General features: G+C 29.1%; 1 protein-coding gene and 1 long non-coding RNA gene across 3 annotated transcripts; both read left to right on the forward strand.

Annotated features, from left to right (window-relative positions):
• Nucleotides 1–3,784: 3,784 nt before the first annotated feature.
• Nucleotides 3,785–30,817, forward strand: LOC129960949 (UPF0462 protein C4orf33 homolog). 2 transcript variants are annotated; one of them, XM_056074712.1, is made up of 9 exons: nucleotides 3,785–3,942; nucleotides 12,498–12,554; nucleotides 16,455–16,639; nucleotides 18,565–18,622; nucleotides 23,280–23,331; nucleotides 28,182–28,372; nucleotides 28,471–28,568; nucleotides 28,713–28,772; nucleotides 30,664–30,817. In XM_056074712.1, the coding sequence occupies exons 2-8, from the start codon at nucleotides 12,538–12,540 to the stop codon at nucleotides 28,739–28,741; spliced, it is 630 nt and encodes a 209-aa protein (XP_055930687.1). In that variant the 5' UTR covers nucleotides 3,785–3,942; nucleotides 12,498–12,537; the 3' UTR covers nucleotides 28,742–28,772; nucleotides 30,664–30,817. The 2 variants fall into 2 exon arrangements, with proteins under 2 accessions (XP_055930687.1, XP_055930686.1); XM_056074711.1 differs by lacking the exon at nucleotides 3,785–3,942 and adding an exon at nucleotides 8,988–9,138.
• A 14,003-nt stretch (nucleotides 30,818–44,820) lies between these two features.
• Nucleotides 44,821–57,006, forward strand: LOC129960956 (uncharacterized). The gene is made up of 3 exons (XR_008783729.1): nucleotides 44,821–44,902; nucleotides 46,309–46,391; nucleotides 56,696–57,006. It is a non-coding gene; the product is annotated as an uncharacterized LOC129960956 (long non-coding RNA).
• The last annotated feature ends 87,173 nt before the right edge of the window (nucleotides 57,007–144,179 follow it).

A 144,179-nucleotide genomic window follows, 5' to 3' on the forward strand; every position in this document is an offset into this window, starting at 1 on the left:
AAAAAAAATCCTCAAATAATTACACATTTCTGTTTGGTCGGTTCACAAATCTCTATCCTGTTAGGAATTGAGCGAATTTCCACAGATGATGTTCTGAATGATTTCTCTTCAAATATCAATTAATTAGGGTAAAATAGAAAATGTTCTATTATAGCTGACATTTGAAAAATCACAAAAAGTAAGATGGCAAAAAAAAAAAAAAAAAACCCAGCAAAATTAGGACATTAATATTTTCACAGAATTTTCATTTATTCTATAAAAAAAAAGAATTGTTGATATATCAATAAAGGGAAAGAAAAAAAAAAGGAATATTTATTTTTGCAAAATATTCTGCTATATATCAACAAACTTATATATACTTTGTTTTAAGATAAAAAGAAAACGATATACAACCAACAAGATTGATTATCTAGATTCAGTAAATTCTCATTACAATGAATTTATGCAGACAAAACAGTTATTTTTTTTAAAAATATGGTTACTTTTTTATAGATCGCTGTTTTGTAAACAATCAACAAGATTGATTATCTAGACTTAATAAATCCGCATTAAAATAAAACTATAGACAAAACAGTTATCTTTCTTTTATTAAATATGGTTATTTTTTTACAGATAGCTGTTTTTGTAAACAGCCAACAAGATTAATTATCCAGATTTAGTAAATTCGCATTAAAATAAATCTATAGACAAACATTTATCTTTTTTTTTATTTTTTAATATGGCTTTTCTACAGATCGTTGTTTTGTAAACAACCAACAAGATTGATTATCCAGACTTAATAAATCGGCATTAAAATAAATATAGACAAAAAGGTCATTTAAAAATAAATATGATTATTTTTTTACAGAGCGGTTTGCAAAAGCTATACTCCAATCCATGAAAAGCGTCACGTTCCAACCTAAGGCCTTCTCTTTCTATTCGGTAAATTTCAGAACGTGTACATAATATATATTTTTAAAGTAATTTGAATATTACTAACTACTCTTTGCTATTTTTGGAACTGTCTCTCTAAATATATCATTCTGTTGTTTATAGTTCCAATCATATAGAAAAACTGAAATGGAATCTTGGTCGGTTAAAATAAAAAAAGTTTAAAAAAAGTTAACTAAAAATTAACAATGGCATTCATTATAGAACATATCTAGTCAACATGTGGTCTCCGGCAGCAGTAATTCTATGACCACCAGGTTATCATTGCGATCTCACGTTGAATGCCCCATAAATTGGGCGAAAGTAGAAGCTACCCTACGATAGCGACTGCTACAGAATACTCTTTTCGACTTTAAATTTCTAATTATTTCAAAACGGATGTCATATAAAAAGGAATATCAGATAACGAAACTCTATTTACAAGCCTAAAGTTTACTTTTTCATTGGAACGATAGTATGTGCTTGATGGGTAGATAGTCTGGGAATATTAAAAATGATTTACTACGGATTAAATATGACTCTTTCTTTTCCTTTTTCTATTTTATGATCTGAAAACATATAGTGAGAAAAATAGTTAAGTAGTATAATTAATGGAAGAAAAATATAAAATTATTATTATTAGATGTATTAATAAAAAATTATATAATATTTTATCCCTATTTAAGGCTGTTATTCAAATGTGAAATTGTGCAATTAGTATAAAAGTTTCTGCTTCTTTTGGGTCGCAGTGGCCTGGTGGGAAGGTTTCTCCTTCGCAACCGGAAAGTTCACATTCGATTTCACCGAAGAACTGCAGTGTAAGTGGAGCAGGAGTGTGTTAAATTTGTCCGTGCTAAATGTCCTCTCTTTGCTGTAGTGCAGAAGTTTAAGGAAGGGGATGCCAGCTCAGGTCTTTTCCTCGTCATCTGACCGTGGTTCAAAATTACGAGGTCCATCTCAAAACAGCCCTAGTGTTGCTTTAAAATGGGGTATAAATACATATAAGAAAATTAAATTTTGCTTCTTTTAGATTCATGCTTGTAAAACAATACCCATAAGAAAGAATTGCAATAAATTACAATTCCAAATATATATACATATATCTTTTTAATACCAGCGAATCTGGAATCAAAAATTAAACATTCTTCTCGTCTATTAAGAGATGGTTTTTCTCCAATGTTCTTATTTATTTAGAAAATATATTTCATGAACTGTTGTTAATGCCATTATATTCTTGAAGTAATAATACATTTCCAGTAGTTTTGTTCTTCAGAAATTTTATGCGAAGTGTATAAAGAGTAATAAACTGTTTTCTCTGTTAGTAAAAGTTTGTGCTGATGAAGGATTCAAGTCTTCTTTTATATGCTATTCTTTCTTTTGTTTTGAAAATTTTGAAGGCTGAAATGTTTTTCTCAATTAACAATAAATAACAAATCTCTCTAGATTGCTACAGGAATTTTTGGAATAAATTTATCGCTATGAAAATTATCCCTTTTAGTAAGTATAATATATATTGCAAAATTCTCATAGGCACATTAACAAGTTGATGAGGAATGGAACACAAATAATTTCTCACAGATACACAGATAAATAGCATAATTTTCAGATATTTCCCTAGATTGCTACAAGAATTTTTGAAATAAATTTATTTCTATGATAATTGTCATGTTTAGTATGTACAGTACATATTAAAAAATTCTCATAGACTCGTTAACAAGTAGATTAGGAATAGTACGAAAATAATGTACTTCACAAGTAGCAACCCACTAAAAGGAAGGAATGGGAAGAACCGATTCCCATGTAAAATTGACAATATTTTAGAACTAAATTTATATCATAAAATTGAAAGTCAATTTGTTACTTTCTTAAGACATCATTAGAATCTTACAATTAATAAGATAATTATAATCTGCTATTAAAGTTAAGTCTAGGCTTCAGTATGTTGGCAAGGATGCTATGAGAATATAGATGCCATGGGTGCCAGTCTTGGAAAAAGGGGGATATAATAGTTCAGATGAATTTATTTCTGTTTTTAAAGTTAAATATGGCAAAGGATTAAAGAAAAAATAGCACTCTCCTTCTAGTGCCATTTATCGATATTATGCCACTGATAACCTTTTCATAATTATTTTTTCATCACATTTTTCAGAGAAAACTAAATTATTCGACAAGCAAGACGATTCAAAACAATTCTAGCCTATTCCGCCTCAAGTTTTACTACTACTTTAGACATAGACAGAGACATAAAAAAAAAAAAAATATTGGAGATGTACATTATAAGTAAAGAAGTTGATAATTGAAGGCAAAGAAAGTTTAATTTAATTTCATGAATTTCAAAATTATCTCATTTAATATAAGCAAAGCTCATGTGATACTTTTATAAGGTTTTTTAATTTTATTTTAAATCGTAAATGTTATCTGTGAAAAAAAAAAAAAACTAAAACTATCTTGACAACAAATGTTTCTGTAAAATTTAATCATATACTATTTGGTTTCATTATAAAAAAACAATTATAGTTTGAGAAGAAAAAAAAAAAAAAAAAAAAAAAGAAATACATGGTCTTCAAAACATATAAAACTTTTTTTAAAAAATCTTGTGAATTTCCATTTAACAATTTCAATTCCTTCATTAAATAATTTGAAATTCCAAAAATAAATTTATTAAACTTTTTTTGTTTGGAAATTTTTTTGAGTGTAGGGATACAATAACTAATCCATTATCCGTTTAGAAAGCAGTCATCGTTAAACTTCCATATATGCTATTATCTGAGTATAATCTAAAAATTACAATATTTTAACACATCGATCTGTTGATAGATGGCGCCACGAATAAAGTACAAATTTGCAAATCTTTTCATCTAGAAACGTTTCGATTGAGTCTGTAGTATCCAAATTCCAAGGCGTGATTTCATAAACTTTCATTTCAACATATACGCATTCATTTAATATATTATGTCATCTACTGGTGGTATTAAGAAATTATATCTTTGATAACCATTTGATCTGGAAATAGTGGTTTATTAACTATATCTGGTTAGTAGTTTTTCATTATTTATGTAGTAAACTAAAATATCAATTTTATGTAAACTATTTTGAGCTAAACTTTCAAACTTTCTTTTGAACTCTTTATTTAGGTAGTTAGTAGTTATTAAAGTTGTTAATTTTACTGCGATTTAAAATTTTATGTATAAGTGTGCATATATTTTTGAAAATATGGAGTTGGGAGAAATAGAAAAAGGCGTGAACATAAACACAGGAAGGAGGGGAACTAATTCTTTTTGTACACTGCCATCTATCGGGTATTTCTAAAACGATCTTATAAAATATATTTACTCAAACAGAAATTTTGTGCAAATAAAGTTTCAAGAAATTTTAAACATTTTCTCTTCATTTAAAATTGTAATTAATTCATTGTATTTTTCTTATGTGATGAAACTGCATTTATCATGTATTTTTATCTAAATTTGCTGAACTTTATTTCAGTGATCTTTTTGAATATATATTTTTTTGAAGCGTATTGGTTGTGTTATACTTTAGACATACAGTTTAAACAGTTGCGTTGGATTAATTTTCATTAAACTATAATGGTTCTTGTATGTCAGTGAGAATTTTCAATGTAATCTTAGAGATATCTTTTTCACTATTATTTTTCAACAATATATATTAAAAAGTACTGCGTATTAAATTGTCCTGGGAAGATTTTAAAAAGTTGCGATTATTTTCATCAATTCAATCTGTTTTGAAATCGATAATTGGAATCTATAGATCCCATTAAATGAAATTCAATTTATTATCTTATTTTTAAAGTGATTTAAATAGAAAAGTGTTTGATTTATAAATTTTTAACAAAATCATACAGGTAATTAAAGCAGTAGTAAATATTTTTTTATTTACTGCAAAAAACAGAATAAAATATAGTTCACCAGGATTTTCACTATTTATCTGGATAAAAAAAAAGTATTTTTCTAATATTTAGATATGTCATTTATTTTTGGATTCATTCCTCTAAATTCTTTACCATTTGATATTTAAAATTATCAAAATTCATGACATATATTTTTTTTTCTAATAATGCTATTCAGCATACTTTGGTTATTCATAATCTTAAAATGTTTGAAAATGTTTTTGAATATCTGAAAATGTTTTAGAAAAAAATATAACATCTAAAATAATTTTGCCTAGTAATAAAATACTAGCTTCTGTAAACCGTACTGAGTAATAGAATACTATAATAAGCTACAAATGCTCCGGTTTTTCCCTTTTCTTACTTACAGATTTTAAAAAGTTGTTTTAAATATGGTAAACTAAACATAACTTTGAAAAGAATTAGTATTTCTTTATAATTTTCAGATTGTTATAAAGAATTATTATTTGCAGAATCACAAAATTTTTCTTTTGCAGAATTAAAAAAAATAAAAAATATATATATACACATTATGTATAGGACCCCTGATGGTTAGAGTTCTTGATAACATTCTTAAAAATTTTAGTCTTTGAAAGCAATTTATTCTGGTAATTTATTCTACTTATTTTATCTCTTTATTTTATTATCATAATCACCCTTTTCAAAATAAAAAAAAATAAAAATAATAAACGTTCGGTATTGAATAGAAGATTTTTATTGAAAACCTGTTATTTTTTAATCATGTGCATAATTTTAAAATTAGGAAAATTTGTAATAGACAACGTTTTGAAATCCTCTGAGTTACATTGTACTGGAAATAGAAAGTATATATATATATATTAATTTCTAAATTTTATCTTAAATTAGCCCATATTACTTTACTCCAAAAAATTCTCTTATTTCTTGATCCTAAATAAATTTGAATAATAATATATCTTTCGCTTTGTGAGATATTTCAAGTATTTTATGGTCTTTGGCATTTTTGTGTCGTTTCTTTTGACTTTGTATATGAATTAGATTTATCAATCTCATCCTGGAATAATTAAAAACTAACTGCAATGAAGTTTTGCACGTCTGATGAATAAGCATTGTTGTGAGAAAATAACTGTATGGCATGTTCAAGGTGGAAAATAACGACATTTCATTAAATCGCTTTCTTTTCCTAACATAGAGTATGAGTCTTTATATCCCTTGTTAAAATTTCAGAGCAAATAATTATAACAATTATTTCCTTTAATAGTCACAGCTAAAGGAAAAACCCATTCTAATCGTAAATATACTTGTAACTTCTACTGATTTATTTTAACTCAATTTTTTTTAAGCATGGATAATTTCGAAAACAACATAATCTTTTATATTTGAAGTAAAATTGAAACCATTCTAAAGATGATGAATACAACGTTTCATGTAAGTGCAATTTTGATATTGTTCATTTATTCAATAAAATACTAATGAAATGTTAATTAACCTTAAAAATGACAGGTAAGCAGAATAACAATTAAAAAGAAATCCTGCAAAGAGAATCTTAGAATAGAACTTGGAGAGTTCCTTGTCAATGGAACAGAAGATCTATGTCATCCATAGACAGCGAGGCTGTCATTTTTTCATTCTGTCACTATCAGTAGACCAATCCATTCTGTATGTCACAATACAATGTAAAAAGTAAATAATGCTTTTTTTAGTGACACTTGTGGCCTAACGTGTCAAGGCATACTATGATGGGCAGTATGAATCTGAGTAAGAAAGTTATGAGTGCTGCTTTCTAGCTTTTTTAATAACCAACTTTATTGAAATGCTGATACATCGATGTGTGGTTTAGAAACGAACGGCAACCTACTGGGTATTTTTCTTAAAAATTCAGACAAAAGATAAGCCCCCATATTTTAGAATTAAGTCAGTATTATTCCTCAGATGCAGACTAGGTGGTGCAAGGATTCATTGAGTAATAGAAGATACTGCACTTTCTATTTACCATCAATAACTGACTCATGAATTTTGCTCATCTAGACCAAATCGTATTAGGGCCACCATTTTCTACAGAGTGGCTAGAAATTACTTAGGCTATCTCCATCAGAAGAGGGATATCTTAATAATACAATTGTAGGGCATTTGTACAACCCCATAAGCAGGATTGAAAAATCTTCTGATACAATTTGTACTCAACATGCAAGTATCGGGCTAAATGTCGAGATAATGTTATATAATTATATTCGAAATGGAATTATAAGAATTTGAGTTTATAAAAGTCATTTTCCGTCAACTAAATATTATATTTAATGCAAATGTATTTCGAAATAAGGTATTTTTATTTTCCTGATTTGTATTTTTTCTGCAATAAATGAATTATATATAAAACATATATTAGAGATTACAATAAAGTTGAACAAAACTTATTATATTTAACCATACACAGTGCTGTAGTAATTTTAATATCACATAAATCGTATTCTATTTAATCCTATGCAACATCATAATACATTTCAAAATCATTAATACTTTGATTTATGAAATTTATTTTCGATAATTTAAGGGATATTTATTAAAATAAGTTATTAATGAAATCTGATTTATAGCATGGCAAAAATCTTTAATAAAGAAATTTTAATCAAATGATCCTTTACTTTAATTTTTTTTAATCAACGTTTAAAAACAAAATTATTTTACATTATTTCTCCTTTTCCTTATATTTTCTTTCTGCAGATTTGCACAAAGTCTGAAAAATAATTTATATTTTTTTTTGCAACGTAACATTCAAATCAATTGTGCAGCCTTGCAGTAATCTTTAATAGAGAAATTTTAATTAATAAATGATCGCTTAGTTTAATTTAATTTAGTCAAAGTTTAAAAACCAAATAATTTTATATTATTTTTCTTGTATTCTTTATGTTTTCTTTCTGTAGATTTATACAAAGGTTAAAAAATAATTAATCGTTCTTTGTAAGGTTACATTCAAATCAATTGGCAGCCTTGCAGTAATCTTTAATAGAGAAATTTTAATTAATAAACGATCGTTTAGTTTAATTTAATTTAGTCAAAGTTTAAAAACCAAATTATTTTATATTAATTTTCTTGTATTCTTTATGTTTTCTTTCTGTAGATTTTATACAAAGGCAAAAAAATAATTAATCATTCTTTGTAAGGTTAGATTCAAATCAATTGTGCAGCCTTGCAGTAATCTTTAATAGAGAAATTTTAATTAATAAACGATCGTTTAGTTTAATTTAATTTAGTCAAAGTTTAAAAACCAAATTATTTTATATTATTTTTCTTGTATTCTTTATGTTTTCTTTCTGTAGATTTTATACAAAGGCAAAAAAATAATTAATCATTCTTTGTAAGGTTACATTCAAATCAATTGTGCAGCCTTGCAGTAATCTTTAATAGAGAAATTTTAATTAATAAACGATCGTTTAGTTTAATTTAATTTAGTCAAAGTTTAAAAACCAAATTATTTTATATTATTTTTCTTGTATTCTTTATGTTTTCTTTCTGTAGATTTATACAAAGGCTAAAAAATAATTAATCGTTCTTTGTAAGGTTACATTCAAATCAATTGTGTAGCCTTGCAGTAATCGCTAATAGAGGAATTTTAATTAAACGATCATTTAGTTTAATTTAATTCAGTCAACGTTTAAAAACCAAATTATTTTATATTATTTTTCTTGTATTCTTTATGTTTTCTTTCTGTAGATTTATACAAAGGCTAAAAAATAATTAATCGTTCTTTGTAAGGTTACATTCAAATCAATTGTGTAGCCTTGCAGTAATCGCTAATAGAGGAATTTTAATTAAACGATCATTTAGTTTAATTTAATTCAGTCAACGTTTAAAAACCAAATTATTTTATATTATTTTTCTTGTATTCTTTATGTTTTCTTTCTGTAGATTTATACAAAGGCTGAGAAATAATTAATCATTTTTGGTAAGATTACATTCAAATCAATTGTGCAGCAATGTAAATACTGCAATTCTAGTAATCAAACCATTTGTTATTATAATAATTTATAAATACGCAAGTCCACATACAATAATAAAAATCTGCTTATCATTTCTTATCCATAACGCCCACCATTCGTAATCCTTATTAAATATAACAATTCGTGTTTAAATAAACAAACAGCATCTGAAAAGGATGTCAAAGGGTCGAAATTTATAAGTATTCGGTATTCCCACGATAAGAACCTGTCTGACTCGATCGCCAAGTCTTCCGCTTTGTGTACACACTCTTCAGACTCTTGCTCCCAGAGATAAAGTTTGATCCTCTCGGGGCAGGTCGAAGTTGTGACGTTCAATTGAAAATTTTGTGAAGCAATGCTTAGAAAGATGTGAGTATATTTTCATCATTCATTTATGCAGTTAAAGATTTTGAAATGTAGCATTTTTGGTAAACCAAATTCGATTAATTTTTATTTTGTGAACAGTTTTTGTGTTTTAAATTCACTGATATCTTTACACGTCTTGTGCGATTAATTTTTATCTGATACAAACCAGTACTTCGAACTTGAAATGTAACATCTTTATTTCATTTCTACATTGATTTAAATGTATTTATGATATTGCAATGTTTGTTTTTCCTTGTGCCCGTTTTTTATTTATAAAAATATGAGAATAATATTATAAAACAGAATAAATATATAGTGTAATCAAAATTAAATTATATTTCAAATGAAATTACATTTCTAGATTAAAATAAACTGTATTTTTTTATTTTCAAACAATTTCAGATGCGTTTTATTGTTTTTATTTAGAATAATTTCGATTTTTTATATTTAAAAAACATTCATCTGTTACTAATGATAAATATGTTTATTTATATTTTAATTATTTATAATAATAGGAAGCTATTCTTTGATTTATTTTGTATAGAAGAAAGCTAAATTTCTTCAATTTTCTTTAAAACCTTAAAAAATATGTTTAATCACAAAATTACTACAGATTAATATCATGCTTTGGAAATATTTTGGGATTAATAATTCTTCATAAATGATTAAAAATGTAATAATTTTCAATTCTTAAAAATCAAAACAAGAAAATTTTCGAATTTTATGAATAAAAGGAAATTTCAACAATCTTGAAAATATAATTTGTAGATAAAATGATATTTAACATCTTATAAGTAAAAATGAGTAATGAGTTATAAATAAATTATTATATTTGACATTATAACAGTTAATATGAAATTTTATAAAAAGTAGGTAAAAATTGAGACAATTATTCATTTGGAAATGATCCGAAAAGGTAATGTTCCCTATCAAGTTTTCTGTAATGTAATCAATTCACGTGCCACTTATTCGACAAACATAACAAAAAATATTATTTAACATTTAATTACATGTTGTCTAACATTATGATATGGAGTAGGTCTTTTTCCTTCTGCAATGGATTCCAAAATAAAATTGGTGAACCGTTTGTGGAGTGTATCGTTCGAGAATTAATTTACTTCATTCCAAACAGAATGAGCAATATATTTTTTTTTAAATAAGTCTTTTAATCGAATTTTTAAAAAAGGGCACAAGCAAAAGAAATTTCATGAATGTTATTTATGAATTCTTACTATATGTAAAACAGATATTTCGCCTCAGCAGTTTAAATAATTTTATAGAGAATATGTTGGAAAAATATGTAAGTAGTAACAAAAAATAACAAATATTCTGTGATTCCAGGACTAAAATTAAAATTTAATTTACTGGCAGTAAAATGTGGGCCACGGTGGCCTGGTGGCAAGGTCTCGGTTTCGGAACCGGAGGGTTTCAAATTCGTGACCCTGTTCCCCCTCAATACCACCGTGTAAGCGGGTCTGGTGTACGTTAAATCTGTCGGGGACAAACGTCCTCCCGCTTGTGTGGTGTGGAAGTTTAGGGAGAGGGGTGTCAGCTCAGGTGTCATCCTCGTCATCTAACCACGGTTCAAAATTAATAGGTTTGAAAACGGGACGTTAATAAAACAAAACAAACGAGGAGTAAAATAATTTAAATGATATCTCCTTTCACCAAAAAGTGAAAGAGTAATCAAAGGATAATAGGTAGAATATAAATATTCAGAAAATAAGCGTTGAAAGTAGCATCATTATCCTGATTTCTGTTTCATTTAAAATAAAATCTTTAACAAAACGGATCTGATTTTTTTTTTTCATTTTTTTTCTTTCTTTGTGCATTTTCAAAGGTTTGGGAAGAATATAATATAAATTTTGAAAATCAATAAAAAATGCGCCTTTTTTTTATTACATTTGCAACTTTGCATGCTACTTATTTCTTTTTATTCTTGTAATAATTGATACACCTGGCATTGCTCGTATTTAACCCTTTAAAGGGCCATTTTTTTCTAGTCATATTATGTTAAAATGTTCTTAGGCTTAAAATTAGAATAAGAAATGGGATTCATTTAACTTATTAGATAAATTTAATTTGATTAATTAATTGATTTGGTTAATTAATAATTAAGTAACAAATCAAGACACATCATTTTGTGTAAGATAAAGAACTGAAGCATCTAAGTTTATGTCTTTGTAAAAAAAATTATCAGAACTTATGCCAACCTACATAATTTCATACAAATATTGATAAATTTGATGGGAAGCATACTTCCCGCGGCCCTAGAAAGGGTTAAATACCTTAAAGTACAATGATTTTGATGTAATAAAATAATTTTTCATGAGCTGTTAAAATACACACAATCCTTTTATTATATCGTACCACTTGATTGACTCTCATAGGTCACTTGTAACTATTAGAAAATAAAGCGTATATGAGTTTTTTTTTATTCAATTCTGATAGGCATCATTAAATAATGAGTTTCAATTAATAAAAAATATCCAAGGATATGAAGCAGAAATTTCAAAAAATAGTAGTAGAGTAGATCAAATTCTCACCGTATTTCAAGACCGTTTAAGCTAAATATTAAATAAAAAATTAAAATTTCACAGAAAGGAATTTGATATCACTGAAAACTTAAAAATGTAAGTTTTAAGACGATATTAAAATATCTTTTGTAAATCAATTTGCTCCTATGTTACTACAGAAAAACGGAACGTTTCATTTCATTTTTAATTAATTAAATACTTAATTAACTTTTGCATTTTGGAAAATTGACGATATTCGTTTTTTTAGCTTAAAGAAAACATATGCAAAGTTTGGTGAAAATTTGATTAATCGTTTCAGAGGAGATGTGAAACACACACACACACACACACACACACACACACACACACACACACACACACACACACACACACACACACACACACACACACACACAAACACACACACACACACACACAGTCACAATGATTTTTATTTATAATAAATTCAAATTTATGACATAACTTCGTTATATAATTCATAACATACTAAGCTGATAATGATTAAATGCGCTTAAGCTACAACAATTGCAATGTGTTACCAATAAGTTAAGTTACAATAATTTCAAATTACGAATTGTTGTTCATTGTTATCTATTTTCAATATTTTAAAGCATTATTTTTCCTTTCATTTCAAATGCACTTTATCTACATTAGATGAATAGCAATTCTAGAATTTGTCTTTATATATTTAACCTGAGACAAAATATCATGGCTCTTTTTTAACTTTTCTTTTTAATTTATGAGTTATGTAGAACATTTTAAAAATATGAATAAAAGTTCAAAAATATTTTTTCTTTTATTAATTTATATTTCAAATTCTTTTAGGTTGACAAAGGTGATTTTGCTTGCTCTTTCCTGTTCTGCTATGTCCGCAGAAGCAAAGTAAGTCATTTTTTATTGATCACGAAAAAAAAAAGTACTTTATTAGTGTACTTATCACGATGGAGAATCTCCCGTGTTTGAAGAACATGTTGGATAAGAGGGAAGAGGGGAATCGGAAACTTAGATTATTAAAAAAATTCAAGAGCAAAAGAATGAAAGATAAAACAGAATGGGACGAAAGAGTGCATTAATATTAGCATATTTATTAATTTAAAATTTTTGAGTAAATGGACATTTAAGAATTTGTGAATTCCCCATCACACTTTGAAGTCACCATTTTTATAGCATATAATATTTGAGATAATTTTAAAAACCTTAAGGAAATTTTAATGTAAATTTAAAATGGTCGTTGTTTCTTTTATTGTCAATGAAAATGTGAATTTCACGGATAGTATGTTGAAATTATAGTCTAAAACTTTCTCTAGAAATTTCATTATAACACTTTCATGCACTCATTTGATTTAACGGTTCATCTGGAAATTATAAAAAAAATATCCTTAAAAGTTCTGATTTAAACATTTTCGAGAAACTTGATATAAATATCTTAATTGAATATTTTAAAATGATATTCCATTAAAAAACTACTTGACATTTAGATACAACTTTGTCCTAGAAGCAATTGGAGACATTATAAAAGGCATATTTTTGATCACTTGATAGATGTTATATCAGTGTACCGAATTTTATCCATCTAGTTCTCTTCATTCTGTAATTAGAGCGAACTTATATTCAAACAGCCGGACAGACAGACTTGCTGTAGATAGATTTTGCTCAAAATGTGATGGAAATCTATAATATTTTTGTAAATACCATATATCAAATTTCCCTTGTCGAACTCAAAGCACTTTTAAGTTATTTTTGTTACAGACAGACATTTTCCGAAAATTCATTTTTCCAACTCAGAGATGTCTAAAACATGGAAATTCATTAAAATCTCGAATTTTTTATGATTAAAATCATTTTTTTTATTTTGTATACGGAAAATTAATAAAAATATACTATTAATTTTCCTTGAAAGAAATGATTATGTTAAGTGAAAATATAATTTCTCGCTGAAAAATAAAGAAAAAATATATCTTAGATACAATAAATATTTTTTTCATTTCGGTTAAAACGGAATGATTTCTATCCAAATTGCGTTTCTGGAATAAAAAATGAAAGCTTTCGAAAATATTTTAATTGGCTTTAACTTGTTTCATTTTTTTCCTCTACTTTTTATTTATTAATTTTTTTATTGTACTTGGTTCAAATATATGCACTTCTTACATTTTATTTTGATATTTGCTCTGATTAATAAAGCGATGTACAGGTGAAATGTGTCTTTTAAAGTATTGTAAACAAAATTTATTATTTTAATTTTCTATGTTTTTCAGATCTATACTTAAGCCTTTCAAATAAAGGCATTCCAGATGGAATCAGAATTGAAAAGATATGTTTTTTCATAGTAGTTTGAAGTTGTCTGAAAAATAAGATTACTGATTCACCACTAAATCAATTAGTACCAAATGGAATAGTTCTATTCTTAGATAAAAGTTTGTCTGAAGCAGCACTAAAAATAGGAAGGAATTCTGAAATTTCCACTTTGTATATCATATCATTTTACAGAAAATGAGAAAAACAACATTGAAATTGTGTTCTGATATCTGCTTGAATTAAGCCAAAATAAGCAAAATGCTTTTCACTGAGCATTGTGATTCGTTTTTTATCGTTTCTTAATATCAACTGAAATTGTAGTTTCAAAATATTTATATTTTTGCAGTATGACAGGACTTTTTGTACCATATAGAAATATTGTTTGATTTGTTGGATTAACATTCAGTTATAACGCTATTAACGGTGCGTTTGGAAATTTAAATATTTAATTAAATATTAATTTATTAATTAAATATTAATAATATCTCTTTGTCTATGGACCCAATAATATAAACCAACTTAAATCTGAAATTTTGTATTGGTATCTGTGGTATATGTAGGTATTTATCGAAATTTGTGCAAAATTCATCAGCGGGAAATTTATCCGTCCATCCGCGTTAAAAATAAACATAACATTCAAGATGATTAAATTTTAGTATAAGAAAACATAAAAATTGTACATTTGCATCTAATTTTGGTCAAGATCAAAGGATGAACTGTTTATTTATCAGTGTCCGTGCTTAAGTGACAACTCAAAAACACAAAGAGAATAAATTAATTTTGGTATGTGGTTTTAACAACAAAATTTAGGATGAAAACTTTTAGATATTTAAAAGTTTGGACACAATCAGTCACGAGGAAGTGATTCAAAATGTACAGTCTATTTTCTTTCAAAGACTCTAAAGTTAATTATAAAAGGGACAATTTTTTCTACACATATCAGGAAGTCGAGAGAAATCTTCCACTGCGTTTATTTTAATGTTTTTCTACAATAAAGGACAACCATATTTTGATCAGCTAAAGTTAAGATAAAGAGAATTCTGAGCATAAAAGTATTAATAAACTATCGGCAGCGGAATCAACATATCATTTTCAGAACATGGTGACATTAAAATTTTTTATAGCATTATAGTATTTTATTGGTTTTAAAAATTGCATAAAGAATATATTTACTTTGTAATCCTTTTTCGTATTATTTCAAAAAGAAAAAAGTTATCGAAGCATTTTTTTAATCTGGAAGCTCCAGCTGCTTGTCATCATTCAAATCATACTGCGCAGGTGTTCCGCTCTCATGAGTTTCGAGTTGATATATTGACTTTCATATTTAACTTTTTCCGAATTAAAATAGATAAAAAAATTATCAGATGATTGCTATTGTTAGTATATCTTTTCTATAACTGTGCTTCAAAAGAACATCTGAAAGATAGGAATACTTTAACAATTTTTTCTCTGATGACTTTTATTTTTTAATTTCAAAGCCATTTACTACCTTGTTGAAACAATTTCTCGATATATTTTAGAATGAAAATATCTAGATTACTCCGATACCATTTTTATAGGTTCAAGGACAATATTCTTCTTAAATACGTCAATAGGACCGATTTAAAGGAGAATATTGTCCTGTTGTTTTCAAGTACATTCATTTTTATTCGTCTTCACTAAAAACTGGAATTGATATATAACTTTTTAAATATGCGTTAGTTTCAGAATTTGCGACTGATATTTTATTTTTGCTACCAAAATGTAATACTGTAGAACAATTCGTCCGTCATTTTGAAATAGCTTTTCTGAAATAAAGGATTAAAAATTTTTAATTGATTTTGAAATTAAGAAAATTTACTTTATTATTAAAATATTATAAAGGAATAATGTATGATTCTAGCTGTAGTTTTCCTAATATATAAATATTTCAATAGATTTTAAGAAAATAGCGCCATGTTATTTAATTGTAAAGTAAGTTTTACAAATTAACATTTTCTAAAATTTACAAAGAGGAAAATGATAAATTGTTACAAAGGCTTATTTAAAATATTAAGTTTTTTTAAGTAATATTATCAATGTTTGAACTGTGGAATCCAAGTGTCTTTCCAATTTTACTGCTTTTAATTAAATTATTAAACAGGTAATTAATCTTATTTTTTATTTTATTTGAGTGGTTTATTTCTTAAAGTTTGGGAATTAATCTTGTATAATTTCAGAATTGATCAATAAAATTACCAGTTTACTAATTTTTGACATAAAGTAAGAAAAGCTTCTAATTTTAGTTTAATAAAAACATAATTACAAATAGGTGTGTTTAATTCAAAATTTAATTTCAAAATTAAATTACTGTAATTATTTGTCCTTATTATTTATACTTTTTTATAAGTTTTATTCAACCATATTTGAAAAAAAGAAATATCTATGCACTGATCAAAGGATATGCAAAACTGTTTTTTATGTCTATATAAGTTTGAAACAAATTAAACTTTTTGTGATATTTTCCAGCCAAATGACTTTCTCTATATCCAAAACGTGGGATAGCAGACCTTCTGACCATGACCCCATTGTTATCAAATTATATCCTGAGGGAGAATTTCTTGTTATGGAAATGGATGCACCTTTCTTCAACGATCCACCGGCTCCAGATGGTGAAGCAGGAAAACCATTCCCAAAACTTTGGGATTACGAAGGTCAGTTGTAAAATAAGAGCATTTTGTAAAATAAGAGCATCAGTTGTAAAATAAGAGCATCAGTTGTAAAATAAGAGCATTTTGTAAAATAAGAGCATCAGTTGTAAAATAAGAGCATTTTGTAAAATAAGAGCATCAGTTGTAAAATAAGAGCATCAGTTGTAAAATAAGAGCATTTTGTAAAATAAGAGCATCAGTTGTAAAATAAGAGCATTTTGTAAAATAAGAGCATCAGTTGTAAAATAAGAGCATCAGTTGTAAAATAAGAGCATTTTGTAAAATAAGAGCATTTTGTAAAATAAGAGCATCAATTGTAAAATAAGAGCATCAGTTGTAAAATAAGAGTATCAGTTGTAAAATAAGAGCATTTTGTAAAATAAGAGCATCAGTTGTAAAATAAGAGAAACAAAAAATTACATACATAACCCACAATCTAATCTTGAAATTTAACCCTTAACATATGCGCAGGAACTTTTTGACTCCATCCTTTCTCTTTCGCTTAAAAATTCTAGAAATTTACAAGAAGTTAACAGCAGTAACCAGCGAAACAGGGTGTCTCATTCCTTATTGGGGTCGAGAGGAGGGGTCAAATTGACCCATGTGTGTATCAGCATTTCGGATTCATTTAAAATAATGGCTATGACAATGAATGAATCTGAGCAATGGAGACTCAGAGATCTTTTCATAAGTGTTTCTGCTGATACCGATAATGATGATGGCTCAGATACGTCTGATTTTGATGAAATTTCGGAAAGTGATCACGATATAGAATTGGAACAAAACTCTGATTTGGAAAAAATCTGAATGACTAAGAAGAAATTACCGAAAGCCTTTCTTATCTTATGGAAAATGTAATAAATCTATATATAAAGTGCATGGGCTTATAACACGCAAAACCTGTCTTGAAATTTATTATGAAAATTCATCCAATTCTGAATGAAGAATGATAAAAGTGTTTTTGAGTTCGTATAGAAAAATTAAAGACTAAAGTTATAAATTTTCAACGTTCAAACTCCTTTTTCTAAGAAATTTTCTGATGGAAAATATGTGTAAAGTATATATTTTCTTATGATTTCAATATATTTATATAGAAAAAAAAATACTTATTTAAAAAATAATAAGTTTATTATGAATGGAATGGAGAATAAAGAAAGGGATACAGAAGAGATATGGGAAAAGGGAAATTTGTTCAATTCCCATTTCTTTTATTGCAAATTGCAATTGTGTCTTAAATAGAACATATAGAGAGCAAAATAATTATGATCATATTATTTTTTGTACAAATAACCAATAAAATTAAGAGTAAGTATCTAATGTATTTCTATTGATAGTAAACATGTAATTATTTGTGGTCAGAATGACCCCCTACGTGCGCTGATGTTCCAAAATTGGATGCATGAATGAAAATTTGAGTAAGAACTATGACTTTTTTTTTTGAAACGGTGATTCAATGTCAAATAGGCCGGCGTCTTGGCCTAGGGGGAGCGCGTCTTCCCCGTGATCTAGGCGTTCCGGGTTCGAGTCCTGGTTCGGGCATGGTTGTTCTTTTCTTTGTGTTCTCCCTGTGAGGTGCGTGAATGAGACCCCCTGTAAAAAGGGGTTGTGTAAGCGAGTGTGTGTGTGCTATCTTCATTTGAGCTAGAAGTCAGACTTCTGCCCTCGGGTGCTCAGGGGTCTTTACCCTGAGAAGCGACTGCGCAAAAACTTGGCTTAAAATAGTCACACGACAAAAAAAAAATACCAAATAGCTTTGTGAAGTATAAAATAGGATTTAACAAAAAAGAAAAAATATTGATGTCAAATATTCTCGGATATAGATTTGAAATATGCCATCTGACATTTGATACTGAATGAAATGATGTCTTAAAAATATGATAAATTGTTGTCTCGTATATTTTGTTTCGTAATAAACAATCTATTTTCAGTCGTTGAAGCATTTTTCCTGGGAGCTGATGAGAGATATTTAGAAGTAGAATTCTCTCCGTAAGTATTTTACATCATTTTTCAGAATGATAATTCTATTGTTTACCTTTTAATTTGAACATGAATAGACACATTTGTTTATTTGTTTAATTTCTAAATAATAGATTTTATTTTCATGAGTTCACCATACATATACATTAATACACTATTTATTCCTATTAGGTGAGTCATCTGCTTTTTCTACTTTATACATATGGATTTCTTCAGGATAAGAGAATGGATAAATGAAAAGATGTATAAATGTATTTTTCAGTAGGGGCCATTAAAAGCTAATTTACATATACATTAATACATTAAAAGTTAATTTAGATATACATTAATTTATTAAAAGTTCATTTACATATACATTAATACACTATTTATTCATATTAGGTGAGTCATCTGCTTTTTCTGCTTTATACATATGGATTTCTTCAGGATAAGAGAATGGATAAATGAAAAGACGTATAAATGTATTTTTCAGTAGGGGCCATTAAAAGTTAATTTACATATACATTAATACATTAAAAGTTAATTTACATATACATTAATACATTAAAAGTTCATTTACATATACATTAATTTATTAAAAGTTCATTTACATATACATTAATTTATTAAAAGTTCATTTACATATACATTAATACACTATTTATTCATATTAGGTGGGTCATGAGCTTTTTCTGTCTTATACATATGGATTTCTTGAGGATAAAAGAATGGCTAAATGAAAAGACGTATAAATATATTTTTCAGTAGGGTCCATTAAAAGTTTATTTACTTCTCACATTCTTCTTCTTCATCGTTTAAATTAACACCAATCAATTTATCTACTAATAAATAATCAATTGTGAACAATTCTGAAATCATAAAATCTATATCACAATGCATATGTTTTAGAAAGTATACGCATTGTGATACCGATAGGAGCTTTCAGTTTCTTCAACTTAGATTAATAGTTTCATCATCTCTGCCATCGATATTTTTTTCATTAATGTCATATTCATCTATTTTTGAATCTAAAAACCTTCTTTGAATGAAATAATTCTTTTTTAATTGAGATTTGATTTAATTCCATGTTAAGGTTATGAGAAGGAGATAATGCCGTTTGAATTTCATTTGTCTTTTCGTGAGTGTTTCTTATATCAATGCTTTGAAGTATTTGTTGAAGTAAAAGTTTTTCGTTTAATTTCCCTTCATATTTTTACAAGGGTTGTAGTTTGCCCGTACTGTTCTGCGGAAAGAAAATTTATTTCACAGTTTTCAAGAAATCAGTTCCTTAAAGATGGACAATAAACTGATTCATATACAACAAAATATTACATTTCCGCTGCTTGATATCGTTATCAATATTATGAATTATTCGATAAAATTGTGAGCGCCCATCTGTGCTCATTTACTTTATACGTTTTTGAAATATATTAGCTCCCATTGTTTTTCAATGGTTAGAGGTGTTCACTTATCTCTTTCTTTAATGTTGCCACAAAGTAATGAGGATATCTTTAAAATTCGACCTTCCATATCAGCTGTTACCTTTAAATGTGATACTTCTTGCTGGCGTAAGATGATGAAAGGAGACATTACCCTCAAAGTTGCAAATGTCCTTCAGCGGGAATCCATTAAGTTTCGCTTCGCAACTTTTCAGTAAATAAACTATATTTTCATTGATACTTCTTTAGACTGATATGAAATGTGAAATGTTGAGATCACTTGACTTGAAATTTCATATTTTTTAAAATTTCTGAAGACATTCTGTCGAAAAATGAATCTTTTTTTTTATTTCATTGCTACTCTTTTTTCAATGAATGTAGAACCGTAAAAAAATATTTAATAGTATTTATGTGTGTGTGTGTGTGTTGGCGCTCTACAGAAAAGACTATTTGACCTACAGCTACCAAATTTGGTACATGTATACCTTAGAGGTCCGGAATGTGTACCTGGGTACCCTTTTTTTTGAATTTTTATTATTAATTAAAAACTAACTTTCCCGCCAAAAAATCTTTTTATTTTCCGCAACGCCAAATGAGTAAGGCTTCAGTTTTTTTTTCCCAACAGTAATGAGGCTAGGGTTAACATTTTTCACCCTATTATTTCAAACCCTTTTGTTTATTTTTTTAATGTTTTATGCATTTAAAATTAAACATTGTTATTTGATCGATCTTTCAGATTCATTCTGAAGTACTTTTGAATTAAAATAACACCGAATAAAGGAAATTAAAAATGTCTAATCTGCACAGCGTTACCCCAACTGGCATAGAAAAATTCACGCATTTGCTTTACCGTAACTGGCGTTGAAAATTCACGCATGCGCATTGTATTCTGATTATTTACATTTAATTTCAACGAAAGCGGACTTGATTTAAATTATTTTTAGATTAGTTGTATGCTTTTGTAATTAAATTGTATTTATGTTAGTTAAAGTTCATCGTTTTTTAAGTAATTTTTTTTTACCTGTTTTCGACCGATTATTTTAAACGATTCTGTTTATTTTTTTAGTGTCTCATGCATTTAAAATTAAACATTGTTAATTAATAGACCTGCTCGAGATGAATCTGAAAAAATTTTGTTGACAAATTCTTGAGATACTACATAAATTAAGAAAGATATTCTTTAGTGCCCATAAGGTTTAAATGCTCAGTGACTCTGTTTTCAGTAATCATATTACAAAAAAAAAATGCTTTGTTTCAGTAAAAAATATTATGATATTAATTGCAGATTAATCATTTCCACTTTAATTTAAAGCATAAATTCTACGGGAGCTAACAGAAATTTGGAGAGATACAGATTACGTTATGACTGAAGGCCTTTATAATATTATGCGTGAATTGAAATTTGAAGCTTTAAAATATTTTAATGAAGAAGCTATTAAAGTAGGAATTACATAAAATAGTTAATTATTAAAATTTTAACGAGCATTAAGATTTGCGAACCAGCTGGTCGCCAAAGGCGGCTAGTATACAATATAAAGAAAAATAATAAGACAAATAATATAAAGAAATTTAATAATATAAAAAGACAAATAATATAAAGAAATATAATAATATAATAAAACAAATAATATAAAGAAAAAAAAGTTCAAGAATGAAAATTCAAGAATGACGTGTTTATCATGTACACCAAGTCAGTAAAATGGCTCTGTACATAGTGAAGATGCCTAAAATTTTAAAAAATTAGACCCAATGGTGACAGAAAAATTCAATAGGGCAAAAGTTTTACCTCGCTATTTAAAGGTAACAAGAATGCAGCCAGTCAAGTCCCATAAATCAAGTCACCCAGTCTACTCTCTACAAATCACGCTAAAACCCACTCTGTATAAACTGACTCAACAATTAACTAAGAAGACATCAGCAGAGTTAAAGATATATTGTCACTCCTTAGTGAAAACAACGTTAAAAATATCTCCGAACTCGCAGTTGTGCTAATAGCAGTTAATGACTCAAATGATAAACTATCCTCATCACTCGTAATCAATCGTTGGATTTTCTTCTCCTGGTCTCGTAAGTCACGCCCACTTTTACAACTCTCGCTCTGATTGGTTTTTATTCGATGTTCTCTAACAATCTTTTGAGCATTTCTTTGAAAGCTGTTCTCTTTTTGAATCCTTTCAGAATCCTAGTATTCAGATTGGTTTTTCCCTTATTCCTTTGCAGCTAGCTGCCAGGCATGGTATCTTCCCTTTGACTGATATTGTCGATAATTATTTTAGATATGTATATTTCCTTTCCTTATTTTACTTTTTACTCTCTTTTTTTTAACTTTATTTTTCCCCAGAATTCAAAATTCTCCTCATTTCTGTTTTTTAAATCTACGTCCTATTATGACTGGAAATATCATTCATTATATAATTGAAGTCATGTATTTTTCTTTTTAGTATAGCTATGCTTGGAGGTTGAAAACCCCCGAGTTGAAGAACTCCGTCCACATTCCTGCGTATCGACTCTGAACTGTTCCTCTCATTGTCCCTTCCTCACCCTCCAAGTGTTACAAGTTTCAGATGTTCTATTATTCCCGCTTTCTGAATTTTGAAATGACTGGGAGGAATTGTTCTACCCTCTGTCAGGGAAAGAATCTCCTTATAAGAAATAATGATTGATATATGATGATAAAGAAATAATGATTCAGATACGACGATGAAGAAATAATGATTGAGATACGATGATGAAAAAATAATGATTGAGATATGAGGATGAAAAAATAATGATTGAGATATGATGATAATAATGATGATTGAGATATGATGATAATAATGATGACTGAGATTAAATAATAATGAAATGAATGAAAAAAAAAATTTTCCCATATACGTAGAGATAATGATTAAAATGGAAAAATTGTGAATTTCAAAAAGGGTGGAATTGACATATAACTGCTTATTTTTATGACATATAAATGCAATATTTAATTACAGACGCTAGGTACTAGTTAAGACTGTGGTGGGACGACGTAAAATATAAAAAGTATTAATGATACTTTATTTTGCATTTAATTTACAGATTAAGCAAAGTTAGAATTTTTTAATATTTATTTAAAATATGGTAAATCGATTATAAGTTTTTTGGAATATTATACATTGTAAAAATTTGTCACCAATACTTTATATTATTATTAATAAATAGCTAAAATGTTACAATTTTTTTTATTTCTATTGCTTATTTATATTTTTTCCAAAATATTTCAGTCATGGACAGCATTTACTTCTTTTGCTATCTGGAAGAAAAAATGCCATAAAGGTAATATGTTGTTTACTTTAAAAATTAAAACGTCATATCAAAAATACTAAAAACATTCAGTGCAAAGTGCTGTGTTCAGTGCAAAGTATTTTCAAAGAATATGCAAATAAATTTCCCACTGTGCCTTCTTAGTATTCTGATAAATCATTTATTTCCGGAATATATTTCCTTCTGATAGCATTTCAGGAACTATTGTATTTCATTACCTTCTTTGAAGGATAGCATTTATAATGATTGTTCACATTTTTTTATTAAGTTTTAAAGTAAATTTCATTAGTTTCTTTAATAGTGAAAGGATATGAAATATATCCTTTGCTTTCCATTTAAAATCTACTTGCAGTATTTCAGATATACGAAAAGAGTTTGAATGACAGTATTCTATTAGTCGCAGTTTTGGAATAAAATCAGGAGAAGTTTTCTTTAATTCTTAAAAAAAAATAAGTTGTATTGCCAGGTGTATGTGTGTAATAAATTATTTCAATAACCTTTACTGTTTAATGATACAATTATTCTGTAAGCTATTTCTATTTCCTCATCGCTTAAAATAAACATAATGTGTGCGAATTTTCAACTAACTTACAAAAAAAAAAAAAAAAAAAAAAAAAAACTTTTCATTTTCCTGAATTTCTTTCCCCCCTCCCCGGCAGTCAATAGAGCTAATAAATCTCATAGATCCCTATTTTAACTTATTAGAAAGAGCACTTGTTAATCTCTCTTTTGTCTTTTGTTGGAATCGGATGCGATTTTTTTCTGTGATATATCATAGTCGTAGTTTATTATGAATGTACGGTATTTGTTAATTCTCGACTTTTTTTGCTTTTGTATTTTGCTGGCGAAGAATAAGATTCCTTTCCTTATTAAATTCTCAGATTGCGCGCATGACATTTGTTAATTCTCACCTTTTCTCGCTTCGACTTTTGGTCGGAACAGGATATAACTCCTAGTTTGCAGCACATCCATGGTTTGAATTTAGCTCTTGAATATATGGACCTAATTTGTGAAAAAATGTCTATTATTTTATGAAAACATTCTGCTGTCTAACTAAAGTTTCTTCATTTATTAGTTATGGCATGAAGGATGTATGGTGACCTTGTGATAAGATGTTAAATTCGAGGGCTCTAGGTTCGAAACCCGATTCCACTAAACACCCAACATATTTCTAATCCGGATATAGGATATATCTCGCAATCATTTGTTTCGTTCCTTCCTTACTTCTGCTTTTGTTCCGCTCTGTTGTGGACGTGTTCTGTCAGCGCCTGCTTGTAAATAAATTACCTTCCTGAGATGGATTAAAATGAATGTAAAAATGCAAAATGTCTCTTCTATGTCTTTAAACCTGCCTTATGCTTTTAGAATTATATGCTTACATATATATATGTAATGATATTTTAAACTCTTAATTTCAATTTAATTAATTTCCAAGATTTTATCTTAATTTAGCCCATAGTAAGTTCATTCTCTTATTTCTTGATCCAATTCCACTTTCTCTACTTAATTAATTCAAGAGAAGCTTTATAAAATTGCTGAATCGGCTAAACGCCGACACTTTCACACGCTCGGCGTGAAGGGATAGAAAACTGTCCAGTAAGCACATTCTTTTTAAAAGATCCCTATGTTTCCCTTACTTGTGATTGACATGCGTCAGAAATCCCTATCAGAATCTTAATAATATATTAGCACTGTAAAGAAATATTTTCCCTATCAAAATCTCAGTTATATAAGACGAGGGATCATTTATTTCTCTCTTCTTCCCCACTTCTGCTTTTGTGCTCATCGCTTGTACATATGCCTGATTCTTCAAAATGAAATAAAACGAAATCAAAAGTATCTTCACTGTCTTCAAACTACATTCTGCTTCACATAAAATAATGCTTATATATATATATATATATATATGTTATTTTAATGCATGATATATAATTTAATATATAGTAACAATTATTATTACATTTAATACAGAAATATAATAGAAAGAAATAGAATTGCATAACATATAAAAGAGAAGAATATATTGAAAACATACTATTTGTAAGATACAGAAGTGTAAAACATTCACCATCCATGAACACACAACTGATTGGCTACGGAATCTGGTCTTGATCTCACACCTCACCAGTTTCGAAAATAGGACTATACCAACATGTTATGGCGTTTCGCTGCAAAACTAGATCATTATTTCTATAAAATTCGAAAACTGTTTTAGAATTTCATTTTACATTTTTGATTTTGCTATAAAGAAAAACATAAATGTCTTGAATTTTCATCAGAATTCTGGAAAAAATTCCACAAGCTTTATTCTATTTTTAATAAAAGGATGGAAAATGTCTAGAGATTTTTTTAAACAGACAATAGAAACGCATGTTCGCAATTTACAATTACTTGATCTTATGTACAGATTACCTGAAGTGAATAGATAACGAATAATAGTTAAAATATGTACACAGTAGTATTATGAAGAGGATAAATCAATTTGAAATGCAATGAATTAAGTGGCAGCGCCATCATTGCGGATCATTAAGGTGAATTCAGCAATGACACATTAGTGAGGTGTGAATTCGTATTGGAAACCATTAAGTTGCTGGCTATAATGAGGGCACTAATTCTCCTAAGAATGCTTTACACTAAATTCAGAGTCTTAGCTAAAGGTTAGGTGTTCAGGGAATTCGGTCTTGTGGCAATCGATAGATTTTAGTTTAGTCTGAGATTTAGATTTTCGTCTTTTGAAGACAATGCATTTTACCCTCGGGTCAGATGTAAAAATGATTTTTCTTCTTGAGATTAATTTTAAAGTGTTATTCTGTATTTGGGAAATCTTCATTTCAAATCATCATTTTCTTTGAATAAGCGTTTTTTTAAAGTAAACACAGATTTTAAGTTGTGTAATTTGTAATCTTATAACCGTTTAATTGAACTATGTAATTTAGTATTTTACAGTAATATTAGCCAAATTATTTCTTCAAATATATTTAGTATATATAGGTTTAAATAATAATTTAACCTTAAGTTGCAATATAGACTCAAAATAAATTTCCTTTCGCATTTAAAGCATGACTACAATTTACTGTCCTTTTAACCCAGTAGGTTACATATAGCCAGGTAACGTGCAATCGAAAATTCGCCATATTCGCACGATATTTTTTTCCTTCGTTAAACTGGATAAGTTTAATTAGTAGTTTAATTTAATACTATTTTTTAGAGCGAATTACAATTGATTTAGTTACAATGAATTACAATAACTGAATAATTTTGCAGAATAATAAATGTGTTTGGCAATTTATTGATTTTTTTGTTTCCCTTCTTTCTAAAATTGACTGCAAAATCATTAAATTCAACAATTTCTACTGGTAGGTGGAAAACAGAGAGACTCCAACATCTTGTAAGCAATTAAGTTATGGGGGAGATTTATTTTTTACAGAATGTATAAAAAATTAAACATTTTTGAAATCTTTGAAATTTCTGAATTTTTTGAAATTTTTTTTTTTTTAGTATACTCTTTGAAAACAGTTTTATACACAGCGGCATTTTAAATGGATTCTATTATGTAATATTTCCTAAAATAAGTGCATTGGAAACATTTTGAGTTAATTGAGAAATATCATATTCACTATTTCCATGTATATGTGAGGGCGTATCAACGATGAACTTTTAGCTTTAAAAAATGAACGGCAAAAAATTAGTTGAAAATCTCAGTATTCTTCCATGTGTAAATTGCGTATTTGCCGTTAGAATATTGTTATCGGAAAGATATAATGATTGATGTAATCATATTTAGAATGAACAAAAAGTAGAAGTATAAAAATGCGCACATTGTTACTGTTTTGCTTAAATTTCTTTTTATAGGTTTGGTTGACTGATATAATTTATTTTTCGACAAAACATTTCATCTACTTCAGAGTCACATCTCTTTTGATGTCTATTTTTAAATTTATCAGCGACTAAATTGTTTTAGGCCATGGTTTCTTAAACTTATCTTCACCGGCAATCCTAGCTTAGCAGCAAAAATATTATTATACAAAGGAGTAGAAACAAAATTGAAAAAAAAATGCTATTGATTGATAATAGTCAAAAAGAAATTTGTTAATATTATTTTTAAGATTTTAATATGTTTTATAACGAGATGATCAAGTTAACTCATTTACTTGCAACGATGAAATTATTAAAAGTACTCTTAGTGATTACTTAGAAGTTCCTAAAGTTAATGAACGACATGAGAATTAATGAATATACTAAAAGAGTCGTGACCCGTAGTTTAATATTCTCATTTTAAAACTAAATGTGAAATATGGGAAGATGCGGCGTCATTAAAAGGTTATATACTTTTACGATTTAAACTTCTAGATATGTCTTCCCACAGATTATGCATCTACTTTAAAAGTAAAACTTTGCGTCGAGTAGCTAAAATTCCAAAGAGTTATTTCAACTCGACTGAATTTTTTCAATGTTTATATGCATTCTAGGGATCTCGAAACAGTAGATAATACAAAGCATATTTCCCTGCTCTATTAAGCCACTTTCTACATGCAGTTTGTAAGTTTCACGTTTTGAATGTATTCGTAACCCTAGTTTCCACGGATTTGGAAACAGTAGACAATATAAATCCACGGATTCGGAGATAATAAGTAGAAATAATTCACAGATCCGTAGATAGTAGACAAACCAAGAAATTTCTTCCCATTCTAACATGTCACTTTCCACATCCAGATTTGTAAGTTTTACATTTTTCTCTTAAAGTGTTCTAAGTTGTGACCCATTGTTTAATAAGCCCAATTTTAAGCTGAACTGTGAGGGGTTGAAAGAAGTGGTATAACCAAAATTTTCTCTATATATATATATGTGTCCTAATTTTGTAGATGTGCCTGCCCGTGGATTATACATCTACAATAAACGGCAAAACTTGGCATGGAGTAGCAAAAATTCCAAAAAGCTATTTTCCACCTCGAGTGAATCTTTTTAATGCATACGCAATCCACGGATCTGGGGAGAATAGACAATATGAGGCACTTTTTCCTGTTCCATTAGGTCACTTTCCACATGCAGATTTGTAAGTTGCACGTTTTGATTCACTTTCAATATATATATATAGTGTCATTTGGAATTTATATTTGATCAAGGCTGTACTGATATCATATTACTTATTAGTCATAGGTTAGAATACTTCAGGTACATTGAATTCGAGAAGCTTCTTCCTAATATTAATTCTCTTTCTGATGTATGGACAAAAGCTCTGGAAAATGCAGGTATGTGTAGTTGGTTATTTTCTTTGAAGTTGTTTTCTCTGTTGTCTCATGTAACTGATAAATTAAACTGAAAAAGGATTTGTAAATGACGGATTCTTGTTCACCTCAAAATTTAAAGTACTATAATTTTTTTCTGTCAACTAGGAGGCGAACTTACATGTACTGAAAACTGAAAGAATGGTGGGGATATCTATTGATCTCCAGGTATGTATATTTTAAATATTTCATTCCAGGTAGTCATAAATACAATGAAAGATTGATGATTCATTTTCTATGCATATGCAGAAGTGATTATTTTAGCTAAAAAAAACTGTGAGTTTAAAATAAAATCTCAATGCATGATTTTAATACGTTTTTTGCAAAAACATGCATGGAATAAAAATGTGGAAAAGTAAGGGTTAATATAGAAGGAAAAATAGATAAAGACGAGAGAAAGAGGTAAATCAATGCAAAATAACAAGCCTGACATTTTGCGTTGCTACCTACACTGTATATATTTATGGCTAGTTGCAAGAAAAAAGAGAATAAACCTTTTATTTTTTTAACCTTATCATCGATAAGAACACCTAAAAAGTTCCCAGTTGATGCAAAGTAGAATTATAGCTCAATATCATGATGTTCAAATCTGCTTTATCAATCTTAAAGTATCAAAAGCACCTATTTTTCTTTTTAAAAAAATATGATTATCTGCTATAAAGTTAAAACAGTTTATTCCAAGAATGAACTTTCTCACATCACTCCCACAACTTACTTATACAAAATGGAAACTATATGAATTTCTTTTCGATATCGAATGTACAAATCTGACTTACTCACAAACGCTTTAAACATGATACAATTCCTTTTCAGCTATATTTTTGTTCTTTATTGAATTCTTTACATTTTAACTCATCAAAGTAATCTATTTCATTGATTTGAAAATTTAGACATAAATTTGTTATTGTTATGATGGTGTTATTACTTGTTATTTCTAAAAAAGGTTCAATGTTTTAAATTTATTTTGGTATGATTATGATAAATATTTTATTCGTTTATTAATATTTTCTTTCTCTTCCCCTTATCCATCTATCACATTTCGCCTTTTACTTAAAGGGTTGAAAATAATTAATTTGACCTATTTGAGGTTAATTAATTGATAAATAATAGAAAAATATTTTTTAAAGTCTAATTTCCTTGTTATGGTAATGGAAAACCCATATATTTTCCAATCTGCACTTTTGCCTAAAGAGTGTAGAAGTGAAAATTGAAACCAAAAGTATTTTCTATAAAACTGAAATACAAACATGTTTCTATGATATTCTGTTCTAAATTTATCTAGGAAAATCCCTGCTCTTTTTGAAAAAAAATATTACCTGTTTTTTGTGGCTTATGAGAAAAGTCATTTCAATGACCGATTCAGATGAAATTTTGTCTACTTAAGCTTTATTCTAATTGGCAACTTTTTATTGGTATTAGATTTTTACTAAATTTTGATCAAAATCCTTTCAGAAGAAATCTGTCCGTCCGGCTGTCCAAATATAAATTTACACGTTAACTACAAAACGAAGACAGCTAGAAAGATAAGATTTTGTACACAGATTTAACATCTATAGAATAGACACTAATCAAATTTTGAACCAAATCTAAGAAGTTGTTGACTGCCTGTACCCTCAGAAAAATGTAAAGGCTATAATTCAAAAATGCAAAGATTTAAATACATTAAATTTGACATGGGATTTTGTGACTACAACTTTAGTTTTCTAGGAAATTCAGATATCAATATTTTTGCAAGCATCCTAATGTGCATATTGTATCTATGCATTCATCGGTAAGTATTAATGTCTCGCTTGCGCTCCATATTTGTTTAACGTCGAGGTGTGGTGGGATTTGGAGAGGGAGGTGCCAGCTCAGGTGTCGCCCTCGTCATCTGACCGCGGTTCAAAATTACGAGGTCCGTCCCAAAATAGCCCTAGTGTTGCTTTACAACGGGACGTTAATATAACTAAACTAAACTTGTTTAACGTCGCAGATTCATCCATTTTGCTGTTGCAATCTAAGTACGTGTTAAATAAATTTTATAGCTGTACTGAATTTTATTAATTTATTTTCCACGTAGGTTCAGATGATTCCAAGTGCCGGACACCTCAAGTTTCCAAAAGAATCTGTAGAGTTTCATATTTCTCATCCTGGATCTCTCAAAGATGATTATACATTTATTTAAATATAAAAATAAACAAATTGCATTTAATAAAATTTTAAATCTATTTGAACATGATTTCTCTTTCTTTCTTTTTTGAAATGTAAACAATTACACATTCATACATGTATAATCTTCAGTATCGTAGAGAACGAACAAAATATTAGAATAATGCGAACATCGTGAAGAAATTGACTATGGAAGTCATCATTTTTTGCATCTGGTAACAAAGCTAATGGCTTTTCTAGTATTTCAGTCTATATCAGACGAAAATCAGAATGCTTGCTCACTAGCCATGCCTATTCATCATATTTTCTTCTGATCATATGGAAATATGGAAATCAAACAATCTAAACTTCCAAATATAATGTTTAGCTCTTTAAACAATTATAATTTGGTTACAAAAGAATGTACAGAAGTAGAAAAATAATTTGATGTTAATTAAGTTTCATTTCTGATGCAATAATACATAAAACTCACAAGAATTCTATTTTTTTTTAAATCAGCTAAACAAGAAATAATAAATCTAATTCTTTTAAACATGCCAACAAGAAATATTAATAAATCTAATTCTTTTAAATAAGCTAACAAGAACCAATAATGATTCTAATTCTTTTAAATAAGCCAACAAGAAATATTAATAAATCTAATTCTTTTAAATATACTAAAAAGAAAAAAATAATAATGATTATAATTCTTTTAAATGAGCCAACAAGAAATATTAATAAATCTAATTCTTTTAAATCAGCTAACAAGAAATAATAATGATTCTAACACTTTTAAATGAGCTAATACAAATCAAGTCGAAACTTGAACTATTTGAACTGTTCTAATTTAATAACTCGTAGAGGAAATAGATATTTCCATTTTATACTTCAAAACGGAGGTCAATTTCATCACCGAAACTACCTAATTGAATAGAACAGTTCAACTCACAATATGCTGTTTGAGATATTTGTTACTCTGAGTTTTTCAAATAAGTTTGAATTGTATTTTAATTCAAAATGCTTTGTTTTATTAAGCTGAAATCTTCTACTTTTCTTAGTGGTTAGCGAAATTTTCATGGGACAAAGAATCAGCTTTCAAAACTGAGCTTAATTTCCCAATATTTAAAATTCTAGATTTCCAAAATATAATATCAGTTTACTGCGCTGGAAGAAAATGTAGAGAATAAAAAGCCAATTGTTAATGCTATATGTATTTAATATTAATCGCTAAGCTGAGATTTTTTTTAAAATATCGTTCAATTCTCTCATTTTATCTTTTAATCCTCCACACACATAGAAATAAAGTTTTAAAATAATCCAAAACAAAATTTAAAAGTAAACTTATGGTCGTGGCGCCATCTATTGGAAATATAAATAGTTTTGTTTTAAATAATTTTTCATTTGTAAAAAGAGGAATTTAAGTTGAATAAACATTATAAACATATGTTTTTGAAAGAATTTTTTATTCTTTTTTTCATTCGCTTTTTTTTGCGTGTGAATAATTCTTTTTACATTAATCAGTATACGTTTATCTTATAAATAAATTTAACTCACATTTATTAATATTAAATTAATACTAACACTGATACATCTCAAAGCATTTCATTGCGAAAATACAGTATTCAGATCAAAAATGTTAAAAAATAATGGCTTAAACTGGAAGAACCATACATTTTTAGATATGAGATTTGATCACATTAAAAAATCTTTCTTTCTTTCTTTCTTTCTTTCTTTTTTTTTTTTTTTTTTGAGTTAATGTTGTTTACAGTGACCATAATTATTATTTCTGAGTATGAGCAAAAGAGTCACTGTGGCAACAATTATTATTTCTGAATATGAGAAAAAGTGAATCAATTTTCAGTAAATAAATTGGGTTTGAGGTATCATTAAATGTTGAATTGAAAGAAATGGTCTCTAAGTTTGTCTAATGTTTGCTGCTTGACTAATTTTTCTCGAGGCTTAATTGGTTTTAGTGCCGTAACGATTATTAGGAAAGCAGATATTTTTGCTCCGGACTTCTAACAATATATTGTAGTTTTTCTTTAAGTAATAACATTTCTAAATTGAATGTATTCATCGTTCAAAACATTCATTTTTTAAATTGTTTTTTTTTTATTGATCGAAATCTATTGCACAAGTCATGATAAAAAGGAACATTATCTTCATTTTTAAATCGTATTTTACATATTATAAAATGAAGTCAAATTTAAAATTAGTTAAATTTTATATTTTTTAGATTGGGTTTATTTATGGATGGAAGGTACATTTAACGAGATTATATTCATTTTATTGAAATTTATATAGACATTTAAATTATAGTATTGGTGTAATGATTGATAGTTTTAGTATAATTAGTTTTATGCTAAAAATATTGAAGGGGAAATTTGAACATCGAGCTAGATTGAGTTGGACGCCTCAAACATAGAGTCTTTTGTTAAGTGATCATGACTTAAGTGAGTCATTTTTCGAATTCTTGACAAAATGACTTGATTTATTAACTGTATCGTTGAATATCAGTCACGAGTGTCTAGTTTAATTAAATAAATATTAAAGGGCTATTTTGGGACAAGGTAAGTGAACCGTCTGAGCAACTTAGGAATGCAACTGTTATTAGCGTCACTAAGAACTTTCGAGTGATAAAAAATAACTCATTTCTTGAAATGTTCTATAAGATGGACAACTCTGAAAATCTATTTCTGCTGCATGAGATATAATTAGATACATCCATGTAAGATAAAGTAACTATGTCGAAAGAGAAATTATCTCTCTCTCTCTCTCTCTGTGTGTTTCTGCTATATACATTCGAAGTAAATAAAATATCATGCCATGTGGTTTCTAATATTATAAATAATTTAGAAGACAGAAAATCGAAAAATATGAAATTGATCAGAAAATTCGTAACTGATGTAAAAATAAATATGAAAATGACTCCTTAAAAATCGTTTTTTTTTCTCTTATTTTTAAAGAAAACACATAAGTAATCTTATATTATTCTCTTAAATTGTTCGGATAATCTGTAAGCTTACTGAATAAAAGCGTAGAGAATTTAGCTATAAGCTAGAAGGAAAATACAATCGACGAAAAAAAAATAAGACTAACATGAAAATATTTTATCCTAAAATCATGGCTCAGAGGATTAAAATGTATCTCAAACTGCCCATTCTTTGTAATACGAACAGGGAATTCTAGTTTGGATGAAAGGACATTGTCATATCATTTTCTCTTAAAATTAATTAATTCAGCTCATTTGCAAATTAATTATGGATATGAAATGTATCACAGTGACGGCCTTTATTATGCAATCGTGAGTATGACAATTTCAATGCAAATATATTCCCGTTTATGTAATTGATGAAATAAGATATTCAAATTTTTATCAAGAAAATTTAATCTGATTTTAGTATTCGTTATTCAGATTATTTTTACTGCCAATCTCGGAAAAATTATTCATTGATATGTATTATTGAACCGAGACGTTTTGTTGAAAATCTTCAATCTTGGGAGACATTTTAGAATGGGATTCTGATATCTTCAATACTTTGTGGCACACCATGAATTTATGTTGAGCATATATAGTAATGTTTAGTAATAGATTGGTTTCTCTAATCATACTTTCAAACTAGTTGATAGTTGACTTGTTTCTTTATTAATAACTTTATCATAGGATTATATAAGTAACAGTTTTGTAAGAAAATGTGAGAACTTACTGAAGCTAAGTTGAAAATGTAGCTTATATTATCATGACAAATTTTATTTGGAATTATATGTTTAATTGATTATAATTTAGAATTTTTTTTTGAAATCAATAATGCACAAATCCCGAGTCTTCACAAAATCAAATGTAAATGCGATTCCATATGTTTTTTTTTGTTTTTTTTAACATTACATTTGTCACAGTTTATTCAATACGTTTTGCAAGAATATACAGGGTGTTTATAAAGTCCTGGACCCATTTTGATGTTTAATAACTCATAAAATAATAAAGATAGATTTAAATTAATAACATAAATGGTTAAATAGACTCAAAAAGTTTCATGACCCTTGTCAATGAACTTCCACGTGTGCCCACTTCGTCGCACGGAGAATATCAAGTGGATAGTCAATTTCACGCCAGGTAGCGACAAGCATGTCGGCATCCACAGAGCCATTTGCGCACATTATGGCGATTAACAATGCCAGAAACATGAAAGGATGCTTCATCGGAGAACATTATGCTCTTCAGAAAATCAGCAGCATCTTCTATCCTTCTTAGCATATCTGTTGCAAAGGCCATCCCCCTAGGCCTATCGTTCGGTTCCAAAACTTGAACAATTTGAACTTTGTATGCATGCAGTCTTAATTTTTTCTTAATAACCTTGTACACCGTCGAAATTGGCATATCCAATTCTGTTACCGCTGATCTCACAGATATTCTAGGATTGTGTAAAAATGTCTCTCTGACACGCTCAACAGCAAAATCACTTGTGCAAGGACGTCTGGAACGTTTCTTATCTGCGATACTTCCAATTTCTAGAAAATTCTTTTTCCACCGCAAGATGCTGTTTTTGGATGGAGGATCTTTTTGGTAAATTCTTCTGAAATTTCTCTGTGCTTGCACTATCGATTTCGTTTCTATGAACCACCATAAAATCTGTGCTTTCTCTTGTGGTGTATGCATTCTCCTTAATATCCGCTCGAATAAAACATCACATACAAAAGTAATACATAGAACAAACACATCAGAAGTAAACATAACATTGCAATAGTTGCCAAAAACAAAAGAGAGAAAAATGTAATTAATAAGCAGACAATATTTAGAAAAGTACAGATATTTAGACTGGAAAATGAAATTATCTGATATTAACCACACGCGCAGACGATATTTACAAAAGTAAAAATATTCAAACCTGAAAAGGAAAATATATGAGTTATTCCATCAATAAATGCCATAAGTTTGTTTATATCTTTATTATTTTATGAGTTATTAAACATCAAAATGGGTTCGGGACTTTATAAACACCCTGTATAATACCACACTCTTCACCCAATGTCTGCAGTAATGGTGCATTTTGTTCAATTAAAAAAAGGATCTTCCCTAATTTTTATTGAATGTTATTAAGCTGAAACGATTAATAGGATATTAGTAGATCTAGAAATAGAAGTGAGATTTTTGAATTTTAATTCAAATTCATAAATTTTGCTGATTAGAATTGTAGAATGTGAATATGTTTTGTTAAAATAAGTATTTTGTTGTATAAAAAATTATAAAAAATTCGTTTTATATTGTAAATAAAAGAGAATATTATTTGATCTGTAGATTATCTCAAGATAAAAGACTAAATAATAGCATTGTGGAGACTCTAATAATTCTAACCCGATTTTTAAAAAAAAATCTACCTTTATTAATCCCTTTCAAATACTGGAAAAATAGATTTTCCAATGTCTTCAGATTTTTGGCTCAAATTTTTCGGGCAAATGCATTGAAATTCAATATCTACCTCTTTTCTTCACTATGCAATAATGTTTAGTCATAGATCAACAGATTCTAATCATTCTACTTCGATTAAAAAAAACCTCCTTTCTTAAATTCCTTTCAAATACTGGAAAATTGATTCACCATTGTCTTCAAATTTTTGCACAATATTCCCAAGCAAATATATCTATCAATATCTCCTACTTTTCTCCATTCCCCTTATTTCAGCTGTGGTAATTTGAGTTTAACTACAAAAGGCCGCTTTATTGTAAAATGATATTCTCATGTATTTTCTTTTACCGGACAATTCCGTTCCTATTTTAATAACGTTATGATATCACGCATGTCTACGCTTTCAACCAACCTCTGTGATAATTAATATGGTATTCAATTATATCATTTCTATAATAACTTCGATACTCCATCGAGAATCGTCATTATTACGGTCCTTCTCTAATGATATTTTCTCTTCTCTAATATTTCGTTTGTGAATTATCTCTCGGCATATTAGATTTTCATCAAACCTATTTGTAAAAACCCAAGAGACCCTATTTGTAAAATTAGAGCAAATTTAGCTGTTAATTACTGCTTTGAGAGAAATTTTCGATTGTTTAAATGGCTTTCTCGCTGGAGACCGAAACAGTAATTATGCTTTCATATCTACAAATGGGATAGGGATATGGTCCACTTAGTAATTGTTATCGAATCAGATAATAAGGAAGTTATCATTGATTTTCGAATTTTGCATAGCTTGGCTTCGTATCATCTAAAAATATTATTTACCTATCAATCTAAGATGGAACAAGTTCTGAATCTCTCTATAAAAATATTGAAAGAAAAATATCAGTAAATTCTTTTTACACTGATTTGTCCATCCCAAATGGGTTATGCCATGAAAATTTTGAAATTTATTGTGTATTGTAGAAATAAAAGTGACGTATAACAGACTTCTTAAATGGTTCCATCATGATGTCATCAGTGAGGTCATATCACAGATTAAAGACAATATGCAGTTAGATATTGTATGTCATACACCCAATTACATTTGTAATGTGACAGCGATTTCACATGAATTGACTCAATTATTTAAAAATAAAACTCAGGATTTAAAATTTGTTGAAGATACTAATATTGAATAATGATATAAATCATCTGATATAAAAATTACCTTTACTATTTAAAAATATGATGTGATCTATTCTGTAATCATATTTGGCAAAAAAAATATACAAATTAATTATAATGTCTCATTTGGCTTATGTCATAAAAATCTGAAGCAAGATTAAAAATAAGCTCTTGATCACTTATTGAAAAACTTTAATCCAGGCATTTTACTTAGACATTTGTTTTGAAGAACATTTATTTTGTCCAGACATTTTGTTTTGAATATTTTGTTTCAATAACAATATTTTGTTCAATTTCAATATTTTGTTTATGTCATAAAAATCTGAAGCAAGATTAAAAATAAGCTCTTGATCACTTATTGAAAAACTTTAATCCAGACATTTTACTAAGACATTTGTTTTGCCCAGACATTTTGTTTTGAAGATTTTGTTTCAATAACTTTCTTAAACTTAAACATTTTAATTGTTTATCTTCGCATTACGCGTACATCAAATTATTTTGTCTTTAATCTTAAAAATTAAAATTATTTCACATATGTCGTAATTTTCTATACGAATTACCTTAAGTTAATAATTTGTTAAATAATTTTTTCTAATGGTATGTTAATAAAAATCTTAATAAAATAAATCCGAATATCTGCATTCTGAAAAAAAAAATTGGAAATAAAAATTTTTGGGTTGTTCGGCACGGTTTCGAAATCTTCGGCAGCGGTATTTTTAAATATAGAGATAAATTAGGAATAATATATGAATAAGAAATTAAATTATTTAAATCATTTATAGTGAAGAGCAATGTGGTAGACTGCATTCTTTAATATTATAAAGAAATAAAATTAAACCAATCTTTAATATGCTGCAAAAATGAAAAATTTGCACTATATTTTAAATTATAGCATTTAAGGCAAGTTATATTTTAAAATTCACGCTATTAAATTGCGGAGTCTTAATATTTTTGAAAGTAAAAAAGAAATTATATTCTCGAGGTCTTTTATTTTTAACTATTGTTTAAGTTTACACTATAGATTTTAAAAATAGTTAGCAATTAAGAAATTAAAATAAATTCATATTCTTCCGACCTTTTATTTCAGATATATTTTCGGTATGTCGAAATAAGTCATAAAGAATTATGTTAAATATTTAATCATACTGAATTTATTTCAATTTCTTGTCACCAGATGGCAGCAGATATTTATTTTCTTGCTAGCAAAGGAGGTTGAATTAAAAGTTTTGCAACAGATAAAACATTAATTACAAATTAATACAAAATCACATAGAATAAAGAATAAGAAATACATCATTTTATACTAAAAAGTCATGTCTTTTTATTTTTATTTCATTAGCTTTTATTCAAAATTTCAATGTCTTAAATTATTTTTCCAAGTATTTATATATGCGCATTGAATTAATGCATTTATTCTAATGAACTAAAATTAATTCACGGGCTTTATTATTTGCTTCAAAGTTATCATAAATCCATAAAAATCTCAAATTATTGAAATCAAAACAATAGTATTTTTCAATAAAGAAGTAGGCATCTAACTAAATAAAAGAGGGGAAAAAAGTATTTGGGCATCATCTCAATTTCTTCTCCCATTAATTCAGCAGATTGTTAATTTAGTAAATCTCCATTATATCGATTTCATTGATAGCAGATTAGTATAAAAATAAAGTGCTTGTGTTTTGCCTTATAAAATTAATATGAATTATATAAGCCGCCAAGAAAGTTTTTTTTTTTAATATTGATTTATATATGAATATTTACTTATTATATATATGTGTAAGCATAATTTTAAAGCAGAAGGCAGTTTCGAAGACAGTGAAGAGACTTTGAATTATTAAGTTCGCTTTATTGCATCCCGGGAGGCACGAATTATGAAAAAGCAAACAAGCAGAAGCGACGAGTAGAACACAGAACGAAATGAGGAAAAGCTGATGACAATTTTATCCTTGTGAATATATACTGGGAGATTTTAATAGGGATTTCCATCACGTATCAATCACAAGTCTCTCTTCCTACATCAGATCCCATCACAATTTACGTCGACAATAAAGCAAGTATACAAGCCTCAAGTTCACCAAAATCCAATAGCCAATTAGCAAGAGATACATTCACCCTTCTTCTTGAAAATCCTCACATTAAAATTTCATGGATCAAGGCACATGTATGCTATGAAGGGAATGAAGCGGCGGACAAACTAGCCAAAACAGCGGCTAATGCTAATCAAGATCGGAATGTAATGAAGCTTCCAAGATGTCATCTGAAGAACATCCTCCAAACCGATATGATGACAAGATGGCAAAAGGAATGGGAAGAAGGCGAAACAGGCCGCTCCACATTCAACATAATACCGAAAGTTTCTCTCTACGCAAGCAACTGGAACAAAGTGGATGTCCTTTTCTTCACTGGACACGGCCCATTCCCGACATACCTACACAGATTCCACCTGGTCAACTCTCCTTATTGTAGCTGTGGGGAGATAGTATCCCCAATTCACTATGCCACCGAATGCCTACTGACTCTCTCATGGCACATGAGGAAGCCAGAAACAAGTCTCGACGAAGAATGGTACAGGAGAGTTGCATCGAATACCCTTTCACGCGGCAAGATCCACTCCATAGTAAACCATATTCATAAATACCAAGACCTCTTCAAGACTACACAATAGCTGAGACCAAAATGCCACTTGTCAAAATCAGCCGAAATTATAACTTCAAAAGTCCCTCAAAAGTGCAGTTCTCACGAAGGAAATCAAAACCACAGGACTCAGAAGGACGTTACAGATTTCTGACTTTTCAGTGATTATTTATATGCTTATACCTATCATACAAATGTTCTCAATGTAATTTATCAATTTTTTCAGTTAGTAATCTCGTTTCCCTGTAAGTTGAACCTATAGTGACCATTTGTTTAAGTATCCTTGTCCCCTCTATTCGGTTATTACGTCACTAAAAAATTAAATACAGTCGTGTAGGATTTGACACCGTTGGGATTCTCTCTGGAGAACCCTGGATGGTCTGTCGTCTCTTCTTTCTACCAACAATTTCTTTCTTTCTTTTTTTTCCTTCCATCTTGTGCTCATCCAACTGGTTAGATAACTTAGTGTTATAGGCACCGGGGGCACAAGATGGCGTTATGTTATGTCAATCACAAGTAAGGGAATTATAGGGATCTTTTAAAAGAATTTGTGTAAGTCAGCAATAATATATTCCTTCACTCGGAGTGGGCGAACTTGTCGGCTTTTAGCCGATTCAGCAATTTTACAAAGCCTCTGTTGAATTAATTAAATAGAAAAAGTGGAATGGGATCAGGAAATCAGAGAATATTTTAGAATGAGGTTAACATGGGCTAATTTAAGACAACACTTTGGAAATTAATTAAGCTTAAATTAGATTTTAAAATATCATTACACACACATATATATTATTTTTTTATTCTTTATATGGACTTATTCTGCATATTTCCCGACTTTCAAAATACCTAAAAATCCAAACAAATCAAATAATAAGACTTCTTAATTGCAATTAGAAAATTATCTTTTTATATAAAATATACGTTATCTTTCAGATATAATAGACAAAACTTTTCCTAATATCACTTAAAAAATTTCAAAAATTCCTTTAAGGTATGTGATAAAATATACTATACTATTTTGTTGATAAAATATACTATCAACAAAATAATATCAGAAGAGTTATTAGTAATGTTACTTATATAAGTAGATATAATTTATGTAAATAGAAAATATAACAAGTTCTGAGACCAGTAGTTTGATATTTGCATAAATAATGTTTCAAAAATTCAGAAAAGTGACATAATTTTAAAAAAAAATTTAAAAAGTGTGTTTCAAACTCTCTCAACTTTTTTAAGACTGGCGACAGAAAGTAACCACAAGTAACTATTCCGACTCTACCGAAGGCACACGGAATATTTGGATGATATTAACGCCCATCTCTCTCGTAAGAGGTATGTCCCATCATCGGTAGGGGGGATCCAACCCCACACCATTTCTGTACCCATCAAGGGTGACAAGAACCAACTAACATTCTGGAAGCTTCTAACCCCCCCCCCCCCCTCATATTTGAGGTGAACCCAGGAGGATGTTACAAAAGTAAAATAAACACTCATTGTTTTAAGAAAGGAAAGAAAATATTTCATTTTATGGCTTTATTAATAATAAAATATAGAAATGATTACTGGTAATTATTACAATTTTAAAAACTTAAAGAATTAATCAAAAGATTTCTTTTCTGATAAAAAATAATTAAGAAATTACAAACAAAACCTATATTTAATAAACTGCATCAGTTGAGATATGGTATTTTATACAAATTGAATTAGATATTCCATTCGAACTCTGCCATACTTTGTTCTATTCTGAGATACAGTGTGTTAGTTTTCAAGTAAAACTGCATGTACCGAGTACTAAAAAAAGTGCTTGTACACTGTTTGATGCTACCTGTTCAGTCGAGCTATTCTTTAACCTTTCATACAGTATAGTTTTAGGGTATAATTAGTATCTTTGCAGTGAGTACAAATAATGGAAGTAAATATATTGAAAACACAAGATGATATAGATAAATGATTTACTTCGATAAACTAGTGTCTAATCTTTTTATAGTTTATAATAACAAAACCAGGTTTCTGGACTGCTGTTTAGTTTTTAGACGACCAATGGCTACATGGCATTTGGTCTCTCACAAACCAAATTCAATACTAATACAGTACCAAGGTATAATGCCTTCCCCTATTAATATTCATCGTAATTTTAGAAGATTGTCTAAATAGTTATTTCCGTGTAGAAAAGTTTTTATTATGTGAAAATCATTCAAAGTATTTGGCTCTCATCTGTTTTTAAATTCATATATGGATTTCTTTGTTTTAGAGAAAAAAAATTATATTTGAAATATAGCATGAAGTACAAAAATACGTTTACTCTCGAAACCAAATCTGAATGTACAATGTACAAAATCCCTTTAAAAGTTATATTTAAAATATAGCATGAAGTACAAAAATACGTTTACTCACGAAAACAAATCTGAATGTACAATGTACAAAATGTCTTTAAAAGTTATATTTAAAATATAGCAGGAAGTACAAAAATACTTTTACTCTCGAAAACAAGTCTGAATGTACAATGTACAAAATGTTTAGATTAATACCTGGGCAGAAATGTTCACCTGTTAGTTTTTCTAACTTATGCAATATCCAAAGCGATCGCAAGTACACGTATAACTTTGAAAACTTGTTATAACCACGATAAGACGATTTTCAAGATCAGTGTTTCTATCCTAAAACTAAACTCAGAAACTGTTGAAAAGAATATGGTCCCCATCTTCTCGATTTCCAATTTTCTAGATTGATTTACTTATGAATAGCAATAATTACATTAATCAGCTGATTAAGCTTAAAGATTAGAACTATTTTCAAACACCCAAGTATAAACATAAAGCAAAAATCAATATAGCTTATCAGATTTTTTCTGTCTTGAGTTTTTTTTATCATTACGGATAGATTTATATAATAATTTTATTGCATTTCATTTTGATAACAGCATGCACTTGAAAATGATAAAATTAAAACCCACCACTCGACAACTTAAATTGTATATAACATTGAAAAAAGGATTGGATTCATATTTCCTTACGATTCTAAGTGCTGACAATGTATTTCTGGATGGACTGAATAAAAATAAAGAGGTAAAATGTTTCTTAAAGACAACTGCCAAATCTGTTTATAGTACAGGACCAAATAAATTATTTTTATTGGATATCGAAGAAAAAGAGAGTAAAAAAAAATCCTTATTGGTTGAAAAAATTCGAATAACGTCCGCAATCAAAATCCCCTACGTAAATTCATAATATGTATGTCACATATGATGAATGGATTTATTCTGTCATGAAAGTGCTCCTCTAAAATTTGTCGAGTGTCAGTCACTTGTCATCAACTGAAATGGATGAACTCTTCGTGTAGTCTACAGTAAATCAGTGACGGAATCCGAATACTTCAAGTCCCCAACTCTTTCAAACCTTTCGAATAGAATACATTTCTCATTTTTATCCAGGCAAGATATGAAATAGTTGCTTCTAAGCTAATTACGAATTTACGAATGATTACGAATTTACGCCAGGGAAAGCAGTTGATGATTTACGCGAGGGAAAATTGTTGATATTTTAGGTCATTGCCTCATTCCAAAATATTAATTCATGGATTTTATGGTCAGAATATTTTGATGCACTAGATTTGTGTACCGAATTAATTATCATTTAATTAATGTATAATTATTCAATTTATGAGTTGAATCCATCATTGAAAATAACTGAATGTGTAAAACTTCAGCGGAAATCAAAAATTCTTCTGGGCTTTAATATAACAATTCCTCATGGACCTTTACGGAGATAAAGGTTGCGGTAGGAAACTGGTGTACTAAAGATAACGCTTTACTAAACCCTTATGTTAAAAGGTGGGTAAAAAAATGATGTTTCTTTTCATAATCTCGCTCTTCTATTATGTGTTCTTTAAGAGGCCTTTTTTCTTCTGTTGTGGCGAACATTATGGAAGCATTCATTTCAAAATCCTGTAAAAGAGAAGTGTATCGTATCATTTTAGTTTATAATTAATTCGTTGTAAAACTTTTAAGCTCTAAACAAAACACATCGTTCACAAAAGAAAGCTATTAAACGCTTTACATATTTTCCATGCTTTGTAATTTCTTAAGCAGCTTTTATCAAAGGATATACCTCAAAATAAATATTTTAATATATATTCTCTAATAATATATTTTGCGATTGATTCATTTTATATGACCATAATTAACAGGATTTTCAGTATTTATTCAAATACAAATTAGTATCATTTATCTATCAGTAATTTTTATCTTAATCTATTGAACGGTAATTCGTGTTTTTTCCTAGTATTTTTGTATATACAATATTGTATGACATTTATAAAATGTCCAACATTTAAAAAAAAAATATTAGTGGAAGATTACTTTAGAAATTATACCTTTCAAGCAGCTTTAGAGAGTACTTTTGCCATCGTCATTTGTCCACGACTAAATATACCAACATTCTAAATGGGAAATAAACCTAACAAATTAAGTTTAGTAACTATTTTACTCACATTAAAAAACCCACTTACGTGAGACTCGATAGTTTCTAAGTCTAAAACAAATATGGTAGCAATTTTGGAATAATGATATATGCACGTACCATTAAGGTTATATTATTGGCAAATGACTCTGGATCGGAGATTTAGAGATTATTCGTCACACTGTTGTGAACTTTTTCCAAAAACGCAACGAAACTTATTTACTCACGTAACATATGTTTCATTGCCGCATTTTAGTATCCTGTTTCTTTGACTCATGCAATCCAGATACGAACAAATAATTTCGTGAAAAGGAGTAATATTGTGAGGAAGAGATATGAACTGGAGGCCACAAAGTATGATCATAGATAGTTTTATCAACATATTGAGTACCGTATTACCCGTATTTAAGTGACAACAAAACTTCTTATTCAGTGTATAATGTGACGCAAGTGGAACACGCATATCTTCAATTTATATCTCCATGCTTTATCCCGTTGTTCATGATGTAAGTAGCTTTCATTTACACCTACTATCTAATTAGATATTTTTTCTGTTCTGTAATTAAAAGACAATAAAATAAACATATCATTAGATAGTAGTCAGAATCACAGTCATGATTCATGGTGACGAACGTGTTAAATACGACAAGAATCTATTATACAGACATTGAGCAATTGTTAAAAATATGCATAAATATTTGAAACTATGTCTATCTGCTATGAATTTTGCAGTATTGGTAGGTAAAAGTCTATTAAAAAAAGTTGAATTAATGAAGCGCAAATTTTTTTAAATTTCAATCATCTTTTATAAAGACATATTGTTAAAACCGTCCTTACATACCATCTGCCATACTCATTGTTACCGAAGTAATTTTCTATCATAAAATTTGCTTATGTCCGTCCTCTATATCTGCTTTTATGTACTTAAAGACCGTCGTAGAACCATCCAATGTATGCCTTTATGAAAAGCTATGCAGAACTGACAAAACTGTGGAGCCTTTTGGAAAAAGCACATTTCTTAAATTAGATGGCTCCTAACATCATTTATTTGGTAAGCAACATCAACAATTTTACATCAATGCGGAGATCATTTTATAAAAAAGGTAATATAACTTCTACAATGAAGTGATAAAAATAACAAAAAAGGAGAACGGTGAAACATATAGGTAAATTGAGGCAAACAAAAAAAATCACCATGACGTTTAATAATAAACTGCAGAGTTGGAATCTTTAATTAAGGTGTTACAACATCTTTCAATGTATTGAACCAATATCTTTTTTTACTTCTGCAGTTATTATGAAAATAAGACTGAATTTTCTTACATTTAATTGGATTTTTTTGGGATGTTTCTTATGTTGAAGTTTCTTTAGTCGGATCAGTAGATTTTCTATTAATTTAATGTTTGAACTGGTCTTAAAATATTTCAGTAGTGACAAATAATCCTATTCACATCCCTTTTTTTATATAACATGTATACTAGTAATGCGAAATACAAATACTTTCTTTCTTTGGAAAAAATTACGAGTGCAAGGTATGTTTTCAAATACACCTTCCGTATAAATTAATCAAATTTTAGTTATTAATTTACTTGATTTAATAATGATCTGTAATTCAGTGTTATAGCATATAATAAATTTCTACCTTTTCAATTAAAATTTCAATCAAAATTTTTAAATACTAATTTATTACTGCTATAGGTTATGTTGTAAATTCTCTATACCCTTGAGCAGATGGGGATTTCCTTATGATACCATTAATTTGTCCAATTTTGAGTTTTAAAACTTTTATCAATCGCAAAACTTTCGACAACACGTTTCGATGGCATTTATCCAGGATAATAACACTAACTGGATGTTTTACAACAGGAGAAATGCAATGAGGCTGAAAATTTTCTTTTGTTTTTTTCCTTAGGTATTTTACGTCATTACGGCCAAAGAAAAAGAATTGGATATCGTCTTTTCAAACAGCATTTTCTCGAGATTTGCTGCTCCAAAGTAAATATTTTTTTTATTTTTTTATTCTTGAGACAAAACTGGTGTTTTCTTGGAATTCTTGTATTTCAATTGAATTCCTACATAAATGTAGAGCAGTACTTAATATATATTTTGAAAAAAGATATATGAACTTTATTGAATATTTCAAAAATAAGTGATGCTCTTAATCCTTAGACTTCAAAAATACATTTTCACTTTTGCAAATGAGTGTACAGAAAATGTTTTATGCAAAATAAGATAGCTGTGTAAAAGAATTAATTTAAATGTCAATAAGACAAGATTAATGGAGATTGCAATTTTTGCACACTAAAAAATGAAATGAAATAGAGATTACAAATTAAATTGATGCAATGCAGACAGTTTAAAATATGAAGAATAATGGAACTAGTTTTTCTTTATTAAATCAAATTAATAATTTTATTTTGGCAATTTTCTTTTAATCAAAGTTTTGTATTTTTTGGTTTTTCTTAGTTTGATCTTTCTAACTTTTCGTTTTCTAACATTCAACATTCCTTTTTATCATAATATTATTTTTTTAAATATTGCCAGCTCACATAAAATTTGTGTTTTTTTTATGTTTTTAAAATATATATAATTCAAATTGTTTATTATAATGCTGGCTGAATTATTTTTTCCTATTTCCTGCCACTGTCATTTTATTTCTGTGCTTTCAAGTTTCTTAAAAGATTTATGTATTTATGTAAGACAATAAAAATATTTCCATATGACTAAATCTTATATTAAGAAAAGCCATAAAAGTATTTTAAGTAATATGAAGAAATTTGAGATGTAGACATATATGTAAGGATATTTTAAAATCTAATTTAAATTAATCTAAATTCTTATCTTAATTTAACCCCTAGTAACTTCATTCTAAAATATTCTCTTATTTCCTGCTCCAATTCCACTTTTTTTATTTAATTAACTCTATACATGCTCTAGAAAAATGATAGTCTCAGCATTTTTTCATGCTCCGAATGAAGGGTTAAAAATCCCTAATGCTTACAGCATTCTTTTCTAAGACAACACGTGTAAAGGAAATCCCTATCAAAATCTCATAGTAAAATCACTGAGGAGAAAAATTTCTGTCTTTTTTTACTTGTATCGTGATGTAAATGGACGCTTATCGTTGCTTCTTCTATGTTCATAACATGCCTCCCGGAATGAAATAAATCGAAGTTAAAATACCAGAAGTTTTTTTTGCAGCCACACAACTGCTAAAATATGATTACATATATATAGTGATCGCCAGCATTTTAACTTTTCATTCATAGAAACTTCGAGAAATTAAACTAACTTTAAACTAGTTTCGAAATTCCTTTATTTTTCGATGTGAACCATAGAGTAACTGAAGTCAAGTGTTAATGAACCTCTTTTAACTATTAAATACTTCAAACTATAGTATTTCGAAATATTTTCCTAGTGTATTCATTTGGAAAAAAAATGATAGTTAAAATTAAAAAAGAAAATACCTAACTTTTATAATCTTCTTTCCACTCGAAAGCCTCGGAATAACATTTTATTGCATTCTCAGTAACCTAATGATTTCAAAGAAAAGCAGAAATATTGATACAATCTTTTCATATTCATTCGTACTACTTGAACAATCGAAGCACGCAAAATACAGATCATTGCTATCATTTCTACCGTTCCCATACCGACTGTCGGAATGACTTCTATTTTCGGAATATTTCTTCTCTGTTACTCAATCCTTTTCGAAACTTCTTACTTGAAAATGTATCGAATCAATATCCTTACTTATTTCATTACTCTTTGTGGTCTACTTGATAAGATGGCGGAGCTTTCGTAAATTTCTAGGAGGTAGCCTTTGGCTCTTGAACCTTTTTTTATTTGTGTTAAGAATGAGTGAAACTTCTAGAGTTTTAGAGAATAATAAAATAAAGGAAAACGGGATTTTCTAATCGGTTTATTTTAAATGCACTCTATTTTGTAAATAAGCTTAGATACACAGGCAAAGACGCTAAAAGCTAATAGCTGTAGTTAATTGGGTTTTATGGAAAAAAGGATATATTTCTGTTCAGCATTCTTCGTGCCTTTAAAGGTTCAACTAAACATAAATTACTTTTACCGTTGAAAAATATTTTTAATATAAATAATCCCTGAAGCAAAAGCAAAGATGTTAAAAGCCAATAACTGACACACTAATTGTGTCAATTGGGTTTTATAATTATATAATTAATATTATCCATTATTTCTTGTGCTAATGAAGATTTTACCAAAGAAAAAAAATACGTTTACTGATGGAACTCAACTTTTTGCAGTCTTTTATAATTAAAATACATTTACTGATGAGGAATCTAACTTTTTGCATTCTTTTATAATTAAAATACATTTACTGATGAGGAATCTAACTTTTTGCATTCTTTTATAATTAAAATACATTTACTGATGAGGAATCTAACTTTTTGCATTCTTTTATAATTAAAATACATTTACTGATGAGGAATCTAACTTTTTGCATTCTTTTATAGCTATTTGCATTATTATATTTCTTAAAAGTTTCACCAGTATTATGTATTTGTTATGGTACTAAAAGAGAAGAAGTATCAAAAAGATTACAAACATCTATAGAGATATTCTAATGCTTGCTTTACTAGTTTCCAATGCACAGTGAATCTGTATCTTCTCGTCATTTACCGGATGCTATTTTTTAATATATATAGTTTGTTCAAGAAGATATTTTTTATCAGAATTTGCTTTGCTCCTAAAATATATCAATCACTTTGGCAAAATGAGAAATTATGAAACTACAGACATGTCTGCCCTTTTTGCGTTATTTTCATAGAATTCAAGAGTGAAAATACTAATGAACTTATCTTTCAAAATGTCTGTCTAAATATTGCGCATTTTTAAATACAAGATTTTTAAATTTCGAAAAATTCCTAAACTTATGGAAAGATTTAGAGGAATTTCAAAGAAAGAAAGAGACTTGCTTAGGTCACAATATTAAACCAAGAATGAAAAATAACAAACTCAGTGTTTAACATTAAAAAAGAAGGTAACCATAAACTGGCTACTCTGACCCACCGAAAAAAAAACAAAAAAACCCTGAATTACTGGGCCACCGCAACATTAATATTGACGGGAACTGTGATTGAGTCCTAAGAAGGGCTCAAGGATGGGTGGTACCAGCCAAGGTACACAGATACAACCCTTCCCACAGTGTACCTTGGCTGATACACAGGTACAACCCTTCCCTCAACCCTTGTATCAGCCAAGGTACACAAGTACAACCCTTCCCTCAGTGTACCTTGACTGATACAACCCTTCCCTAAAGAAGTACATCCCGTTATCGATGGGAGGAGACAGACTCCCACCTTTTTGTGTACCCAACAGGATGGCGAGAACCAACCACCATGCCGAAAGCTTCTAATCCTCAATTACGAGGTACCTCCCGTGGGACAATAAAGAAGGTAATCAATCTATTTCTTTTCGAAAGGATGACATTTGCTTTTGAAAAAGTCTATTGCTAATAAAATTTTAAAAAATTAGAAATAATTTATAACAATATAAAAATTTAATTCCTTCTTTCATTCGTTAACAAATAATTCTCAGAATTTTCACATGAACCGTCTCCCGTATAAATCTAAAAAAGTACTAAAACAAATATAAATTCTCATTTGAAAATTTTCAAGCAACTGTTCTTGAAAATGGAGTTTGTTCTTGCTCACAAGACAATTTAGAATTCCACATCCTGAACGGGAAAAAGAGGTTTTGTTACAACGTTGAATAAAGGGCAGTTGAAGAAATAGGATGTATTATTTGCCATTTGATGATGGGCTGACATGAATTGGGTGAATTATTAATTTTTTCAACAGTTATTACTTATTCTTATAGCTGACAATAAATTTAAATACTAAAACATGAAAAAAAGATAAATCTCCTTTATTTTATAGAAATCTTAACAATGATTTTGAAAACTTCTCAGCAGACTTTGCCAAGTACGTTATTTATTTCCAATACATTTGGAAATTTGTTGTAATTATGCACAATTCAAATTTAAGATGCTTGCTGTCATATAACACCCCTATGATTTACTCCTAATAACTAGTTAGTTTGCGCATGCTATCTAACTTTCTTTCTCCAAAGAATATCCCCGAACTTGGAATCTGTAGGATTCCCCGTCGGTTGAAAGGATATACGTGGTAGTATTTATTAAGAAAAAAACTTTTTTTTTAGTTTACATATACAATACAAAGAAAAAGTAACTATATAGAATATTATAATGATGAAGTAGGTGTTCGGTGGGGAGTATGAGTAAATCCCTTCTGTACTATAGTAAGAGAAAGTAAAGAAGGAATCATGTAATTTAGACAGAAGATATGAATCACAGGTGCAAAAACCATAGCAGCGAATGTGTTTATAAAAAAAATATTCAAGAAATCTTCGAAGTGCATTTCATGAAAAATTATCCAAGTTTATGTAAATAAGAAAATAAAATGTCAGAAAATGGAGTAAACTTTTTTTTTAGTTTACATATACAATACAAAGAAAAAGTAACTATATAGAATATTATAATGATGAAGTAGCTGTTCGGTGGGGAGTATGAGCAAATCCCTTCTGTACTATAGTAAGAGAAAGTAAAGAAGGAATCATGTAATTTAGACAGAAGATATGAATCACAGGTGCAAAAACCATAGCAGCGAATGTGTTTATAAAAAAAAATATTCAAGAAATCTTCGAAGTGCATTTCATGAAAAATTATCCAAGTTTATGTAAATAAGAAAATAAAATGTCAGAAAATGGAGTAAATCTTTTTTTAGTTTACATATACAATACAAAGAAAAAGTAACTATATAGAATATTATAATGATGAAGTAGCTGTTCGGTGGGGAGTATGAGTAAATCCCTTCTGTACTATAGTAAGAGAAAGTAAAGAAGGAATCATGTAATTTAGACAGAAGATATGAATCACAGGTGCAAAAACCATAGCAGCGAATGTGTTTATAAAAAAAAATATTCAAGAAATCTTCGAAGTGCATTTCATGAAAAATTATCCAAGTTTATGTAAACAAGAAAATAAAATGTCAGAAAATGGAGTAAACTTTTTTTTAGTTTACATATACAATACAAAGAAAAAGTAACTATATAGAATATTATAATGATGAAGTAGGTGTTAGGTGGGGAGTATGAGTAAATCCCTTCTGTACTATAGTAAGAAAAAGTAAAGAAGGAATCATGTAATTTAGACAGAAGATATGAATCACAGGTGCAAAAACCATAGCAGCGAATGTGTTTATAAAAAAAAAAAATATTCAAGAAATCTTCGAAGTGCATTTCATGAAAAATTATCCAAGTTTATGTAAATAAGAAAATAAAATGTCAGAAAATGGAGGAGGAATGAATCCAACACAAAGCTGAATACTAGACAAGCGGACAGACAAATATTTGAACATATTTATGCTAGGGAAACTGCATTCATTGTCACCATACTAGGAAATCCTTTTGCTCACATTCAGCAATACAAATTTTACGACAGATTGCTTCTTGATTGGATGTGTTACATTCTATATAATTAAATATCTCTCAGCAGTTATTTGGATAAGATATAATCGAATAAGACTGGTTAATCTCCTAATGAACTGCATGGGTTGCTCGTATTTTAAAGTCAGTATTGCGCAAAATCAATTCCTCTCTCCACTCAGCCAACTCCGATCTTCCAAACAAAGATTTTCCAGTAAACAGTTTATAAATCCTTCTAATGCCAAGTTTACCTAATTACGCAAATACCGTAACTTTGATTCATGGGGCTGCAACGATTCTGACAAGTACTTCGGAAGAGGAATCCCATTATTTGGTAATGGTTTTCCCACTAGGATCTTTGTAAACAGAACCTAAAATCTGGTAAAATTGTTGGATATCGAATCCAATCATTCAGAATTTATCACTCAAAATAGAACATGATGATGAAATACAGAAATAAATCTGTAATTAAATTAAATGTCTGTAATTAATATTGAGACTAAACTGTGAACAGTCAGATGTTCCATTCTCAGAGGGTCGAGGAATGTGAACTTTTAACTTGAAGCACTTGCATGTTCGTTAAAAAGGCAATCATATATCCAATATTTAGTTTCGAATGTAGCTTGAATCGGATATATTTGACTTCAAGGTTATAAATATTAAATAGTTTAGGGTAAAAGCTCTTAACCTAAGGTATGAAGACTCAAGAGACCACGATGTAGAGATAAATGGGAGAATCAATATTTTTAAAACTATGTGCTCTGTAATAAATTTCATTCATTTTATTAATGGGATTATTTCTGTCATTTATGTGCTTTGAAGCTTTTTCATAATAACTGTACATCAGTGATTTAATAAAAAATTCCTCTTAATTAATCTATTATTCTTTTCTTATTAAGTAAATATAAATTTCAAAGTACTTACAACATTTCACATTTTTAAAATATAATCTTATGAGGAATGCTTAAAAATAACATTTTATTGACTTTGTAATTGATTTGAAGGTAAGATTTATAGCACATTTATTTATATATTAGATTCATTACGAATATTGAAATATATTGACGTTTTCTTAAAATAATGGTGCGCTAATAATTAAATGAGACTTCTTTTAATTTACTGTTTCTCGTTTTTTCGTATCTTAGAATAATTTATCTCCCCAGTTTTTGCAACTTCCTTTATTTCTAATATTGCGTTTGCTATTTAAACTTAACTAATTTATTCTAATATTTGGAATAAAATAAAACTGCAAACACTAATTTGATAAAATATTTAGTCAAAATAATATGAAATGCATATTTAGCCTTCGAGAATTTGAGAAATAAGTAATTTCTAAAAATAGCGCTTTCTTACAAAAAAGCTTTTACTTGCTTTGTTTCTTTAAATAAATTGAGTCATAATTCATTTAGAAATGTATTTTTCTTTTATTTCCTTACTAATTTTATAAGAAGAAGTTGGAATTTTTTTTTCTGTCTAAATAATACAGGGATTTGATGTACATTTTCTTATTTCATTCACTAGTTTGTGATCATGAAAACAAGGCAAACTAAACTTCGCCTAGCTCAATTTAAGATTTAAATGATGTTTTAATTTTAATAGTATTTGGCCCAAATAATTTTGATTATTTTGTTAAGTGAAGTAATGTTAGCTTTAATAGAGAATAAATACATAATAAAATACAAATGAAAACAACTGTCATTCATGATATCTAATATTAACTTTATAATGACAATGAAGATAAAAATTTTAATATTGGTATGGAAAAGAGATATGGGTTTTACAATGCAAAAATTGAAGAACTAAATCCTAATATAAGAAAATTAAGAGATAATTTTAAGCTAGTAAAAAATACTTAGAAAATCCTGTAACATTTTATTTTTGAAGAATATTAATTTCTTAATGTGAATATTAATATACTATGTAAAACGACGTAGGTGATGATATTTAAATTTAGCTGAATTCTTTTCCAAGAAATTAATTCAAATAAATATATTATCAACCATGTTTTGAAAATTTTTTACTATTGCCACCAATCATTATATAATTTATCCGGTTTTGGTTTATATGTCTGTCCGAATTTATAAGTTTCTAAACTGTAAAATGATCCATGAATATATTATTTTTATGACAAAAAAATGTCGAATAGAGTTTGCTTGGTATTTTACTTGAAACCATCCGAACAGTTCTAGGAATATTATTTTATAGAAGTGAAACTTTGACTTGAAAAATTAATGGAAAAAAAAGAAAGAAAAATAGGATAGGAATATACTTGTTTAACTCTAGATATATCTGGAAAATAGAACATGAATTTATAAGTGCATGCCATTTTTTTCAGTTTAGTCCTCCCAAAATGACGCAAACATAGATACAGAAGTATATATATATATATATATATATATATATATATATATATATATATATATATATATATCCTAGTTTTTGAATAAATAAAGTATCAATTATTGTTTTATCCTATTTTTGCAAACGGTATTGTTTAAAATTGTTCAGATGTTTATATTTTGAATGAAAAATTATGTTCTCAGTTCTTATATTAAAAAAGAAGGAATATATAGGTTATTATGTAGTTTTTTGCATTAACATGAACATAAGCACATGGAACAAAATTTTTCTGAACTGAGTTAATGAATTCAATTTTGAATAAAATTTATTGCTTTACGACTATAATTAAGATTCTAATCGAATATTTAGGACTTCTGGAATTTAAACTTCCTCTGGTTGCTAAAAATATGATTTTTTAATGATGGTAATGATGGGATTTTTAATGATCGAATGGTCAAAATGAAAAGTAACAGAAGTAAAATAAAATTTAAGTAGTGAGACAAAATTCAATATTTTTTTTGTTTGTTTTTGCTCTGCTACAGTTGCTTGTTAATTTTAATTGCTTATATGCTATTTTCTATTTCGGAGAGACTTCCTATTCAATATTTCTTACATTTCGTTTAATTGCAAGTATAAGGTTTGGAATAAAAGAAATTTCCGAGTTCTGAATATTTGAATGAATGGTTGGCCAAAATTGGTTTCGTTTCATGGAAATTGATTGTTTCTTATTTTCGAAGGATTTAGAAATGCATTTTTGATTCTATATTTGTAACGACTACATTCGTATTTCCTTGCAATAAGTTGAAAGAAAATGTTTTACCTTTCAATTACTGAAAAACTGGTAGTTGAATTTTCGTTGTTTTCGTAACATTTCTTTTGAAAACGCTTCACAAAATTGGTGCATTTTTTCTTTCTCTTTAATTGAATTCGCCTTCATATTTACTTGAATACCACTGTTGGAGAAATAATTTGAGGGAAGAATATTTTAACGTGACAACGTTCGTTTAACGTTCGATAATTGGAGGGAAATTAGTAAGTTTTTATTTATTTAAATAAGTTGAAATTGAGCAGGCACTGTCTTGCCTTTTCAGGACAAAAATATTAATAAAAGTTAGTTCTTTCATTCTCCTTTGGAATATAAAAGCATTAATTTTACTAGCAAGCAATGTGTTTCAAATGACGAAGGAAAACACTCTTCTTTCGTATATCATTATCGAATCATAGCCAATAGTACTAATACTTTACGCATTTCTTAAAGGCTCCCACGTCATATAAGATGTTTAGTTATATTAATGTCCTGTTTTAAAGCAACACTAGGGATATTTTGGGACAGACTTCGTTATTTCAGACAGCACTCAGATGACGAGGACAACTCCTCAGTTATTATCCCTCTCTAAATTTCCGCACCACACCAGTAGGAGGATGCTTGGTCCCGACTAATTTAACCTGCACCAGCCCCCTTACACGACGTTTCTTCGATGGAGTCAGGAAACATCGTGTAAGTGGATCTCTCTGGTTTCGAAGTCGAGACCTTACCACCGGGACTCCGCGGCCCTATGATATATGGGAAGAAGAGTGCTAATAAATCATGATATGAAAAGAGTGATGCCAGTATTTTTAATAAAATGAGATAACGTAGACAAAGTAAAATTGTGCGAAAACTTGAATCTTGGTCTAAAATAAAATATAGATACAAAAGAACATAATCCCTACATGAAATAAATTATCTCCAAGAGCGTGAAAGATACAAATTGACTGATCTCACTTAACTATTTTTTTTCCACTTGCTTCGGTATAGCGCGCTGAAAAAATCAAGGTATTTTCATGAAACATCAGGAAAATCCAAAATGCTAATTCTGGCTTAAGATATTGTAATCATATTGAAATTTTGTGTAAATTTGCTTTATCCTGGTTGACATTAATCCACTATCGAACAAGCTCAAGGAATGAAATAATTTATTGCCAAATGCTTGCATGCAAGTTTTTATTTCAGTTATATATATATATATATATATATATTATATATATATATATATATATATATATATATATATATATATATATATATATATATATATATATACAAAGAACAAGCGGTAAAAATTATTTCAATCATCTACATCGCGACACAAGAGCAGATGAGACACATTTTTTTCATCGAACATTTTACTATGCTAGTTTGATAGGGATTTCTTTAATACCTGTAGATTTAGAAACCTTTCTTAGGTACCTTTAAAAGAATTCGGTAAGTATTAAGGATTTTTATTCCTTCATTCGGAGAGTAAGAAACTGCTAGATTAGCAGTTTTTTTAGAGCGCGTGTAGAATTAATTAAATAAAAAAGTTGGAATGATATCAGTAAATAAGAGAACATTTTAAAATGTAGTTAATACGGGCTGTAGTTTTACGGATTTAAATTAGATTAAGAAATATCATAACATATAAGTTATATTATTTTATATGTTTCTTATTTTTTTCCAGACATTTAAAAAAAGGAAAATGATGTTTGAAAACAAATTAAAAATGCGTAACATTTTAACCAGGTCAGAATTTATTCGAAGAACTCTAATAGTTATTTATGAAATACTAAAACGTTATTACGGAAATGTATGCTTTTATAGAATACTATTCTTATTTTTTCCTCGCAGTCATATGATTCAATTATAATCAACGAAAGTTTTATGTGAATTTTTCCAAGTATTTAAAACATATAAGACAATAGATGATAAAGATGAGCATAATCATTTCTAAAAACGGAACTTTACATTTGGGAATGATATGAATCTTATAGGATGAAATGAGCAACATAATTAAATATTTATCTGTAAATCAGAGTAAATACATGCTTCTTAGCCTTGATAACATACAATGAAATTTCACCTCCTCTTTACAATCATATGATTCAATTATAATCAACAAAAGTTTTATATGAATTTTTCCAAGTATTTAAAACATATAAGACTGTAGATGATAAAGATTATCATAATCATTTCTAAAAACGGAACTTTAAATTTGCTAATGATATGAATCTTATAGGATGAAATGAGCAACATAATTAAATATTTTTCGGTAAATCAGAACAAATACATGTTCCTTAGCCATGAGAGAAAGCAAAGAAATTTCACCTGTTCAAAGTTGCAGACCACAGATCCGCATCAGTATGATGAGTTTCCAAACTGACATGTAAAATGTATGGCAGAAAATGTATGAAAAATGTCTTCATATCTTATAGGCGTCTTCAGAGATCTAAAATTTCTCAGATTTTAGATCCTTTGCATCAAAATTTCAAAAAAAAAGAAAAAAAAACTTTCGTTTTCCATCTCTGTCATGATTTATATATGAGTTTTGAATCGAATGGAATAACAGCGTCCACCAGTGGCCTAAGTAGCATAAACGAGATCTTAATCTTAAAATCGATGAAAATTGCTTTGTGGTTATGCATTAAAGAAAATGATGCTTGAAAAATGTAATAAATAATAATGATGTTCATATCCCAGATGTGTCTATAGTATATTTTTTCGGCTTTGCATATTATATAGAATCTGAAATTTTATTATTTGATGCATAAAGTCATAATTATTTATATAAGTTAACCTACTATGATATAAAACAGTCTCACACATACACACACACACACATATATATATGGTTCTAAAACGAAATATTTTATAATTTATGATGCTGAACTTTTGAAATATTGACAAGAACATCTGGAATTTTTTAAGCATTTTTTTAAATACTCCATAATCCATTTACCATAATTATTTCAGAAAACTTATTATTTTTTTCATTTTTCTCATTTTTTATTTATTTATTTGTTTTGCTCACCTACGCCTGGAGAATTGTATAAAAGAAAATATATTTCAAATTATTAAAATAAAAATTCAAATTCCCTGTTAAATGAAGTTTACCGGAATTCATTAAAATGAATTTTTTCCTTGTCTGAGCCCTTGGAATTAATAAGGAAAGATATGAATTTCAGCAACATATGAGAAACAAACTAGCTTATGCTTTATTCCACTTTAAAGATTCATGTCAGAATATTCAATTCATTAATTGTTTGTGAATATAAGGATTTACAACGAAAATAAATTTAAAAAATATCAATAAGTAAAACGTTAAAAATTACCGAAGACATTGTTTTAATAATCTCAAAAAATAAATGAGAATAATTTACAAATATACACAATTTATAAAAGAAGTTTTTATATCAACCCTCTATCTCAGAGTACAGTAGTGCCATCTGCGTTAATGCGCATGCGTGATACATTTTAACTATCAACAGGTGCACTGCCAAAACCACAATTCATTTGTTCTCTATCTCAAACGATAAGTATGTTCTATAGAGAAGTACAATTTTTTTATGTTGAATTTTTAAGATTGAACAAAAAGCTTTAATTAAATTTCATGTAAAACATAGTAAAAGTGAGAACAGAACGTATTATTTAAAGAAACAATTTACAGTGAGTTTTGTTTGAGTAGGTCTAATGTTTGTTATTGCACAAACGGTTTTTGGACAGAAGAGATACTCTAGAAAACTATTATATAGGAAGACCAAGATCATCAAGAACAACAGAGATTATTGAAAAAGTGCGTGATTTCGTGGCAAACTATCGTTATGCGTCACTGGGAATGACAGAAGAGTATTTGAGCGTCAACAAAGAAATGATTTTAACTACCCTGAGTGAAACTCTTTGCTAAACTTATTCCAAACTTTTTAACTTATGAACAAAAATCAAGGAGAAATATCCATCATAGAAACAATAAACCCCCTGAAAATGATCAAAACTGCTTAAAACCGATTGTTACAGGTGATGAAACATGGTGCTTTCAGTAAGATGTAAAGCCAAAACGACAACATGTAGATTGAAAATCACAATCTTACCACAGGTTGAAAAAGCAAGAATGATTACATCAAAAATCAAAATAAGGTTCATCACATTCTATGATAACAAAGGTATTATCCACAAAGAATACATTTCGATTAGACAAATTATAATTGTTGAGTATCATTTGAATATTTTGAAGTGTTTGTTGACAAGAATTCATCTTATTTGTCCAGAATCTCGAACTTGTGTTTTCTATATGATAATGCACTCATCACAACTCACAAAAGGTGTGATGGTTTTTGGCAAACGAATACCGTCTGCGTGTTAAATAATCCATCGTATTCACCCGATTTAGAACCCTGCAATATCTCTTTATTCCAGAAACTTAAAATTGAATTAAAAGAGTGCAATTTTGATGATATTGTGATTGTACAAACAATTTCTATCGAAGCCGTGGAAGCAATATAACAAAGTGAAACCGGAGAGAAATGTGAGTCGGTGTTTTAAAACAGAAAGAACTCATTTTGAGGAAAAATTCTCAAACATATAATTATTTGTTTTTATTTATATTTTACAAACCTAGCCTTAAAAATCTTTGATACATTATGCAGTTCAAAAAGGTCAGGCTAATATAAATACATAACTCTATGATAAAGATGCCTTTACCTCCTCGATTTTACGCTAAATGAAATAAATCTGAAAGACATTAAAAAAAAATCAGAAAAAATTGATCCCCTTCCTAGAAATTATCATTGTAGGTTAACAACTAATTTTTTCTTGTATCTTCACAATGGTATATTGCATCCATTCATTACCTTAGTTAAGATTATTTTTATAACCATGCGATCAACCAACCATATTAGATAAAGGAATTGTTTTTAATGGAATCTGTTCACTTGATGTCACAGTCACATGATAAAAGTAGTTACAAGTGTTAACTATCAGTCAACTATATGCGGTCCTAGTATTTTTTCCCTATAAATTGTGCCTTTGATTCTAAAATTAAATAGGATGAATCCATTAATTATGCATAATGTGAGTAAGAATTGGTGCCATTTTTTTAAACTGCAAATAACATTTTATAGCAAATAATTTGCGACTGAACTAATGAAAGCAATTGTCTATAAATTTTATAACGGATAAATATGATTTTCAATAATTATTTTTGTATAAGCTTGTGATGTTTGCAAAATTAAAAAAAAAATGCGATTTTATAAAATAAGACAAGAGTTAATCATTTATTCTGACGCATATTCTTATCTATGTTCTGTTGTTTCTTTTTGGTAAATCTTTGTTTTATGAATTAGCATAAAATTACTTGAATTTCAATGCGTTCCGAAAATATTTAAATTAAGATGTTATTTCGTTTTTTTTATCTTACTTATTAAATATTAAGCTAAGAAAATTTCCTTAAAGTTGCTAACTATTATAATTTATTCTGTATATATTTGGTTATAACATATAATTCGTTCTGCTGGTTATTCCTTTATTTTTGTAATAATTATGAAAACAAGAAAGATATTGCATATATTTGTATAGCTGCATCTGTAACTATACAAGGTTAATTACAAGAGAGTGTCTTGGAGACAAATAAATCTCATTGCAATTAAGGAAAAAAGGGTATCCTGAAATAATATTTTTGAATTACAAATTCTAATAGATATTATCTATAAATACAAATGAGATGAAAAATTAAATACTTGTTCTTAAACAAAATAATAACACGTCTGATAAAGGAGTAAAATTATTTTTAAATACCAATTTCATGTTAATCGACATGTATCGCTGTAGTCTAATTAATTTTAGATAATTTCAAGTCTGGATCATAAATTACTGAGGCAAAATATGAATCAGCTAAATTTCCTTTATCTTTTTTAAGAGACATATTATGTATAAAAGCTTAAGTAAGCATAACTTTTTAGGAAAACCCTCGGGATTGATTGTTTCCATTACCATTTTAATAATCTTACTTGATGAAAATCAATTATAAATAATTTGTGCCGTCGTCTTTTAATGAGCACTATTCATTTCTTTGGAAATGCCTCATTAGGTTCATTAAATTAAAATCAGTTAAATCAGTGAAGTTTGAATACTTATATGGGTCACCTTGAAATGATAGTCAAGAGGATTGCAAAATGTTGATAAGTTATTCAATGGAATTGCTACTCGCTGAATAAAATAAAAAGAAAAAAGTTCTACAAGATTTATAAACTTACTATAAAGTAAAATTATTAAATATCCATTCAACAAAGCTTCTCTAAAGTTAATGGGTTTATTTATGGATTTTTTTTTTAAAATAAGGTATCACAAATATCTGTTGATTTTTCGAAAAGTTAAGTGCAACATTTATTTTGAACTGCTTTCTTTTTGAGGGAAAACTAAAGAGGACATTACGTGTTGACAATTGGAAGAAAATGTTTCGGTTCTGAATTTCATTAATAGATGATTAAATACATTGCAGAAAAATTAATTACATTATTTTAAGAAAATGTTTAGATGTATATAACTTATGATTTCATTTTTTAACTTGCCATTGCTCATACAACAGCTCCTAATGCGTAAATGTCAGTAAAACTTTACTGTAAGAATGTATGATTGTTTATTGTATGAATATTGTATATTGTTCCTATTGCATAATGTCTTATATTTAAAGATGTTCTTGTTACATATAAAGACAGCATGTATGTACTGTGCGATACCCCGACCTAGCCAGAGATCATACGGGAACCTTGATGGGGCCGCCGAAGAGCAACCCCACCTAACACACTTGATGACATTGGACCCTTGCAAACAATTAAAAACCCTCCAAAGAAAACGCATATTGTTACAGAAAAAGTATATAAAAAAACATCACATTTTAATTTGCATATTAAGTTGTAAAACAAAAACGCATAAAAAACATTAAAAGAGTGTTAACTTTTTACATTAGAAGAGAGCTAAATACAAAAAAAAAAAAAAAAAAAAAAAAAAAAATGACAAGATATCCCTAATAGAAGATTTAATGACTTGAATTTTTATGAGTTCTTTGACTTCAAGAGGCATCCAATTTTTTGGCCATCTGAGTCTATGTTCTTGCCATAGTGCACAAGCTTTGATCACGTGATTTATGGGACCTTCTGCGGTTCCACACTGACAAGTCGAACTTGGGTCAAAGAAACGACTTAGATGGACAGAAAATACACACTGACCAGTGTTTACTTGGTTAAGATAAAAATCCGCCTCAATTCGGTCAACCGAAAAGTGTTTAAAATGTTGATAGGTTGTTCGCCCCTTGATATACAACAAGACATATATGTAAAGACAACATGCATTACCGTAGCATTAGTGCAACAATCCCTTGAATCAAAACTTCGTCACTGTATGTATTTTCTTACATAGATGCTAGTTTAAACCATTTGTAAATTAAATTATTGAACTAAATTTTATTTTTTAACTTTAAATTCAAAGGAAAATTTTCTTTTTGTAACATTTGCTTATAAACATTCAAAAAGTGTCGTAATAGCCATATTTATTAAATTGGAAGCAAAAGCATTACGGTTGAATATCATGGCATATTGCTCTATTGATGAGCAATAAATATTCCACGGCATTTCTTTCACATTTATTTTCAATTCATTTTTTCCCCTTCTTCATTCTTTTGGCTCTTCTCTGTTTATTATTGATTTGTCATTTTTTCCCTCGTTGATACCGTTGGCACTCGAAACAGAAATTAGCTTATTTTTATTTGCTCAATTTTTTTTCTTATCATTTACATTACAAATTCATATTTTTTAGTTTTTTAGATATTTTTTTTCAGTTTTTATCTTTAATAATTAATGATAAATGCACTATATAGGAGAGTGATACAATCTTTTGGCAGTCACTTAAATTAGATCTTTACCGTAACCTTAATTAAATATGGACAGAAAGGAAACAACTTATGTTGCAAAAGTGTAAATGCATCTGTGAGATCACTTAAAAAAACTTTTCATGATTTCAATTAGAGAGCGAGAGGTTACGTTTTGTATCAGCTATATATTTTAATAAAAGACTAATACTCCTTACTCTGTTTTAAAGTAAGTACCTAAATGTGATATTATTCCATCTGAAAGAAAGCTTATTTCAATACTATTTTCTATAATGATTTTATTTAAATTGTTTGTAGATAAGACAAGATGATTTTTTTTTTGCTGTTATCCAAAAATTGCTTTAGACCGAATCACAAACATTTGATTCAACTGAATTGACCAGATCAAGCTAACTATTATCTTAAACTTTAATACCAAGTCAGAAAGCAGCTATAATAGCTAACAGTATTTATTTATCGGAAGTGGAAAAAGCCAGAGTAAAAATATGCTACAAAGGGATATTAAAGACATAAAATTTTGGTTAAAAAAAGGAACACTAAAGTGTTTTGGTATCATATGTTAAGAAACTAAAGAACAAATAGAAACGTACATAATAGAATACAAATAGAAATAGAATAGAATATTATATAAATAGAATTGTACATAAAATAGCATACTTGGTACTGATACATTAGTACTGATTCATACATTGTGTACAGATTGAAATTTAAAACTAGAAGGCATGACTTTTTTATTTTTAAACAGAAAAACATACGTGCTTTAAGTAATTACATATAATTTAGGAAAACTGTTTTTAAAAATTTTAAATTGTTTTTTTTTATTTAAAAGAAATAAATGTTCAAATCGGATGCATTATGAATTAGACATCCCAGTGATACAAATCGCATTATAATAATTCTGCAATAAAAATAAAAAGTCCCCTTTTGTCAATATATTTTTCACAATACAAAAAACAAGTATTTTATATTATTTTTAATGGTAGAACTAATCAATCTTGGTATTTTTTCAAGTTAAAAATTTAAATCTAATTCTAGTACCGCTATTGGTATGTATCAGTTTTTTTTTCAAATGTTTGTTAAAAAGATTTTAAAAAAAGATTACCAAACACTCATTATTTCACTTTGGAACAGTCATGTGAAGCTTATAAATTGAAATAACAATGTGTAGCCAAATGGTTAAACTATGTATAGCAGAGTTAACGATAAAAATCCTTTATTTTAAAAAAATTATGCTTACAAAATTTGTGGACTAATTTGACACACCAGCTTTTTTAATGGCATCGATGACACAAATTTATTAAGCTACAGTTTTCTGTTTCAAAATTTATTTATTAAAATGTTCATTATTTTTTATTTTTACACATTTTGAATGAAATGCGAATAATTTCTATTAATTTCAATCAAAATTTGTTCCTTATTATCATATATTAAAAGTATTTAGACGGTCCTAATGCGACAACCCTCCCTTATAACATCACTCTTAAATTTGTTGCAGCAAGATTTATTAAGTGTTTTAATAGGCAGAGAAGCATTCAGAGAAACAAGAAAGCATTCAAAAAAGCAGAAACATTCAGTAAAACAGAAGCATTCAAGAAAGAAAGAAAAAAAAAATGGCGTGACAGCAGATTTACGCATCCCTTTCCGGTAAGATACTCTCGGAAGGAACGAACGGCATGGTCGCCAATTTTTTAAAGTAGAGTTTCATCTGAAAGAACACCGTTTGTTTCCACTGAAGCAATGCAGAAGAAATAGCAACCATTTCTTAACACGCTAGCGCAAGCGTAGGCGTTTTGTAATGTTACAAAGGAATGTAAGAAAAAAAAACTTAATCTTTTTAAACAAATTTTAAAGAGATTCCGATGGAGGTTTTATTATTGTAAATTTGCTACAGATATATTGATTATACGGTGCGAAATTAAGATGAAAAATTCGATTGCCTTATTATTAATTTTTTTAATTGTTCTAAGTATATCTATGCTGCCAGTTTTTGCATTTAAAAGTATTTCCAGCATTTTTATTTTTTCCGGAATTAAGACTGTATTCTATCATAACCAAATCCCTTTCAACAAAATTATCCAAAAGTTTTAAGAATTTATATTTTATCTCCAACTTTTAACTTCTTATTTATTAAAAAACATCTACCACAAAAATGTGGGAATTTTTTTGTTATACGTAATTGAATTATATATAAACAGCAGAAGTATTAAAACCTGGAGATTTGTAGTTTACTCAAAAATTCCAGCCTCAAAGTATAAAATTAAAAAAAAAAGCTTCAAGTTTTAGCTAACGTATAATTAAAATATGGACAACAAATTAAAAATGATTAAAAATCGTTGATTTAGTGCAAGAATTTGAATAACTTTTGTACTATTCCAGGCAAAATGAAAGAAAAAAAACTCGTCTTTCTTTTTTATTATCTCAAGCGTTTTTACATGCTAATAATTAACAATGCAGAATTATCCAACCAATATTAATGATTTTTTAAGCAAAACTAATGAAAATGGAACTTTTTATAATTTTTTGATATAATTATTATTATAATTTCTAAATTCTTTATCATTAATCATATTTTGTATGGCTTCATTCATGAGTTTATCTTCACTATGCGTTTTACAATAATAAGAATGCGCCATAAATTTTTATTTCACTTAGAAAAAGTAAAAACGAATATTTTCGTATTTAATTTTAGCCAATGCAAAGTACAATTATTATGAATCCAATCAATGTAGTTTGATTGAATTGCTTTTACTAACCACGAGAACAGTAATTGAACATTCAATCTGAGCTGAAGATCGAAATTCATTTTATGGTTCCTTTGTGGAGCGAAATAAAATCCATCCCAATCACCAACACACGGATCAATTGCTAGATTCTCCTTCTTGCAGTCAGCTATTTTAGGAATTCCGTGTTTCTCCATGGAATGAACTCAAAATAGCTTCCATACAACTTTTCTCGTTTCACAAACTGAATTTCATTAATTTTCTTTTAAGCTGCTGTTATTTTTTAATTGAATAAACAAAGTAGAACGTTTCTGTATTTTGATATACCCTTAACTTATCGATCGAACTTTTTGAAAACCTTCTGAGAGTATGAGGGGAAGCAAGAGGGGGGAGGGGGGAGAAAAAGCGGACCGCCACTAAAATTTCAACGACGGTAAATCAAATTTTCTCATAACCACCAATCTGCTGCCCTCTATTATAAATCTTTTTTTCGAACCTGTTTCAGAGTCCGATTTTTCATTCGCCTTCGATCTATTCTCTATTTTTTCTTTTTTATTGGATCTTACCTTAAACTTTTCTTAGCATGTTTCGGACTTCTTAGATCGGATTACAGCGATACTGCCTGAATTTTATTCATTCTTTCGTCATTCAGTGGTTTACAAAAATGCTAGAAGAGATATTTATAGATAAGATTCATATTCACCATTTCTACAAAGTGAAATTGTGGGTAATTTAACCCTTAGAACGAGATGCATGCATCTGGGGCAAAAGAATATAAACCCCAATTGTATTTTAGCAATTCTAAAATTCATTCAATAGTGTCCCTCTGGTTCAAAGTTCAATAAAAGTTCCGAAACAAAGAACCAAAAACACCAAATTTCATTCGTTTAACTATGATTTGTATCTTACCACACATGATATTAATTTATAGGCATTCAGCGTAAATAATCCTAAAAAATAAGTCTTTGTAAGGTTTGTAGATTTTTTTTCTTACCTAGAATATTAATGATTCAAGCGATCTAAGCTAGTAGTACAAATCGGACACACGTTTCCTCACACATTGAACATCCTCAAAATATGACTAATATCAAGTATGACTAATTACAATAGATCATATTTAATATATCTTTGTTGAAAATAGTTATCTAAGGATTAACTGATATAAATATTACCTTCAAGGAAGTTTTATTCAGTAATGAAATTTCAATCAATCTGAATAATCAATGATTTTGATTTTGTTTTTTACCTATAGAATTATTGATAAGAATAGAAATATAGCTGTTCTTCTTAGACTTTTTAGAAATATAGCTGTTCTGACTCTAACCCTGAATCTCAAGCAAAGCCATTAATTTTTAAATGTAAAATCTTTTGAACTATAGTTTTTATAGACCAAAGTTTGATTGTGACGCTTGAAGGTTTTGATACGAAAATTTAAATAAAAAATCATTTACATCTGTAATTTATAAAAATCAAGTTAAATTAAACCTGATTTTTAACGTGCAGAGGTTTTCTTTTTCAACTTTCCTCATATACTTACATACATAATGTGGTACCTTCTTTTCTGGTTTCTTCATAAATGTCTATTTTGCTTTATATTTTTACGAGAGATGGGGAGTTAGTGGCAAACTCTGGAGGGTAATTGCAAAGTTCGCAAGTGGGAATGTCATTCTATCATTTCCGTTTGTAATACATATTATGGTTACATTTTGTTTTAATGAAGAGAACTGAGTACACATTTTCGGATCCTTTCTTTAACTGACTGATTTTAAAATTTAATACAAGTATAAAAGTTTGATCACAAGACAGCATACCAAATATTTTATTTATTTACATTATATTTTGGAGTATTCGCGTAAATACAGACATGCGATCATCACTTTAATATTTGGCTCATATTTAATTATATATGAGCAATCTATTTATCTAGGTCTTTTCCTTTTTCAATTACCCTATTTGCATTCACACGAACAGACATACTTCCTTCTGACGAGTTCTGTCCAAAATTGGATGGAAATCTGAAAATTTAGTCTTAAAGCCTCATAATTACTTTAGCTCAATGCTTTCCTTAATTATCGTGTTCGCAAAGACATATATAATTTCAAATATGTGTTTTTTGACATATTTAAAATATATTCACCAAATTTGCTGAGGTCGAATGTTTAACCATCACAATATTTTCACTTTATATATTAGAATGTAAAATTTAGAAACAAAATACAGGATGATCAAGAAATAACAGAAGGTGTTCTGAGCCCTGCAGAGTATTATGTGCTGAACGACAACAAAATTTGGTCACAATATACATTAAAGTTGATTAACCATTGCGGTTTTGATTTATTAAGAAAAAAAATTAGCATTATAAAACGCCGATAGGGAAAATCCTGGCGCTGCAAGCGGATAATGTGTGGAAAAAGAATACATAACTGCCAATGGAAACATTAAATAGCAACACACCAAATATCAATGAAAAACGTTTATCATAGCAACTTACAAATTTGGCTCAAGGTGACCACCAACTTGATGTTCCAATAATTGCATGCGATACACGAGGTTTTCAACGGAGGCTCGCAGCATATTGGCATTTATTCGTCTGTCATGTATCGTTATTTGACCTTTTATAGTAGGAATAGCAGGAGCATGTCCTTGATACACAACGCCTTTCAAGAGAACCAAAGCCGCCTCACAACCAGAAATTGCCAAGATTCACATCAGTATCATCAGTTAATGGGTGTTGATCTTATACGGATAAAATTTCAAGCATCGTCGAGAACTGGGGCTCATGTATCGTGATATTGAACGTGCACTGCTGGTACCCTGCTTATTAGCTATCGCCTGATTCATAACGGCATTTGCAACTCCTCCGACTAGTTCCTGCTTGATAACTTTTCGTACTTGGCTTGGATGCACACCAAGAATTCCTGTTGTTTCAAATCTTTCAACCATTCTTCGTAAGTTAGTTATGGTCATCCGTCCTCTACATAACTGCTTTAACCGCTGGTATTCACGAAGAGCAGTACTGGCATTTTTATCTCAATGATAAAAAAGCTTGACTAATAAAGCGTGCTCACGTAGTGACAAGGCAATCGACTGGCAAATTCTTGCAGAATGACATAAATGCCAGCAACCCTTCCTTTTATCTTCTATGTCATGTCACAAAGTACCCGTATAAGCAAATTACATAATAAAGTTTTCGATCGCAGCGCCAGGATTTTTCTATCGGCGTGTTTTGGTACTAATTTTTTTTCTTGATAAATCGAAACCGCATACTTTAAATGTATATGGTGGCCAAATTTTGTTATATTTCGTTCAGTACATAGCACGCTACAGGGATCCGAACACCTCCTGTTATTTCTTGATCACCCTGTATATATAACAGAATGTATTCACAGAAATTTGCATAAAATGATTAGCATCTAAGGAGAAGATATTATTTTAATTTTAATTATTTTCTATGTCAAGACTTCAATTTATTATACATTGTTATTAATATGATCTAGTCTCGAAAACATTTTTTCTTAAATTCATTCCACGAGAGTGTTAAATGTATGGATTCTAAATTAAATCAATAAATTGATTGACGATAAAGTCCTGAAAATATTAAAATAATATATTCTAATCGATTGTACATAAATGTACAAAAATTCAGTGCTCTAAGAAATCAAGAAGCAATCGAAAAATTGATTACAAAATTTTATCTTTAACAATATCAAATAAATCAAGCTAAAAAATGCGAATAAAAGAAAATCTAAATATTTGCCTATATTGAATATAAACATATGAAATGGATACATTTGTATAGGAAAAAAAAGATAGAAAATTTATTTTTTTAATGACTATATCTCTATACATTTTTACTTATGCAAAATTATACATTTTTACTTATGCAAAATTATACATTTTTACTTATGCAAAATTATACATTTTTACTTATGCAAAATTATACATTTTTACTTATGCAAAATTATACATTTTTACTTATGCAAAATTACTTCAGTAGAAATAAGTATTTTAACAGTAATTCCAATACTTATGTTATTGTCAATGATATTAATTGGTTATTAGTCATAATACCCGGTAAATATGCATGCTAATCATATTTTCAAATCGGTTAAGTTGGTTACAATGGGTTATAACAACATTTAATTATACATTTTAACAGAATTTGTCACTTTAAATGTAGCAATTACAAAACGGCATCTAATATCGGATGAATACATAAATGTTTCATTGCTTTCTTATTCGTGTTAGTATGATATAATAAAACTATTTTATACTATTACAAGCAACATATTTATAGGAAATGCATTGAAAAAATGTGAAATTACTATTTGCAGCAAAATTTTAAATAGCTTATCTTGGATGTAAAAATTTTCATAGGTAAATATCATGGTTTCAATGTAGATACATAATATCATTGATGATAATTTCATATATTTTTGAAACTAGTTCAGCTTTAATTAATAATTTTTAAACTATTAAATCGGTGTCCGATTAAGGTTACAGTTTTATATTACACGAAAAAAGTAACGACTTTTCTTGTATGTTCTGAATTAAGTATTACTTTAATAGTAAGTAATATATTCAAATTATTTATGAAATTAATTATAAAATTGTTAGAATGAATAATTTTTTCTATTAATACGTAACGTTTTTTAGGTATATTTCAGATACCAATACCTTTTGAGCTTTATTGCTTATTATTTGCTTTAATGCTAATTTTTTATTTAAAAAATATATTTATTTGTTCTGATATTTCATTTGAAACTTAATTTTTTTTGGTTACATAAAACATGTTTTTATAATTACTTTTTACTGTGTTGCATATTCTGAATATAATTACTCTTAAAGTAACGAATGGTCCATTAAACTGTATACATTAAGATTTATTATTTCTCTATTAAATATGGAGCTTTTTACTTGACTCTACCATAACTAGTATATTTTTTAGCTAAACATATTCTTATTAAATTGGAGAAACTACGGTAAATAAAATATGCTGTAAGAAATTCTCTACAAAATATTATTCTTTCTAGCCATAGAAAACGAAATCTTTAAAAGGTGTTATGAACATTAACAAAAATGATAAAAAAATATTAATAGTCTAACGTAAACAAACAAAAAATATCAACATATTTAAAAACACATATGTACATAACAAAATTATATGTAAATTTTGGTTTGGAAGTGCGTTAAAAATATGAAAAGAAGTAAACATTATTTTTTTTCCATTAGCAACACATAAAACAATAAAATGGGATATTCTTTACCCCTATAAAAATCCATTATCGTTAAATAAAAACACAAAATTTCTTTGCTAGAAGATTAAAAAAATAAATAGAATAATTTAAAAAGTATTAAATAGAATAAGTATATTCAATGGTTAAAAACAAAGCATTTTTTATGATCTTTTTAAAAATTGAACTACGGCTTTTAACAGTAATAAGGATGTGTTGACATTAAACACATAATGGACAATTTTATTCATTCTCATTTGTAATACTTAGTGAAATTAATGGCAACTATGGAATGAATAATTGTGAGCGTGAACTTTTCAAGTCAGGAGCGGGGTTAAGCAACTGGGATTTCTCAAAATTATCTTAGCGAGCATACAGCTCTTTTGTGACACAACAGCAAGAAATAAGCATCCCTAAATTCTTATATATGCGTTGGTGACCGAAGAAAAAAAAATTGAAGGGAAGTTCATAAGACTGTGCAAGATTAAAAAAAATAACAAAAAGAATATAAGTTATAACTGGGAAAAGAGGAGCAGAAAACAGGCTAATTAGCCTACTTTCCGGATGAAGACATTAAAATGAATAATGACAAAATGGTTGTAGCCGAGAAAGTGAGAAGGACCCAAAAGATGAACGCAAAGATAACAAAAAAATACAAATTGTTTCCATTACACAACTTAATGGAGCTACGGTGTGACGTGCGCCAACGGTGCGCCCATTTGTTTTGTCTACCATTAAAGAAAGAGACATCTGGCTTTTTTAAATCTCGCGAAAGGGGAAGTGCAATGTGCTTTGAAATGGAGAAGAGCAAAAATCATTTATGCCAAAAGACATGTTGTTCCGTCGGAAGGCTTCTTCCTGTTTCATTTGTGTTTCGCTTAAAGTGAAACACTGTTTCCATGACAATGACGCAATAAAACTAGAAAATCTGAAGAAATGGGTTTCAATTTCTTAACGTTTGGGAGGTACAGTCAATCTTTTTTTCATAAAAATTTCCCTCAGCTGTTATGAGCAGTTCGCTTGTTTAAAAGAACCATATTTTTTGCCTCCGTGATTGATTATGCATAACTGCAATGATTTAAAAAAAATATAAAACTGTAATGGACTATTTAAAATTTAATGGACAATAAAAGGATTTCTTGTACAAGTAGAAAGGAACCATAAATCAAGTAATAATCAATTAAATGGAAACATTGCATTAAATGAAACTATAGAAACGAAGTTTTATTAATCTAATATCGAGTGAAATTTGAGAATTTCTGCAGATTAAAGCCATACATTATAAATATTACCGACTGATATATTTAATAACCATTATTCTAGATCAATCCTGGGGAGGGATGATTTAGTTTTTTTTTCTTTACACCCGTTTCTGAAACAAAGTGAGGTGTGTTTGTGGATGATTTCAAAAATCTCAAACCGGGTTTATAAATTAAATACAACAGTGAACTGGCATCCAATTCTCCAAAACTTCATGCCGCACGAATATGAGAATGTTTGACCCACGAAAGTAGATATATTGTGCATCACGTAGGCATACATTTTACCTTTGCTTTGGAATAGGGCCTCGAGATCACCTCCTGAGTTGGGAGTTTCAACACAGAATAAGGTGAAATTATGACTAGGTGACATAATTTCGGGTAGAATGGAGGAGCAGTGTATATAAACTAAAAACTAATAAAAAAAAGTCAAATTTACTGCAAATATAATGTAATCAGTTTAGAAAATCAGGGTCATCCTCTTTACATTTGTTTAACGTAATTTGTTTAATGTATTAATTTACTTACAAACAACTAAAAATATGGGCGGGATAGCCTGGTTGATAGGGTGTTGGACACGCATCCCTTTGAGCCTCGACGGCCGGAGATTCTCTGTGTATAAGGTGGCTGGTGCACGTATAAATCTGTCGTGGTCACAAAGTCCTCCAAGTTGAGACGATACCACTGTGGGTACTGGTTCAGAGGCGGTTGCTCTCTGATTGAGGGGTAAATTACGATCTGTGGATGAGTGAATGAAATGTATGAATGAAGGCCACCCTTTAAAAAGGATTGTCTTGGATTTGGTAAGTCGTACTCTTAGCCCTAGATGGCGCTACTAAAACAAGAGACGCTAAAAATCTGATCTTAAAATCGTTGACTTTGGCAGCGGGCTTGTATATAACAAGTGCCATAAGAAACAACAACGGCAACTGAAAATACTGCAATTGTTGGACCAGAGAACATGACAATAAAATTTTTTAATGGTGTTTTAATTTTATGAAATTTCAATAACATTCCTAGATACAGCAAACATTTCTGATTCTCATGACTTGAATCCAATACCGTTGCTGATAACTACACACTCCGCTTTAATAAGAAGGAAATAGATTTGATTGGGTATTTTGATAGAGAAATTCAAACTGATGTCTCGAAATCAATAGTAAAGCTTTTACGGTTATTTGGATTTATTTCTGCATAATATTAGAATTTCCTTCCAGAAATTCAGTTAGAATTCACCATTTTAATAAAATTTTGTTTATTCGTCTTTGTTCCGGTTTTCTAAGAATTCTTCTTGATTTCTTCGAAATATTATTGCATTTTTTTGCTATGCTAAGGAAATGAATGTAGTGACTTTTGTGAAGCTACCAACTGTTCAGTGTTTATTTGTATGATAATGTATTTTACTTTTAATGGTAATACTTAAGAAATTATTAAATTAAAAATGCAATTTTTAGCGTTTTAAATATTTCATTTGCCTTATTATTCATAATTCATGAGTAATATAAAATATTGTGTTGTCCATTAGCTGACACTGTTATAATAACATATTTCATTATGTATTATTTTAATGACTTAACGTATTTTCCATTATTTTAAAATCTTAAACTAACAAATTAAAACAAATTGGTTATGAACATTTCTTAAAGAGAAATATCAAGTTCAGATGAATCCATTAATTTGCCGTAATTTGTTTAATTATTTAAAAATGCATATGAAGGATTTTATTGGTGGATCACTTGAGATCCATGGCATGCTTATCGTCAATAGTTAATGATTAAAATATTCTCAAGAAAATATAAAGACAAGAAAATATATAAAAAAGAGATGACAAGAAAATATGTAGGAATTATTTTGATAACTTAACTTAAGTTATTAATTTTAATTCTACTTTTTTTGCCTTAAATCGATACAGATAAATGACAAATTGCAAGAGAAGTATCAATCGATACTTTCTTTTATAACATTATGATTATCATCTATGTTATTTTCCCGTCTAGCATTTAATTTTACATTCATGAATATAAGAGCATCTCTTAAGAATAAAATGAATGGTGAACTGATAATAATTCAAGCTTATCACTTAAATATATATTCCAAAAACAATTTGGGTCATTAGAGTTACATATTTGCGTGCATCTTCTATTTTATTAAATATACAAAAAAAAAGACTTTCATTTTCTCAATTTTTTCATTTAGCATTCGAATGCATTAATTTTAAATTACAAGAATAATAATTTCACTTGGACTTTCTTTAAGTTCTGAGTGCATTTTAAATAAATGTTGTTGTGAATTGTAATTATTTCTCTATTAAATTATTGCAAAAATAAAAATATATATATATATATATATATCGGCACTTTAATAAAGCATAATAGATTTTCTTAGATTATAAGATTCTCATTTTTTTAATTCCTGCAATTTATACGAAGGTGTATTCATTTCGTGATTTTGAATAATCAAACGCTACCACTAATAGTTATTTGAATAAAACGACACGCATCGTGTACAGATAGTAGCTCAAAATATTGGAACAAATACGAAAATTGCGTGGTTTTGCCCCGTATTTCGTAGCTGTTTATTTTCTTTATTTCTTGACGCTATCATGAACACATGTTTACTTTGAAAACTATAGCAACGCAAGAGAATACTTTTAAGTACAATCTCTTTTTAGAACAGACTTCTGAATATATTTGTGAGTCAACTACAATTTTTCTTTTCACTTTTATATTTCGGTTGAGGCAAACAAAAATGAATGTTTTTATCGATCCAATGCATACATTATGATTCAAATTTATAAGAATGTATGGATAAAATTGTGGGATCTCTTTTTAGATTTGCTGGCATAAGGTAGAATAGCAGTTCTATTTTGATTATGATAATTACTTTTAGGTTTATAGCAAAATAAATATTCAACTGAACTATGCTAAAAATAAAGCTTTTTGTGATGTTTTTAATTTTTTTTTAATTTTAATTACAGCCAGTAACTATATTTACCACAGAACTAAACCGTATAAACAGGGATTATTGTGACTGTCTGTTATGCTCATTAGCAATTCAGCTTTTGCCAAAAATAGAACGGCCAGCAAAAGTTCAACACATTTTCAGTGTGTTGGTAAAAAGCTAGAAATCTTTTCCATCATTTTTAAATGTTTTTAAATTTTCTGGATATTGTAATATAATATTTTGTTAAAATCACCACTATCCATAATGAATTTTCTTCTAATTTCATTGATTTCGACACATTCTGTTATGCAGTGCTAAACTGAACCTATTTCCACACCCATATATCTATTGTCTTGCATTTTTCCGAATCTATAGATTCAGGAAATCTTTCATGTCCTGATATAATTTGCACTAGTATCGGTTGAACATATTTTCGATACATTTTTACTTAGAGAAAACATGCCAATACTTTTGAAGATAATTTTGTTTTATCGAGCATTTCGAGTTCGTGTAGGAAATTTTTACTCTATTACTTTTGTATAATCTGAAAGTGCTCCACAAAGAAGGAGCCTCAGTGTCACACTCTTTACAGTTCATCTGAGCCAAATTTGAACTAATTTACTATCATTTGTTCATGGAATTCTATGCGTTGATATATGCAGATCTCGCGCCGAAGTAGTAGCATAAATTTACAAAAAGGGATAATTACAAGAGGCAAAAAATTTATTCGTAGCATTGGCGTGATAAAAAACAAGCTCTCTCTCTCTCTCTATTCTTTTCAATCCATTCCATTCACATCCATTTCTTCCTACCTATGAAAGGAATAGATGTGGTAATTTCTGTCGGACACAAAACGCTCACCCATTTGTTTTTATTTGTAATGTTCCTATTCCTGTGGTACCTGAACTATAATTTTTGGGAATAATTTTCAATAGTAATCTCCATTTCCTTCCGTATACCTTATATATGTGGAAGAAATGTGAGAAATAATTAAAAATTTTGAAGCTGCCGTCCATGTCATCTTGGGGTTCCGATTGAAACTCCCAACTCCTTATTTTAAGAGGCAGTCATTTTTCCCCTCACAGATTATGGCTGCTGGTGCCGCTCGTTCCTCTATTTTGTGGAGACTGGATGCCTTCCATCACTCTACGTTCTTAAGGAGAGTTCCGCACATCCCCAGTTGAGAACCTTAATGTTATTTATTACCAGCCAGATGAGCCCATATGTTATTTGTCCCCAACTACCTCTTTGTTCAAGACGTCAGAAAATACCTGTCTTGTATCATATCCGAACAAAGTCTGTTCTAAAACACCCCATATAGTAAAAGATATTGTATGTTATTATTCTTAGACTATATGATGCCTGTTCTCTGATTTTCTTATTCAGTAAAAGAGTCAAAATGTTGCTACACCACTCGGCCCTTGATAAACTTTACTTTTAAATCCTGTTGATTGCTTTTGCTTTATAGTAGACCGTATACATTGTATTTTTCTTTAAAAAATCTCTTTTCTGGGTTTGATAAATCTTTAATTGCTTCAGTTGTTTTCCAACAGTTTTTCCTGCACAGACGCTATCGACATACATACGATTGTGGCTTAAGTTTTCTATTTGATGTGTTTATCTATCGTCAACATAGTTGCTGCTCGTATTTACTGTTGAGTTGATGACTATATTCTGTTCTGTGTAGAGAAATTCAACTACTCCGCCAAAAATTATTATTTATACAGACAGCAGGAGTGCTTTGGGAACACTTTCTCACTACTACGATTGGATGCATCTGATAGTTCCCACAAAATGATGGTTTTCTCATAATCTTTTGCTGGTATCGAAATTACGTAGACCTTTCTGGAATAGAAATGGCAGATTCTGATGCAAAATCTCTATTATCACTTCGTAACAAGACGTTTTATATAGTGATGTTTTGAGGCCTTTTATTTTCTTACACATTCTATTTGACAAAAAAACGTAAGGTCTGCAAATTGAAAATACAATATTTTCCTTAAACCGTAACATTGATTTATAAATGATGACAAATTAACCTAGGTTGATGGCACATCGACTCATCTCCCAATGGGATAAACTCGCCATACGCGATTGCTTCTAATTTTTGATAAGAATGCGCTAATGAGTCCTAAATGCCATAAGGATTTTAGTGTGAATCATATTGTAACTGAATATCAAATTTTTAATTCTCATCGTGTTGGTTTTATCAATTCATCGTCATTAGCTCTGCAAGACTTTGGTGGATGAGAAATACCACCCAAAAATTTAAATATTTTGAAATCCATTCATTTTTATATTTGCATTTAGCATTTCTTAGCACTTCATTTTCTGTTAAGCATTGTGAATTTGTTCTGCATCATTATTTTGCCCTTATAAAATCAATTTTTCACCTTAAGAAACAGCAATTTGAAAACTTTGCCCGCTTGTTCTTTGCATTAAAATATTTTAGTGGTTTTTATCTCTATTCTTTTTCTCTTATATTTCAATAAGCGTATTTTCAAAATCTGCTTTTTGATTTCACCATATTTTGGACACAGTATGGCAAAGTATGACTTTTATGCCTATAAAAAAAGATGAAACAAACATAAAAACTCAAAAATGTTCTGAGTTAGAAGGATGAAATTTTGTGTGTGATTCCTGCACCAAATTTGTGGATTTGAATATATTTGAATTTATTTTATCTCTATTCTTTTTCTCTTATGCTTCAATAAGTGTCTTTTCAAAATCTGCTCTTTGATTTCACCAGTTGTTGGGCACAGTATAGCCAAGTATGACTTTTATGCCTATAAAAAAGATCAAGCAAACATAAAAACTCAAAAATGTTTTGAATCAGAAGGATGAAATTTTGTGTGTGATTCCTACACCAAATTTGTGGATTTGAATATATTTGAATTTATTTTATCTCTATTCTTTTTCTCTTATGTTTCAATAAGTGTCTTTTCAAAATCTGCTCTTTGATTTCACCAGTTGTTGGGCACAGTATAGCCAAGTATGACTTTTATGCCTATAAAAAAGATCAAGCAAACATAAAAACTCAAAAATGTTTTGAATCAGAAGGATGAAATTTTGTGTGTGATTCCTACACCAAATTTGTGGATTTGAATCAAATTTTGATCGAAATCCATTCATAAAATGTCGTCTGTCTATCTGCCTCAATACCTGTGAGCACGATAACTGTAAAACCTGAAGAGCTATATGCATAAAACTTAGTGCACAGACATTGTGTTTTAAATCGCTGATATGTATCAAATTATAATGACTGTCTTCAGGTTAATTTTTTATCGGGTTAACATTCGCATACATATAAACAGGATAAATCTAAAATGCAACAAACTAGATAAATGAAATTTGGTACATGATTTTATTGCAAAAAGAGCTGTTCTGTGTCAAATATTGGTTTTAATCGGTGGAAAATAAAAAGCAACCAAATTGCATACTCTTATTATGCTACATTGCTTGCTTGTTCTTTATTATGCTACATTGCATAAAACGTTCATGTATGGGATTCTGCAAATAAAATTGTAATTCTGTGTCAAATAGTGGTTTTTATCGGTGGAAAATAAAAAGCAACGAAATTGCATACTCGTCTCTTTATTATACTACATTGCATGAAACGTTCACGTATGGGATTCTGCAAATAAAATTGTAGTTCTGTGTCAAATAGTGGTTTTTATCGGTGGAAAATAAAAAGCAACCAAATTGCATACCCTTATTATGCTACATTGCTTGCTTGTTCTTTATTATGCTACATTGCATGAAACGTATATGTATGGGATTCTGCAAATAAAATTGTAATTCTGTGTCAAATAGTGTTTTTATCGGTGGAAAATAAAAAGCAACCAAATTGCATACTCGTCTCTTTATTATACTACATTGCATGAAACGTTCACGTATGGGATTCTGCAAATAAAATTGTAGTTCTGTGTCAAATAGTGGTTTTTATCGGTGGAAAATAAAAAGCAACCAAATTGCATACCCTTATTATGCTACATTGCTTGCTTGTTCTTTATTATGCTACATTGCATGAAACGTTCATGTATGGGATTCTGCAAATAAAATTGTAATTCTGTGTCAAATAGTGTTTTTTATCGGTGGAAAATAAAAAGCAACCAAATTGCATACTCGTCTCTTTATTATACTACATTGCATGAAACGTTCACGTATGGGATTCTGCAAATAAAATTGTAGTTCTGTGTCAAATAGTGGTTTTTATCGGTGGGAAATAAAAAGCAACCAAATTGCATACCCTTATTATGCTACATTGCTTGCTTGTTCTTTATTATGCTACATTGCATGAAACGTTCATGTATGGGATTCTGCAAATAAAATTGTAATTCTGTGTCAAATAGTGGTTTTTATCGGTGGAAAATAAAAATCAACCAAATTGCATACTCGTCTCTTTATTATACTACATTGCATGAAACGTTCACGTATGGGATTCTGCAAATAAAATTGTAGTTCTGTGTCAAATAGTGGTTTTTATCGGTGGGAAATAAAAAGCAACCAAATTGCATACCCTTATTATGCTACATTGCTTGCTTGTTCTTTATTATGCTACATTGCATGAAACGTTCATGTATGGGATTCTGCAAATAAAATTGTAATTCTGTGTCAAATAGTGGTTTTTATCGGTGGAAAATAAAAATCAACCAAATTGCATACTCGTCTCTTTATTATACTACATTGCATGAAACGTTCATGTATGGGATTCTGCAAATAAAATTGTAGTTCTGTATCAAATAGTCGTTTTTATCGGTGGAAAATAAAAAAACAACATAATTGCATACTTGCCTCTTTATTATTCTACATTGCATGAAACGTTCATGTATGGGATTCTGCAAATAAAATTGTAGTTCTGTGTTAAATAGTCGTTTTTATCGGTGGAAAATAAAAAGCAACCAAATTGCATACTCGTCTCTTTATTATACTACATTGCATGAAACGTTCATGTATGGGATTCTGCAAATAAAATTGTAGTTCTGTGTTAAATAATCGTTTTTATCGGTGGAAAATAAAAAACAACCAAATTGCATACTCGCCTCTTTATTATACTGTATTGCATGAAACGTTCATGTATGTGATTCTGCTAATAAAAATCGGAACACTTACGGCATTAACAGCTTCACCGGAGGCCACAATTTTTATACAGTGGAGGGGAAATAACATCTTCATTAGGGGGTATGCCAGAAAGTTTCGAGGAGACCATTTCCAGTAGTTGTTCTGGATATATTTAAGCTTTTCAAGCTAAACAAAATAAAATACTTTCAAAGCATTAAAGACTGTAAATAGGAAGAAATAGAGGATTTTCCTTCCGTCGCAAATGTAATAAAATAAAATAAAATAAAATAAAAAACATCCACTTTTTTGTATTAAATTACATCCTGAATAAATTAAAACTAGACTATGATGCGTGTTTAAATTCTATTTATTTACAGACTCGAAGATTAAGTTAATCTATACGCTAAAGAACTTTGTATTGATTTGAAAATAAAGAGTTTAAGAAACACCGAGAAATGCAAAATTATTCTTCAGGTATATGGGTAAAATAAATTGCAGGTTTTATTTCTCTCGTAAAATCTCTTATATCATATCACGAGTATCTAACTTTTGTTGTGATTTTTAAATAAACTGTTTAAAGCTTTAATAAGAAAATATAGTTAAGATGAACGATAGAAATTGGTGTTGCTTTTTCAAGAATTTCGAAGTTTTAAAAAAAATTTCAGGGAGAAGAATGGTTTAGGTTTAGTTATATTAACGTCCCGTTTGAAGCAACACTAGGGCTATTTTGGGACGGACCTCGTAATTTTGAACCGCGGTCAGATGACGAGGATGACACCTGAGCTGGCACCCCCCTCTCCACACCACACCACACCAGCGGGAGGACGTTTGGTCAGGACGGATTTAACGTGCAACAGACCCCCTTACACGACGGTTCTTCGGTGTAATCGGGTCTCGAACCTGAAACCCTCCGGTTCTGAAGCCGAGACCTTACCACCAGGCCACCGCGGCCCGGGAGAAGAATGGACATATTTATTTCTTAAATTTTTATTTTAAGGCCTTTTTAGAATAAACTAAACACAAATTCATAAGCAGGTTAATATAAGAAAAAATACTTCTATTTCTCTCATTTATGACACTATGGAAAAAATGAACACAAATACGTAAAATAAATATTTATTTGTTAAGACATTATAAAAGGGAAAAACGAAATCAAATTTTGGCATATGAATTGCTCAACAAATTTCGGGATGATAATTTTCAACCCAAACAATCAAGATATTTTTTAAAATTCAATGAAAAATAATATATCAGCCACTTTCATTATTTTTTATTGAAGTAAGGATCAGTTCATGTGCTAATTCTCACAGAAAATATCCTTATGAAGGTTCAAATATTGTGGATATTTTTTTCTGATGTAAAAAAAAGAAGAAAAAAAAAAGAACCAGTTATTTCTAAGATTGCGAATACCCTCATTCACCCGATTTCTGATTGAAAAACTACGAGGTGTTATTGATGAAAATGGAATTTCCCGGAAATCGACAAAAAACTGTCGCCCAAAGCTCGAATTTACTAGATGAAATACGATTCACCTTTAAAGAAAAGGAGCGGAATCAGCAGAGAATCAATTCCATTTGCTCACTTTGATCTCTTCTGAATATGCATGAAATGTTCAACTTCGCTCGAATTTCAAAAGCACAGTCAGCTGTTTCATGGCATTACCTGAAGAAAAGGGTGACATGGAATTACGCTTGGAACCTTATTCAGAGCTGTGTTCCTAGCGGTGGAATCCTTTTTATTTAGTTTGGGTTTATTTTCTGGGTTTCGTTCCTTACCCTTAATATCTCTACATTGTTAACTCTAGATGGTATTTCTCTCAGAAATATATTTGAATAGAAAGCCATTTTTAAAGAAAGATTAATTTTGTTTGTACTAATTTATATTACACATAAAATTAGAAGTATTGCCTTAAATTGCTGTCTGATAAGCAAGATTTAAGCGTTTTTAGACGTTAATAAGCTGTGTTAATTATTCATATTCGGTATGTGTGATAATTTTTCTCAATATTTTTAGTTTTTGTGTTGCGATGTTATTCTGTAAGAAATTAATTGAAAATTAAGAGTTCTTTTACAAGATGACGAATCAACGTAAACTTGTTTAGCACAATTCAGCAAATTTAAAGAAAGGCATCGAGTAGTATTTTGGTCTAAAAAATAAAACAAACATCAGTAAAACAGCAGAATAATCAGAAGTTTCAGAACTACGATGTGAATTCACTGAGTATTTAAAAATCGATAATATTATCATATTATTATATTTTTAAAGGATGACGAATCAACGTAAACTTGTTTAGCATAATTCAGTAACTTTAAAAAAAAGCCGCAGAGTAGCATTTTGCTCTAGAAGATAAAATACTTATCAGCAAGACAGCAGACTAAACAAACTCAAGAATAATCATAAATTTTAAAATCAATATGTGAATTCATTGTGTATCTAAATATTGATAACATTATCATATTATTACATTTTTCAAATGAAATACTTTTCCAAACTAACCTATTCTTTAAATTTCTAGTCTTTAATAGATATATTTTTATAAATCACATTAGTTCCCAAACAAAACTATATTATCCTTTTATTCTGAGAAGAAAATACGCTCTTTAAATGTAAAATACTGCCTGATTGATAACAGGATTAACCTCATTATCTGACGGGAGATCAGAGGTTTCGAGAAATAAACTTTGAGCCATTAGGTAATGTGATTAGAGTTAATTTTGTACACGAAAGAATTGGGCGTTTCGTTTAAAAGATACAATTAATTTGTGAAAAATATTCTACAAATTCTGCAAATTGTTTGAGTTATGCTTGAATTTGCATTTAGGATGTTTTGATTAAACACATGATTTAATCTGAACATTTATTGTAGATTATCTTGTGTTAGGTTCTAATTTTGTTCCCTTCTATCATTTGCCATAATTTTCTTATTTATTGACATTATATTAGATTTTGATATTGTTTAAGATCAAAAAATTATATCTAGATATGCATTTCTATAATTCTACGAAAAGAATTGTTTGCTACAGTAAATTTTATCACAAAATTAATAATAAATTAAAATTACAGATGAACAGTCGATGAATAATTAACGTGTAGTTATGTAAAAAATATTCCTTAAATAATATTCTTGAATTCATTTCCAAAAGAAACTTTCGTAGTTGGAGAATGACATGTTTCCCGGGAGATCCTTATGTTTGTAAGGAATGAAATTTTTAGTTTTTAAATGATTTAAAATTATCTGCTAATAAATTTACTAGAGTTTCAAATGCAATAATTTCATTATCATTTTTCTTATTCACAAATAATAACTGACTTAACGATGTAAAATTATTATGAATTATAGTTCTGACCAGAAGAATATTTATAATGTATGAAAGGAAGAATAAAATATATAACATATTTATTATTTGAATCAAATTTCATTTATCGTATGAGTGTCCAGTAGAAATATTTTATATTATTAAAATATTAGAATTTTTCTTTTATAAATTAAGAAAGCATAAGATTAAATAATTATAAAATTAAAATTGTTTGCTCGGTTTTTATTTGTAAAAATCTGTATGTTCCCGATAAATATTAAAATAAAAATTAAATTAAAAAAACATCTTTTTATTTTCCTTATGATACTTGTTTTTAGAAAAAATTTTAAAATTGCGAAATAATTCCAAAGTTGTTTAAATGTTTTATAATGAAAAGAAATAAATAACAATTATCTTCATTGCAAAAGTGGTAAAAAAATACTGATTGCAAAAATATTTGATTTCAAAAATATTTTTTAAATGCCTATTAAAATTTAATTTGATTTTAGTTTTGAAAGTAATAATTGCCCGATTATCTTTTGTTGGAATCAACAATAACATCATGAGATTGAGACTCCCTTTTTCTTGCAATTTAGATTATTAATCAATTTAAGAACTCACTACAAGAACAAGAATTCATTAATGACAATTTGAAATTAATTAATACCTGTAACTGGATTAAATTCGGCGATTTAAAGTAAAATTTATGACATAAAGACAATTACACTCAAACTTTTCGATTTTTTTGTCTTAATTCACTTTTCTACTGCGTGGCATTCTGTAGAGATTTAGCAAATCATTGAAGGAAAAGTATATTTAAACAAATAAGATTGTAGTATTTTGGAAAGTGACGAAGTTTATAATACAAAATTTAACCTGCTTTTGAAATCTACAAATAGTTATTTTTTTTAACGATTTTCGTTTTTCATTCATATGGAGACGTAGATTATTTTAGTGATTTTGAATTTACCAGATGCCCCAAATTTGCTTTCTGTTACAATTCTGTAATAAAATTCTGTTCTTTCAGTAATAAAATTTTTCTGTTTTCACCTAATGAATATATATTCTAACTTAATAATATTACAAGAACATATATTTTGACTTATAAATGCTAATGATTTTTACTTTGTTTTAAGTAAATGGCGAAATGAAATTATAAAACCTACAAAAGAGTTTTTTAGGAAAAAAAAAAACAGAATACATTCAGGTTTTATTTTGTGGATACTTTGCAGTTCGTTCTTAAGCATAACGCTGCTGTCTACAATAAACAAAGAAATATTGGAAATAGATAAAAATGATATCATATGACTTCTCGTATCGATGTTATTTTTGAAAAAGTAGAGCAGAGCGAAGCAATATAAATGTATTCAATATCTCCCAAATATTAATGTAGAAAAAGTTCCCTATAAATTGAATTCCGTCGTATCTAAGAATATTTCATAACATCACCGAACACATCGATCTTAAGCCACTAATTCCGTTTTGAAGGCTATCTTATGTTTTAAAGCCGGGAAATAAGGGTTTCTTTCTTCAGAAGATTGCATTTGAAAGCTTATTTTGTAGATGATTTGTTGCTTGTATTCTACTTTTTAGTACAGAACAGACAATAAAGCATGGTGCGGAGATTAAGGACATTAGGTAATATATCTGTGCAGAATCGTTTGACTTTTTTACTTATTTACTTTATTAATAATTTATTTACTAAAAGGAAAAACACACTAATAATATATATAACTAAAACACACTAAAATAATATATATATATATATATATATATATATATATATATATATATATATATATATATATATATATATATATATATATATATATATATATATATATATATATATATATATATATATATATATATATATACATATATATATATATATATATATATATATATATATATATATATATATATAAGAAATGAATGACAAGAACTTTGTAAAACATATTAGAATGAATATGCAATCATTCTAAAATTTAATATTGTGTAGAGTCAATCTAAACATTTAAGAAGTTGTAAAGTCTGAAAACTTTCAAAATACGTGAGAAACTTTAGAACTAAATATATTTTAATCTCCAAAACAGTGAAGACCGAAATATTAATATAATGTTGATAAATCTTAAAAACAATTAAGTTTACAAAACCGAACACCATAGAAGATGAAAACATAAAAACTTAAAATATTGAATAACGCATTTAATCCTAAATGCTCTAAAAATAAATTAGGATTTTGAAAGTTGTGGACTATGATTTTACACCCACCAAACATACTCAAAATATCAAGTTCTTCAGCAAATTTATTGAAAATTTTATAAAATTTATATAATGAGAATTTTTCTGCATGGTTAAATTTGACATGCAGTGTCCTCCAATAAGCTAAACTTTATGAATTAAATAGCAAAACATACAGAGATGATAAGGTTACCGCAGTCAATGATATTATTAATGATTTGATGATAAAAAATACAAGAAATATCACTTTGGAATTTCATTCTAGGATTGTCAAAAATATTACTAAGATATTTCAAAGATATAGAATGAGAATAACGATGTTTAATTTTGTAAAACAAATAGCGAAAGAATGTGCTTCAGAATTTCAATTCTATTTTAATAATAAGGATCCCAAATTAGACTGCAGTACTACTCAAGATTAGATTAGAAAATACAGAAATATAAAACCTTCGAAACCGGTTTATTATAAAATGCGTTAGTCTTACGTTAAGAAAGTCAAGTTCTTTTATTAGCTTTCGAAACTAATGCATCAACATATTTTGACAAACTAAGTTTTTTTTTTTTCGACGAAAACAGCTCCAAGATCTGAAACTGAATCTAAATAACATAAAGTATGATTGTTGATCTGATTAGAGTGAAGCAATGGTTGAGAATTCTGAGTGTCAGTAACGGTGCTACATTACTCTGTCCGTCTATGACAAAAATAACTCAAAAACGTTTAGAGCTAGTTGAATGAATTTTAGTTTATGGTCATTACACCAGATTTGTAGATTTATATCGAATTTTTGGGCATCTACTCAGAGGAAGTCTGTCTTTCAGCTGTTTGCATATGAGTTAATACGATAGCTACAATACGGAAAGAGACGATTGGATAAAATTAATTACAAAGATTTAACATTTATATTGTAGATCCCTGTAAAATTTGGAGTTAAATCCAACTGTGTCAAACATCTGTTGGTTTGTACTTTCAGAAGCATGCGAAACTCAACGACGCAATGATTTAAACATATTAAATGTGATATCTGAATTGAGATTGCAACTGTAATTCTGTATCTAATTTTGGTTTCATACGGTTGGAAAAAATGCATCTAAAACATGAATTCAATTTTCAGATACACATCAAAGATCATATGATATATTCAGTAGAAATACTAAATTTACTCAAAAGGTTAATATTACTCAACAATTGCACACCAATCCCAATTTTTTGTGGGATGTGGGAATAACACCTTTATTAGAGAGTATGCAATAAAGCATAATGGAGACTATTCCCGTTTTTTAATAAGATATTGTACCTTTTGCTTTAAATCTTCCCACACTAATGAGTTAGATATGATAAGATGAACCCGTATATCCACTATGGACTGAATGAGTTTATTTATCTTGAAACTGATCAGTCAAGTGTGCCTTAACTGCTGTATGATTAAGTTTTTGCATTATATCAAATGGTGATATCTGAACTCGTTAAAATATTTTCTATTGTCTCAAAATGATAGTCAGTCATATCACTGACTCTCCGAACCACCGGAAGGCGCACACGGATAATAAATATTGAACGACCGGACCTCCAAAATAGAATCACTGGTGGGAACTGTAGTTGAATTCTAAGGGCCATCACCGGCAACTGTACAACTCTTCCCTAAGGAAGTAAGTCCCGTTATTGATGGGAGGAGTCAGACCCCCTTCTTTTTGTGTACCCTCCAGGGTGGTGAGATCCAACTATCATGCTGGAAGCATCTCATCCTTATTTCGAGGTGCTCCCCCGGGGGGAATAGTCAGAAAGAAATACTATCTTAATTTGAATAGTGTAGGAAATTTTCTATATGAAATGAATTAAATCTTGTCGTCATTGTTCCATTTATATTATTCAAATACTAGCTTTTGTATATTCTCAACATCCACAATGTAATATTCAATTTTGATCAGATTTTTAAATGTTATCATAGTTTTCTATTTTCATGTGATTCTACTTCTGCTGCTATCATAAACATCACACATTTGTTCAAATTCGCAATGATGTCTTTGTTTTAGAATCAATTCTTTTCAACAAATTCACATTTTTTTCCTGCGATTCTACTTCTCCCCTGTCACAATCATCACGCATTCACATTCACAATGATGACTTTGTTTTAGAATCCATTCTTATGCAACAAATTCACATTTTTAATATAAAAAACAAATCTTCTGTATTCATAGAACTTCATAAATAGATATTATCTCTATGTTAGGTTAGTAAACTAAAAATTAAATTAAAAATTTTCCTAGTAAATATGAATCCACGTATATTTTATTAGATTTAACTCTTTCACTTCAGATATTTCTAAGAAATTTTTAGCTTTAGAATGTCAGATAAATTTTGCGATAAGGCTTTAGATTAATATGCCTCAGCTAGAAAATGGGACTATGGGACTAGGAATAATATAATTATATTTATTTATCCAATTTATTAAAAACAAGTGGACTCTATTGTGAAGTGGAATGAAGATGTTATCGTAAGGCGGAAATATATTTATGTTATCACCGTTCAGACAGTAGAATTCGAAAGAGATTGGCAAATGAAATGCGAGCAGTTCATTGCATTTCTTAAGCAACATAGTAACATATGGAATCAGAAAATCACATTAATATGGGAAATTGCTTAGAAGGTCAAACATTAAACATGTTAAAGTCTCTCGGGCATAAGTTTCAAACTATTCGAGAGTATGTACTTATTATGTCTTTTACTTATTTCGTCTGCCCTTTGGAAGGTCACAAGACAACTGTTTAGACACAACCTCGTGATTCTCTTATATAATAATGATGCTCTCAAAAATTGCAACATTTAAGATAAGAAGCTTTCAACTTAATTTTGCATTTTTATGTACATTTCAAAAAGGTACATAAAAGTAATTTGAAAACGTTGGAAATATGGTAAAATTGAATTCATACAGGTATAAATTCAATTCACTGCAAATCTTGTTTTTAAAAGGAATTTCTAATAAAATAAATCAATATTTTGTTGGAATAGCTTTTAAGATCGTGGAAAATGATTACCGCTGAATGACATCAGGGATAACCGTTTGCGCTAAATGTGTTCATTGCAGTGTTAAAAAAGTGATAGCCTCTGGAGCTCGATCATGCCGATTTGATTGACCGACCGTGACAGAACTGAAACGTATTTATGACTGCTGTTAAGAGATATACGATAATTTATGGCCGAATTGAGATTTGAACTTGTGCTTCATTGATCTTACTGGCAGAAAAGCAGTTATCATACAACTCTGCTGAAAGAATATACTTAAAAAAAAGATCTCGCCATTTGCAAATCATTTTTGGTACAATATTCATTAACAAAAATCTGTCTTGTTTTCTTTGAAATTAAAATATGACAGAAACACTTTAAAAAAGCGAATTCTTTGCTAATTGGCGAATATCTATAAAGAATTCTCATATTCGCAAAGAGCTATGAATGAAAGTCATTAAAAATTCACAGTAATGTAGAAATGCATTTTGTTGTTGCAAATTATGAAAATAAAGAGATATCTGCCGTAATGGCATGGTCTGTTTCCTAGTGTCTACTGATTATTATTATTTTTTTTGTCCTACCCAAACAACCTGAGCCCTTTCATCATATTTCTACTATAAAATTTGTTTTCTTAAGTTAATGCTGCTAATGGCATACTGATATAACTAATCTGCAGAATTTCTTTTTTAGATAACACATAATAGCCTTTTAAATGTATACCTTTATGATAGAATACTTTTTATCATATATACATTATAACTATTCTTATTTGTTTATCTAATTGCAAAACCATTAACCATTAGCCATTAACTAATTTCTAAATCATTAGAGATGGACGTATGCTTATACCTGGAAAAATAATTTAAATGAAATGAAGTATATTTTGAATCAATAAAAACAATGCTAAAAATTTAAGACGTCCAGATTTCTATGCTTTTCTCCTGCTCCATTGGACATATTTAGAAGAATTTTCTTTTCACGTTAATATTAAAAAAGATCAACTCTTCTGCGATTAAAACAAAGTTATGGAATTTTGAAAGCCGATGTTTTAGAGGATTTTAGCAACTAAATTCAGTAACCTCAAGAATGCTCCTTAGAGATAATTACGCATTAACGAGTTATTATCCTTTTTCTTAGATTTCTTTACCATTTTTATCTATTAGATTTATTTTGATTAAGTGACATGAAGTGGTATTACTAATGCTTCGGAACGACAGGCTATGTTAAATTATTTGCTTAGAAGCGATTTAATATGCATTTATTTTAGTAAAAATTTACAGAATATAGTAGATAATACTGTTACAAATCTGTAATGTTGCATCCCAGCATGGTCGAATCAGTAATCTCAGGGCTTGGCAACAAACGTGGAGACCGTTTGGCGACTTGGCTAAGAATTTGAAAATAAAATAGATTATACTGGAAACTTCCAGAATTTAGCGATTGAGCCAATAGGAAAAGATACATGCCTGATTGTTCCAAAGACTCTCTACCTACCTCCGGGAGCTATAAAAGGCCAGCAGTCTCAAGTTGAAGTCAGTTTGAAACGAGTCGTAATCGTGGAAAGAGTCAAGAGAGAGTTTATTATAGTTAGATCAGTTCGGCGAAGCGCAAGCGCTGTGAGGAATTCAAGCATTTGCTGAATTCCACACAACGAGTGGTGCCGAGTCTTGGTTTTTATTGTAAATGTAGCATCTAGTCGTGTCGGGAGGAGCCAGTCGTGTAGAAGTTTGTCGGCAGTTGGTTACAGCTAAAGCGAGGAGACAGTGGTGAATTGCAGACGTTTGGAGAGACAGTAGAGAGAAGCTACGAGGATTCCCTCCTCCTGCTGAATTCTTTTTGGCCGCTTTTTGTGATGTGGTTGTTATTACTACAGATTACTATTTGTGGGCTACTGTTTGTTGTAGTGTGCTGCTGTGTGTTCCTCTTGGCTGTGTACTTGTTGTATTAGTGTCTTCGTGTTTAATAAAAGTTGTCGTTCTTTATTGAAGCCTGCTGGTTGTTTTCACACCATACACCCACTACAAGTAAACCCGGTAACTTTACGGACTTAATGGAATTGAAATTACGTAACAATACTCTATATTTCGTTTATATTTGAACATTTACTTTTTATAATGCCACGACATATCTAAAAGAGTTTCATCATATGGGAGATTATTCAGAAATAAGGAGGAAAATTGAAAATCAGTAATTCGAAAACAAATTATGATAGATATATATCGAATTTAGTGAAAGGATCAGATTGTTTGGTATGAAATCAGATTGTTATTATAATGAAATCAGAATTCATTTCGCTGCAAAATTTATAATTTAATCTCGACATAACATTAATTAGGTGATGAGATGCGTTATGGATGGAAAAAATATTACAATATTCAAGTTCACAAATACTCAGTGTCTTCATGTAAAGATTCAAATGTAGGATGAGGAGTTACAATTTTACAGCATTTGGTAGCAATTTTTCTGTTCTTATTCTACTATATTATCAGAAATATTACTTAATGTCTAGGAAAAGTTTAAATTCCAGCTTTACAATCAGAATCTTGAAAATATGAAAATGATAAGAATGTATACATAATTTTCCGAAATGATACAAGATGAAATTATAATGGAGTAAAATGCTACTATCCTTATTCCTGGATTACAACGATGAGAAAAATTGGCGTCTGAATAAGTAACTCAAAATTGATTCATTGGTACACTGCTACCATTTCACGACGTTACAAAATGAGATTGTGATATTCTTAATGATTTACAAGAGGTGAAATTTAGATATCTGTGTCTTCTCAATAGAAAACTGTTACCTAAGTGCAGCTGAAACTATTAAAGCATTTTCATTTTCGATTAAGCAACTTTTAAAGCATAAGTCATTTTCGATTAAAAAAAGAAAAGACAATGCTGGAGATTTGAAAAGTGTGCCCTGTAGAAATGAAATACAGGAGATAAATTTCCATTTTTTTATAGAGCGATAAATTATGACTTTTTAACAAGATAAATGCGGATAAATTTCATACTCATAACATCCTTATTGTAATATTACCTATATTTTTAAATTTTCTTTTAATGTTTTAAGATATTTTTTCACATATATGCAATGTCGTTGGTTCCCATTCTTTCTTTGCTAAGTGGTATTTCTAATTTATTTCATAATCTTATAGTGTAACGTTTTTTAATATTTATTTTAGTAATTGTTGGGTCACCACTATCTTTCCAATTTCAGATTTCTTACTTTATAGATTATTCTTTTTATAATGTATACAAACAACGATACATTTCTATCTATTTTGATTATCCACAAATTGAAGTCTCTTTTTACATCTAACCGAACAGGATATGAGGCATACTGATGCTAAGATGTTAAGTTATATTAACGAATCGCTTGAAACAGTCTTTTAATTTTAGAATGGACCTTGAAATTTGGACTGAGGTCAGATAAGGAGTTGGCGTCTTCGTCCTCAATGTACGAGAATTTTAATCAAACTAGCGTAAGAATGTTTTAACCTAGACGTTATATGCAACTTGCCTAAAACCCGCTTTCAGGCTACAAGGTTTTCAATTTGGAATCCTCCTGTCCCAAAGCCATTACGATATCAATCAACCAATGAGGTTTTCAACGATTTGAATAAATTTTTTGAAAACTAACCGGGGGATGTTGCATAATACATCCTATTTTTCAAGTCACCAATAAAAATGGAGTAAAGTGATATTTCTCTTTTTAAATTTGATTTTATATTTCAAAAGAAACTTCTTATCTATATCAAACAGCATTGCAGCCATATTGGAATGAATACTGTATACCATATGAATACCATATACTGAATGATACAGTATATAATCATCAACAACAACAGCAACAAATGGAACACCTCTATAACTTTATTTATTATTATATCCTCTCAAAATTAGGGTCAATGGAAATGACTCGGGGTGATCGGTTTGCTCCGATTGATAAAATGATTAACCGAATAAATTAACATTGTTAATTAACTAATATCTCGAAATTTTTTCCTCATGTCCATCAGTTTAAAATGTTACAAAATTCTAACTACTTAAAGAGTTATCTGGCTTTAAAATATGATGTATAGAATGTTAAAATTGATCTTATGAACTTTCATCGATATCTCGGAAAATACTATATATTTCCAAAAGTTCCTTTGCTCACTAAAAAAAAAAAGAATTTATTTCATAAAATCAGAAAATAAATACATGAATAACACAAATTCCATATTTCTTTTAAGAATTTTCATACATGAATGTGGGAAAAAGTGAATGGTAACATAAAACTTATTCATGAGAGCAAAGTAGACGCACTAAAATGTTAGAGTCCAAAAAGATTGTGCACATTTCTAACAATTTATGAAATATTTACAAAAATTATAAACTTGTATCTACAGTCAATGGGTAACGTCCGCTTTTTGAGTGTCGTATATTTATTTATATTAACAGATCTAATTTTCATGAAACCCGAGATTTAGCGGTAGACTTTTTTATAATATCGCAGTTGGCCATGTCTAAAACGTATTTCGGATCAGGCGATTTAATTTGACATGAATTTTGCTTTCTTTTTCTTTCGCCTGCAGACGATATAAAATTTGACTGCATGGCAAACAGGTCAATTTATTTGATGACTAGATTTCTTTGCTCTGTGTAATTCGTATATGGTCAAATAAAAACTCTTTATTCCAAATATTGTTTCAACACCAAAAGTATTTCCCTCCTGCTTGTTCTTTAGAAAGATAAGTGGAATTTCGCACTGCTAATTAAATTTTATTTCTGTAATATTTTCCTAATTTAAAATTTTAATATTATTCTGTTATCAAATATTGCATAATTATATTATTATAATATTTAAATATTTACTTAGAGAATGAAATTATTAAAATATTGTTAAATTTTATTTAAAAATCATACATGTAAAAGTTTTATAATACTAAAATAATCCTATGAAACTTAGTAAATCTCCTATCTAATTAACAAGTATTTCCACCTGAGAATAAAGTTTCCTCTATTTAATAAGCAGCGAAAATTTAATTGGCTTAAAATATCTTTATGGTATTAGCAGTACACCGATCAGAAAAAAATGGGTATTTAAGTATTTAAATAAGTATATAAAAATTTAATTTTCTGCTAATTTCTTAAGGCGATATCAATTAAAGAAGCTAAATTATGAAATGATTTGAAAAATAATGAAAAAGCCTCATTATTTAAATAAAACAATACAATATTTATAATTTAGGAAATAATGCTCATATTAAGGATGAATCTGAAACTTGTTGAATATTATTTCGAAATTTCTGTAAATGAAAATAAAAACACGCTATTAACATTTTTTTACTTAACTCTTTCAAAGGCCATTTTTACCAGTCACGATATATTAAAATAATTTTAGCATTGAAATTCTTAAGAAAAGTGATTCATTTAGCTTATTCGATGAATTAATTTAAATAAATTGATTAATTTGGTTAATTAATAATTAAATAACAAATCAATATACACTATTTTATTTGAGATAAGGAACCCTGAAGCATCTAAGCTTTTGTTTTATTGAAAAATTTGTTAGAACTTAAGCAAGCCTACATAAATTTTAAAAAAATGATGAATTTTGTGGGTAGAATATTTCCTATGGTCCTAAAAAATGTTCATATTACTCAAGATTTACTTAATATAATGGGTTGGCTATTTTTCGGGGGTGGGGGGATGGTTCTTTTTTGATATCCAATCATATCTCAAGAATTGCAGAGAATTTCGGAACGAAGTCATGTACACACACATAAAAATATCTGCTAGATCTAATTATTAAAAAATCTCGGCTTCTGTAATGGAAAAATTTCGACACAGTTGTTAATTAACTTGGCCGACCAGTTTGTCGATTTGAACAAATCTGTCCTCTCGATTTATTTCCGTCGAGAACAATATTGTCAAGATGCGATAAATGGTAAAGTTACAGAATAATTTTTTTTTGAAGAATGTACAAGAGTCTGCAGAAATTCTGCAGCTGACGAAAATTTGCTAAAAAATAACATTCATATACAGCTCAATGCAAAAAAAAAAAAAAAAGGATTCTTTTCCTTTGCATTCTTTGCCTCTATTGTATACCATTTACCTCGATGTCACGTGAAGTCTTCTATATCTTTCGCGCTGTAACGTGAAATCAGAGAGCAAGGCGATCATTTCTCTAAGTTTCCCAAAACCCTTAATCACAAAAGAATTTATTTAATTGTATACTGTGATAAAATCTTTTGCTGCAGTCCTTTCTGTGACGAGAGTTTCGATTAATAGCTGCCAATTTCCTTCAAAAAGCGGCACGAAGCTCTGACGTGATTAAGATAAATATAATTAGGACGTGGCAGACTAAACTTGCTCTCTAGATCATTTTTCTTTCTTCTCAGAGCTTTGGTTACATTCGGCTAATCATACAGCATAATTGACTGGTAATGCATTTCCTATTTCCTCGTCGGCGTTTTCATTTAATTTATATTTAGCTTTGACAGAAAGTTCGTCTTCAGAAAACTGTTTTACTGGAAAATCAATTCGTGATTCTGTTTAAAGCTTCGTGAATGCAGGTAGTTGGGAAGTTAAATAAAATCTAGATAGTAGGGGAGATGGAAATATTAGGATTTGGTTTTCCAGATTTAGGTAAACAATCGGAAATTGGGAAATCGTAGTTACCTGCCGTTGCAATAAAAGGTTTTTAAAACGAGTACTGGATGTTAGGTTCTCACTTAATTAAAAATAGCTGATTGATTAATGAATAACTATCCATTGCCTGAAGCTTTAATTGGCAAAGTGGTCAATGTATCTTAGTTAATTACAAAGAGATTAATTACGTGGTGGTTGAGTTTTGCTAAAATAATGAGATATAAATACTCGTTTAATTATTGCTGAAGTAATATCGCTTTGTTGGTTTATTATTCAAGATTGCAGATCAGTGGAGATGAAATATTTACAGATAAATATTAATGATCTTTTTGAGAAGAAGACTTTGGTTGAAACTAGCGCTGAGAAATATTTGTCAGCTGAAATTCGTGCTAAAATTTGTGGTTAAGGATTTGTTATTATTTGAAAGCTGACAATGAAATATTAATTGTTATTAAGACTAATTCCTTTTCCTTTTTAGTAACAACCGATTGAGGATTTAGCGTTTTGATAACATTATTAAATTATTTTACTTCTCCAGTCGTTGGCATTCTGGAGTAGGGGTAGCTCGTTTTCCGCATTATCTGGGCGTCTCGGGTTCTAGTCCCGGTTCGGGCACGGTTGATCTTCTTTGTTCTCTCTGTGAGGTGTTTGAATGTGCCCTCTGTTAAAACGGGTTGTGCGAGCGAATGTGACGCTTGAAGTAGCTATGTCATATTCTTGGCCATAGTTGACGCTCCTGAAAAATCAAGAGACGCTCATTCGGCTTAAATCGCTGACAGATATGAGCGAGCTTATAACGTGCCATAAGTAGCAACAACTTCTCCAGTCAGTACACTAAAGATATTTATAGATTCGTGACAATCTAAGGTCTGTTGCTCTTTTTCCGAAAATTTACTGATGTTATATGAAGCTCTGATATGAAAAGATATGGAAGTATTTTTTAAGAAATAATGGATTCCTAAATTTTAGGATGTATTTTTTCTAAGAATGATTTTATAAAAAACAGCGAATACATGGTATAAGTAAGCAATAAATTATCTGGATCTTGTTTTAAAAAGAATGGATGGATATTTAATTGGTTGGCAATACTTTCACCCAAAGAGATCTGTATGATAAATAGGGAACAGATAATATATGTGCAATAGGATAAAATAGCAATAAATCCTTTCTGATTTGCATGTTTTCAAGCTAAACTATTTGAACTTACACTATTCAGTTCAAGCGCAAACTTTTTCAAAATTTTGAAGCAGCAATTTATTAGGTATAGCAATCAAAAAATCATATTCTCCATTTTAAAATTCTAAAACGTAGCTCATTAAATTGATACTCTCTTTCTAAGATTTGGGATTCAAAATTAAGTGCAGCTTCACGTCCATATTGATTATGAATCGAAATCTGCTGCTCATATCTAAAATTCTAAAATTGGCACTGTTCAACTTTTAATTTTATATCAAATTTTCATTCATTTTTTTACTATATAGTAGAGCATCTACTAGTTCTTTAAAATCATCATTTCAGAAAACATTACATGTATTTTCTACATTATATGAGAGTCATTCGCGACAGTAGATAAAACTGAGTGATTACTCAAACACACTTTTACAGCACTCCAGTTTTGGCAATGAAAAAAAAAAATAACAATATTGAAATGTGTACATATAAAAATGTAGAAAAAGACAAGAATTTCTTTTTTTAGAAATCCAGAGTGCCAATATAAATAGATTCAATCAATGCAAAATAACTCCAGTCTCATGACGACTTATCCATTAATTACATTCATATAATTTCATGGAATTAAACAGAAATATTTAGAAAATATTTAACCACAAGTTAACGAATTTTTACTATATCAGTTTTATATTATGTTCTCAAAAGAATTAAGAATTTATTCTTTCTAACATACATACTTTCTCGAATGCATATTGCAGATATTTTTAATAAGATATTCTTTGAATTTTAAGAAAACACTGATGATTCATGAATTAAAAGTTAATTCATTCTATATTTCATTTAATTCAATCAGAAACGACCATGTGAAAAAATTAATTATAGGGCAAACTGATATATGTATATTCTTTTTTTTCTCTTTTTTAAAATTAATTTTTGTAATTAGTATCGAAAAGAGAATTTAATTAAGCAACGTATTTAGATTTTTATTAATAAGATGCCATGACAATTCCGCAAGTCACAGATAAAACTTTGTAAGTTTGAATGACATTAATTAAATCTGTATATAAATTAACATTTTTTTACGTGACAATCATTTCTTTATAATTAATGAATTATTATTGCCTAACAATGTATGAGTTTAACGATGTATGGGTTTCATTTTAATCTTTTGACAATTCCAAAGAAAAAAAAATATGTTAAAAAAATTACTGAATTCAAATTTATAAGGCAAACATTTTTTTTCCTTCAACACCATGAGAAACGATGACTAAAGAGTAATTTATATCTGATGGATCCTCTACAATGGCGTGAATTCTTTCAAAGATGGAACTTTTCCACTTCATGTTTTTCCTCAAGTATCATTATAAAATTCCTTCTAAATGGTAATTACGATTGTGAACAAACGAGGGTTGTTGTGACATCTGTATATATGCGATGGTCAAGGCTCTTCTCAATAATTTCACATGGATAACATAATATATCATATGTAGAAATAAACAAGAATCAGTTGAAAAAAGTATTTAACTAAACTATTTTCTTATCTCCACATATTATATCATTATAAATATATTTTAAATGTCTTAAATGACATTCATTTCCAAAAATATTCTTTAAAAGACAAATTAATCTGAGTTTTCTTCGAAGCAGAGATTCACAAGTTTTCTTTCCTCGAAATGCTTCAGTTTATCGCCTATTGACTTGCCTCCTTGCTTCAGTGGCGGAAGTTACGATGCGAATCACATGATATTTATTTGAATGAAATTCACTTCCGAAAGTCATTCATTCATGTCTAGAAAAGAATACATCGTAGCCTACTCTTTTCTTTGCTTATGATCAGTGCAAATTTTCATTCACATTACTCTGTAAATAAACAGTATTGTTTAGATTGTAATTTCTGTGTGTTACACTCTTGTGTTACATACACTCTTGTGTTACACTCTTAAACACACACTCTTGTCTCTTACTCAAAATTTCCTTGTTTTATGTATTTGTAGTTTGGAAATATTTTGATCATTTTCTTTCACTTTCACCATTGTATAAATCTACTTACTGAATGTCACCTTTGGCACGTAGACAGTTTTATATTTTATATTTCATTTCTGTATTTATTAACACCTATTTTTACGTATTTACTTGTTCCAGTGGTGAAAGCCAGGATGTCAAGTACTTGGTATGTACATTCTCGTTTCTTCTTCTTTTTTTATTTGTGTATTTGGTCATATGCTCTCCATTTGAAACGTTTTCCATGGTTGATTGAGTACTGACTTATATTTGTAAGCCCTGAAATGCTTGCAGTCAAGAAGTTATTTTAATCTAGAGTTTCAAATATATATATGCACTCTACTCATTTCATATGCGTATGTATATACAATAAATATGCACATAAAAGTTTAAGTCAAAATATAACAAAAAATATATATAAAAAATAAATAATATATAAATTATATATAAAATATATAATATAAATAAATAATATATAATATAAAAAATAAAAAATATATAAAGTAAAAATCGAAAATAAACCGGAGTAAAGGAGAAATGTACCTAAAACATAAGAAAAATGGAAAATAAATATATAAAATACTTACGAAACCGTTAATGCATTTCATTTTCAGCTTGACATTTATTTATAATCAATATACAGGGTGTTGACCGACATAGTCAGAGGGGTGACAGTAGGCATCAAGAGGATAAAGAATCTCAATGCAACATCTGTTAGTAGGTGAAAATTGCAAAAATATAGGGAGTCCGAGAATTAAGGGAAACTGTAAAAAATTAATAAAAAAATAACAAATGAGGTTTCAACTATGAATATTTTTTAAGTTAAAGCATATTTTTAAAAGATTTTTTTCATGTAGGTAACATGCCGATTTGATAATATTGGATCGTAAATTATTGTAAACGAAAAGTAGCTTAGAGCCCTTATTTGCAAAAATATTAACACTTGAAGAAAAATAAAAGTTTAAAAATGTAAGGAATTTTATACTCTTCAATTTGATATAAGCGTGTAATATGAAAACTAGGGAGTTTTAAAGATATTAAAGAAAAATTAAATACACACCAGAAAACTTTCGCTGGAATATCAGCACCGATGTCCGCAGAGGGCGTTGTCAAATTCGAAAGATAAATTCATGGCAAGGATAGTAGGCATTAAGAATATCAAAAATTACCAGAAAACATAGGGTTGCTGCTAACCCTATGTTTTCTTCAGTGAAAATCGCAAAAACAGACGTCGGAAAGACAAATTGCCTGGCGGACAGAATGGCCATATGAATGCGAGGATTAGGAACAAGGTAATCCAGGAGAAGAATTCGAGTATGTAAATTTTTCATGCGTTCGAGGAAAATAAAAGCAACGAACAAGTATTCATTAATGAGTATTGCAGAATCGATGGTTGTTAAACTGCATTCACAAACAACAAGATAGATTTCACGAATGCAACTAAAATGTTCTGGTACTCCATCATGTATTAACCAAATTGTCTGACGTACCCTGCGGTAAATCCGGAGAAATGTGCTGAAAGAAAACAAGGTATTTTGTACCACTGAGACATTTGGTAAGAAGATATGTTCCCAACAGATGGTCCTGTCAAGATGTTAATATCAAACTTGTGTTGTACGTTCGATGAGATAGTGATGTGGGGATTTGACCAAATGTGTGCCTTGTGCGTGTTGAAGACGCCTTCTCTCGTAAAACAGTCTTCATCTGAGAATAAAACTCTATCAGAAAAGTGTGCATTTTCCCTTGTGGCATCAAGCATCCAGCGTGCGAACTCCACCCGATTTTCGATTTTCACTGATATCCATTAATATTTACCCTATGTTTTATAGTAATTTTTCATCGCCTTAGTGCTTACTATCCCCGCTCTGAATTTATCTTTCGAATTTGACAACACCCTCTGCAAATATCAGTACATACTATTTTACTATTATAAATATCGGTACATTTATATCCAATTATAAAATAAAAAATTCTTTACAATTTCAAGCTTTTAATTTCTTCAAGATTTAATATTTTTTGCAAATAAGAGTTCTAAACTACTTCTTCGTTTTTAGTAATTTACGACCTCCTAGATCATCAAAGAGTCCTGTTACCCACATGAAAAAACTTTTAAGAATGTGCTTTCACTTAAGAAAAATTCATAGTTGAAACATCATTTGTTATTTTTTTATTAATTTTTTACAGTTTCCAATAATTCTCGGACTTCCTATATTTTTGCGATTTTTGCCTACTAAACGTGGTTTGTGGCCTTATGATGTATGATGATTTTTTATCCTCTTGATGCATATTATAACTCCTCTGAATTTGTCAGTCGAATTCGGCAACACCCGGTATATTATATATTAATATAATATATAATATATTAGAACAACTTTTGAAAATCATGTCAGCTTGAAGCAACTGTGGGCTTCCATTAGAATTAAACCATTAATTCATTTCTACCATAAGCATGCGTGAGGTTAATTGCTGCGTCATTCATAACAGAGAGCCGTTCTTGTGAAGCCCTTGAGAGTTAAATTTAAAGAGAAACTAAGTTGCTCTTTCTAAACCTAAAACTTCGACAAACTTGAGTTAATCAATATTCTTCTTGGCATTTAAACTGTTGGGCTCGTTTTTTAACAATATATTAATAAACTGTAAATGTCTACACTGTTCAATCACAGCCAGGATTCCTCGGATGATAAATAAAGTGAGGGAAAGGCAGTTGCTTATCTATATAAAGATAGTTCTCAGCTGTTGATGCTCGCTAGAATTTATTAACTGCTTGTAATTGATTAGATATGGTAGGCATTGATTAATTACTTGCTTTTAGTTTTAGTCTGTGGGGGTGATTTCTTGTAGTTTCCGGTATACTAAGCAGCTAAGATGAGCATCTTCACTCAAACTTATTTCAAGATTTCTACATGAGGTTTAAATTTATGTATATATTTCTCAAATTAGTTATATAAATGAACGAATTAATTAAAAAAACATATTACTTATTTCTTATTTTAATTTTATATAACGTCCAATGTAGTGGGAAAAATATATAAGTACATTTTAATCGTACCCTCATTAGATTTCCCACTTTAGCAATGATCCAAAATGCTCTAAATGACATATAGAATTATCATTTATATTGTTTGAATCAATAAATGTAGATTTCTCAGAAAAATTGGTATAATCTAATATTTCTATAAGAAGAATAAATTGATAAAAAAAAATTCTTTATGGGAATAAAGAAATGTATATATAATTTAAAATATATAAGGGTTTTTTATTCTAGATCCTATAAATATATAATGTCCAATGTGGTGAGAAAAAACATAGATAATTCCACTTTAATCATACCCTCTTTAGGATTATCCTTTTAACAGTGGTCCAATTACTAATTTCTTAATTATTAGAAACAGTTAAATATTTCCAATTAGAAAGTACTCTAAATAATGCAAAATTATAATTTGTGTGGTTTGTATCAATAAATCTATTGTTCAAACTTAATTACGAAATATGTATGCTGTTCCATGATTTTTTAGTACATTAATCTAGCCGTAAACATTTTAAACAAAATAATTTTGTTTTTAAACAAAGCAGTTTTGTTAAAGAAATAACCAATTTACGAAGCTTTGAATTTCACTATTTAGTGTCAACCAAAGATCATTTCAAGGATGCGAAGAGTATTCTTATGTTTCGGCCACAACAAATTCTGTAGATACTGATTGATTCAGTGGTGGCGGGGTGATTGGCTGTACACAAGAAGAAATTTTCTTATGTAGATTTTCCCTTAGATGGTAATTGAAATGTTCTAAAATTGTCTAAAATATTGCCATTGGAAGCTTCAAACTAGGTTAGTTTTAGTCACAAGAGAATTAACTCACGTTCATAAATTCCTCAGAGGCTCACGTTCTGCAGACGAGTAAGGGCTCCCGATTCCGAGATTCATAGAGATTTTTCTCCCTTAAGTTAACCCTCTCCTGTGTCTTCTGCTCTCCATTTTTTTTCCATCTCTTGATGGCAAACAAGGGAACTCTCCATCAGAAGCTGTTGCGGCTTTGATTGCTTCATACATCTGACGGACAGCAAAAAGCTCTATCTATTGGCTGTACGTGGCGACCTATTAGATGGGTTATGCACTGTGATTTCTGATGTATTCAACTGATCGGTAACTCCCTATAGGTGATTCCTAGCGTATATATTCAGTATAATATTAAGTCGAGTGCAGAGGTTTGGGAATGCTGAGAGCCAGTGGCTGCCTTCCTTTGTTGGGCTATGTAGTGGTCGGTGCTTTAGGACATGGAACACTTTCAATACCGTATGGATCACATTTATTCCTTCAGTGAACATCATTTTGAAACCCTTATTCCTTCTTTTCCTATCTTTTATGCAATGAAATGAACTTCAATCAATAAAGAATCTTTTTATTCATTCTTGAGGAAAATGTTTTAATACTATGTGAAATGAAATCTGTTAAAAAACTCCTCGCTGGAGATTTATTTATTGAAATTGAGAAGCAAAAACAGGGATAAATAGAATCCAAACTTAAAGTGTTGTACCAATTGTGACATAAAGTGTGACATACCAATTTCAATTAGTCAGCACAGAAGTTCATGACTTTTTAAAGGAAGTAATTTTTATTGAAGAATTTCTGAAAGACTCCATTGAGCAGATTACTAGGCATTTCTGCAAATAGGGAATAACCCACGTTTTGCATTAAACTTTGCAAAAAAAGAGGATAAAATCCTGAACACCAAACACATAATTTTTACATTTAGTTCATTCGTATTAGATATGCTTCACATTTAGAACAAAATCCTTTAAACGGTTGACCATCTGTTGGTATGTACTTTCGTATTCATGTAAATGCAATACTTATAAATTCCATGATTTAAATCAATGAAATTCCGTATGTGACTTGTGAATACAACTTTTTGTTTGTCAAATTTTGGTTTCAAACGGTCGAGAAAAAAGCATTCAACATAGATATTCTCACATAGACTCAGAAAAATTGTTAGATTCTCACCAATTACCTGCATTTCTTGACTATTATTTGTCAATTTCATTAAAGGCCTTTGCTTTGCCCAATCCCCAATTTTATGCGGGGCTAGGGGATAACACCTTTATTACTGAATATGCGAGAAAGTTTCACGGAGACATTCTTAGTGGTTTACCATGCTTTATTTTCCGCCATGTAAGCCTTTTAACAATTTTATATATTTGAATATTGCTCTCTGCTTACTGTACGTTTGACACAGCATAGCCATATCTGGCTCTTGCCGATTTAAACTTTTACTAACATCTTGCTTAAAATTTTTAAATATTTTACTAAATCTAATTAATAAGACCAGAGAACTATATAGAAATTTAAACATTGCAACATTTTCAGAAGTACATTTGCTGACTTAAACAATATAAAATGTAAAATATAGATCATTTAGAGCGTTTCTGATTTAAAAATTAGTTAACAGTCGCGATAAGAATGGATATCCTATATATAACTAAATAACAATATAAACAAGAAATATCAAATGTAAGAAATTGAATAAAAATTTAGCATGTGTACCCTTTTATATGAATTTGTGGATAGATAGAAATTTATAGTTCAATAAATTTTTTTTATCTAACTATAAAGAAAAAGACGAAGGCTTTTTTTTTTCTTTCTTGCTCAACAGAAAGCAAATCAACAACATTCATTTCAAAATTATGTATTAAAAAGTGAAGCTACAGGAATAAATAAAGAATAAATGTGGAATTTGGGTGTGATAAAGAATAATAAATATATTAAAGAGAGAAAAAATAAAATAACGTGAAAATAAGATAGAAAATGCAAAAAATATTATTACGATAAACAAAATAGAAGCCGAAGTTAAATCATTCGCTTCCAATGTATAAAAAGCATAGGATCATATTTTTGGATATCGTGAAACATTTTCTGCTCCTGAAGGAACAATATTTCATCATATATTTCCATTATTATTTTTATTATTCGAATAATGTGAATTTTGCGTTGTCGCTGTTGCTTTTTTTCTTTTTGCTTTTTTGTCATATTTTCATGTTATTTTATTTTTATTCTATCAATTGTTTTTTTGCTATACTCTTTATACAGGCTTTATTCACATTCTTTATTTTCATTCTTTTTCCTTATCTAATTTTACAGCTTTTTTTAAATGTAAGTTTAATTATTTTCAGATACATTTGCATTAATTTTTACCATATAAATGTATTTTTGATAAAGAAAGTGTTTGACGTGCGAAAAAAAATTGCATCATAAATGAATTGAAAATATGCATTTTCTTTACACACAAATTTATTTCACTTTATTAATCTTATGTTTTCAAAGAAGGATTTCGGCAATCAATTTTTCCTCCACTTCTTGATATGTCAAGTCTTTGAAAATTAGTATACTTGTGTATCTAGAAAAAAAATACCATTTAATATTTCTAGATTTTAATCCTCAATTAATAGTTTAAAATGATTAAACACTTCTTCCAAACGGACATCAGCTTTTAGAAATAAATTTGAGTAACAATACATTTAAAGATTCTATAATATTTATAATAATAAACTTTTAGTTAAAAATTAAAAAAATAGAAAATAATTAAGATAAAATTCTCTTTTTAGTGTGACAATCAATTACAGAGTTGTTTTCAATAAATGTATTATAATAATTCTCGTAACTAACATTCCAACAGGTTAACTCAAATGACAAGATGGGCCCCGAATGCTCTGAAAGAAAATGGGCTTGGATTCGAATCTGATTCTGCTTTTATCTAGCGTCATTTAGAGAATTAGCTGTTTGAACGTGCTCTTTAGTAGAAATTGTTACGCTGTGGTCGGACAGACTATCCAGGAGTTTTTTCCATGTATAATTTAAATAGATATTAGTTCCCTTGAGAGGTCCATTGGAAGATGTCAGTTGCTGCTTTTAGTAGCAATGAGTGTCCTATCTTCCGTTGCTGTTTTTGAAGTGAATTTTTTTTATGCCCTTGTAGTGTTAAAAGAGGTCACATACAATCAGAGTAATGAACATTAAAACGGAAGTGTTATGTGTAAATACCGTAACCTTAAAAAGTGACTCACCAGTTTTTAGCTTTATCCAAGTATATTAAATAAATCAAGGCAGTTTGTCACATGGGAAGTATTTAAATAAGGTTGAAATCAGATTAAATATGTTTCTTTTCTTGTTAAAATATTTTTCAATGTTCCTTTTGAAAAATATACATTATGTTTAAATTACATTTATAACTAAATTCTTTGATATATTATATCCGTTAAAAGTTAAGACAATTTCATTAAGTTCTAACAAAGGGAAGATTAAGATGCATGAGATTGTGTTATTTAGGTTTTTATGAGTCTTGGACCAAAAAAAAACAAAAAAAAACGAAACAATTCAGTGTGATATATTTTAGTGTTCCCTTTGTTTGCCGTTAATGTTTTTCCTGAATTTTATGAAACTATTTAAATGGTTGCAATGTTAAACTTAAAAAAAATCTAAAAAAATTCAGCTTGTGAGAGTTGCTATATTAAAGTAGCAAATGTCTTTCTGCACCATATTACCTTGTTACTCGTGGATTTTCTAAAATCCACAGTAACCGCATATATACAATAAATCACACTGCCATCCATGGAAAGAAACCGCCGAAAAAGCCTACGCTTCTCTTTTCTCCGGTAGCCAGCCGTCTAGTTATCACCCGCAATTTACTTTTTTATTATTTGTATTTCTGACTTCTTTGTACAAAAGATACATATATCATTCTATACGAATAAACTTACAGAGCCCTAAGCAGCGAATATTTTGGTTTCTCATGTGTAAAATAAATTTTATAGATATTTATTATTATTTGATTTGATTTATTTGGTATATTTGACACATAGTATATGAAAATTTTAACGATATTGCTTTCAAGCAAGTTTTGATACAAATTTACGGTAAAACATTTCTTCCATAATATATAGAACTTTAACATTTTCATACATGCAAGTTTCAAATTCAGTAGAGATTATGGAATTCATTTCTATCTAAATATGATATAATACTCATTAACGAATTACTTTTTTACTTTTTTTGTATACGAAAAATAGAGGAAGAATTGTAATCGTCAAACAAATTCGAAATCGAGAATTTGATGAATATCTACGTTTTAGACATCTCTAAACCTGAAAAACGCATTTTGGGCATTTGCCTATCTGTCTTTCTGTGAACTCAAAAGTGGTTTGAGCTAGATGGTTGAAGTTTGGTATATGGAATTGCAACCCAATTTATAGATGTCTATTAATGAACTAAACCCCTTCATTGGTTCTGTTTGGCTGCTCGATAATTACAAAACTCAAAAATCTAATTGACAGTAGATAGGTTAAACATCTAAATTATAGATGACAAATTTTGAACTAAATCTGTTAAGCGTTTAATCATCTGTCGATCTGTAATTTTATATGCATATAAATGCAATAATTCACAAACAGAACAATGTGAATCAATAAAATCTGTGTATTATACGAATACAATTGAAATTTCGTGTCAAATTTTGGGTTTTATCGGCCGGCAGAAGGGTATCCAAAATATACACGTTTTTGAAACAATCAGTGAAAAACTTAGATTAAAGCCATATATCTATATTTTTTTTACTACCATTCACCAATGTCCTGCAAGGTACTCACGGACGTACCTAAGGTCCACAATTTTATGTTGTGAAAGAGGAATATAACCTATATTGGACAGTATACAAGAAAATTTGGGTTGACCGTTATATATATATATATATATATATATATATATATATATATATATATAATGGTCAACCCAACGGCCAACCCAATATATATATATATATATATAATTTTGGGAAAATATTCTGACATGTTGTTAGAGAAATGTGTGCATATATATATATATATATATATATACATATACAATATGAGTTGCACAGTAGAAAAAAAATGGTTAAACATTTTTCAATTAGTATCTCTTTTTCATTGATATTACTTTCTAGATTGAAATTATAAAGCATTTTATTTTCTGTTTAAAGATGTGAACTGATTTATTACAATACATGCCCGGTATGTGGACTTTGAAGCCTCATTAGTTTCTGCAAACGAAGGTAGCGTGATCCACGATAGTAACTAATGTTTCCTGGTTAATTTCTAAGACATGTTTAGTAATGCTTCTTTTTAAATGAGCAGCAAAACTATGTTTCTCTTTATAGATGCGGTCTTTTAAATAGTCCCCCACCCTCCCTATCCAACCATAAGTCGGAGGATTCAAATCAGGTGAACATGGTAGGCAGGTATATCAGAAAAAATGAGTTAATTATGCCACCCCTATCAAAAGTTTAGGGAAACAATTGTTTAACAGAATGAGAACTATGAGATAAGACTCCATCTTGCCTAAAGTTTGCTGAATTTAGATATTTCTTTTCTTGTAAACCAGATATCACACAATTCTCTTGAATTTTGCTATAATTTGTACCTGTTCATGTACAGACAACTAACTTATTTGGTTTTAAAATTTTCGAAAAAAAATGGACCAAAAATAAAGTTATCAGTCATACCACACCGAACTACAACAAACGTTGAATCGAAGGATTTTCCAAATATAACATGAGTGTTGGATGAGTTCGATATTCTGCATTTCTGTGTATTGACATAAAGTGAAATGCGCTTCATCAGTACACAAATCCTTTCGATGACGTAATTCGTTGATATCAGTTTTGAAAGAAAAGACGGCAAAATCGATTTCTTATTGAAGAACCAAGGATAGCAAGGACTACAAAATTTTAATTTTATAATAATGTCGTAAAATGCAATACAAGATTGTGTGCATAGTTACCAATGTTAGTGATAAGGTCCTTGCTACACTTCTATTGCTTACATGTCACTGATCCATATATCCTCAATCAATTGTTTCTCTAATTTCTCTCACAATTTTCGCAGAACTTCATCGTCTAGTTACAGGAAGCATCTCAAGTCCTCCAGTTGTTTCAAATGTGCTAATCATTTTCTTGAAACCATTTACAGATATCAGAATTTTTCTCAAGTTTTTAAGATGGAATTTTCTTACAAAGCAGCGATATAATTATTATTTTTTGATAAAGACGTTTTACTAACAGAGCACGTCCATCTTCGACAAAGTCATGGTTCCGTTTAAAAAATAATCTTATTCCTTTAAAAGAAATAAAATTGATATTGAAATGGTATGCATTTTGATATAATTAAGATAGAAAAAAATTGACAAGCTCCAACTCCTCTATCAGAATTAGAAAATTGAACGAAACACTTTATTTCCCCATGCTGTATATATTACAAATACTAAATCTCTTCAACATACTCTATACAGGGTTTCTTCTGGTATCATTCAAATACTTCATTTTCATTCAAATTACCCTGTGTGTGTGTGTGTAATGATATTTTAAACTAATTTCAATTCTAATTAATTTAATAAGTTTTATCTTAATTTTGCCCAGAGTAAGTTCATTCTCTTATTTCTTGATCCAATTCCACTTTCTCTACTTAATTAATTCAAGAGAAGCTTTTTAAAATTGCTGAATCGGCTAAACGCCGACACATTCTCACGCTCCGCGTGAAGGGCTAGAAAAATATCCAATAAGTACATTTTTTTTAAATATCATTGTATTTTCCTTACTTGTGATTGACATGGGCCAGAAATCCCTATCAGAATCTTAATAATATATAAGCACTATGGAGAAATATTTTTTCTATCAATTTCTCAGGTATATAAGACCAGGGATAAAATGTTCGAGAGCTTTTTCCTCATTCCTTTCTGTGTCGTTCTGTGCTGTGTGTGCTCATCACTTGTAAATAATGATTGCGTATCCAAGATGAAATAACGACGTCACGAAATCGAAAGTTCTTCACTGTCTTCAAAATTACATTCTGCTCCACATAAAATAATGCTTATATATATATATATATATATATATATATATATATATATATATATATATATATATATATATATATATATATATATATATATATATATATATATATATATATATGTGTGTGTGTGTGTGTGTGTGTGTGTGTGTGTGTGTGTGTACAGATAAATTTATATACAAAGTTGTTCACAAAACTAGACAAATGAGACAAATATTAAGGCAAAACAAAAGTAAGTAAAAAGTAACGTACTTTTCATAGGGGTGAAATGAGAAAAAAGTGTTTAAATAGCTAAATGTGTTAAAACTTGGTTTGATAGATGAGCTATTGTTAAACGCATCATAAATATCAATGCAGGGATTATGTATTACTTTCATTTCGAAACCATATCCTATATATATAAATATAGAAGATTTAACGTTTTATCTTATATTTTATGTACAGATACATCAAAATAATGGAAACCACAAACGAACCCAAGAATCTTTATTAACAAAGCGTAGGAACGCCCTTTGGCAACAGCTTGGATTCGCCTCGGAATAAAATCGAAAAAGTGCTGAATAGTGTTTAGAAGACTATTGTACCATTCTTTACGGTGATATTGTGAAAGTTCCAGGAAAGATGACCAAGGTTCCAAGGTTGATCCCACTGCAGAATTACGAGCATTATCATTTTGGAAAATTCCATCTCCTGTTGGAAACAAAGTTTTCATCATAGGTTGAACCTAATCAGCAAAAACATCTCTATACTTCTCTCCAGTGATTCGTCCTTTCAGCGTTAACGATTGTGTCTGCAGAAAATCACCACATGGCTGCTTATACCATGACAAACCTTATTCCTTGCCTGACAGTTGAAAGAAAACAATCACGATCATACGCTTCTGCAAATATTGTAGAAATGTATACCCATCCTATTATGGAAAAGAGCGTGAAAGGTGATTCGTTTGACCATATGTCTTCCAAATATCAACCGACCAGTTGCGATTTTAGAATCACCATAGACGACGTTTGGCATTAGCATCTGCAACTAGTGGCTTGGGAATAGCCGTAAATGTTCTGTTTATGAAGGCGTCTCTCTACTGTAATTATTTACTCTGGATAATCCAGATACTGGCTGAATTCTGTGGTTGTCGTTGTTTTCTTTTTTAGACGTTACAATCCACTTCAATACTCATTGTTCTCTTTCACTCAGTTTCTCTTTTCGAACACTATACGCGGCACAAAATGCAGAAGGCAATAAAAGGGCCGTACAAATGATCACTAGTCTTATATAACACAGGATTTCCGGCCACGCGCCAATGTTTTGACCCCTGATAAGGGCAAAAGTATCAAATGAAGTATCACTTTTATTTAATATGTAGTAATGATGGCGCATTAGTTTTACAGAGGAATTAATTAAACCGAAATTGGAATTGGATCACGAAATAAGAGAATATTTTTAGAATGAAGTTACTAAATTAAGATATTAAATTAAGATAAAGCTTGTAAATTAATTTGAATTAAATTAAGAGTTTAAATTATCATTACATATATATAATACTAGCCGCCTTTGGCGACCAGCCGGTTCGCCAATCTTAATGTTCGTTAAAAGTTTAATAATTAAATATTTTATACAATTTCTACTTTAAAAGCTTCTTCATCAAAATATTTTAAAACTTCAAATTTTGATTATCATATAATTCATTCATAATATTATAAAGGCCTTCAGTCATAACGTAATATGTATCTCTCTCATTTTCTGTTAACACCCGTAGAATTTATGCTTTAAATTAAAGTGGAAAGAATTTATCTTCAATTAATATAATAATATTTTTTACTGAAACAAAGCATTTTTTTATAATCTGATTACTGAAAATAGAGTCACTCAGCGTTTAAACTTTATGGGCACTAAAGAATATATTTTTAAATTTATGTAATATCTCAAGAGTTGGTCAACAAAATTTTCTTAGATTCATTATGAGCAGATCGATTAATTAACAATGTTTAAATATAAATGCATCAAACACTAAGAAAATAAAACGAATCGTTTAAAATAAACGGTTGAAAACAGGTTTTTAAAAAACTACTTAAAAAACGATGTACTTAAAACTATAAGCATATACAAAAAATATATAACTAACATAAATACAATTTACTTACAAAAGCATGCAACTAACCCAAAAATAATTTAAATCATCCATTGATAACGTTGTCATGGCAACAATCAGAACAGAATGCGCATGCGTGAATTTTCTTCGCCGGTTACGTAACGCAAATACGTGATTTTTTCTACGCCAGTTGGGGTAACGCTATGCGGATTAGAAATTTTTAATTTCCTTTATTCTGTTTTATTTTAATTCAAAAGTACTTCAGAATGAATCTGAAAGATTGATTCATTAACAATGTTTAATTTTAAATGCATCAAACATTAAGAAAATAAACAGAACCGATTGAAATAATCCGCCGAAAAATTTTAACCCTAGCCTCATTACTGTTGGGAGAAAAAAAAACTGAAGCCTTTCTCGTTTGGCGCTGGGGATAATGGAAGATTTTTTTGGCGGAAAAGTTGGCGGTGGGGAAAATGGAAGATTTTATTGGCGGGAAAGTTAGTTTTTAATTAATAATTAAAATTCTAATTAAAAATTCGAAAAAAGAAACCCCAGGTGCACATTCCCAACCTCCAAGGTATACATGTACCAAATTTGGTAGCTGTATGTCAAACGGTCTGGCCTGTAGAGCGCCAACACACACACACACACACACACACACACACACACACACACACACACATTGAGCTTTATTATAAGTACAGATTAAGACTTTTGCCTTTACTCAGATATAAAAATTCCAAAACATCTGAGGAACATTACCCTCTCTCATGAATAGTATTTTTTAGTCTTATTTTTTCCATATCTTTTTTTCGTTCTTGTATTCCATTTTATAATTTTGTGTGTTTTTTTTATTATAAATGCATTAGAAAATTCCACGAATAAATAGAAACATCTCCGAGAAAATTCTAAAGATTTTTAAACGAGATAAAATTGCGCCTATTCCTCTATTTTAAAATTTCTTCACAACGTACATTAAGATTTCCAGGAAATTTCTGGTGAATATAGCGATTTTTTTCATTTTTCTTAATACTTTCTGAAATGAATGAAAAAATCATTTTCTTCCAAATTTCTTTTTCTCTCCGCCCATTTGTTTCTGAGGATTAAGAAATCAAAATTTCCATATTTTTCTTTTGACATCTTTCTGTTGCACGGATTTTTAACTTAAAGTTAGAAAAAATGACAAGTAAAAAATATTATGTGAGAATATCAGTGTAGGTGGTTAGCATGTTGAAATATAATATTACAGTGCAATATTTTTGAATAAGCTGCTATGTCCAAAAATTAGGCGTAGTCTGTATTGAATTTTATTTGAAGTTAACGAACAGAATATTTAGGTCTTTATTTGTATGTGTGCTTAAAATAAACATGAATGTGTGTTTATGTGTGTTGGTGCTCTACAGACCAGACTTTATTACCTACAACTATCAAATTCAGCACATGTATACCTTGGAGGTTCAGATTGCACATTTCGGAGCGATTTTGTTTGAAATTTTGATTAGAATTTTATCTACACTAATAATAAAGATTAATAGGCAGTGTGTTTTGGCGCTCTACAGACAAGATCTTCTGCCTTATAGCTACCAAATTTGTTATGTATATAGTTTGAAGGTCGCTAATGTGCACATCGGAGCGATTTTTTTAAAAAAAATAATTAGAATTTTATTTAATTAAAAATTAAGTAGAATTTTTTGGGGGGGCTTTTTAAAATTTTTTCCTCACTTCTCATATATAAATGTTTAAATAGAAGGCCGGGATAGCCTGGTTGGTAGAGCATCGGATTCACGTCCCTTAGGTTGCGAGTTCGAACCCCTCCGGCCGAAGATTCCCCGCGTGCTTGGTGGCTGACGCGCGTTAAATCTGTCGTGGTCACAAAGTCCTTCATGTCGAGAGTAATACCACTGGGGGTACTGGATCAGGGGTGATCGTTCTCTGATTCGGGTCTAAATTACGATCTGTGGTTGAGTGAATGAAATGCGTGAATGAAGTCCGCCCTGTAAAAAGGGTTGTGACGTGTGTGTAGCTAAGACGTACTCTTGGCCCTAGATGGCGCTACTATTGAAACAAGAGGCGCTCCCCATGAGGCTTAAATCGGCTGTCTTCGACAGCGGACTTGTCCATGGCAAGTGCCATTAGAAACAACAACAACAAATGTTTAAATGATATGATGGAAAAGTATCGCTTATCTTAATTATGTGAGAAATGTTAGTAATGGTAACAATGTGAATTTAAAACAAATGCTTAATTAGGTGGCGCACATGAAAATTGAGTGATATTCTTCTAAGTAGTTCAAACGATTCTGTAAAAATGTTAGTATAAACATCATTGTAATCAGATTTTGTGAGCAATGAAATTGCCAAGAAAATTTAAGGTACAGAATTTTAAATTTAATTAACTCAAAAATAAAAACGAATATAAGAAGAGAGATACTGTGTGAACTTTAATAAGCAATATTAAACAGATGTTATAGGAACAGACAAAGAAATAACTTTTTTATTATAATAAAATGAAGTATCCATAAAAGAAAAATTAATTTATTATTTCAGGAACCAAAGAAAGTATTATGTGGAACGCAGTTTAAAATCATAAGCTCTATAGTGTAAGAACAGATTCTTACGATTTCCTAGTAGTTTCGCTTTTGGCACCTATTGCGTTGAGTACTTTTTGATCTGAATCAACAATATCCTGTTGAATTTATTGAAGCTAATAGAATGAATCATAACAGAATTACATTCTTCTAGATTTATAAAAATTGAAAATTGATCACAATATTGTCGCCTTCTATAAAATTCAATTCAAAAATAGTCACGAAATAGATCTTTTTCATTCTTTGAATTCACTGCTTTGTTATAAATTTTTAAATCTAAGTGTATTTTATAAGAAGCGAATATTTGGAGCTCGGTTGGATGTAACACGGTCCATTTTAAGCCAAAGAACATTTTAAAATACGAATTGAATGGTCGGTTCGGTGGAGTTTTTATGAGGAGGAAACTAAAATAAAATAAAATGTTCTTCTTTCACTGTTAGTTTCGTGAAGTTTTTCAAAGAAGAAAAGATGAGTTCTCTATTTTCAATTTCACTTGACTTGCTCTCTTTTGTATTTCCATAGCTCTTGTCACGAAATTCGTTATTCGAAGTCTGTTTTTTTACCCGAATTCTTTTCTCCAACAAATTCGAAAAAAAAAATCATAAATGTATTAATCTTGTTATGGGTGAAATGCTTTAACCAGTTACGACAAAATCTTTTTTTTAAAGTTTAATAATCGAATTTTAAATCTTATAATATTTAATTTATTTCAAATCTTATTTATTTTTAAAGTATTTTTGGAAAATCATCAGCATTATGGATGTGTATGATAAAAATATATGTATGAACTGAGTAAATTGCGAATTTCATATATGCTTCATTGCATTAAAAGTACTTAATTTTACTAAGTACTTTTAAGTAAGTACTTAATTTTATTTTTCTATTAGAGCACATTTACAATACAATTGAAGTCAAATCAATTCAAATTTAAGAATATAAAAGAAGGCTTGATTTACTTGTTATATTTATGCAACGAAAAGGGAAATTGGAAAAATTTAGTGTAAAATGTGCAATAATAATCTACATTAAAAAAATAATTTTCCATTGTTTAAGGTTCATATCTTTTGTTTTAAATAAATGAATGAAATGGAATAAATATTTTATATGCTGGTTTCTTTTCAAACAAAAAGAAAATGTACAGGAAAGGAAGAGGGCTTTGAAATTCATGAAGATTTCATGAACAATCTATTTTACGCTGAAACGCGTGAAGAATTATCCGCTTAGAAATTTTGCTTTTGGATTGTTTACAATCATGAAAATATATTAGAAAAAAAATGTACACATGCTATTGAATATTTTTCATCTATAGGATATTAAACATAAAAAAAAATTATTTTCGTTCATAATACAGTTCAGAAATATATATTTATTATTGAAGAAACTGTTCAGAGTTCTAAGAAAATGAATGCAGTTTTAGTTCCTTTCAATAATGAATTCAGCAGAATTCGCGTAAAACACAAGGCAAAGATTTGAATCAATTTCATTCTGAATGATACATGTAAATATTTGGCTGATAAAAGTGGTGTTTGATCTGACAACCATATAATCAGAAAACTCTGCTATCAAATAACTAAAATATTAAAACATTTATTTACAAACATAAACAAATAATTTAAATTGAAATGTTATAACACCTAAAGCATGCTAGCCTCTGGATCTGAAGGTCGCACAGACTATAACACATAATCATTTACTGAAAATGTCGCAGACGACCGTTACCAGGAAAAAGTAATTTGAAAAGGGAATAAAAACCAGAGGAAGAAAAAGCTGTCAGCAAGAAATTGAGAATTCCTCTTTAATACCCATCAATACCTATAAATGCTCATCGTTGGATCTGACTGAGTTGCCAACTGAAGATTCCACATTAGTAATGCAGATTAGCTAGTAATATTCAGGTTTAAATCACTTGTTCTAGAATTTCTAAAAATACAGATAATTGTTGAATCTATAAAAGATACTTGAAGCAATGGTATTTAGAAATGAATTGATAAAAATATTATAGCACTTAAAGCATGCTAGCATCTGAATCTGGAGGTCATACACACTACAATGCACATTCATATACTCAGTTATAAAAATTTTGATGACAAAAGTAATCTAAAAAGGGAAAAAAATCCAGAGGATGTAAAAGCTGTCAGCTAGAAAGTGAGAGTTCCTCTTCAAAACCCCTCAATATATATAAATGCCCGTCGTTGAAGCTGACAGAGTTGACAATAGAAGATTCCACATTAGACAGGCAGAATAGCTGATGAAATTCAGGTTTGAATCATTTGTTCTAGAACTGCAACAATTATACATAATTGTTGAATGGAAAAAGATACTTGAAGAAGAAACGATATTTAGAAATGAGCTAATTTTTTTAATAGCGTCTATAAAAACTCAGTAACTCATTGAAAATTAGTAATGAGCTAATATTCAAGAACATTCATCTCTCCTTTCATTCATTCAGCTGATTTTTTTAATAGCGTCTATAAAAATCAGTAACTCATTGAAAATTAGTAATGAGCTAATATTCAAGAACATTCATCTCTCCTTTCATTCATTCAGCTGATTTTTTTAATAGCGCCTATAAAAATCAGCAACTCATTGAAAATTAGTAATGAGCTAATATTCCAGAACATTCATCTCTCCTTTCATTCATTCAGCTGATTTTTTTAATAGCGCCTATAAAAATCAGTAACTCATTGAAAATTAGTAATGAGCTAATATTCAAGAACATTCATCTCTCCTTTCATTCATTCAGCTGATTTTTTTAATAGCGTCTATAAAAATCAGTAACTCATTGAAAATTAGTAATGAGCTAATATTCAAGAACATTCATCTCTCCTTTCCTTCATTCAGCTGATTTTTTTAATAGCGTCTATAAAAATCAGTAACTCATTGAAAATTAGTAATGAGCTAATATTCAAGAACATTCATCTCTCCTTTCATTCATTCAGCTGATTTTTTTAATAGCGTCTATAAAAATCAGTAACTCATTGAAAATTAGTAATGAGCTAATATTCAAGAACATTCATCTCTCCTTTCATTCATTCAGCTGATTTTTTTAATAGCGTCTATAAAAATCAGTAACTCATTGAAAATTAGTAATGAGCTAATATTCAAGAACATTCATCTCTCCTTTCATTCATTCAGCTGATTTTTTTAATAGCGTCTATAAAAATCAGTAACTCATTGAAAATTAGTAATGAGCTAATATTCAAGAACATTCATCTCTCCTTTCATTCATTCAGCTGATTTTTTTAATAGCGTCTATAAAAATCAGTAACTCATTGAAAATTAGTAATGAGCTAATATTCAAGAACATTCATCTCTCCTTTCATTCATTCAGCTGATTTTTTTAATAGCGTCTATAAAAATCAGTAACTCATTGAAAATTAGTAATGAGCTAATATTCAAGAACATTCATCTCTCCTTTCATTCATTCAGCTGATTTTTTTAATAGCGCCTATAAAAATCAGTAACTCATTGAAAATTAGTAATGAGCTAATATTCAAGAACATTCATCTCTCCTTTCATTCATTCAGCTGATTTTTTTAATAGCGTCTATAAAAATCAGTAACTCATTGAAAATTAGTAATGAGCTAATATTCAAGAACATTCATCTCTCCTTTCATTCATTCAGCTGATTTTTTTAATAGCGTCTATAAAAATCAGTAACTCATTGGAAATTAGTAATGAGCTAATATTCAAGAACATTCATCTCTCCTTTCATTCATTCAGCTGATTTTTTTAATAGCGCCTATAAAAATCAGTAACTCATTGAAAATTAGTAATGAGCTAATATTCAAGAACATTCATCTCTCCTTTCATTCATTCAGCTGATTTTTTTAATAGCGTCTATAAAAATCAGTAACTCATTGAAAATTAGTAATGAGCTAATATTCAAGAACATTCATCTCTCCTTTTCATATATAATTAAGAAAGAAGAGTCAGTTTCCACGTGTGTACTTGCAAAGCATATTTATGTTTTTGATATTAATTAAGTCATTTAGGTATTCCTCGGTTTAAATTTCCAGATAAGTCGTACTAGTATAATTGGAAAATGGACTCTTCTTGTTTAGTTATATGAGAAATGAGAGGAAACAAAATGTTTATTGATGTATTAACATCCCACTTTAAAGCAAACTTTCAAACTTTTTAATTGCTTCACAAGTTTTCATTCAGTGATCCTAGTATTAAGCAATCAAATAAATAATTTATAAAAAGATATACTACAGGAAAATCTTCGAAAAAGTTTTAAGCATACATAATATAGTATACTGGGCCTTTTTAGTCAAAAAGGTTTCTGAAGAGCACTACGGTGAACGTGGTAATAATAAAACGACTTTGCTCTTATTTGACCTCCAAGCGAACATGCTTGTCGAGAGAACGAAATTTAATTCTGAATAAATGCAAGTATTATATAATATGAACTGAAAAATTATGTGAAAAATAATAGCTTTAGCTCTCACAGTTAAGAGTGCAGTGACACAATTTCGAACATTTCAATGCCATCTATTTTCTTTCACGGAAACAGGATACACACAATAAAAAACTTTAAACGTTGTCAGAACAGTATTTTTTGAGCTGACAATGATGATGTTGGGTTGAGAAAAAAAATTGAAAACAACCAGAATTTCTTTTCTATTGATGTCAAAATCCACACGATGTCTTCTGGTCTGAAGCCTAGCTTGCTTAATATCTCCAGAAGTTGGTCTTTCCTAGTCCATTTTTACTCTAAAAATACCTTTCAACTCAGTTTTAAGTTTTTTTTACTGTAAGGATCAGTTTTCTTTGAGCAAAGTCGACACTGCTATTTGAAAATTTCGAGATTGTTTCACTGTAACTCTGTAGGAGTTAAGCTATTGTTTTTAATTTCAGTCTTTAACGTTTACTGTGTAATATCTGTATTCGATATTTTAAAGCGTTCTCTAAAACAGTACACTCGTTACTCAGTTTTATATTGCCAATTCTTTTTCCTAACACCGCATACATTCATTAACTTAATTGTGAAAATAAAAATAAATATTTTCACAATATCTAAAACGAGATGAACTGAATAGTTTATAATTCAAAGAAGATCAATACATTCTAAATTAAACTTTCTATATTAAGGATAAAGAAACTGAATGTTTCTGGAGTAATATGAAGTAAATATGAAGAAAGAAAATATGAAGTAAAAATAAATAATTTTTTGAAATAGGAAAATAATTTTATTATTGTTATAAGCAGAAAAATTCCCTTCAAACTGTATTTGTATCTTCTTATCTTTTTTCTGTCTTCCGTGGAGAGTATATTAATCTTTTGAATAGAGTTACCTTCATACACAAATGGGATATCTCTTCTACTGGAGGGAATGGGTCGGGACCGGTGATTGAGGACGTAGAATACCACCCTCTATTTATGTGACAGGCCAACCGCGAATGCTCAGATATAATTCTCTCCTCTTCTATTCTTTGGCCTAGTTATGAGACTGATGTCAGTCGTGCTGCTGCCTTGAGGTTAGTTTGTGTCTACAGATATCCTACTACCATACTATCAAGTAAATGAATTATTTATGATTTTCGGCATTTATATCGTTAGCGTAATACAATTAAATCTCGCATAATAAGCAAACTACAAAGTAAAAAATGTGAATCACTTAACGAACGATATTTCTCAGAACGAGTGGCGATGTGACTTCGTGATATCGCATGCTAGATTGGTCTCTATCAGTCTGCGTTGAGCTCTGGTTTGAAAAAAAATTCTTATGTCTACATGGGAGAAGTTTTTGTCGGATAGCGTTGTCGAACATATCTGATGAATATCAGCGAGTACCTTTGGTATTTTAATCGACGATATATCGTCCCTGCCGAAGAATATGGAGCTAAAAAGGGACAGCATCAACATTGATGAACTGAAGGAAGAACATAGCCAGAATTACCAAAGAATTTATCGAGCTGCATTCTATGGCACAGCAAAAAGTCACAGAGGAGATTTGGTCAGAAGAATTATAAATAATAGACGCAACAGAGTAAAATTCCTTTCATTGAAGCAAGGGTGCTGCTGAAAGCATGGGTAATTATTGCACCGTATATTGAGACGCATCACCCAAATAAGTCAATGGCTATGCCTGCTACAAACTCATTCCGTTTCGCCAAATTGTCTGCCAAATTTCGCCAATTGTCTGCAGAAGAATTTCTTTAAAAAAAGCACGCATTTCAAATAATAAATTAAATTATTATAAATTTGTTTTGAGCACTTTTTCCAGATTGGAACGCGCTGTCCAATTTAGCATGAATTCCTATGGAAAAAATTCTTTCGCATTACGAATCAGATTCAGGAAAGAATGATGCTCGATAAGCGAGGTTCTACTGTTCATTTATTTACATCCGACAAACTTGTTTTTAATTATTGATCACTTTACAAAATATTTTCCTAAAATGAAAAATGTGCTTTTCCGGGTTGTACAGCAGCCTAAAGTGTCATTGTAAATGCTAAGAATATTGTTAATATTTGCATCTGCAGCTCTGTGTGTCCTCTGGACCTGATGGTTGTGACATTGGATGAAAAACTTGTATCAGAACAAATTGCTGAATGATACGAACTCTTATTTTTTCCACTTATTCTTTTCATTTTTCTATGTTCTTTACTTCGTTTTACATTCCTTATTATTATTTTTTTATCTTAATTTCTCAAAAAAATGATCTTATACTGGTTTCATATCTATGTAAATGCGGAATATTCGTATTCTTAGATTTGATTCTAATCTTTAATACATTAAAGTTCGATTCAATGTTTTAAAAGAAAGATGCTCCCTTGCGAATTTTTAAACTGCATATGTGGTCTATTCTTTGAGGATTTATTCTCTCCAACATTTGAAATTCATAGTAGCTTATAATGCAAGTTTATTAGTGTATCTCACAGAAACGAAGCGATCACCAAATTAATTGCTAATGGAGCTATTATTAGAGTTAAAACTAAGACAGAAGACATATTCGAAGTTGGAACACTTTCTTTGAATGAAATCTATTTTTCACATGGCAAGTTTGACTTTATTAGGGTGGATTTGTCTAAAAATGTAAGCATTCTAAGCTCATCATTTTAAAGTAATCACTGATTAATATTTATCAAAAAATCGTTTTAAAATCCTAGTTAAGTGTTAAATACACCCATCGTATTATAAAGAATAGAAAGCAAAATAAAGCAATCTTTGAATGTTTTTAAGAGTAATTAATATCATGGAAATTAAAAATACGTTTATTAACAGGGTAAAAAATTAAGGAGCTTAGCAGGGCGTAAAAATCGTCGACGAAAAAGAGTTAGCGTGGCATCAAGTTTGATACATTCCACTATGAACTTCCATTACCAGATTATTTGCACTCCTTGAAGACATTGCATTACTTCAAATATTTGTCTACGACTTAAGGTTCTTTAAAAAAAAACTCAAGATTTTTTAAAACTAACTATCGCTAATGAATGTCCGCTTCTCTAAATTGAGCTAGAGCGGAATATATGACCTTAATTGATTTCATCTTTTGTTTCAAGCCATAAAAAACGTGCACTTGTGCATTGTCTGAGTCCTTTTTACTGAAACTTCCATGTTTCGGGAATCAAGTCAACGTCCCTGCTGACATTAAGTTCGTTTTAAAGACTTTGCTCTAAAATTACCCTGAGACTTTTGTAAAGGATTACCCTTGAGAGATTTACTTACAGTACTTTACGTTTTTTATAATGTTTAATTTTCTTTATATCAGTAAGCGATTTCTTGTTCTTAATCAATTTTTGATTTTATTTGCATTAAGGGAGGTAAATATGCGATAGAATAGAATTACACAAATGATAAAACTGCTCTGCTGATTCTTTAGTTTTGACTAATTCCTTTTGATTTATTTAATGGATACTTCATTTTAAATTTTCTATATACAGGCTGTCACTCTTATAAAGGTCTTTAATGCTTTAAATGATTTAAATAATTATTTTTCATGTTGTTTCGACCAGGAGGGATGGGAACTTCCGGAATGGTGGTTGGTTCTCACCGGCATAATAGGTATAGAAATGAAGTGGAGCTATCTCTTATTGATGATAGGAGTTGTCTACTACGGGAGGAGTTGTACCGTGGCCGGCGATAGCCCTTAGGACTTAATCTTCATTACTGCTATTGTTGTCGTGAAGTTTAATCATTCAGATTTTTCCGTGTGCCTTCAAGAGGGTCGAAGTAGTTGTTTATGTGCCATGTTGCTTGAGTCAATAAATGAACTGATGAAAATAGAAGTCTATCATTTTAAATAACAATTCCTCCAGCGTATAAATAATATTCAATAAAATGTTCTTGATTGATTAAAATTTTAAACAAAAAACAATCCATTCTTTTACAACTAAAACAAACTGAGTTATGGAGTATTATTTCATTAATTTAAATCAATCAACGCCTAATTAAACTGAACTATGCAACATGAAAGTCAAAAGGAGGTTGGCACTTGCTATTGAATTTGGTACAAACTTTATGTATTTAATAAGTTTTTAATAATTATTTTTTATATACATGATGCATGCCATTTGATTCCTTGTTGAAATAACATTATTGCCTCTATCTCAGTTTTACTAGATTTTTTCATGTAATTTTTATCAGAAATTCTGAAGTTCATTTTAGTATTAATTTCTCAAAATTGTCTCTCAGAAATCTGATAGCAACTTTTTTTTTCAATTAAATCGAACAACTTCACTGAAAATACATTTACCATTTCAAATACACCATAATGATTTTGACGAGGAAATTAAAGAGAAACTTTAAAGACTTTTCATTCCCCCTAATCTTTTAAATCTGTCCTGTCATTTTTTCTAAGAAAAAGAGTCCCTCATTTCTTTCTACATGAATGGAGTTTGAAAAAGATCTCGCTTTTTCATTTCAACGATATTCGTGAGGGATTAATCCTACGTTCAGAAATCATCAGAAAGTAGAAGTGCTAAAAATAGAGCACATTCGAAAAAGAAATTATTGAGTTCCTTTTTGATCCAAATTATTCATTTCGTGTAGTGAAAAGAACTAAAGGTGAAATATATAAAGCCTTTGAGTATGAATATTCCTAAAAATACACGAATATTGCATTCTCTCTACTTCACTATTGCCTCGGCTCAATTACGTTTTTAAATAAATTCTTTTAATTGTTGGAATTTTTTTCCTTGCCATTTGTTATTTTAATACATTGGATTTATTATTACTAAATGTGACAGATACATTACTTTGGGCAAAGTATCATGATTCATTAATTTAATTGAATTAAAATGAATATTGATGACATTTAAACATTATTTTCCATTTAATATCATTACCTGGCTAAAATATATGCTTAATAATGTGACGAAGCGTTTGCTGTCTTTAAAGAAAGGGCCAATGAGTAATTTCTGTTTCGGCTCCTTGATTAGGTGATCTCAGGTTCGATGCCCAATTCTATTTAAATTTATCAAGAGCGAAAATTTTATATAGAGTTGAAACAAGAACGGTAAATTAAACAATCTGACGCATGTTAAGTTTACTATTCTTGTTTAAACATGTTCAAATTGGCATAGTGAAAGTCTAGATAGTAGGATTGCGGATCTTATGATTGTAACTTTAAAATGGTCTAAAATGCAGTAACACTTAAATGTACCATCTTTTATTGTCTTGGTGATGCTTTAATCGTAAATTTCCGTACTTTTTTATTAAAATGAAAATTTTTTCTCATATTCCATAATTTGCTTTCATTATGCCTCAAAATATCACCCATAACTGAAAATAAGCAAACAAGCAGACAAACAAACCTGAGCTATAGTAGTGTACTTTGTTAAACATACGACAATCGCTATAGACAGGGTATCCGACAACTTCACGTGAAAGAGGGGATGGAGAGAACATCGTTAGAATTATAATTGCATTAGAAAGCATGATCGGAAATGACATTTTCAAGTTATAAAGGCATAAGGATGTAAAAAGGATACAATGTAGTAAGCAGTGTAAAGCCCTTTATTATGAAAAAACAGCACAATAACAGTTACAAGAAATACATGAAGTGTTCAAAATTTGGACCTCTAAAATTGATGAGCGAATGACATCTACGGCACATGAGGTGCCATATATTCACAAGAACAGTTCATGGATAGTAGCATAACAATGGTGATTCGTGCTTCCTGGAATATGCCAGAATCTACATGCATTTTGTGAATGCAAGTAGTTCCTTCAAAGCACCATAGAAAAAAATCTAAGATAAAGGGCGGAATGTGATCTTTCCGATCTATTCCAAATAACAAATCTAGAAGTCACGTTGGCAAATTGCACAATGAGATAGAGCCCCATCGGTATTGTGAGGAACCCTACGTCGATACAGTGGAGGCATTATGTCCAGACAGGATCTGATGACCATAACTGAGCATTGGCGATTTGATAGGTCATGCTGGACGTTTTCCTGTTACAATCGTACAACAGCGCGTCGATTTCCGTTTGCTCGGTCATACACGAAGTGAATATCGGAGAGCTCGGTGTTCATAAAACGATTTACGTTGATGGCATTCAATCTACGTCTACAATAAAGAATCTGCACATGCTGATCTTGGAAGGTTACGTGCAGCTCCTCCTATTCTTTCAGAACATGATTTCTTATATGATTCCTAGCAATATTCTCTACTTCCTTTCTAAGTTTCTATGTGAGATAGTATAATGATGCCCATGCAGTTTGCATCTATTAGCAATTTTGAGCGCATTACAATTTGAATTTCACTTGCAGAATAAACATTTATTTGTATTTAGGACACATTTTTATAGTTTAATTTTTAATATTATTTCCCGTACATAAAATCTATTTTATGAACATATCGTAAGATAGATTTTATGTACGGGAAACTGTACATAAATGAAGAAATGTTTTATCCAAAATTACTTACGAATGAAATAATAACTAATGAAACTTGGATATTATATAGCAGGATTAATATCGAACTAATATGATTGAACAAATCTTAATTTATTTAGACAGCTCTAATGAGACCAAGACTAAAATTAATTAGACATGCATAGTTTGGTATTCTTCAAGAACAATAACAACAACAAACGATCCAACATTATTGTGAAATCTTCATTATAAAAATAGCACAGCATAAAGTCAAAATATAGTGTTTAGTTTATATATTTGATATACCTGTATTTATTTCATAGAGCACAGAAAAAATTCTTTAATGTATTATTAATAATAAAAAAAAATCTGTATTTGCATCCAGATTAAAACAATGCTATTAACCCTTAACTGGGGACGTGCGGTCTGTGAGACCGCTAGCGATGGATTTTCTGTCACCCCTATTCTATTTCTAGCTCAATTGAATGGATTGACCCTGTAGCTTCCCGTTTTATAACCTTGAATACACGTGCACTTTTTCAACCGATTTCAGCGGATGCTTTTTTAAATAATTCAGTTATTTCTTTTAGAGCGATCTCTAAGACCGCATCTCCCTGTTAGTGTCCCAGTGATAAACAAGGCTTAGCAGATGGCGCTAAAATTTGGACCCCGAAATATCATCCAGTTTACTGATCCTATTATGAAGCAGTGCTCCAGACACTTTTAAATGAAGAATAAAGTGATTTTAGTGATAAGGATAATTGTACAGAAAAGTTTTTCGATGAAAGTGCTCATTCAACTGATTTTGATATGTATGTTCAAACATAATTAATTTTTCTAGTAATAATGTATTTTGAAAAAATTATAAAATATATTAATATACCAAGATATATATATATATATACAGACTTTATAGGTTGATTTTTATACTAGTTCTTAACCTGTATGTTTAAAATGCCCTAGAAAACCGTTCTATGAACGTCACACAAACCGATAAAAAAAAGGGCCAATTTTACCCATTGTCATTTTTTTATTTTTCATATAATTGTTGAATTTTACATTATATTGTCTTCTATATACCTTCATATACTGTAAAAATAAATATGATTTAAAAAGTAAAAAGTAATATGCTTTTTCAAGAATATTATTTATTGTAACATGTAATTTGAGAAGAAGATAAATGTTCCAACGCATTTACTTTTTTCAATGATAATATATTTTGGAAAATTTCTAAAAATATCTATATATCAAGAAAAATATCTTCAAAATAGATTGGCAGTTTTCTTTACTAATAAATTGATTAGAAAATTTAATTTGAGTGTAAATGAAATGCGGTCTCGTAGACCGCACCTCCCCAGTTAAGGGTTAACTATGAATACCTAAAAGAAATAAACTTAATAATTCATTAGTTATAAACACAAATAAAATTGTAAACCGTATAAAGCCTGCATAATCTAAACATTAATGTTTATTTAAAGTTGCAGTCTCCGTAGTGAAATTTATTCCTGCAACAATTGAATCAATAATTACAATGCACAAATATTTCATAGATACGATTCTTTCAGTTTTCGAACTTTTGCAATAAGTGGTATATAGATTATAGAGATATTTTAAATATTACACGTGAGAAAGTTATCTAATAGCAGAGCGATGCATCTCTCTTCACCAAAATGCAACACACACTCTCTTCAGGTATATTTTGAAATGAATGTAACTAATACTCCTCGATGCATAAAACAGCTGACGCATATACAATGCTTAATAGAAATCTATTGATATGAAATATTCATACCGGAATGATTGTTATTAAAATAGGTGTCGGTGCATTTTACTCAACGATTTTCATGTAAATAACCTAGGCAAGTCCGTCACTTTGATAATGCACCGACGTGTGACTCCCAAATACAAATGACTATAAATTATTAATATCGATCTAAATTTACGGGCGAAGCAACCAAAGAGGTGACAGCTTGAAATGTGTTATGCAATCAGTTCGTAGATTAATGTGTAAATAGCCTTTATGGCATAGGCAGATAGAACTATGGTCTACGTTTCCGGTGTTATCTGGACGACCATCATTTACAGTTAATAATTGTTATGTCACTTTATACTAGTATTTGGTACCTTTTGTTTTTATTTCACATAAGAACCAGTAGAACCATTTAAGTTAGAACATTATCATAATATTTTTAATAAGATAAATGATTTTTGTCAAAACATATTAAATGTATCTTGAATTACTATTAGTCTTATATTTCTAATGGCATAATAATGTAATAATGGCATAATAATGACGGGGTCCTGCTTCATTTGAATTTAATTTTCATGTGTCTTCTTAAATGATATACAATAGGTTTAGTTTATTTTATATATGTTAGCCTTTTCTAGCCCGACGCTGTCCTTAATCTGATACCCAACTGATATCATCATTGATATACCCAACTGATATCATCATTTGCAAGCAATTATACTCCTATGTTCTTAAATAGTAGCATAATCTAAACAGAAATGAATAATAATTGAAAAAAATTAACTAATCGATTTGGATAAATTGGGTAGTTTTAGAATTGTATCTCTTTTTAAGCTGATTTTTTCGATGTTTATTTTTTAAATAAAAAGTAATAATTTGAGCTGTAGAGAGTTAACTTTCTACTATTTTAAATCTACAAGAGATTCTAGTTTGGAAATTCCTTAAAAATTTATTACTGTGTGTAGAAGTTGAGAATCACACGAAACAGAAAAGTTCCTTCCATGATCTGAATTGTAATTTTGACTGACCTGAACATGGAATCGGGAATTAAACCCATAACCTTTCAACTATAAGCCCCGGGGAGGCCGCGGTGGCTTGGTGGTAAGGTCTCGGCTTGTGAGCCATAGGCTTTCAGGTTCGAAACACGATTCCACCGAAGAACCGTAAGGGGGTCTCTTGCACGTTAAATCCGTCGTGCCAAATGTTCTCCCGCTGGTGTTGTGTGGAGAGGGGGGTGCCAGCTCAGGTGTCGTCCTCGTCATCTGAACGCGGTTCAAAATTACGAGGTGCGTCCTAAAATAGCCCTAGTGTTGCTTTACAACGGGACATTTATATAACTAAACCAAACCACTGAACCCTGGGCTGCGCAACTAGTCTGCCATATCCTTATTCAAAAGGTAATTATAATTTTCTGTACAATTTCTTACTTTTCTAAAAATTTCAACAAACTATGTAAATAATTCTAGTGGCTTCTGTAGTTAAAATAATTAATTTATGTAAGCTTTTGGTTGATTTCTATTAATGTAATATATATAAAGGAAACGATTCGTATTTAACTCAGAAATGTTTTTATACTGTTTAAAATGAGTATGTGTCATATTGAAAATCTTCAATAATATTTTGCAAATATTAAAATTAATAAACACATTTTAAAACAATAATATTAAGAAATTCTTCAAATTTTTGTTCTATTAAAATGTTAATTGTAGTTTTTTTTTTTAAAATATATGTATATCAACTGTGTATTATTATTCCAAAAATAATTAATATATTGACTTATAAAGCTACAATGCAACAAAAGACAACAGTATTAAATATCACGATTATTATGCAAATGATTTGTAAGTTGAAGGTTAAAATATTAGAATAACAAAAAATATTTCAATTAGTGTTTAATTACCACTAGTAACAGTAGTGATAATTAGACATTGCTAACTAAAACTACAAGTGGAGAATAGTGGAATTACAAGTGGAGTTGGAAATAAAATTGCTTAGAGTTGCAAAACAATGATGTATTAGCAAATTTTTTATGCGCGATTGAAAATTCGATTCATGCCTCATGATGGACCCACTGAGAAAGAAGAAATACTTTAACTAACAGCATCTTATTCCATGAACTTTTAGTAAAAGCAATAGTGTTTTCAATAAGAAAATCTTAGAAGACTGTTCAAAAACAGAAGGGAAATATTGATTTTGATCTATTTGTTTTGACATTAATAAGGAAATACTTTTATAGATTTTTGAAAGAGTAGATGATGAAGTATCTATTTTTTTTGCTTAGGTTTTGAAAATCTTGCAAGCCATCAATAAAATGGGAAACTTTATGAATTTTTTCATATTTTTAAGGATTCTAGATCAGTCTTGATGGTTATTTAATCATTGAGATGTGTATCAGATAATATTTCAGATCAATAATTTTCTTCAGGGTAGACTCTGGATTGAACTACCTTTGATAAATGCTCTTATAGGAATCCAGGATAAAGAACATGCTGATTATCTAGTGCAGCAGACAACAATTGCGATAGTTTTCAAGTGATATTTACCTTATCTTGGACATAGGCTTACCTTATGACAACTTGTAGAAGTCACCGATTTTTGCCATGAATTTGGGTTAGAATTTTATGCATCATTGTTATTATGAGCCTTATATACGTTTTCATCCCATTTTATTAGAAATTTCACTGAATAATATGTGGGATATATTAATTTATCCTATCTTTTTACCATGAAACACAATTTTTTTTTAAATGATAAGTAGAATGAACTTCGGAAGCAAAGAAAATGATGGTCATTGGTTTTAAGAAATCTTTCTGAAACTTTAAGTGAGATATATGTGAAGTTTTTGTAATATAATTTTATATATGTATTATTATTTTGTATCTAATTTCGATCTCGCCTTTAATACAAAACATCTGATAGGATATGATGCCTTTTTAACCCGTTTAGGACCCTGATCACATGATTCACCTTTAACTGCTCACAATATCATATATGAGACGAACTCACGATGTTATTTATATATAGGGTGGTTATAATTAAGGTGCAAGTGTTTGAAGGACTATAAAAGAAAAACTACTTGGAGTATGTTGGAGAAATTTGGTATATGTTATATTTACAACATGGAGAAAGGAATTACACAATAATAAAAAAAAAATATTAGTTCAAGATTTTGTCATAGGTGGCGCTTTTTAATGAAAGAATTTTATACATTTTAATTATAACATTTTTCTTTATTAAAATATGAAATGTGTTATGTATTACAATATTTGATCAATATGGGATCCTTCAAGTCCTATCAAATGCTGTAGACGCAAGACAGCGTGATCCCCAGTAACACCTAATGATTCCTGCTGAATTTCTGGGACATGTCTAATAATGCTGCTTTTTAAAACAACGACAGAGTTAAGTTTTTCCTTGTAGACGTGATCTTTTAAATATCCCCAAAGGCAGAAATCGTAGGGATTCAAATCAGGTGAACGAGGTGGCCACGCATCTTCTAACTATACGAACCTCACTAAAAGTACGGTGAAGCAGTTGTGTAACACAATGAGCAATGTGGGATAGTGCTCCATCTTACATGAATATTGTTGAATCGAGGCAGTTTCTGTCTTGCAAAGCAGGGATCACATTATGTTCTAAAACTTCAGCGTAACTAGTGCCTGTTACGGTGCAACGAACTAGCCTGTTGGTGTAAGATTTTCAAAAAAAAAAAAAATGGACCAATAATAAAGTCAGCAGTCATACCACACCAAACTGAAACAAACGTTGCATGCAAGAGTTTCCCAGAAACATATGTGGGTTGGATGAGCCCCATATTCTATAGCTATGGGTGTTGACTTGTCCGGATAAAGTAAAATGCGCTTCATCAGTCCACAAAATCCTTCGAATCCATGATTCGTCTCCATCAATTTTGGCAAGAATGAAGTTGGCCAAATCAATTCTTTGTTGTGGATCGCCTGGTTGCAGGTGCTGCAAAATTTTAATTTTATAAGGATAGAATCTTAAAATGCAGCTCAAGACTTTGTATACGGTCGACCATGGTTTTGATAAAGTCCTTGCTACACTTCTACACGTCGCTGATTCACTAACTCTGAATCAATTACTTCTCTAATCTCCTCCACAACTTCCTGATTCACAGATCTTCTTCTTCTAGTTCCAAGGAGCACAACGAGTTCTCCTGTAGCTTCACATTTATTGAAAATTTTCTTTAAGCCGTTCACAGACATCAGACATTTTCTCAAATCTTTAAGACGGCGTCATTCTTTCAAAGCATCACTATAATTGCTATTCTTCTGGTAATAACATTTTACTAACAGAGAACGTTCTACCTTTGACAGTCATGGCTATAGCTTAAAGATGCATGACTTTTATCATCATAATCATTTTAAAATTAAAGTAGTATTCATTTTGACATAGTACAGAGCAAAAACGTTTTAATAATCTACAGCGCCATCTATTGCAAAAAAATGAACAAAAATTTATTATTGTGTAATTCATTTCCCCATTTTGTAAATATAACATATACCAAATTTCTTCAACATACTCCAAGTAGTTTTTCTTTTACAGTCCTTCAAAGGCTTGCACTTTAATTATAACCACCCTGTATATCTTTCACTGCTTCACAACTCACGATATCTTATATATCTTTCCACTGAAGTCGAAAAGGCTAGTCTCATATAAGATACCGTGAGCCGTCAAATATATTTAATCACAGTCCTGAACGGGTTAATGAAAAAGATACGCACCATTGTCAGAATTAAGATCCACTGGTATTTTATACTTAACATCTTATTACCACACCATATCTCCATTGCTTTGCAAGCTTTTGATCTTATTGGCCCTATAATGCAAGATTCATTAAAAATAAGCCATCATTGCGTCCATACACAGTGCTCACAGTGTTGTAATGATGCAATTAGTTATCTTTTGTAATCTATATACTTATAATAAAGCTAAATGTGTGTGTGTGTGTGTGTTGGCGCTCTACAGGCCAGGTCATTTGACATACAGCTATCAAATTTGGTACATGTATACCTTAGAGGTCGGGAATGTGCACCTGGGGTCCCGTTTTTTGAAATTTTAATTAGAATTTTAATTATTAATTAAAAACTAACTTTCCCGCCAAAAAAATCTTCCATTTTCCCCACCGCCAAATGAGTAAGGATTCAGTTTCTTTTTTCTCCCAACAGTAATGAGGCTAGGGTTAATATTTTTCGGCGGATTGTTTTAAACGATTCTGTTTGTTTTCTTAATGTTTTATGCATTTAAAATTAAACATTGTTAATTAATCCATGTTTCAGATTTATTCTGAAGTACTTTTGAATTAAAGTAACACAGAATAAAGGAAATTTAAAATGTATACTCTGCATAGCGTTACCCCAACTCGTGTAGAAAAATTCACGCATTTGCGTTACCTAACTGGCGAAGAAAATTCACGCATGCGCATTGTTCTGATTGTTGTCATGACAGCCACTTTCAACGGATGATTTAAATTATTTTTAGTTAGTTGCATGCTTTTGAAAGTAAATTGTATTTATGTTAGTTATATATTTTTTTGTATATGCTTATAGTTTTAAGTACATCGTTTTTTAAGTAGTTTTTTTAAACCTGTTTTAGACCGATTATTTTAAACGATTCATTTTATTTTCTTAGTGTTTAATGCATTTAAAATGAAACATTGTTCATTAATCGATCTGTTCATTATGAGTCTGAGAAAATTTTGTTGACAAATTCTTGAGATATTACATAAATTAAGAAAGATATTCTTTAGTGCCCATAAAGTTTAAACGCTCAGTGACTCTATTATCAGTAATCATATTATTAAAAAAATGCTTTGTTTCAGTAAAAAATATTATTATATTAATTGCAGATTAATCCTTTGCACTTTAATTTAAAGCATAAATTCTACGAGGGGTAACAGAAAATTAGAGAGATACATATCACGTTATGACTGAAGGCCTTTATAATATTATGAGTGAATTATATGACTATCAAAATTTGAAGTTTTAAAATATTTTGCTGAGGAATCTATTAAAGTTGGAATAGCATAAAATATTTAATTATTAAAATTTTAACGAACATTAAGATTGGCGAACCGGCTGGTCGCCAAAGGCGGCTAGTTTTTAATATATTGCACAAAATATCAGCAATAGGTCAAAAGGATGCTAGTATGAAAGAATGTATAAAATGAGTTAAACCTTATCAAATTTAAACCACATTAAACAAAATTTAAATTAAATCTTTCAAACTTCCTCTGTTACAAATTTGGTTTACTTCAAATTAATTATGTTAAAATTCAGTTTCAAAACAATATGAAAATTAATTTTGACATCTTTATCTATTAATTTGATCTCTACCTTCCAAATCACAAACATGGAAAGTTGTTTGATCCTCAATGTCAAATTTAATGAGTTTTGGGTCCATATATACTAATAATCTTTAGTCAGATTGGCTTTTGAACATGTAGTTCTCCTGTATCGTAAACTACACCATCTGACACCGTGGCCGTTCCAGATCACATGAGTTATTTTCAAAATAATCTAACTTATTTTTATATTCTTTCATTTAACTTTATTTGTTTTATTTAAAGATGAAGTTTTGTAAATGATTTTAAATTCACTTCATGATGTGCTATAATTTTAACATTCTGTACACATATATTCTCGACCATACATACTTTCAAAAGTTTCACATCATTATTACTAGTCAACACATTAATTTAATTAAATATTGATTCCGGAAGAGTTATGTCATTTGGTAGTTTGTTTGAAAGAATTGATTTTTTCAGCACGTCAATAAAATTTTGTGCTTGAAAACTGTTTGTATTAAGATTGTCCCTGTTAAAACCGGATATTGGTTGCCGAGTGGTAAGGTTTCAAATTCGAGCACGGAATATACAGATTTGAAACCCGATTCCACTAAAGGTCTGACAACTCACAAAGCTTGTCTACTTTTCGATGATAAGAAATAAACGATGATAACAAAAATAAAATATATGTATTCATTTCAGCATCATATATATAAAACTTCTTTTGGATATTTTTGAAATTTCAAAAATCTATATACTATGTAGAAAATATAGACCTATATCAGGTATAAAGATATAGCGATCCTTTTTAATTAGAAGCGTCTAAAATTTCTGTGTTTACACAAATTTCTACTTAAGAAGATGAAGACAAAGAAGAAGCAGAAACAGAGAAACTTCTTCTATGGAAAACCCACGTACAATTAATTTTCCATGGCTACAAAACTAGTTTCAAAAAATCTAAACAAATGATTTTTTTAAACATTTTGACCCTTAATTTATAATTAATTTTCAGGATGACCAATAAATAGTGAATTGTTTTCGCTTAGATTAAAAAAGTATATAAATGGCAGATGAATAATATCCGAAATTTGATAAAAAGAATTCATTAATTAGTTCCCTTTTCCTCAATAGTACAAGGGGTGGTCAAATGAAAAGGTACGAAACGACACTGCGAGTATAAATGAAGACTTTATTCAAAATATACACCATAGGTCTGAGCACAACGATCCCATTGATAAACGAGTCGAAGGATTCCTTGTTCCCAGAATTCCTGTGGCCGTGACGAGACCCAGTCTTTCACAGCAACCTTAAATTCGCCTTCCAAGGTCCGTTACTTGCTGAATTCCTCGAACACAGAACCATTAACTCCTATGTGTACTGTGAGACATTACGAAGACTACGCAGGTACATCAAAAACAAAAGACCAGGACTACTCACGGAGGGTGTGGTTCTACTCAATGATATGACTCAATGAATGACGCGCCCACACGTCTCCAGGGTCACACAAGCGGAACTGACCAAGTTCAAGTGGGAACAGTTCGCTCCTCCGCCCTACAGCCCGGACATGTCGCTCTGCGATGTTCATGTGTTTGGTCCACTGACAGAAACATCTGAAAGTGAAGCGCTTCAATTCGAACGGCGAACTCAAGGACGCTGTGAAGGACAGGGTCTCGTCATGGCCACAGGAATTCTGGGAACAAGGAATCCTTTGGGAATTGGGCTCGTTAATCAATGGGATCGTTGTGCTCAGGCCTATTGTGTATACTTCGAATAATGTCTTCGTTTATACCCACAGTGTCGTTTCGTACCTTTTCATTTCAACATCCCTTGTATAACTCAGAAAATGTGTCTTTTACAACCAATGCACTCCAATTTAGAAATTTGCTCTTATGAAAACTTCTACTCGAATTTATTTCACTTTTAAAACTAAATGTATGAAAAATAAACGAACTTGGTGTATCCAAAATCAATCGGGTACAAGCTTCCGCCTTCTTGAGTGGCATGGAAGCTTGGAGAGGGGGGTGCCAGCCCAGGTGTCATCCTCTTCATCTGACCGTAGTTCAAAATTACGAGGCATGTCCCAAAAATAGCCCTAGTGTTGCTTTAAAACGGAACGTCATTATAAATAAACTAGTTTATATTTATCACGATTTTACCTTTGCTAACTCCGTCAATTTTGTAGCACATCTAGGCTTTCACTGACTTATCTAAACCTAACTTTTAATTTTTAATTGATTTCTTTTGAATAATTTTATTCAAAATTTCAGTTACATCTTTCTTTTTTTCTTTATATATTTAAAGAAAATTATCAATACTTCATTATCTTATATTTTTTGCTTGATTAAGTTATAACAAAATGTATATTGAAGCAAGCTATGCCAGTCATGTTATATCGAAGAGAATAAGGTTACTGGTTCCTTTTCAGAACAAACCGATCTTTTCCATCATTAAAAGAGAAATTAATGTCATTTTTAACATCACATAGCTTAGCGTTATATAAATATAGTATATAAAAAATTAGAATCAATATTAATGTTTTAAAATTTTCGGTATACTCAGAATTTTATTTTTTATACGAACCTTCGTAATTCTATGAATTGCGTGAAAGTAAAAGCAATTTAAACTTTTCTCTTCCTTTCTTGTTTTTGGAATTTAAACAATATCATTTCTTTTCGCGCTTGAATTGATTTTAATTTTTGTATTTTCCCTGCAAAGATTATAAAAATCAAGATATGTTTGATAAGAACCCGCTTCTCTTGTTGGAAAAAGTATTCCTCCAAAGTAATAGCTTTTCGATTAATCTTTGATCTGAGAGGGCAAATATGTTTGTAGGCGGAAAGGTGTATTTTAGAAATAGCCTCCATAAATCACAGACAACGCGGAAATGAAAACTTCATCGGGGGACATTTTACAGACGGCACGAAGTTCGATATCGCTATTTTTTGCGATAAATCACATCGCAAGGAAGTGGTATTCAAACATTACTATTTTTATTTCCCTAACAGTTCTGTGAAACGAATTAATAAAATTTAAATAAAAGTAGTATCAAGAGAAAGCAAGGAAATGTTACTCCGTTTAGAATAACAAATAGGAATTTAAGTAATTGAATAGTTTTACATGTTTTTTTTTTTTTGCAGTCTTTTAAAAATAAAATTTCCAGACATAACTATTGAATTCTGTATCGATGTTCTGAAAGGCTTTCCTGTATAGTTTAAATTATCCATTTGTCTTAAAAAGCTAAATCTAATACAAGCTTTGACAAATTTAATTTCTTTTAATAATTTAGAGCAGACGTTTTAGAAAATTGAATTAATGAATGTCATTTTTTACTATGAAGATTTATTAACGTATCTCTTTATTAATTCCTATTATTAGATTTACCTTATTCCTTATTAATTCCGATTACTAGCTTTACTTTATTCCTTATTAATTCCGACTACAAAATTCATTAATTTCTTTTAACTCAATGCAAATAGATATTTGTAGATTATTGATGTCATTATTTTTATAATTTTTTCGCAGATATGCTTTTGCCTCACATATGCAAACGATAAAGTAGTAGCGACCCTTATAATGTAATTATGAGATCTTTGATCTTTAATTTTTCTCAGCATAGCTGTGCATATTTTCATTAATAATATCTTCGGATTTACATTTATTAATTTTTAATTGATAAATAGTAAAAAAAACTTTTAACATTTCTTACTTGAAATATGTAAATATTTTAATAAAATTTTCAAGCTATACATTTTCAATTTTTTTTTCTACATTCGTTTTTAGATATTTAAAGATAACGCATTTGAGGATGAGCAATAAAATGACAGTTTAGTACAGAGTTAAAATAATTTTCTTATCATTCTAAAATTATGGTTAAGGAAATATTTAATTCTTTTTTATCATAAAATGTACTTTTCGGCTTCTGCTTTTCAAACAGGAATAGTCAAGATGAAAAGAAAGATAAATTACCTACGCTGTAATACTGTTGAATCCGAATTCGATTATTGATATTTGTTAAAAAATTCCCTTCTTTGAATTTCCACCTCATTTAATTTCAAAATTGGTATTTATTAAGTTATAAATCAGGAATCAAATAGAAAAGTATAAAATAACATCGGGATTCCAGAAATTGTGGGATAATTTTATTTTAAATACATTAAGGTTTTTGAAATTTTTTTAAAAATCTTACCAGAAAATTTATCCGATTTAACTACAAAAAAAAGTATTTTTTATTCAATTTTTATTTATCATTAATTTTCCTTCATTTTCTTATTTATTTGCAAATTTTAAACATATTATGAATTGATACATTGGAAACATATCACCTATGCGACGATCTCTACTTCTTCAGCCACAAACATTATAATGGAAATATTATGATCCATAACTGGACCTTCATAGTAGAAGAAAATCTTCACTGGTCCGCAATTAGTTTACAGTTAGTTCTTAGAAAACAGTTAGTTTTTTTACCTACTGCGCAAAGATATTAACCTACAAATAGCAAAAACATCGGATACGAACTCATTTTTCCTTAGAGTTAGCTTAAAAATTGGAAGAAAAAAAAATCGCACTTTTTTGATTGATTTGAATATAATAATAATTTCAAGAAAAAAATATAATCATTAAATTTAACAAATGAAAAAATAAATAAATAAACGGAAATACAGCTCTTCCGCAGCGCCCGTACTCATACCACATTTGAATTATAAATAAAATATATCAGGTCAGTCAATAAATATGAATTATAATAAAATATATCTCATTATAAATAAAAATTTCTCTCACTCTCTCTCTCTCTCTTATGCTTATATATATATATATATATATATATATATATATATATATATATATATATATATATATATATATATATATATATATATATATATATATATATATATATATATATATATATATATATATATATATATATATATATATATATATATATATATATATATATATATATATATATATATATATATATATACATATATATATATATATAAGCATTATTTTATGTGAAGCAGAATGCAGTTTTGAAGGCAGTGAAGAGACTTTCGACTTCGTGGCGTCGTTTTATTTCATCTTGGAAAAACAGGCATTATGTACAAGCGATGAGCATTATGTACAACAAAGAACGACACAGAAAGGAATGAGGAAAAAGCTCTTGAACATTTTATCCCTGGTCTTATATAACCTGAGATATGGATAGGGAAAATATTTCTTTACAGTGCTAAATTAAAAAAAAAAAAATATTAAAATTTCGATAGGGATTTTTCCTACACGCACCGAAGAGGCAGGGGAAACACAGGGATCTTTTAAAAAAGAATGTGCTTATTGGACATATTTCTAGCCCTTCACGCGGAGTGTGGGAAACTTAGGCTTTTAGCCGATTCAGCAATTTTATAAAGCTTGTCTTAATTAAGTAGAGACAGTGGAATTGGATCAGGAAATAAGAGAAGATTTTAGAATGAAATTACTATGGACTAAATTAAGACAAAACCTCGGAAATTAATAAAATTAAAATTAGAGTTTAAAATATCAATATATATATATATATATATATATATATTCCACATCTGCTAAGGCACTAAATTGAATTCAATCAAATTCTGCATACTTATTATATACGACATGAGAAAGAATGCTGGCAACTTTCCGAAGTATAAAAATTAATAAAAAATTCAATTAATTAGAAATTGACAAAATGTTTCTCTTTTGTTACTTTACTCAAACTCCGTCTCTATTTTTCTTTAAAATTTCTCCTTCATTTTGGTGCGATTTTAACCTGTTTGTATTGGTTTTCTAGATTTAACCATATTTAAAAGTAATCTCAAGTGAATCTCTCAAATGAAGATACAACCTTTCTTATACTACAGCATTTGTGAATAAAGTTTGCAATATTAATGCAACAAATGTTTATAATTTATGGAGAAATTTAGCTATCGGTTGTTTAAAAAAAGCATTTGGTTCAATTGATATTTTGATTTTAATTAAAAGAAGACAATCAAACGATTTGATTTATTTTAATATTTTATACGAGCGCAATTTTTAGACTAAAAATTTTTTATATGGAAGGATTTTAAACCAGAACATCACCGGTTATATGAACTAGTATTTAAATAAATTCCATTTCTGTTTCTTAATTTATGTACACTTTCTGAAAGCAGGCTCATAATTCCCGAGAGAACTGACCAAGAGCTGTTTACAAAATTTGTGATTTCAAAAATTTCGACGCAACTATGTATTCTACTAGTTAGTTCCTGTTTTTCTCCCTTATTTTGTAAGTTGACTCTACATACTTATGTTATGTTATTATGTTATGTGGGGTAAATATAAACAATGGAAGACATTTTATTTTCTTAGCAATAATGAGCATCTAAAAAAAGAGTTTAATTTAAAGAACAAATGTAAACCATCAGAACGAATAAATGACAAGTAATTTAGAGCAAAAAAAAAAAAAAAAAAAAAAAAAGAATGACAAGCTATTTGTGTTGTGGTGGCTGGAAAATCACCAAACGGCTTAAAGTAAAAAAAAAAAAAAAAAAAAAAAAGGTGGATTTGTCAACTATCATGCGCGAGAATGCTCTAACTTAACTCGCTGTTGAACAAATAAGGTAATGCGATAAAAAAAATTGTTTTCTTTAAATACAACTAATATATCATATATTTGAGTGGTAAAAATAATTGCAATTATAATGATACATGAAAAAAATTAACTAACCATTGCTGTTAGGTAATATAAGAAATATGATTTTGTGGTTTAATTTGTTAAATGAGATCGATGGTTTTTATTAAAAAAATTTACGTTTTACAGTTATTTTACAAATACTTTATTTCAGTATTACCCTCATATTCTACTCCAGATATAAATTTCTTATACTGTTACATATAATAAAAAATTATAAACCATATGATGTTATTTACCCAATGTTATTTAGATTAAATTGTGAAGGTTTCCTCACGCTTTCTTTTACCGTCTTTAATCGTCGCTGAATTTCTCCTTTCAGTGCTGGTTGGGCAGTTTGGACCATACCATAAACGTGTGGTATGGGTCGTATGATTCAAATATGAGTTTCAATTTAGGAAACGATACCTAAATGAGAGAATTCTATACCTGAGGATTGAGGTGAAAATGTGAGGGTTCCTTGAATCTTGCAGTTACTAAACAAAATGGCCGAAATGGCTACTTCCATCCATTATCATTTGCATAGAATTACATTACAATGATGAATTATGAAGAATATGATACCTGAAATAGTTAATGATAGATGAAGATACCTACTAGTTAATGATAAATGGAGATACCTAATGAAAGATATGATACTTGAGATGGGGTATTTGAAGACTATTTCCGACCATGAATATAAATTAAAATATTTTTGAGATATGGATTCAAGATCTAATACCTCTACCTAAAAAACAATTTTTAAGTATGGATATTACATGTTTCAATTATGAATTATATTTAAGAGTGAACATGCATGTCTCATAAAAAGACCTTCATAATTAAACTACAGGGAACTTCAATGAGCAATTTTGAGAGTTTGCATGCGATTTAATGAACCCAATGTTGAAAAAATGTTTTAGAATTTTATCATTGCAATTGTTGCAAATTAAATAATTTGTAAAATAATGATGGAATACAAGAATATTTGTTTTATTATTTCAATTGGGCTGCAAAACTAAAATATGTCCATTTGTGCAATAAAATTGATTTGTTTTTATTTTAGAGATCTTGTTTTAAAAATTGATTTTATTTTATTCCATACTATTTGGAACATTTAAACTTTTGTAAAATATTGGTATAAGAATTAGGTGTTAAATGTAAATTAAAAAAATTATGGTAATTTTTTTGATATTTTATAGTTAATTACAATAAATAATATAAATTCTCCTTAAGTAGCCCATACAACTAGTTATTTTAACACAAATTTCAAAGTAAAATAAATTCTCATTTAATCATTTACCATACTTAGTAAACTGCAGTCTGCTGTTTAAATTATACAATTTAATATGCTGTGAAACATTGTAGATTTAATCAAGATTTAATCAATTTTAAGTACTTTTAGACACTGATTAACAAGAATTAATGCAGAAAATACAGAGTATTTCTGCAACGTTAAAGCAAAATATTCAAAATTATTTCACTTTGTATTGTATCTAAGTTATAGTTACGGTACAAATTAGTTTGGAACATCTGAAGTTCATTTACATATAAATAAACAGTTTTCCGTAAACTACTATAAATGAATTCCTACTTCGCACGTGGTAATAATCAAATGCCAATCTGAATGCGTTATCTACATATAAATAAATATCTTGTAACTGTATTTTTGAAGCGATTTTAAATTATCTTTAAATTACTACACAACATAAATTTTAAGACTTGAAGATTAGTTTGAAGATTTGGATATTTTTCTTCGAACTTTCTCGGATTCACTGTAAAAGGCACTTTTCTAGTTCTAGTTTAAATTTTACGATTCAGTATTTTATGAAACATTGTAGATATGATTTAGAACTTATATATAAACAACTTTAAAAGCTTTTAGCCATATACGGATAAAAACTAATGAAAATTTAGATGAAAACAATAAGATAAGCTCAGTTATATTGACGTCTGTTTTAAAGCAATGCTAAGGATATTTTGGGACATACCTCGTAATTTTGAACCGAAGTTGGATGACGAGGTTGACATCTGAGTTGGCATCCCCTCTCCAAACTTCCACACCAGTAGCATGCCGTTTAGCCCCAACGGATTAAACGAGCACTAGGCCCGCTTACACGACGGTCCTTCTGAGGTATCGAGTCTCGAGCCTAAACCCCTACCGCTCTAAAACCGAGACCTTACGCGGACCTGAAAACAAGCACTAGTTTTAGGCTCAAGGCTCTTATACTACGTTTTTAGATTCATTTACTATGTAAGGTAAACGAACACCAATATTTGATATATATTATTTAATGATTTATTTTTCTGGATTTTTGTTTCAATAGAAATAATATATTTTTAAATGTATAATATATTTGATATATATATAAGATATATTGTTTCTTAAATAATTTAGAAATGTATTTTTTAATCAGCAAACAAACTGTAAACAAGCCATTACAAGTTTTTTTTAATTTTTTGAATAAAACAATGAAATTTAAAGTATTAAATTTTTTTAATTATATTCCATTTGGTGTTTTTTTTCTCCTGTTTAAAAACCCACGCAATGTACAATGAATAATAAAAATCACGAAGCTTAAATGAAATAAAAATTTACGAATGATTTCTTCGAATTTATTTGAAATATATTATAATACTTTTAATTATTTTCATATTCTGTTAATTGTCCTTCATTAATGCCGACTGTCAATAAATGTTTCCGCAATAAAGTTTAAAACACAGTTTCAAATATGGATGTTATTGTATTTTTGACACCATCTTCTCTCCATAAACCCTTTAGTGAAGCGAGTGTGCTTTTTACTGCGCATACGCACCATTGAAAAATGCTACTGCTTTAATATATATTTCCATGAGGAGTTTTATCTTTCTTCGAAGAAAGGTGTATAATTTGTGCTCGTCTTTCCTCGAAAATCGAAAACTCTGAGTTGAATTCCGATAGTTTATTGATGGATTTATGTGTTCGTGGAAAAAGTTTAGGAAAAAGGTATATTCATAAAAAATTTCAGTTCTGCATTTGCGCACTACCTATGAACGAGCTGCTCTTAGCGACTTTTAAAAGCACGTTTCTCAGTCTCCATTTTTGTAACTTTTCAGATTTTAAAAACATGATATCTATAGAAGTTCGCTTTCTACTTGCTTTGAATTTTCTATGCATATTTTCATAAAAATGATAAAAGAAACAAGTATTTTTTAATGATTGTACCGATTTTTCTAATATAATATTTTGGCAAGTAGATAAAATCGTATACAATTTTCCAGAAGTTTTAAAAATTTATATACTTTTTTTATTCTCTTCCTTTTTTTTACTTTATATTTTTTTTATACTTTTGATTCTCCAAGTTACTCATACATATTTAAAAAAAGTTTATTTTCTGAGTAACATATTTAAATTAAAATTTCAGATAACTAAATAAACCTATTAACAAGCAACTGTGCCAATTACGTGTTCAAATTTTTATCGTATACAGTTTTCAAGAGATTTTATTTTTTTTTTATTTCTTTTTCTTTTTTCTTTTACCTGTTTATTTATTTTACGTTTGGCTTTTCAAATTACACATACATATCTTAAAAAGTCTATTTTCAAAGTAAGATATTTAAATTTAAATTTCAGGTAACTAAATAGACATATTATAAGAAACTAGGACAATTTAATTTTCATTTTTTTTAAATTAAAATTTTTATTGCATGACAGTTTTTTTTTTGAATCACACGCATTGATGTTTATAGTAAGCCATTCCGAAGTCATATATAATTTGAAAAAATCTTAAAACGACTTGTCCTTATTTTTTAATGGGTGGGATTTCTAATCAGTAAAATTTATATATATTCTTTTCTAATAAAATTGTATTTATTATTGTTTCACAAGAAGCCAATCAAAAATTAAATTTTAATTTTTAGCCATATTTACTTAGTCCTTCAACTAAAATAAATTTATTCAGCTAATAATACAATTTGTAAGATAAAAAATTAGAATTAAAATTTTTAGAATAATTTGCCTGCAATAATTGCACAGAAAAATCTTTAATTCGTTAAAAAAAAATGGGTAGGTTTTTTTTTTCAGTTAATCTTATCTCTTGAGAATTCTAAATGAAAATTTTAAAATAAACTTTTTTTAACCAATTACAAAAAAATACAATCTCAGGTATAATATCCAACGGACAGAATAGAGTGATCCAAGTGAGATATCTAGTTTCGAAGCTTTGAAAAAGTTGGAATTTCTCCAGTAAAAATGAACGTAACGAAAAAAAAAAAAAAAAAAAAAAAAGAGTCAATAATTTCAGTCTAATACCGTTAATCCTTTTGACGATGCTAATTCCCATTCCGATTCCCTTATCAAGCATGTGGTTTCACAAAATAAGCCTAGCGCTTTTAAGGAAAAAAAAAATTGTAAAAGTGATAGTTTCTCCCAATTCCTTAGATCAGCGATTCTCAACCTGTGGGGCGCGCCCCCCTAGGGGGGCATGAGCACACTAGAAAGGGGGCGCGAGATTATCGAAGAAAAAATATTTTAAAAAATTGATTAACTGACTGAAAGGAAAGCACACATACACATAGAAAGCAAAATACATTTCGGCATATTTAAGAAATTATTAAAGTAAAACAACTTACTAAATCAAAACTTAC

Source organism: Argiope bruennichi, chromosome X2 (genome assembly GCF_947563725.1).
Source record: "Argiope bruennichi chromosome X2, qqArgBrue1.1, whole genome shotgun sequence".
Lineage (NCBI taxonomy): Eukaryota > Metazoa > Arthropoda > Arachnida > Araneae > Araneidae > Argiope > Argiope bruennichi.

What these genes read in the sequence shown, in the direction of transcription:
- LOC129960949 (XM_056074711.1), top strand. An exon ending in TTAGAAGTAGAATTCTCTCC is followed by an intron (nt 18,623 to 23,279) that starts GTAAGTATTTTA and finishes AAAATATTTCAG; the next exon opens with TCATGGACAGCATTTACTTC. An exon ending in CACTTTCCACATGCAGATTT is followed by an intron (nt 28,373 to 28,470) that starts GTAAGTTGCACG and finishes ATTACTTATTAG; the next exon opens with TCATAGGTTAGAATACTTCA.